Genomic DNA, 144179 nt, shown 5'->3' on the forward strand with positions numbered 1-144179 from the left:
AAAAGCAATTGTGGCAGCAGGTAGGCAGCTTCCACTGGTGCACTCTCTGTATGAGCATCACTCTCATAAGGAACCAGGCAGTGAATCTTTCCTAAATTGATCACTAGGGCATGAGCGTTCATGGACACATACACGCTTTTAGTGCCTCTTGTGTGCAAAAATGGAAAATTTACTTCCATTGAAGAAGTATTCAGTGCCCTTGCTCTCTTGCCTGAGATCCTTATTTACGAGTTTGCTGCATTTATATATCCCATTTCACCTATAGATTCATACTGGACGAATCTGCTTGTAAAAAGTCAGTCATTTTCAAAACAGGATTTCAACATGGATAGTTGAAATCCTGCTCTGGTTTTTACCCTTGAATCTCACAGACACCCAGTGAGGTATGTTGGGCTTGTCACCGTCCCTCAGCCCAAAGTCATCCAGAGATCTTCAGGGCCAAGTGGAGCTTTGTTCAAGTCTGCTAGCTGGAAACTGAAAACCATCTTGATTGGCCAGGACATCATGGGCACAAACCTCAAAATGGCTTATGTATGAAAGCATGCTGGACAGTTTCACAGAACTACACAGCACATGGCTTTAAAGTAACACGTGTGATTACTTTTTATGTGCAACACTAAGCCAACCACATTCCAATGAAAATCCCCTTAATGTGTGTGATGCTGGCAATGACGGATCTTATCCTATCCATGCATCTCCATGTGGCAAAACCGGAGCAGGTTCAAGCATGCAGGCACCCATTTTGTGCATGTCCTCTCAGCTCATGAAAAGTGTCAGAGAAAAGGCCACTAGACTAGACAGTGCCACATGAGTGGCTGCAGCTTTTTGTCCTCAAGAGCAGTTTTGCTCCAGTGATCCAACCTTGTTAAGCCTGCAGTGGCCCCTTTATCCTCAGTGTCCCTCTTTCCATCTAGTTTCTGCTTACAATGGCTGCACTTCTATTGCGACATTTTAAAAAATCATGTATATTCTAAGAAAACATTATTTTAAAACAAAACAAACCAATACCACTAAACAATTCCAGCTGGTGAAAGATGAGATTAAATAACAACAGTGGACCTCAGAAAAATGAACTGTATTCTCTTTATTGTTAGCCAACAAATGTTATCCAAAATAATAGATGTTATTAACTTTAGCTTAATTTTACAACACAAAACATGATGCTAAGGGTGAGGGGAGAAGAACTGGAGAAGCATGTTGGGGGGGAAAATACTTCAAGTATTTTCTTAATGCCTCTGCATCAGTTCGTGTGCCCCCAACAGCTGGTGACTACCATTATCACCCCTTTGTTCACTGTGAAAAAAACTTTTACAGATGTTTATTCCTGGTTGCTTAGAAAAATTCACACAGCTTTATAAATGGATTACATCCATTTAAATCCTAATCTATACATTGTAGATTATGAACAGCAAATCTAAATGTATTTTTCCCCTCACGCTGACAGACTGGCATATCAATGCCTGTGCACACATTTCAGGGATGAACCATGAAACTCCAGCACAGCATTTTACCTGCTATGGCAAAATGGTCTAACACTTTGGAAATTGAGATTTCATGATTCAATGCATGAAAACTTGCAATACAAAAGCCCCATTTTCAGCTCCTGAAAGCAGAAACACCAAGGGCAGTCAGTATTCTGATCACGTACACAGCATTTGCACGCCAGTCTATGTAAGGTTAGCTAGCTATGTATGTACGTACGTGTGTGTATGCACATGTGCGCACGTGTGTGTGTCCCTTTCATGAGATCCTCGCTCTATAGACCTTTAAATTCAGAAAAGCCTTTGCCCTCAATAGGGTTGATAAACCTATTCATGAAAGTGTAACAAAATGGCAATTTTAATAGATAAGTGTAATTTCTTTTTCTGAGTGCATAATACCAAAGAGAAGATAGCTGAACCATCCTCAGAGAAAGTAAGGCTTCTCTCTCCCAATTTCTAGTTTAAAATGTATACAAGTAGAATGTAATTTCAGTTTGATTTCTATGAACCATATGGTCATCAAATTCTAAAGGTGTCCAATTTTGATTAGACAGATAAGAGATGCGGCAATTCAATGTCAGTTGTAAACATACACTCAATAAGCACAGAGCGTATGCTGAATTTCAGTCTGTAGGTTTGTTCATACAGCTCTTTGCCCCTGCTCTGCCACAATTCCCATGACTGGGTTTCCTGAAAATGCAAAGCATACATATGCCATTCCCTTGCATCTCCAGTGAAGATGGAAGGAACAGGAGGAACATGATGTGCAAATGGGCCTCAAAAGCAAGTGCAAGGCATCATCGTTTTATGCACAGGCTTCACTGAGAAAGGAGCCCGACAACAAGGTTAATTTAGTACAAAGGAATCCAGAAGACATGCTCATTCAAACATTACACACCCTCTCATTGGATCGTATACCAGTGACAGGTTACATTTCAAAAACTTAAAATACATGATGTGCATTTTCTCTCAACAAAAAGGCAGGTGAACAACACTGAACACTATAAAGCTATGCTGTAATAAAACAAACTATTAAAAAGACTAATGGCTCCTAGATTTGTGTAGTGTTTAGCTACAGAGGAGACCCATCTTAACAAAATTAGGATTTCAATATGGTGTTTGAAGGACCAATCATCATGTATATTGTAGTGAGGTAGGATACTGTCCCCTCCTTGGGACTGATGTTTTCATATGCTCCCTTGCCAGAAAGGTCCAGGTTTTCCACACTGCAATTCATATAGAAAGACTAACAGGATAGAAGAATCTAGCATTTTGGTTTTTCCTACTTTTATCTAAAGAACAAAGGGCGTTGGTTAGAAGAGACCTATAAGCAGAAGACTTTCTACAGGTAATGTTCCACTTCTTTTTAAAACAAAAAGTAAAAAAGAATGTGTGCTGGAACAGTTATCTGCCATCTAGACCTTTGTGAACAGGTAGGCAAAGAAAACCATCAATGATGATAGGACGTGAAACACCAAAGAATTCCACTTCAGGGGTGGGGGGACCCTCTATAAATCCACAATGAATTCAACAATATCAAACTTCCTGCAACTTTGCTAAATTGATAAGAGCTTTCCAAAGTGCACCCATGCTAAAATTGTAGTCAGTTATATGCTGGAAGCTAGTGTTCCCTTGCACAATCAATGCGCAAGCAGTTTTGTCAGCATGAAATCATGCTAGCCTTTCAGAAGGCAAATAAAATATGCAACATGAGATCATGGAAACTGCTACCACAACCCGCAAAGGGCCACAGATGACAGGCTGCCTTATTGTTGAATGACTTTCATGAAATGCGATTTAACCACAAACTGGTATAAGTGCTTTGGCAAGGTGGGGTGTGTTCCTTTCATACATGGAAAGGCCTGTTTCTCTCTGCTGGTGGTTCAAGCTTAATGAAGAACATATATGCAAAATAACCGCTCTCACATTGCTTCAAATTCATCAATGCGTTGCTTTGTATTGCCTTGTCGGATCTGTCGAAGAGTCTTGTATTTGTCACGACCTGCTTTAACATTTTCAGCATGAAGGACGTCATTTTGGGTTTTCTTCGTTTCGTCTCTGGCTTGGGCCAACTCAGAACTCAGGGCCTGTTGAATACAATATTGTACTTTAAATATCTTCATTTCTTCTCCAGTGCAATACTTCATTTGAAATAATGAATCAACTCAGCCTAAACCATAGTCATCCAGAAGAGACGGATGTGCACAATAGGGGTGTGCACAAATGGCTCGTTGCCAAACCAATTCTACTAAAACTGGGTCGGTTCGAAGGTCCAATCACAGACAAAATGGGGGATGTTTGGTCCATGATCAAACCGAACCAGGCCCAGTTTGGGCGAAGCAGTTTGGCAACCAACAGGCCAGGGCAACGAGATAGAAAGCTCCTTACCTGGCCGGCGCAGCAGCCGGTGCCACCGCTCGCCCTCCCTGCCTTGTTTAGGAAGCTGTCCACACAGCGGCAGAGTGGTTCCAGTGCCCGTGCATGCATGGACAGCAAAAGGCCTCAGTGCATCCGGAGGCTGGAACTGCTCTGCCACTATGTGGGCAGCTTCCTAAACAAGGCAGGGAGGGTGAGCGGCGGAGCCGGCAGCTGCGTAAGGAGCTTTCTCCCTCTCTCGCCACCTCTGCCCAGCCAGCCACCCCTCTCCATTGCCAGGGTCTCCCACCCCTGTACTTGTAAATAATGGATTCCCCTTTACATGCATTAGCCGCCGGTTCAGCAGCACTCGGTTCAGTTCAAATTCAAACCAAACCATGAGTTCTGGTTCGTACACATCCCTACCAGACAAGGAGCCACATAAAATAAACAGAAACCAAAAATGGCTCAATCACCATCACTAATTTTTTTAATTAAGTTCATTAGGAAGCTGCCTTATACTGAGCCAGACCACTGGCCCATCTAGCTCAGTACTATACACTGACTGGCAGCAGCTTCTCCAAAGTTTCAGGCAGGAGTCTTTCCCAGCTACTAATATTTACATACTGCTTTTCAGTTCTCTTACTGTTTGGATTACAGATGTTTCATCTTAAAACTGCATGTAAGGGTTTACACTGGAGGACTACTCCTGAAGTTTGTGCTACTGAACAAGCTGCCCACCAAATCGGGGAGTCTCTTTTAGAGAAAGGACTCCGCTATGTACATGGAATTCATCATGGATGAGCAGTCCTTTAAAAATCAGCACCCACTGTCTCTCAGAGTAGTCCAAATGAAACTTTAAAACATGCATGCTGGACTGTATCTAGAAGGCCCTACAAACATGTTCTACCTAAGTGTACAGGTGCAAAGGAAAAAGACTAATAGGCATGTGTCCTTAAGGACTGTTGAGAAAACTTTGCTGCTAGCATTCTAACACACTTCCAAACCAACAAAAATGGCTCTTGAAAAGTAGCAAGCATTGTACTCAAAGTGTCTGAGGGCCTAGGTTTAATAATACATACACAATATTTTTTCATCAAAGAACAGTTTTCAAACTTTCACATTAGGCTTATATGCAGAGAATTCCTTATTCACATATCCTGGGGAAGAACTGCAAGAAACTTTGGAGAAGATAAAGCATACAACGGACATTGATTCTTCGTCAGCTAGCAGCTGCTCACTGAACCTACCATTCAAGCCGTCATAAAATAGAGGCACTTGTGGGTAGTGCTGCTAAAGTTGCTGCTCCTCCCGAGAGAGATGGATGGTAATCAGGCCCACTAGGCTGCATTAACTAATTTTTACAGCCAACTGAAGGAATCTGATTCTTTTCACTGCACCATATAGATTTATACTTTAGAGAACAGCACTTGTTCATAAAATGATGTTATCAGGAAGCTCAGATGTTGGTTTTGATATTCTTCCAGAAGTAAATGGCACCTTTACATGCATTATTAAAGAAGCCTAAAGACTTTTTAAAAGGAAGCTTAGAATAATCCACTTTAAGAGCTTAACTGAAATGCAATCTTGGCCGTATCCCCTGTAAGAAATTTAGGACCAATGAAAGGAAGTACAACATACAATCAACTTGTGGAATTCTCTGCCACAAGATGTGGTGATAGCCAACAACCTGGATGGTTTTAAGAGGGGTTTGGATAAATTCATGGAGGAGAGATCTACCAATGGCCACTAGTCTGAAGGCTACAGGCCATCTCCCACCTTGGAGGCAGGAGGCCTCTGAATACCAGCTGCAGGGGTATAAGAAGCAGGAGAGAGAGCACACCCTGAGCTCCTGACTGTTCTTATGATCTCTCTTTTAAAAAAGGCTCAAATGATATAATGCTGAATGTTTAGTTCAAGCAGAAATAAAGCATTTGTGCTGTATAACATATGTTAAGTAATCTAAAGGAATTATTGTCCTAAGAATAACTAGGGTTTTGTTAGGAATGTACTACAGCATTGCCACCACACCAGCATGGGACTGCAGTATTCCCAATCTATAGCTTCCAATTTCATTTAATAAAGCATCACAAATGATTTACTAAGTAAAAATATGCTAAAGAAACTGAATTGAGATGTCCTATACAACAAAATGTGTTCCCCTAGACTACTCCATGAAATATTAAGTGAACAAGAACATAAAGAACTGCCTTAGACCAAGCCTTGGTCTGTCTAGCTCAGTACTGTCTACACAAAGTGGCAGTCCAACAGGAATGCCAAGAGAGGGAGGGAAGGGGACAGAGGGACAGACAAGCAACTTCAGGGGAAATTTCAAAAGCAACTTGAAATATGGCATCATGGAAGCTCATGTTCAAAAAGAAACAATCCTGATAGGCATATACACAGGAAGCATTCCTCAAAGATCTCTCTAAACCACATGCCACTGTAAGCCATCATTACCTGTAGCTGTTTCTTGACGCGTTCATTCTTCTGAGACTCCGTTACACGTTCTTCCTCACTTCTGTGATTCACCACCCCTTCAGAAGCCAGTTCTTCACTCGCTTCAGCATTATTCTCATCCTGTTCATCATGTTCATTCTCTGTTGGAGGAATTACTGGTGGGGGAGGGGGAGGGGGTGGGGGTGGAGCTGACATCACAGTCTTTAATTCTTCTTTGGTCTTTTCCAGATCTTCTTGGGCTGCAAATGCCTAAGTAATAATTTAAAAAATTACTTATTTGTTATTAATTTATACAAGCAGCACTTGACATTTTCTAGAGGCTGTGCTTTCATGCAAAAAAGAAAGAAAGAAAAAACATACAAGTCCTGTCTGCAAGTTTCCAGTTTAGTAGTCATGATACAAAAGGAGGAAAGGACATGGAAGGAACAAAAAAACAAAATAAGATATCAAAACTTGCCAGTAACATTTATTTCAAATGTTTATCCCCTACCTTTCAGGAACTTGGTCCTCACAAGGTAGTTACATTTTATATAAGATACAGAGAATGGCCAAATTTGGAATTAATGTGAAAGTGGAGTTAAAGTGGGCAGAAGTTGGAACTCACTTATGTCCAAATTTGTGCAACTATGGTTTCGCAGCAAGAGCAACCTTTGCCTAGTCAAATTCCAATTTGAACCTTCAGTTTGCAATAAGGTTCACCATGGAGACCAGAGGTTTAGCTGCCAAAGCGTTACGTCCGAACACAGACGGCACCATAACTGCAATTCCATGAGGTTTTTGAAACCGCAATCATGGAAATGGCAGACATGCCTGGGATCATGCCCACTCCAGGCCTGAGGCACTTTTCACTGGCCACCTCTCTGAGCACCAGCCCCGCCCCTCCTGTCTCCAATACAGCAATGCAGTTGCCCAGCAACAGGGACACTGTCATGTCCCATCCCGAGCTTGTCAGCCTCTCAAGTGGCCAAGTCACACAGGGGCATTCCCTCCCCCCACTCTGACCCTTGCCACCAACCCTCTAGCAAGCAGGAGGGAAAGGGAATGGGATGAAAGGATGGGCACCAAATGCTTCTCTCCCTGACAACAAAGAGACAATGATGAATGTTCACAAGTACAAACACTCCAGGTGGCAACATAAGCAGGGCACACCAGAGCAGGCACAGAACCCACTACTTATGAATGAGGGAATCACTATCCAGAACAGCCAATTTCTATTTTTCCCAAAAATACACTGGGGAAAGGAAGGGCAGCACCTTCCCCTTTCAGAACCTGTGCACTCCCTAGGCTTACTCATGAGAAGGGCCATGCAGCGCGCACGCCGAGGAGGGCGCATGCGCGCTGCTAGCGCTCGTCTCGTTAAAGCCTTTACAAACAACGACAGGGGCAGGGGCGGCAGGGAAGAACTCTGCCGCCCCAAGAAGATTTTACAAAGGACGAGCGCTGGAGGTGGAAGAGCGGCGGGCGGGGGGGGGGAGTACTACCACCCCCCCCGCTTAAAGAAACAGTCCCCCCCGTGCCGGACCGGGGGCCCACCGGATCAAGCACACCCCTATTCCCTGTCTACTAGCCACCATGTAGCTGTCAAAGGGTGCCCCCTGCCAGGCCATCCACCCATGTGCACCCTTGCTTGTGCCCCAGAATGCCTGCTCTCATAGGAGTGCTGGAAATTGGGGTTCCTTCCCCTCTCCCACAATTCTCTTTGGTGGCAGATCTGCATACAGCACTGCGTTGGCCTATACCTGGGTATTTTGAAAGGGAGTAAAGATCCGTCTCCTCACACGGTGTTCCCCGTCCACACATGGGGCTAGGCTCTGACACATAGAGCATCACAATCTCCTTTGGGTCTGTGCTAGGCTTCCCATGGGAGGAGGGGATTGCAGTGCAGAAGTTCTATCTTTAACCAGAAAGTGTGGGGGCCCCAGGCAAACGGGGCCCTTTGTTGGATTTGCTCAACTTATGAGTGCACAATCTGATGGAAGACCTAGGGTACTCATCCCAATGGTCCTGCCCAGTAGTCAGGCCCTCTCATGAGAGGAGTAGTCCCCTGGCAGCAAGCAGGAGTGTGATTTGGTCTGTATGGACTGCTTTGCCTGGTTCAGCCCTTGCAAGAGCATCCTACATCAGGGCAGGACAGACCCATCACCAAGATCCTTTGCCCTCCCTCATGTACATATCCCTTTCTAGGAAGTAATTGTTTCCTTCCCTTTCCCAAGTAATAACAGTGCCCCCATGTCCCCCCCCCCCACAAATAATGCTTGTGTGGGACAGTTTTGTTGTGGGGCTCTTAGGGGGATGACGGTGCAATCATTGTCATAAGAAGTGCTGGAATGGCATTTAAAGGGATTTAAATGCCCTTTCCACGCCGAGGGCGGGTGGACTATTCCCAAAAGGCATGATCACGCTTGGCATGCCCCCAACAAGACTGTGGCCAATTTCAGCCACTCTGGTGATGTGCTGATGCTTTGCCCACAGTCTGGCTACAGAGCTTGCTGGGATACGGCCTCAGTGGCCAAGAGCAGGGAGGGTCCACCTCCCTGAAATAGGAGGCTGCCAATCCACAGTTGGACTAACGTCTGCAATTGATTTAGTTTCACATTAAAACTGCGGGTTCAACCACCTCTAGTTTCACAATATGTGCAAATTCAGCCAATATCTTGTTAATAAGACATGATGAAATCAAACCAACATAAAACCCACAATTATGAATCATAATTCAAAAGCTAGTAAAGCTTTTGAACTAAAAGCTTCATAAAACAAGCAAGTCTTCCCAGTGTGTGGCAACCTGAGTCTCCTGAGGAAGGGATTTCCAAAATTAGGGTACTGCTACCAAGAACGTTCCATCCACGCTGTTTCTCAAATTTGTGTCAACAGTGATCGTCATGCCCAGAGAGGTTCATATGGATGCAGATGCTCTTTAAAGGTAAGCAATCCCTGGCTGTGTAGACCTTTCAGCACTCTAAATCAAGCCTGTAAATGTACTGATAACTAATGTGGTTGGTACTCAAAACTGGTGTAACACTATCATGCTGCCTCGCTCTCACCAACTTCTGTGCAACCATGATCAGTTGAAGCTTCCAAATTGCAGTCAGACACATGGAGAACACAGTACCATAGTCCAAACTGGATGCGACCAATGCATGAGTGATCAAGGCCAGATTAGCCTTTTCCATGGAGGGCCATGGCTGGAGAATCTGCTGAAGCTGGCAACCAATATCTCTGAGTATCCAGTGATTACATCACATCCAGGAATACACCCAGTCTATCGACCCAATTTTTTCAGGAGAGAGCAACTCTGTCCAAGGCAATTTGCACATCGCCAACAGACTTTCCAGCTTACTGCACCTCTTTCTTGTCTTTTCTGAAATAAAATTGTTGTCCCTCCTTTAGACCAAAGCTGCCTCCAAGACACCAGTTCAACTTTTAACTGCTTCTCTGGGACTAGGTGGTGGAAATCAGAAGTAGAGCTTGGTGTCATCAGCATAGTGGTGACACTTGAGCCCAAAATTCCACCTGGAGTTCACCTAGCAGTTTTATGTAGATATAAAAAAGCATGGGGAACAAGATGCAATCAAAGCATGAAACAGTAGCCCCAGAACCACATTCTGAGTACAACCAGTGTATGGTGGTAGAAGCCCCTGTAACACCATGCCCTTTAGTCCAACCCTTCAAGGTGACTCAATGATTCTACGGTCAATAGCAACAAAAGTCCAGCTGAGTCAACAGAGTTGCATTCTCTATTACTCGCCCAGCAAAAGTCATCTGCTAAGGTGACTAAGGCAGCTTCCCTCCCAAAACCAAGTCAGAAATAGATTGGAAAGGATCCAACTAATCAGCTTCATCCAGAACCACCGACAGCTTCTGCACTCTGAGGATAAAGTCAATGAGACCGAATTAACATATGCTATCATACCTTGGAACTTTTACAGGTCACAACGCTTAAATAAGTTTACAAATATGCTAAATAAGCATATGCTTAAATAAGTTTACAAATAATCTCATGAGTAGACCAGCTTAAGCACCTTTAAAAAAATTTCAAAATATGAAGTCAGTGTGAGACAATAGAATGATTCATATACTAACATTGTACAAGGGGTTATTTTAGTCAACCCCCCTTGACCTCTGTTACTGCCAGTGTCCCCAAAATATGTCACTGGAGACTTCCCAATCCTCAGGGACTTATTTGGGGGGGACGGGGACTGGAGTAACAGAGGAAATGGGAGATTGGTAAAAATCACCTCCCCCTACCACACAGGAAACATTCTGAAGCATGTGTGATGTTAGTCAGTATGAGAATCGGTGCTTTTGAAAGAATCTTAGTAGTTTGGTTGCTGTCCAGTGAAAGCTAAGTTAGTCATGACTAAGTCTCATTAGTGGGACTTAGCTGTGCCTAGCTTGGCTTTTCTCATTGAATTCAATGGTGCCTAGTCATGATAAATTAGTCTGGATGCTGACTACTGTCTGCAGCAGAGTAACAAGGCACTCAACTTGGGCTGGAATTTACAGCAAGGCACAAAGAGTAGGCAAGGGTCTAAAGGTACATGATGCAACAAACTTATTAAAGCTTAATCAGTGGATCTGGTCACTTCCTGGATGGAAGACCACCTATGTATGCCACCCTGAATCCAGGCAGAACATAAGCAGTATATTAATAATCTGTGTACAGATTATCTTCTGACAATGTTCATAAATGTGTCTCCCTTCCTGGCTGCAGAAGTCAATGAAGTAGCACACTCAGGCAGTGTTTGCAGGAACCCTTTTCTGCCTGTTATGGAGAGAGGAGCAAGCCTTTGGCTCATGCAACTGCTCTGCTTCCATTTGCCAGGCAGAAGACACTATGACCAAGAGCAGTACCAGACACACCTGTACCCAGGATCTCCCTGAACCAGGTATCCAAACCCTGACTAAACCCTGACTCTGGGAAATCTGAAATATACACACATCCATAATGCATCAGGATCAACCAGAGGAAAAGAAAGGAAAGGGCAGGGCACTGGGCTAGGCCACATGCAAGCCCAAGGTTCTACTCATATACCAGACAAGGAAAAAATGTTTGCACAAGGAAGATATTGAGTTTTGTTTTGCTAACATTTTCCAGCAGCCCAAACCAGAATCTGACAGATGTTGTGGAAAACGCCTTTTTAAAAATTTTCCGAGGGCCAGAATTGTTCAGAATCGTTTTAGTGCAAATTACTTACTTTGTGTTGCCACTCTGAAGCTTCTTCTTCCTTCTTCTTCTTGGCCTCCTCTAAAAGCGCAATCTTAGCAGTGAATTCAGCTAGTTCTGCTGCCTAATAAGCAAGAAGAAAAATGTTACCTACTTTAGGGCAGCCCCCACAAAACTGAAGAACCTATAGCTCTAAGAGCCAGCGTGGTGTAGTAGTTAGAGTACTGGAATAGGACCGGGGAGACCCGAGTTCAAATCCCCATTCAGCCATGAAACTAGCTGGGTGACTCTGGGCCAGGTCACTTCTCTCTCAGCCCAACCTACTTCACAGGGTTGTTGTGAAAGAGAAACTCAAGTATGTCGTACACCACTCTGGGCTCCTTGGAGGAAGAGCGGGATATAAATGTAATAATAATAAATAATTTTGCCTGGTAATTTCAGATAAATTATGAAGCATTATCTTGACATGGTAACTCTATAAAGGAACTTCTGTAGAAGCAGAACTAGAACAATACTCAGGAATTTTGGAAATGCAACTCAGAGTGTTTATCACCTAAGTTTTACAATTTTTGCTATAAGAAGTTACCACAATGTATCATTAAATTAAGATTAATCATTTAATATTAAATATGTATAACAGTCATTAAAACATAGGTACATGAGAAATCTGACATTAAATGACCCATACTATTAACAGAGTAAGTGAAGTCACCAACAGCAATATTTTACAAAATAAAAAATTCAGAAACCTGACAAAATAAAAAGTGGTATTCATACCACTGAATACGTGACATGACATGGATAAAGGAGCCAGGCAGGCCTTCTTGGCAGAAGCACAGTGCCATCACCAAGATGATGGTGCAATGAAGTATGCTCATATTCTGTTCAACCAACAGATGAATGGCAAGATGGGGAAACCCAGCAGCCATGGAGTGCTGTGCTGTGCCTTCCCCTTCACAGGGCATCCACAAGGAGCAGCAACTCTTTTTTTGCCCATAGGTGACAGAATCTTATGGGCCTACACGGCTTACTGAAAGTGTATTTTACTTTTTCCTTGGATCTTAGTCCTTGAGTGAGTTCTCTAATGAAAGAGTATGTCCCAACATAATAGACTAATCCGTAAAGTCTTACTAGCTGCTCCTGATTCTTCATCTGGTCTGCAGCCTGCTTTGCCAGAGCAGCTTTAGCCTCTTCTGCTGTTCTCCGTTCCTTTTCCAGACGCTCTGCTTCCTCTTTTGCTTTCTTTCGCTCTTGATCCAACTCTAGAGCTCTTCTTGTTTGTTCTTCCAATTCTATGCAAGTTTATAAAAGAAGATCAGATTACTCAAAACAGATGGCTAGATTTTATCTTAGAAGATTCACTACCCAAAGTGGTGTTAATCCTGTAGGCCAAAGGCTGCTAGAGTCCTACATTGCATTCTAAACGTCAGGAGTAGGTGTAGAGGTAGCAGTTTTCAACCAAGGTCACCCAAGACCCTTTTGAAAAGTGGTTCAAACTTGTACAAATCCACCAACTAACATGATGGTGTTAGTTGACAAATGTTGACAGACAAAAGGCAGGCCCAAGGTAATACCAGCTCACCTAACACATGGCTGACATAATAGTAAAGCAGGATATAAACCCATGTACCTTCCCCCCAAGGGCCACAACAACATTTCAGTTCGCTGGCACCTGAATGTAAGTTTTAAGGCACTAACCCTGCAAATTCTGCTATGAAGGTATTTTAAAATTTATAAGCACGTCATCAGCATCCAGCATTTTTCAAGCTGTTCCTATTTATACTGGTTTAAACCCAGCTACACGTTAGGCAGGATATTTCCCCTTCTTCTAGATACCTGCAGTGCAGACCTCAAACTCACCTGCTCCAGTTCCCTTCCTGACATCTTGGTTCAGGAAGACTAGAGTTTGCCATTATATCCAAATTGTGAAATTATCATTTGTGCTTGCCTTCCAATCCAGAACTGGAAACTCGCTGCAAATTGTGGTTTTCAATTCCAATTTGGAGGGCAAACAAATCATTGTTTGCAAATTCTGATGCAATGTTATAGTTTACTTAAACCAGAAAGCTAGGGATCTAAGCTTGTGAGCTCAACTCTTGGACCTAACAGCCATACCATGGTTTAGTTATTACATATGACCAGCTCATGGTGGAGCCTACACAAATGCTGGGAGATTTCTGTAATACAGACTCTGCAGGTCATCTTCAACTCAGAAATGAACTTAAAAGCAGGCAACACACAATTTGTTTCTGGAGGCATACTTCACTCATACAACAAATGTATTCTTTTTAGAATAAGAACTATCCACCCTCAGAAGCCCACCCTTGTGTTTTTGTATAAGTTGGTTTGCCTGGCATGCCTTCATGGAGGATAGATAATTGGCACTTCACCTCTCCATGAGAAGTGACTGAATCATTCAATCACACCCAATCCAGACACACAACAAAGTTACCCAGCCTCAGCAGAGAGTGCTGAAGGAGGGTATGGCTACAGCAAACAAGGCATGCAGAGATGTAGTGTGTGACCTCTTCTGAGGATGGGCAGTTTGGACTCGCAGGTGCCTTTAATTGTCTTGTTTATTTCTTGCAGAACAGTAGCAGGTCTCATGTGGTACTCATATGGGAATTACTACCTTAAGACAAACCATTAAAAGGGACAGACAAGCATTTAAATATTGCTAAGAACTGATTCACTATAAATAACTGGTTTCTGTTTTTAAAAAAATATTAGTTATGCTTTTGACTGATCAATTACTCCGAACATACTGCATAAGAGTTGCTTATGGGGACATACAGACATATGTGTCTATATGTGCACAGAGCGGAAGGGCAATTTTCAGGTATTTATACCCCTTCCCTCTACAGCCATCTATGTTCCCCAAACATATGTCCCTGATGGTTGAGACACCCTCAGGGAGGCATGGGTGTGTGCAGAGAGAAGAGGAAGGTGACTGAAAATCACTCTCCCCTCTGTGTATGAAAACGTTCCCTGTGTACAACTGTTGCTCAGGATGTCAGGCAGCGTTGATATGGGTTTGTAAGTCACGTGATAGAACAGTTGTGCTACAACTCAGAAAGTCAAAAGACAAGAAGAGCTACTTGGATGTTCCAAGAAAATGCTGAATGAGATATTGCCAAAAACCAGAAGCCACAAAAAAAAGTTTAAAAGTACAAAGACTTTATTTCTAAAAAGTTATGAATGCTCCACAAGGAAATCCAATTTGATTGAACTTTTCCTGAAGTCTGGGATATGGAGGAACGTGCTAAGGGTAGGGATCTATATTCATTACATGTTTTATTCCTTTTCTTGCATGCTCTCTCCTCTGCCTATCTTCTTTGCCATTTCTTCCCTCGCGTGTTTCTTTTTCTTTTGGAAGTGATTTCTCCATATAGATTGTTATTACTATTTTAAGTATCTGACCTATACAAATGAGATTGAGACTTTCAATATCATATAAATAAAAGATTAACCACTAAGTTAGGCCTCTTTCACCTTTACTACTCTAGTTAATAGACAAATCTGTTTCTCAAACTAGCCATGAACTAATTCATAAAGTGTAAATATGTATTCTATTGGCAGATCATAGAAGGTATGTACAGCCACTGACTTTAAACACATCTGAGTTTCATTTAAACTGCTAGTTAAAAGTTGAGCACCAAGAAACCTGATTCGACAATGTAATTCTCATTCTTCACAATGTCACATAAATCCTCAATACTTAGTCCAAAGGGCACTAAAGGTTTGCAGTATGCTAATTGTGTTTTATTAAAACTAGTAGTTATCCTTTCAAAAGTAAGCCAACAAAAAACTTTGTCAAAGGAAACAAGTATGATTTGAGCACTCACCTTTTTGGGCCTTCATTGTCTGTTCTTCAATTTGTCTTAGCCGTTCCATCAATTCTTCCTTTTCACGCTCTATTCTTTCCTTCTCTTTTTCTGCTATTTCCCTTTTCTTTTTTTCATTCTCTAGTTGTGCCCTAAATAAAAAAAGGATATGTGCATGTATATAATATATACACACATACAGGAACCAATATTTATCTTCACAATATTCAGTCCATAAATTAATCTGTTTATCCAAACATGCCAATTTAGTTCTGATAACATAATCCAGTAAGTAATATACGGAGGGAAAAGTCCTAGTATAATAGAACAGGTTTGTTCTGGCAGGTAACACTAAAGTTACACCTTAAGTTCCTAACAGAATTTTGCAGAGTGGAAATTGAAAGGACAGGTTGCTCACCAGGAATTAATGTTCTTCAAGTGGTCATCTGCACAGCCATACCTATGGGACCCGTACCAGTGCAGAGCACAGTTCAGAACCTTGTAGAACTTGCCCTTAAGAATTCAGATGCAAGCTACACCCTTATGGAGGGAGAGGCCCATGTCTAACGAAGTAGGACTTCCTCCCTCCATTCAATCACATTAGGACGCTAAGAGGGTAACAATAGGGAAAACAGCTGGAGGAGGGAGAGTCACGTCTCTGCACAGATGACCATTTGAAGAGTACTTGTTACAGTAGGCAGCCTAGATCTTTGAAGTCTCTGTGCATTCACACCTTTGGGAGTATTCCTACCTCTGTGAATTCATACCTATGAGAGACTAGCAAGCTACCTTACCTGGAAGCACTGCCAGTTGAACAATATTCAGCTTCTGTAGTATACTGTAGGTTCTTCTGAAGCTGCTGTCGGAACGTGTTGTAAACATGCCAGTGCAAACACTTGTGTTTTCCCCTGAAGAATCCGTTCCAGCATAATTCAATTAAAGCCTGTTCTCATTCTACTCTGCTGGAGGACAAATTCAGTTGTGCCATAAAGCCTTGTTTACACTGGCTTCCAAAGCCACTACTCAGGCCCCAAAGAAATAATATTTTAATAAGTTTTCCTTCTTCCCCAACTTGTCATTGTCAAAAAATGTACAGTCCATATATAACTTAGGTATAATTGGATACCAAATATCAACAGTTTGCACTGTTGGCAAAGATTTAATATGGACAACCAGTGTTTTTAACTAATTCTTTCCTATTATGGTAAAATGGAGTCTAACACAGCCAAAGTTTTCTTCACTGAGTGTCTCAAGTTCATGCACACCAAGATATTTTTGGATGGTCCTATTTATTTGGCCATGAAATCCATCAAAATATCAAGAGGATCTATGTTTGTACGTTAATCTTACCTCTCCAATTGTTTTTGGTGTTTTTCTTCCCTAGCTTGAGCCTTCATCTGTTGAACTTCAATTGTATCTGGCTTTCTCCTTCTCATGTACAGCTCATGGTTTCCCATGCACAGTGCCAATATCCGCTTATTAATTCTCAGACGTGGTGCATAAAATACAAAATCCTAATGGAAAATAGATTGTTATTGAAATCCATTATAGAAGTGTGCAGATTTATGAGAAACAGATACTCTAGCGCCTCAAAGAGAACATCTTCTTGAATCAAAGCTTAACATATGTTCACTAAAAGTACCCTGAAGCAATCTTCAGGACTACCTACAGGCCAAATTAGCTGCTCCAGGAGTGACTGTGAGGCATTATATACTCAGATTTTAAAGAGACCTTGAATGAAAATCCAGCAAAGGCTCCCAAGAAAGCTGACTAGTGGCACTGGTAACTGTTTAAAAATGGAAAGACCAGAAAAGGTAACATTTTCACCACAAAGGGTGAAAGAACGCAGGGGGGGTTCATAAGAACACAAGAACAGCCCTGCTGGATCAGGCCCAAGGCCCATCTAGTCCAGCATCCCGTTTTGCACAGTGGCCCACCAGATGCTGCTGGAAGCCACAGGCAGGAGTTGAGGGCATGCCCTCTCTCCTGCTGTTACTCCCCCACAACTGGTACCCAGAGGCACCCCGCCCCCAAGGCTGGAGGTGGCCTAGAGCCCTGAGGTTCCACATGGCTCTGCAACGCAACTGGTATCTTAACTTATTTATAAGTAATCTGGCATTAGGAATGATTAGTAACATAACCAAGCTTGCAAAAGACACAATCAGGATGACAAAATTTCAGACAAACTGGAAAAAGCTCTAAAAAAGATCTCTAACCCAGTTGACTATGAGACAAGATGGTAAGAAAGAAGTGGAACACTGGACACAAGAAAACGTCTTCGCTTTACACACATATACTGCTGGGATCGAAATGGAGTGTGACTACCCAGGAAACAAATACTGTATTTAGGTCATAGTGGAAAGCTTACTCAAGATGTCAATTCAGTATACTGCACCAACACAAAGGCAAGTTCAAAATTAGGAATGAAAAGAGAAAGGGATAAATATAAAGTATAGCTACATTCAGAATACCACGTACAATTCTGGTAATTCCACCTCAAAAAGGATAGTGGAGCTGGAAGAGGTACAGAAAAAGCAACTAATTATCAAGCAATTGGAGGAACCTTGCCTATGAGAAAAGCATAAAGAGGTTGAAGCTTCTTAGTTTAGAACAAACTATTTAAAAGTCTATACAACCATTAATGGTGTGGAAAGAATTTTATCTCATAATACTTGCAAATAATAATCAGCAAAGTTGCCTGGCAGTCAGTTCAGTAAAACAGGTTGCTCACCTGTAGCTTATGAACTGGAAATGATCCATTGTATTCATAATTGGTGGGGTGGGGGGTTCTGTGCCTGCGCAGGGACCTCTCAGATTCACTAGCTCCTCGTGACATCCCTCCCCCGCCCTTCACGGGTTAGTGCTTACATTATTTTCAGCAGTTGGGGCGACCTCTTACTCAGTTTCTTGTAGACCACCATCCTTTGAAGATCTTTCAGTGTCCTTGTATGGTAAGGTTTTCCCCCCTACTGTTGTGGGGAGGTTCGGATGGGTCTTATGAAAACAACAATCACTTCCAGATCACAAGTTACAGGTGAGCAACTTGTTTATCTGGATTGTGATCCATTGCATTCATAATGAACAATTAGCCAGCTTCCCATCCGGTGGTGGGCACAGTAGGCACTGAAGCTATGGAAGCACCCACTTTAGCACACTCCTCCCGAAGTCTGCATCTTTTGCCAACTGCAGGTCAAGGACATAATGCTTTATGAATGGTAGTTGGGATGACCATGTTGCAGCTTTGCAGATCTCAACCATTGAGATTCCTGACAGAGGAGCAGCAGAAAATGCATATGCACTTGTGGAATGTGACCAAATGGCACTTAGACGAGTCTTTGTCTCAATATTGGTTGCCCTTTGGCCTTTCCCTTATATGCAATGAATAATCTGTTTGTTATTCTTAATGTCTTTTGTGGCTTCTAAATAAGACAGCAATGGACGCTGTACATCCAAGGAACGCAGAGCCACCTCTAGTGTCGTTTCTAAGTTTTGAAAGAAGGTATGTAGCGTTATATTTTCATTTAAATGGAATTCTGTCAGTACTTTTGGCCAGAATTGTGGATCCATATGCATTATTACTTTATGCAGATAAAACTGAGTATATGGCCTGTCTGCTCTCAGCCCAGTCAGTTCACTCACATACCTTGCTGTAGTAACTGCAATTAAGAAAACTGTTTTCAAAGTTTTCATTTGCAAAGATGCATCCCTTATAGGTTCAAATGGGTGCCCCATTAGTGATGACAATACTAGTGATAAGCTCCATTGGCTTTTTAACTGGTGGCTACAAGTTGTTTAGTCCCTTTAAGAACTTCTCGCAATCTGGGTGGGAGAATACTGTTGCACCATCCTGTCCCATGTGCTCTAAGGAAATAGCTGCCAAATGCTATTAAATCAAATAAATAAAATAAATAAAATGTACTCTGAGACATTTGTCAACCCCTTTATTTTTAAGGTTGTCATGTATAGCAAGACTTGTCTCAATGTGGCTTTCCTGGGCGGGGGACATGCTGCTTAGCATACACTTCACATCTTTTCCATTTATTGTAATAATTATTCCTCGTAGAGTGCCTTCTATTACTGAGTAATATCTTATCTAGTCGCTAACCCTCCACGCTGTTATTTGTAATGTTTTTATTTGTGGATATTGTACAGCACCTCCATCCCGGACCAGTAAGTCCAGTCAGAGTGGGAATCTGTGGTCGACTCCCCTTGATAGTCTGAGAAGCGGAGCAAACCATGGCTGTCTGTGCCACCATGGAATCACTAGTATTCCTGATGTCTTGTGTCTCAACATTTGTGCCAGGATCCGATTTATTAACGGTTGTGGTGGTAACAATTAAAGGCGTCCTCTGTTCCATATGTGCTGAAAAGCATTGCCCAATGACTCCTTGCTGAGTCCTGCATGTGAGAAGTATTCTCCAACACTTTTTGTTTGCAGCAGTTGCAAACAAATCTATCGATGGATGACTGCAACGCATGAAGAACTTTGTTAGGTATGTGTCGTTCAGTTCCCACTCGTGGTGTTGGTTCTGCAGAAACATACAGCTGAGATCATCCGCCAGCACATTTTCTACCCTTTTTATGTGGATCTCTAGAGGGTGAATCTCTTGGACTACACACCATTCCCATATCTGCAGACTCAGCCGACACAGGGTGTGAGACAATGTGTCTCCCTGTCTGTTCAAATACTCTATTGCTGTTGTATTGTCCAGATGGATCTGCACCACTCTCTTTTGAAGCAGTGGTTTGAATGCCTTCTGTGCCATAAGTATGTCACCCATCATGTAGGGATCAAGGGCTCATATGGTACTCTGACCTGTAGATTTAAATGAACTGTCCACCAACGCAGTGAGTTCAACACCTTCTGAGGAAGTGTGAGCAGTCTACATTGTTGGCTGTCTACATTGGGGCAGAAGTTCCCTAGATACCACATCTACAGAGCCCGCATCCACAGATGCATGTAACACACTGCGGCGCTGCACAACGCCATCAAACCTATTAACCGCAGTTTTAAGGTGATCTGTTGAACTAGGTTTTTGCTTTGCAGATACCTGTCCTTCAGTAAGTACGCCCTTTTAAACTGCATATCTACCTCTGCACCTAGGTAGCTTATGCATGTCTGTGGTTCTAGGTTCAACTTCTTCCAGTTGATATTGATGCCCAGGTCCTCTAGAAGGAACAGCACAAACTGGATCTGTGAAAGTAACCTTTCTTTGTTGTTGCTGACCATAAGCCAGTCTTCTAAATATGAGAAGATCACTATCCCTTTCATTCTTAAGAATGCTACCACGACTGCCATCACCTTTGTGAACACCCATGGTGCAGCTGACAATCCAAATGGTAGGACAGTATACTGGTATGCTACATAGCCCACTGTAAACCTTAGATATTTGTGATGGTTTTCCTGTATTCCCACATGAAAATACATGTCTTTCAAGTCTAATGTTGCTGCCCATTCCTCTTTGCATAGGAGATGTAATATTCCTTGCAACGTCATCATTCTGAACTTGTGTACCCACACATATACACTGAGTTCTCTCAAGTCCATTATTACTGTATGCCCCCATCCCTCTTGGGGATTTGAAAGTACTGGGAATAAAAACTGGACTCTCTTTCCATCCACCACACTGGCACAATTGCCTGCTTTTGTAGTAACACCTGAAATTCTTCCAGTAACACAGGAGTTGGCTTTGTGTACCTCACTCCTGAAAATGGAGGTAAAACTTTGAACTCTATTGCGTAGCCAGTCCCTAAAACCTTTAGCACCCACTGGTCTGATGTTATGTGATGCCAATCTTGAGCATGACTTGCCAGCTTGATCGAGTTGCTGGCAATCACAAAGATGATGTTGTGTGCTCAGGGAGATGTTACAAGTGTCTTCAGTATTAATTGTGGTGAATGGATCTGGCCAAAGAGTCTGTTTACTCTGGTTCCTATTTGGTTTAGTATTCTGGCCCCTTTGTTTTTGTCTGAAACCCTTATTCCTTTGATAGGGGTGGTATTGCCTTCTGAAATCTTTTCTTTCCTATTGCATAAATGTGGCACGATGTTGCTAGCCGTATGTTCAATAACAGGATGTAGCTGTATTTGAGGCTGCTGATGCCATAAAGGTCTTTGCTGTATATTTTGATTTTTCCAGGACTCCATTGTTGTGTCAGTGCTTTCTGTGAACAGCCCCTTTCCATCATATGGCAAATGCTCCACCCTTTCTCACATATCTTGTAAGTTGGTGGAGCGTAAGCATGCATGGCAATGTAGTGTTACTGCAGTCATCATGGCTCTTGAGTCAGACTCTGCTAAGTGTTTAAATGTGCTGAGCAGTTGTCTCATAACAGCTGTTTTTTTCATAGGTCTGTGCAAACTTTTCCTGGAATTCCTCTGGTGACATTGAGGTTGAATCCTAGAAAAGTATGTTCCATAAATGATGTTTGTATCTTGCAGAACATGCAGCACAATTTATTACTTTAATAGATAAGCTTGAAGTGGCATATATCTTCCTAAAAGATCAATTTTTCTCCCTTCCTTTTCAGCAGGAGTTATATCACACTGCCCACCTTTTGAAGAGGTAGCACATTCAACCACCAAGGAGTTGGTACTGGATAGTGCACTAGGTATATATTCTCCTCTTCCTGGATTCTATATAATCCTTCTAATATTTTTGAAGTCGATGTAGATGTCTGTATAACCTCCCATGCCAACTGAGCTGCCTTAGTAATTACAAGAAACATGGAAATTCCACTGGGTGTGATCCTCTTGCTTTAGCCATCATACTGTAGACTAGATCTTTCAGATCTACCTCTGGCTGTTTTAATTACAAACCCAATGCCTCAGCCATCTCTCTTATCTGAGCATGATAGGCTTTTAATTCCTCTGAGGGAGACAGTGAAGTTTTCAGAGGTACTTCTGCTGGTGGGTCAATAGGATAATCCCCTCTGCCATAATCTGTCTCTGTAGAGTCAGTTGAATAACTATCTCCCTCATCATCATTCATCGGGGAAACTACTGGGTGTGCTTTTTTTCTCACCACCTTTCTAGGTTGAAAAGGCACCTGTGGCTGTGGGGCTGAACACAACTGGTTGTATTGGTTGTGTCTGAGCCATTGCTTGTCAAGTGACAGATGTTACAGACTGCACTGTTGGTATACTGATTGGTGCCGATGCAGTGCAGACCCGTATTTGTGCCTCCTATTGTACGCTGCGCTGCTTTTCTTGTTGCGTTTTCCATATCTGGTATTCTGCATAATCAACCGGGTATAAAACCGTTGGGCTGTGTTTAAACCCACAAGTATGTGTAATTTGTTTGCATTGTATGCTTCCAGATGGGTCTGAAGGTGTGAAACCCTGTATGGCCATATATTGTAGTGGTGATTTCCATGTTAACGGTGCATAACTTGCAACTGGTCTGGTGTAAATAGGAATGGGTCTTGATATCCGTGTCTGGTCCTCAGATGAGACATTAGTCGTATTGGGTTCGATGCTCTAGTTAACACCCTTATTGGTGATATCGATGGTATTTTCGGTACTGAGGGGGAGGCCCCTTTTCGGTATCGTGTTCAACATCGATCCCACCACTCAAAAAGCCATGAAAAGTGGATCCCATATGAAGCTGCTCAAAGTCAAAGAGCTCAATTCTTCAGCATCTGCTTGGAAAATGAGCAACAAATTTTACAAGTTAACAGCTTATGTTGTTCTCCTAAGCAAAGTAAACACATGTCGTAATTGTCTGTCAAGGACAACTTTGCTCAGCACTCCACACAGCGTTTGAATGTCATTTTCGTCGTTTTTGATGCCATTCCAAGATAGAGTCACACCGCTTTGGCAAGCCAGTGGCATGTCCTAGAATTCTTTTCTTTCATCCCCCCCCCCCCCCATTTAAGCTTGAGAATCGTTTAACAGTCCTTTGGTAGGTCACCAGTGTGTCACCCTACAAGTATTTTTTTCTTTCTCTTTGTTCAATCCGAAAAATGTTAGAATTATCTTTTAAGTAGTCCTTTAGTCGATAACCAATAATATCCAGCAATATTTTTCACCTTGTTGTCTAAAGAATATATTGACATCGAGGAACTAGGGGGACAAGGTGTTGACACATTGGCAGTCAAATAGAAATTGAGTAAGATGCCCCAACTGCCGTAAATAACAAAAGCACTAAGCACAAGCAGGGCAGGCAGGGGTGTCACAAAGAGCTAGTTAATCTATCTATGAAGTCCCTGCGAAGGTGCAGAACCCCGCCCCGCCCCATTCATTATGAATGTTAACGGATCATGATCCAGATTGTGAAGTCATCTAAGCTAGTGGTTATCACAACCACCAAATGGACCCCCCCCCTCCACCTACTGAAAGGCAATATATTTATGATAATCGGATGTTTGGAACAAACAGGGGGGTGGTCATCCATGACCTGTGTATGCACTTTCAGGGGCATTTTGCTGGTCATTGCTGGAAAGAGATGACTGGAATAGATGGGCCTTGATCTAATCCAGCCAGACCATGTGTCTTTAGTTACAGTTTATTAGTTTTAGTCCACTATTAGGCAAAACTTGATTAGCTGACATCCAGACCAATGTGTGTTCCAAAAAGAGGTTAACATGTGCAATCAAGGAAGGGCTGTTCTCTGCAGCCTACTGTGTCTCCCAAAAATATTCCCCAAGGGTGACTCCTCTGTCATGTGTTGTTGTTGTTGCTGCTTACACAGAGAAATAATAAATAAGATGGAGCCCTGTCCCCAAAGGGCTCACAATCTAAAATGAAACATCAGATAGACACCAGCAACAGTCACTGGAAGTACTGTGCTGGGGCTGGATAGGGTCAGTAACTCTCCCCCTGCTAAATAAAGAGAATCACCACGTTAAAATGTGCCTCTTTGCCAAGTTAGCAGAAGTTATTAGTATGGATGTCAGTCATTTTTTGACAAATCAATTTGTAAATATTTTTAAATTCAAAAGAAAGTAGCAGACAACAGCAGTAATTAGTGTGAAAAAGGAGACATGGAATTAACTGGTATCTATACAATATAACCTCATTATTTGCAGGGGTTCTGTCCTGGGCTGCAGCCACAGACATGGAAACTGCAAAAACCAGGTAATTGATCCTATGGGATTGTGGGGGCTAGGGTCCCCACCCCCCAATTTTATTTCATTTTTTTACAGAGACAGGAGCCAGTTTGAAAATGGCGGCCAGAAATGACCTCCACAGTCATTTCTGGCCACCCCTGACTCGCAGATACGCAAGGTCGGCATGCTTTCCCCCACATGTATGCCAAGATCGGGTGTCTTTTTCCCTGACTGTAGATATGCAAATCTGCGGATAACAAGGTCCACCTGTAGTCACTTCCAATCCTAATGTTAAGATTGCTACAGGGGGCATCAATAAATAAAACCAGCACCAAATCAGACATTTCAACATAAATGCAGCAAGAAAAAAGTGACATACTGATGATACTTTAAATGAATACTTAAGATAGGAAACCGTTAGGAAAGTTAAGCACCAGAGAGAAAGGGATAATAGATATGCTCTATGTTGATAGTTCACACTTTAACAAGAATCTGAAATTACTTACAGGGGCCTTTTTGTCAATGGGCTTTATCACAAACTTCTTGTCATTAAATGAAATATTTCGGATTTCACTCCAAGGAAAGCCAATCTTGGGAGTCAACCTTTAGTAATACAGTAAAATGACAGAATTTACATTTTGCAAAAAACAAAACAAAACAGAGTTAAAAAGTACAAACCTAAGGTCAAGAATGGAGGGACAATAGGTCATTTTGTCTACCTCTGCCCAAAAGCAGAACCATCCACTCAGTAGTCTCCTCTCTACCATCTAGATTCCCCTCAGAGCCCATATTAGCTCTTAACAAGTAGAGAACACCTTATTCGGGCAATCCTTAAACAGTATTTCAGGGACACTACAGCGATTCTAGAACTACTTACTTGTCGTCATGTTCATAAATATTCAAACCCAAAGCATCAACACCGAGCCATAACTCAGTTCCCTTTTTGTTCTTTATTTCAAAATAGTTGACTCCATACATTTCCAAATCTTGTGCAATTTTGAGGTATTCCATCATGGAATCTTCCCTGATCAATGGAGAGAACATAATTAAACCCATAAAAATGTAAGTCTCTCTTTACTATAGAGCAGTAACATCAAGAGTCCAATCCAGCAAGCTAGCCTCAGCTAAGTCCTATTGAAATAAATGGATGCAAATGCTTGCGTGTGTTGCATCCATTGATTTCAGTGGGAAATTCAGTCCAATCCTGTCCATATCTACTTGCGAGCAAATGTTACTTATTGCAATGGGGCTCACTCCCAAGTAGGTGTTAATAAGATTGTTGCAGTCCAAGCCGAGGCTAACTTTTGCTCAGCTAGATCCCAGGTCTTTATATTTTTAATAACATTTAAAATGGCAGCAGTAAATCTGATAAGTTAGAATGACTATAGCTATATTGGGGACATTACCTTAACATCCCTCTATGTTCTTCATGCCAGTTCTGTATTCTCTCTTCCCACTGTTCTTTTGTCAATTTATGCTGTTCCAAAACACTGTCAAATAAAGCATCAACATTAAATGGGTGTGCTATTTTTATGCAAAACCCACACCATCTGGAAAGCACCAGCATTTGCTATATAGGACCAGCAAATAAAATAAAAGCAAATAAGAGGAACCTAATAGCACCCTTGGATATGTAAAAGGGGTGATTGGTTAATCACTCCTTTGTAGCCTGTGCGGCACGGGGAGAATGATTGCCATGAACCCTGCTTCAGGACTTCTCCAACCTTTGGGCTGTGTGGTCCGGGGTGGACGAATGCCTAGAAGTATCCAGATCCTCTCTTACAGAAGGGGGGGTCGGCTTTAAAGGAATTGGGTGGAGTGTACCTGCCCATTCCCGAGCCAGGGTGTGTCGCCCAGTAGGGCGCTGGGTAGGATTTCAGAGTTCTGACCTGCTTCTATTGGCCCACACTGTTCTCTAAGGGTGATTAATCACCTGGTGTTCTAGTCTGCCATGCTTTGTGTAATAGTTAACAAAGTTGTGGCCCTTTTCTTCTATACTAAGTCTATGTGTTTTCTTGAGCTGGGGTCTGGGGACAATGTTTAATTTTTGTTTTAAAATGTTTTTAAATTGTTAGTTGTTTTATTGTTTTTAATTTGTTTTAGCTTTTCATTGTTTTATGAGTCGTTTTAATTGTAAACCGCCCTGAGCCATTTTGGAAGGGCGGTATATAAATAAAATAAAATAAATAAATAAATAAATAAATAAATAAGTAAATAAATAAATATTTAAGCTCAACAAAATTTGATTGCACATGGTGTCAAACTATGCCCAACAGGTTGGGGAAAGTGGCAATATTACAAAAACAAACAATATAAGGAACATGCACATCAAGTGGGAAATTATTATTTTTTAAGCAGCATTTCAACAAGCAACTATAAGCTGTCCAAAAAGATATCAACCCATTTGAAAGCTTTGTGAAAGACAGTTGAGAACCAGAAGTCTGCTTGCTCTAGCCTCTGTCTTCAGCCCTCCTTCCCATTCTAGGAATCCCAGCCTCTCTTTACTTCTACAAGTCACATATTTCTATATAAACAATTCACTGGCTGTACTTACACGTACACACACACAGACAGATTAAGAGCAAGAAACATAACAACACCAGATGACATTAAATGCACAGATAAGGCCACAGCTCTTAAATACTGGTGAAGTTGACCCTCCTGATAAACTGTCAGTGCTTTAAACTATCCGTAATCTATGGTACCACTAAAGCTTGCCAGTTTTCCAGTTGGAAAGTTCGTTATAAAAAGAAATAGTTGCCAAAAGCTAATGTATTTTAAAGCTGTCATCACTGCATAGGCTAATACACTAGAACATAGGAACATAGGAAACTGCCATATACTGAGTCAGACCATTGGTCTATCTAGCTCAGTATTGTCTTCACAGACTGGCAGTGGCTTCTCCAAGGTTGCAGGCAGGAATCTCTCTCAGCCCTATCTTGGAGAAGCCAGGGAGGGAACTTGAAACCTTCTGCTCTTCCCAGAGCGGCTTCATCCCCTGAGGGGAATATCTTGCAGTGCTCACACATCAAGTCTCCCATTCATATGCAACCAGGGCAGACCTTGCTTAGCTATGGGGACAAGTCATGCTTGCTACCACAAGACCAGCTCTCTTGCTTGCTACCACAAGACCAGCCATCTAGCTCTGCATTGTCTCAATTGAATGGCAGGAGTTCTCCAGGGTTTTAAAGACGGGTCTTTTCCAGCCCATACCTGGAGGTGCTAAGGGCTGAAACTGGGACCTTCTGCATGCAACCCATATGCCGTTCCACTGAATCATGCTCCCATCCCCAACAGCAGCGGCTAACATCTGAAGAGGTTTAACACTGAAGAGATCATGATTTTGCCTTACCTTGGTTTAATCATCAGTTCTGAAGAGGATCCCTTACGTTGCATAGGTCAGTAGGCATGCTTTAATATTAAACTGATCTGCTATACCCAATACAGTTTGCCATAACTATGATGTGGCATACAAACTTTCTTACCGCTGAGGAAGAAGTCGGTCATTGGCCAAATACCCCAGTTTATGAATCTCTTTGTTGTAATCTCCATACTTGGCTTGAACAGCATAAGAAGCTAGCAGAACTGCAGTTTCAGGTGGGCAATATATTTCATCATTTAAGATGGCTTCTTTGACTTGCAGAAAAAACAGTCTCTGAGTTATATCTTGGATCAACTCTTCAGAAACATCCTCAGGAAAAAACTTTGCCCTGAATTTGAATTGAAGAGGATTTTCTTTCCTTACATCTTGCTGTGTTACCTGAAATTGAGTTTTTAAAAGGGCAGAGAGAATAAGATTATGAAAATCAATGTAGACACTGGCTGTTACATACCGTAATTCAGCTCTAGACTCAACACTGAAGGAACTGTGATTCACACAGAAATCTAAATAATTTATTGGAATAAGGAAAACACAACAGCTTTCAGAGGCTACAAAAAACCATTTAAAGTCCTTATTGTATTCTTGCGTTACTCCAGTTTTCAATTTTGAAGACCTATCTATATAAAATGATTTAGGAAAAATCAGAATTCTACTCAAAGACAGAATATTCTACTCAAAGATAGAGTAGTGATAATAGAGTACCTTTTACATGTACTTGCCACATATTAACAAGCACTGTATAGACCAGATTTCCCAAGTGAAATGCAATAAATAAAATCTGGCTAGCTCATTATTATATAGCACTGAAAGGTTTAAAGTACTGTACAAAAATAATGAAAGACAAAATACAAAAGACCTCATGTCTGTGTGTGTAAAAGTATATTTTGAATTGTAATACATATAACATACTCATAATATAATAAAGTGTACAAAATATTGTTAATTCAAGAATAAACCCAGTATCAGCTCAATGTAAAAAATGGAAATATGTATACTCCACAGTTCCCCCAATAATTAGTCCATGGAAAGGAAAGGTTGTGCCTTCAAGTCAGTGTCAACTCCTGGCTACCACGAGCCATGTAGAATACAGGAGGAGTTAACCATTGCCATCTCCCATGCAGTACGAGATTATGCCTTTCAGCGCCTTCCTATATCACTGCTGCCCGATATGAGTTTCCCATATTCTGGGAAACACACCAGCGGTGATTTGAACCAACAGCCTCCTGCTCTGTAGGCAGGTTACTTCTCCGCTGCACCATTAGGTGGCTACGTAGGACTAGGGATGTGCAAACCAGTTCAAATTTGAACCGAACCAGTCATTAGGTTTGAGCTGCAGGTTTGAATTTGAACCAAACTGGGGGGGGGTTCAATTTGAACCTGTTTTGAACCTGTTTGAACCTCCAAAAGTGGGTAGGGTGGTAGTTGGCACCCATGGGTGGTTCGAGTCCTGTTATACCCTATGAGAAAAATAATTAAAAATATTTCAAAAATTCATTAAGAAGTCATAGGAGTGTCCGATTGCTTCGGGGTTTGGGTGGTAGTTGGCACCCACAGGTGCTCCACAATAGGGAGTAATGGGCTGGTTCAAGTCCCATTATACCCTATGAGAAAAAATAAAAAATATATCTCAAAAATTCATTAAAAATTGTACGAGTGTCCGATTGCTTTGGGGGTTGGGTGGTAGGCATCCATGGGTACCAGCTACCACCCCACTCACTTTTGGAAGTTCAAACCAGTTCGAATTCAAACCAAACTGGGGGGTTTGAGCAAAACCAAAACCAAACCTCCCCCTCCCAGTTTAAACCCAGTTCAGATTTGAACTGAACCTGGCCAACTGGTTTTGTGCACATCCCTATGTAGGACATAATCAGATAAACAGGTTGCTTACCTGTAACTGATTATCTGGTAGTGATCCGTTGACATCCAGGGTTCTGGACCTGCCTCTCGGTGTCGAGTTCCACAGCTCCTTTACGGCACCTGCACCCCGCCCCACATGACTACATGGCTATTTAAGGCGGGAAGATGTGCAGGCAACCTGGTATCAGTCAATTCCATCAGTGCATTCCTGTTATAAGTTCTGGAGTTGAATAATTGGACTTCAGTTATGTTATTTTATGTTTAATGTCTCCTTTAAGAGTTTTGAGTACTTGCAGAAATGTTCCCTATAAACTGGAGGTATGAGGTGTGATTACTGTAGATGGATTACAACTGGAGTATTGTTATCTAAGCTTTAGTGTTGGGATAGGACTGTATCTAGAGAGCTACTCTAAAGAGCATAAGCATTTTACTACTGATAGAAGGATCACTAGTGGCTCACTGTGAGTAGTATGATTTTGTCTTCCTAAACAGTTTCACTTGAAATGAAATGATAGTGCTGTGGTTTCAATATAGATGTATATATTTATATTGATAAACAGGTTGCTTATCTGTAACTGATGATCTGGTAGAGATCTGTCGATGTCCATAAGAATGGGTTCTGCACCTGCACAGGAGCCATGCGGTAGCTATGCCTGAGCTTGTTGAAGTGCCTAGGCCACGCCCCCACGCTGAAGCATGCTATTTAAGGCGTGCCCTTGGCGCGAAGTCCCTCAGTTCTTGGACAACCACCGTGAAGGACGACCATCCAGGTAAAAGGTGAGTTCATCCATGGTAAGTAGGAGAAAGTCAGTACAAGGGCCCGCACACCTGAATGCACATAGAAGCAGCACTGCTGCAGAGGGGAGGTTGGGAGGATCTTATGGACATCGACGGACCTCTACCAGATCATCAGTTACAGGTAAGCAACCTGTTTATCTGGAGCGAGATCCGTCGATGCCCATAAGAATAGATGTTTAGCAAGCTCCAACAGGAGGAGAGGAGCAGTAGTAGTTATTGTAACACCCTTTTTAATATGCTTCTCCCGAAAGTAGCCTCCGCTGCAGAGCGTACATCTATGGCATAGTGTTTTATAAAGGGGGACTCTGAGGACCATGTGGCTGCTTTGCAGATGTCCATAAGAGTCACCCCTGCAAGGTGTGCAGCTGAGGAAGTGTGGGCCCTGGTAGAATGGGCCCTTATAGCTTCAGGTGGTGTCTTGTTCTGTAGTTTGTATGTGAACAATATCAGGTCAATCAGCCATCTTGACAACTGCTGTCTGGAGATTGGCGGTCCCTTAGAGGGACCCTTGTAAGATACAAAGAGCTGCATGGAAGCTCTAAAAACTTTTGTGCAGGACATATAGAATAACAGAGCTTGCCGTACATCCATGGCGTGTAATGAACGTTCTAGGGTAGTGGAAGGCTCCCTGAAGAACGTAGGAAGTATGATATCTTGGTTGAGATGAAAATTGGACACCACTTTAGGCAGGAAGGAAGGGTCCAGGCGCATTCGGACTTTGTTCGGGTAAAAGATAGTGTAAGGCGAGTCAACCCTGAGGGTGTGAGTTCACTCACACGCCCAGCTGTAGTAATGGCTATCAGGAAGGCAGTTTTCCAGGAGACTAGTTTTAGAGATGCTGTAGCCATAGGCTCAAAGGGAGCCTGGGTAAGGGAAGAAAGAACCAAAGATAGGCTCCAAGGTTCCACTGGAGGTTTAATTGGTGGATAAACACGTGAAAGTCCCTTTAAGAAGGCCTTGTTCAACGGATGTGAGAACAAAGTTTTTCCATCACTCCCCGGGTGTTGTGCGGATAGGGCGGCTAGATAAACCTTTAACGAGACATTGGCAAGGCCTTGTGATTTTAGCGTCGTGAGGTACCGTAAGACTTCTTGGATTGAAGCTTGTTTAGGCAGGAAACCCTTAGAACGTGCATAGGCTTTAAAACGGTGCCACTTGCTTTGATAGTTCTTCCATGTGGATGCTTTTCACTGGTTAAGCAAAATATGGTTCAGCAGAGTATCCGCCAGGCGGTCAGGTGAAGATTATGTACGTCTGGGTGGAGAATGTGGCCTTCATTCTGGGTCAAGAGATCTAGGCGGCGAGGCAGGTGCTGGTAGCAATTCCTGGATAGTCTGTGTAGCTGTGGAGACCAGGCTTGCCTTGGCCACCATGATGTTACTAGGATTCCATTGGTTGGTTGTGAAAGCAGGCGTGCTACCACTATGGGTATCAAGGGGAGTGGAGGAAACATGTATGGCACCTCCGTGGACCAGTCTAGTTGAAAAGCATCCCCTAGAGAGTGAGCATTGTGGCCTGCTCTCAAGCAATATCACTTTGCATTCACGGAACTTGCAAACAGATCTATGGAGGGGGACATCCAGAGGTTGAAGAGTGGGGTCAAGACTTCTGTCTGAAGTTCCCACTCGTGTTGTTGATCCTTCAGGAAGATCCAACTGAGGTCGTCTGCCAAAGTGTTCTCCAGGCCTTTGATGTGCACTGCCACTGGGCAAATTTGGTTTGGATGCACCAGTGCCATAGCTGAATACTGAGGGCATATAGGCTGTGTGACACCATTCCGCCCTGCCGATTGATGTAGGCTTGAGCGGTAGTATTGTCAAGCTGGATCTGGACAACTTGGCTCTATAAGATTGGTAGGAATGCCTGTAGGGCCTGGAAGACAGCCAACAGCTCGAGGAAGTTTATGTGTAACTGGGCTTCACGTGGAGACCATTTTCCTTGGATATTGTGGTTGTTGCAATGAGGGCCCCAACCCTGAAGAGATGCATCTGTCGTTAGCCAGACAGTAGGTGACGGAGCTTGAAAAGGGACTCTACTGAGCAGGTTTTCCCACCATGGCCACCAGGAGAGAGAACAAAGGACTTGCGGTGGGATCAGCAGGCGTCTCTGTTGATCGTGTCTGTCGGGATGGAAGACAGATAGGAACCACCTATGGAGTTTTCTCATTTTCAGGCGCGCAAAGTGTATTACTGCATTGCAGGATGCCATCAACCCCAGCAGGCGCTGTATGGACCGAGCTGGCTGAATGGGTTGTTGTTGGAATTGCAGTATTACGTCCCGAATGCAAATGTATCTGTCTTCTGGCAAGAATGCCCTTTGTTCCCTGGTGTTCAGGATCGCCCCTATGTAGGAAATTATAGGCACTGGTTCCAGATGAGACTTTTTCCAATTGATTTGAATCCCTAGGTTGTGTAGGAGATCCACTACATAACAGATGTGCAAAAGTAACTCGTCTCTGGTCTTTGCAGTCAGGAGCCAGTCGTCCAGATACGGGTAAATAGAGACCCCTTTGGTGTGTAGGTGTGCATCACCACGGCCATACATTTTGTAAAAACCCTCGGAGCGGTGGATAGTCCAAAGGGCAATACATTGTATTGGTACACTTGCTGGCCGGCGGTGAAGCATAGATATTTCCGATGGCATGGACATATACCGATATGAAAATAAGCGTCCTTGAGGTCCAGCGTTGCAAGCCATTGTTCTCCTTGGAGGAGAGGCAGGATGTGCTGCAACGCCATCATACGGAATTTCTTGGCACTTGTTTAGGTGACAGAGATCCATGATGGGCCGGATGCCCCCATCCCATTTGGGGATTTGAAAATAACGGGAGTAGAATCCGTCCTGCCTGTCTGCCCACGACACCGGGGCTACTTCCCCCTTCTCTAGAAATTCCATCACCTCTTCCCGCAGAAGACCTGAAAGGGGGGGTGAATCTCATTCTTGTGAATCGAGGTGTGGTCTTGAATTCGAGTGTGTAGCCCGTTGCTACAGTATTCAGAACCCATTTGTCTGATGTTATGTGGTGCCATGCAGGGGCATGGCTGGCCAGCTTGATGGAAGACTGGGACGGAATGATGGGATGATCCGTCGAGGTAACATCTACCCCCGCTTTCCCCCGCTGGCGGGAGAAGAGAGGTGTCAATGGGTGAACCTGAATCTCAAAGACACTTCGGGTATCCTGCGCCTTTGAACGCTGGGAGTGAGATGTCTTTGACTTCTGATGGAATGCCCACTTTTGGTAAGTAGAATAGGGTTTCCTGAAGTCCCAGCGATCATGACCTCGGAAAGAAGGACGATATTTTCCATAGTTCGGCCAGTATTGGGATGCCTGTGAAGAAGTTGAAGATGTGGCAGTGAAGGTCTTGGCTGTAAATGTTGACTTCTTTAATTGCTCCATGGTAGCATCCATTGTCTCACTAAAGAGGCCTGAACCATCAAAAGGGAGACCTTCAATTTTGTCTTTCATGTCCATCTAGAGGCCCGTAGACCTCAACCAGGTGTGTCTGCGCAGAGTAATGGCAGCTGTCATAGCCCAGGACTCACTTTCTGCCAAGTGTTTGGCGATGCTGAGTTGGTGACGAGTCAGGTCCCCAGAGCTTTCCAAGGTCTGGCGGAACTTGGCTCAGAAATCATGCATGGACATTACATCCAGGTCTTTTTCAAGAAGTTCCCAGAGGCCATGGGTGTACTTAGCCATGCAGGCCGCGTAGTTAGCTACCTTTATGGAGAGGCAAGAAGTAGAGTAGACTTTCCTTCCAAGTAGGTCTAACTTCCTACCCTTCTTGTCAGGGGGTACTGTGTGACGTTTGCTGGTCTTTGAGGATGAGGCACAATCAATAACCAAAAAGTTAGGTGCCGGGTGCTTTAAGAGGTATTCATTGTCCTTGTCTTGTACCCGGTAAAGGCTTTCAAGTTTTTTTTTTAAGTGGGCGTAGAAGTGTGGAGCACCTCCCTGGCACATTTAGCGGCTCTGGTAATTACTGGTAACATGGGCAATACCACAGGAGCAGTAGATTGGGACTGGAGCATAAAGCTATATACTGGATCATCTATTGTTGCTAGATGGGAGTGAATATCCAGTCCCAGGGCATCTGCCATGACACGAGTGTGCTTATGATAAGTTTTAAGCTCATCATTTGGGGAAACATACGTGGGAGGAGCTACATCAACAGGTGGGTCCACAATGTTGCTGTCCTCGTCTGAGTCTGACTCAAAGTCAGAAGACCCATAATGTTCAGAAGGGGAGCATGGTGGAGGTCTGTCTCCGTCTGTAGTTACATTAGTTTGAGTACCTGCTGTATTCATAGCAGGTACAGAGGGTAGTGGAAGGGTGTCCGTCTGAGTGGCAGTTGAGCGGGTAGATACCCCAGATGTTTGAGAGGCACACTGCACCATTCTTATAGTGTAGGTCTGAGTAGCTGCAGTGCTGTACAAGGGCCTTGCAGGGTGCAAGTCTTTTGGTGGAGGTAAAGGCCACGGTCTATTGTCCTCATAAGCATATGGTTCTCCCAGAGACGTGGCACCCATGGTAGCGTGAATGTAGCCACAGGTATGCCAAGACAGTGGAGACTGGAGTTGGGCAGCCAACACGGGTAAGGTCGACTGTGATGTAGAGGCAGGCATCACCTGTTGGGTCATCTCGGGATCTGAAGGCAAGAAACCTTTGAAGGTGGACGTGGAACGTTTGCTTGATGATGAATCCAGTAAGGAAAGGAGTGAGTGAGTGGCTGCTGGCAATGCATCTTCGGCATCTACATCGATGACCTCAAAGGCAGGGGCTGTATATCGAGGAGTCACCTGAGTGGTGAGGAGTGGAGTATGCAGTACAGAAGTTAGAAGTCCAATAGCTGGTGTCGAAGGGGAAGCCAAAGCAAGCGGTGCCGGTGCCGGAGAGAGAGAGCGAGCTATCAGCATCGAGATTGGCATTGGTGCCGATGGTCTGGGTTCGGTGATGATCAGTGTCGATGCCGAGAGTACAAGTACAGCCAAAGCAGTAGATACCGGAGTTGTCCAAAATCAAAGGAACCATCTGCGAGGATGGGGGGGGGGGAGAATCGGCATAGAAGGTTGTTCTTTCGACGGTGACGGAGTACGCGCCGATGTTAAGCCAGGAGACTTACGACATTTGCGAGGTGGAGACGTAGTAAGGTCCACATCATGACTCTTGGAAGGAGACCGAATCTTCTCTCTAGAACTCGAGTGATGGGTCGACTTCGAGGAGGAAGAAGATGAAGGACCTCCCAATGTCGATGTTGAGCTCAATGGCTTCGGCGTCAAAGCCAATGGCTTTGATTTGGGTTTCAACACGGGAGATCTTTTCGATGTCAAAGGTTTTTTCGATGTCGATGAGTCAGTTCTAGGAGACCTCGAAGCCTCACCTCTCGAGGTCGAAGAAGAAGAAGATCTCCGGTGGTGGCGGCTCGACGTCGAAAGAGGAGGTGCCGATGTCAATCTCGGCAGTATTTTTGAAGATGAAGTTGATGTTGAGGGGTGAGGTGTGCCCGGAGTCGAAGGGCTTAGGACCTCGTCATAAATAGCAGCCCGAGGCGGAGCGCCTGGTTTTTTCTCGTTTGTTTTGAGAAACATAGGCCAATCTTGCAAGAGGAGACGTACTCTCCACCGAAGCATAATAAACAGAGGTCATGAAGGTCTTTTGAGGGGAGTTTAGCCCTACAGCCTTCACACCATTTGAACGATTTTTTCTCCTCAGCCATATCCAGCTCAAAAGTTAAGTCCATTCCAGGTCAAAGTCCAGAGTATCGTCGATAGCCAGTCCGCATCAAGAGCCAGAAAGTACCATTTGCCGTTCCGAGTCAAAAACCGAGTTAAGTCGTTAGCCAGTCCGTAGTCTAATTCCAGGATAGTCAGTCAAATGGATGAACTTTTAAGAAGAAGAGAGGAACTTTCTGACAGCAGAGGCGGCAGACCAAGTGGTCCAAACACAAAGGTGGTCAGAAAAGACCTGAGGGACTTCGCACCAAGGGCACACCTTAAATAGCATGCTCCAGCGTGGGGGCGTGGCCTAGGCGCTTCGACAAGCTCAGGCATAGCTACCGCATGGCTCCTGTGCAGGCGCAGAACACATTCTTATGGGCATCGACGGATCTCGCTCCAGATCTGGTGGATACAATGATGCTATTAGCAACCTGGACTGCATTTGGAAGCAATGCCACTGAAGGTGGCCTTATTTTGGCTGAAACACATCTGGCGATCCTCAGGACAGTAGTTATTACACATTTGGGCTTCTTCATCTCCAGAATATACAAGAGGATGCACCACTGGATTCTTTATGAAATTGACTGATATTGGGATATCTGATTATGTCCTAGGCATGGAATAACTATTGGTAGAAGTGTGGAGTATACATATTTCCACTTTTTACTTTGTGGTGATACTGATTTTATTCTTGAATTAACAATCTTTTGTATACTTTATAATGAGTATGTTATAGGTATTGTAATTCTAAATTTTATATATATTATCTATATCTATATACGGGTTCTATTATGTTTCGTCTTGGTGTATGTGAACCTAGTCACAGGTCTTTTTGGTAAAAATAATGAAAGCCAATATCCGCACCAAAATGCTTGTTAATGGCAAAAGTGAGAAATTGTTAAAACTCTAGTAACATACATTTTGGCTAAGACCTTACCAGAAAGAATGCATAAAGTAGGAAACAGGCATGCCATGCTCTTCTATTTCTCCTGCTTTTCCAAATCCCACCCTCGCCAAAAAAAAGTGAGGGGCTAAACTAGTCAGATGTTGGGTAAGTATGCCATCTTATTTTTCTATGTAAGCCACTGAACTTCTGTTGAAAAGTAGTATATAAATCACTGTTCTTCACTATGCAGCCTACATAGACCCCAGTGGCTGCCCGTGACATGCCTCTTCTCCCCTCCCTTTCCTACTCCTGCTGGACACAGCAGTAGATTGCGGGGGTGGCGGGGAGACAGAGCATGTCTGTTGGCAATGAAGCCTGCCGCAGGAGTGAGGAAGGCAGGATAATAAAAACTACTTCACCAGCTGCCAGCAAGGCAATTGGCGGCAGCCAAACCAGCCTCGCATGGGGAGGCTTCCCTGCCCCTCACTGCTATGCTGATCTCCGCGCATATGTGGATGTCATTTGAGGTGTCAGCACAGCAACTTCTGCCAGCAGGGCGGTGGGGGTGGACCAAGGGAAGCCACCCCATGGGAGGCTGGGTCAGGTGATTCAAGTTCCCATGCTGGCAACAGGCTGGTTTTTATTATCCTGCCGTGGTCACTGCCCTGTGGCAGGCTTCATCGTCAGCTGCCAATATAATGCTCTCTGCCCTCGTTCTCCCCTCACTCACTGAATGGCAAGCGGCTGCAGCCCCCGCTCTAAAAACTGTGAAGACCACTAATATAAACATTCATAGTCAATTACTTTTGTCAAAAGGAATGTTGAGATCAGCAGAAAGCCTGAGCGCCCCTTTCTCCCACTGCTCTGCCACAGCTCCTCTCACTGTAGGAAAAGGTGTTATGACACCAGGAGACCCAACAGTAATTAGATGGGGTCTCCTTTGTCCCTGAGAGATTAATCTCATGGATAAAAGAACAACTTGATGTCCTCTCAAATCTCTCTTTGGGTCAATCATGGGGAGTAATAGTCTGAGTAAAGGCCCAAAAGAGGGAAGCAAGTTCCTTCCAGCTGCTTCTTTGCTGCACAATATCACAGTACTAAATATTAGCAGAAGAGTAATACCCGCATGATAAATTCAGAAGCCCCACATTATTTCAATCACAATCCAGATAAGGCTTCTTTATGCTAGACCAACATAAGAACTAAGAAGATGGGTACCTAATCTGGTATTTAACAACAACAACAACATTTATATACTGCTTTTTAACAAAAGTTTCCAAAGCGGTTTAACAGAGAAACTAGCCGACCCCGCACAGAGCATCTGTGCGCTCTTTGGAGCCGGCGGATACCTCTCCCCCCGCTTCTGCCCCAGTCTCTGCTTCCGGGCCCAGCCACCTCTCCTCCCCACTGCCACTTCTCCCCCCGCCACTTTCTTTCCCCCCTCCTGGGCCTTTCCTCCGCGGCCGGGCCCACCACCTCTGGCCTCCACAGCGGCAACCAATCCTCCTGGGTGCGCCTCAGCCAATCAGGTGCGTCCGCCACCCAGCCAATCAGCTGGGCTCTGGGACACACATTCCAAGGCACACCCAGGAGAATTAATATAATAGATAATAAAATGGCTCCTTGTCCCCAAAGGGCTCACAATCTAAAAAGAAAGTAAGAGACACCAGCCACAGTCACTGGAGGTACTGTGCTGGGAGTGAATAGGGCCAGTTACTCTCCCCCTGCTAAATATAAAGAATCACCACATTAAAGAGGTGTCTCTTTGTCCAGTTAGTAGGGCTTAATTTGGTCCTAGAATTGGCATGGAACAGGACTTCATTAATTTAAGCAGTGATAACACTAAAACTTTTATTTCCACTAAAAAAAAGACATGGGAAAAAGTAATTCTGATTAGTCAAACTGCTAGACAATGCTAGTGTCCCTAACACCACCACATGAAAGTGCATCACTGTTTCCAAGAGAAAGAGTTAGTCAAGTCTACACTTTATTTATATTACTACTATTTTCACAAATGAATGTCTCAGGTTGTCTATCCTATATAGCTTGAGGTCCAAAGCTTCAGCTGAAGCCAAATACACTAAACAGCACATGCATGCACACCCAGCACCACACAGAGGCAACCCTCCCCAGTGCTCACCTTTGCACAGTGCTGTGTTTTCCCTAGCCCCAGTCAGGTCCCTTGAAGAGAAACAGAGCCCCATGGAAGGCACACATGGACAGCTGGGAAACTGAGACCTTTCCAGTGCTTTCCCCATGGGTAATGGTGGTGTTAGGTACACTCAGTGTCTGCCTTCCCAGATGTTGTCAGGGCTGGACAGGGCTCTGCTTCTCTTTAAAGCAGGGATCCTCAATGTTGGGCCCCCAGATGTTCTTCGACTTCAACTCCCATAATCCCCAGCCAAAGGCCACTGGGCCTGGGGATTATGGGAGTTGAAGTCCAAGAACATCTGGGGGCCCAAAGTTGAGGATCCCTGCTTTAAAGGAACCCACCAACACCGGGCACAGCAAAGCATGGCATAGAAGTGAGCAATGGGAACAGTCACTTCCCCCATGTGGTGCCAAGGAGGCAGTTCAGAATACTGGGCTTCAGCCAAAGTTTCACACAGCCGTAATACAAGTATACACACAAACTTCCATTTCAAACTGAATGATTTTGAACTAAAATAAATCATAAGAATATTTTACCTTTTTATTCAACTTCAACCACGTTGAGTATCCTTTGCTATCCACATACTGCAGCCCAAAAAACCAGACTTCACGTAGGCCAACTGTTTTTACAACCTTAAAAAGAATTACATCAATATTGATAAGACAAAACCTGCATGATTAAGTCTCATTTGCATTCCCCAGGAGATCCAGATATCCTTTGACAAGCCAGGTAGACTTACTATCGCTTTCATGAAGGAGAACCACCCAGCCCTATATCAACAGGCAAAAGCTAGAACTTTGGTAAGAGAATCTCAAGTGCAGCAGAAGCAAAAGGTATGAAGGCCCACCACCACTGAATAATTTATCTCTCTATTACATCTTTTCTCCATCTTTCCTCCAAGGAGGTAAACATGGATACGCTTTTTATCCTCATAAAAGCAATCAGACAGTGGCTGGCAGACAGTATAGTAATACAGTACTTGAAAGCTAAGAATCAATACGGTGGCAAGCCATTTTGCTTAAAGTAGCACTATCTGAGTGAGGCAGGGAGAAAATTGCTTAAAGCAGCCAAGCATGGTGAGTTAAGGTGCGGGAGGGGACAGGCTTTGCTCCCTGACCCTGTGCACCTTGTTTTTCAAAATAGCCCCCCTCTCATCCCAACTTTATAAGCTAACTGGACAAGCATATGTTTAACAATCACACCACTGCCCAAATATCTAGCTTGGCCAGAAGATCCTCTTTAAATGCAGAACTAAAATCATTCACCTGTAATGCTGAATAGTCCATCTCTAAAGCTAATGCAGAATTGTTTACCCACATTTATCGTGGAGGAAATAATTTACTAGTCCTCCTACATCCCACAAGTTTTGTTTCCCCAGTAGAAATCCATGGAATAAATTCAGCTCATTTGAGAATGGTATGAGCTAAGAATAGAAAGATAAACATAATGGGGAACAGAAGAACAGAACTGGAGAGAATAAATTGTTTTTTACCAATTAACATAATTATGGAAAACACAAAATGCAGCCAACATGAAGTCTGCCTAGCAAGAAGTCTGCTTTTCCCATTAACTAGATTAAAATATTTGGTTTTTTTCTAAAGTAACATTGAACTTGGACAAATGTGCATTTTGCGTGGGGGCAGAAAAGATCAAGGCATTCATGAGTTACGCACTAATCAAGCAATTTTCAGATACTAAAGTGAGAGGTTTGTTGGTGAACTCCACTAAGGCTAGCAGTTCCTTCCAAATAATGGGCTTTTTTCTAGGATCTGTTTAAAACTAAGGGGGCGGGGGGATACCCCAAAGCTTCTGCAGAAAGATTCACTGGTCATTTCTAGTTCTCAAAGTCAGACTTCCTCAGGGCATGCAAATAGGCTTAGAAGCACAATCAGGGCCGGACTGGGGGCACTGAGAGGGTGCTGGAATGTATGTGGGGAGGGGTCTGGGTTTTGAGCAGAATGAGTAATTAAGGGTGGGGCACACCAGGTGGGGTGGGGCGCACCGGGAATATGCCCTGTTGCCCTAAGGGCAGTCTGAGCCTACTTCGCACAACCAATCGGAAGGAGAGGAGGTGGGGCTCTCCAGACAGGGAGAGGGGGAAAGGGGAGCCGGGCAGCTGGCACGGGGAGAGCCCAGCGAGCGCAGCGGGGCACACCAGGCGAGGGTGCAACGGGAAAATGCCCTGCTGCTCAGTGGGCCAGTCCGAGCCTGAGCACAATAAAAGAATTTTAAAAATAAAAAAATGGGGAGGAAAGGGCAGAAGGAGACCTATTTAACAAAATAAACTATTTTTGGACAGAACACCCTAATTATTGGGGCCACTGAACACTCCACAGAGTAAACACATAGTACTGATTAAGTCTCCTCCTCACAGCATTAACTCATGGTTCAGCATTACTTCTGAGCCTGGCCTGTGTTTTTTAGAGCCAGGATGACTATATACTTTAAAAGATTACCTGATCAAAAAGCTGCTTCCCTGTTGTATTGGGTTGGATGGCAAACTCCAGCTCTGCATCCATGGTGGTAACTCTTACGTTAATCTGCAAAAAAAGAACATACATTCATAGCCTAAATGTGAGGCTTTCATACTTTGATCAGCACTGCAATCAAAATATAAACAGTGCCACTATATGCATATAACTAAGCAAAAAATGTAAAATGATCAAATTAAATTGGCTGGATAGAAATTTGTACATTCTTTAGTTGTAGCTTATGTTTCTGTCCCATAACCTCTTGGACTTTGATGTTTATGTGGGTTTTCCTCAACCCCACCCTTTTAGTTATGGGGAAAGAAGAGACAATTGAACAATGCACAATCTGTATAGAACAAAACTGATGAGTTTTTCAACCTTGTGGCTGAATCAACAGCTGAACATGGAATCATTATGCCAACCACCACTATGGTCCATTGTAAGTTTTATATACAATAATATTTACATACACTAGAATACATAGAGCCACCTAATGGTGCAGCGGGGAAATGACTTGACTATCAAGCCAGAGGTTGCCAATTCGAATCCCCGCTGGTATGTTTCCCAGACTATGGGAAACACTTATATCGTGCAACAGTGATATAGGAAGATGCTGAAAGGCACCATCTCATACTATGCGGGAGATGGCAATGGTAAACTCCTCCTGTATTCTACCAAAGACAACCACAGGGTTCTGTGGTCACCAGGAGTTGACACCGACTCAACGGCACACTTTAGCATACATAACGCCTCCACCCACATACGAATATTTATATACTGCTTTTCAACCAAAGATCCCAAAGCTGTTTACATACAGAATTAAAATTAATTAAATTGCTGCCCATCCCCAAATGGCTCACAGTCTAAAAAAGAAACATAAGACAGACACCAGCATCAGCCACTAGAGGGATTGCTGGGGTTGGATAGGGCCAGTTGCTCTTCCCCTGCTAAATAAAGATAATCACCCCTTTTAAAAGGTGCCTCTTTACTCAGTTAGCAGAGGTTGAATCATGTCAGACATGAATCTGCCCACTTTCTGAGAACATTTAGAGACCCTCTTACCCTCCTCCTTCAGAGATACATCTGACATCAACTTGCAAAAGATATTTCTTGTCAGCTGCCCCCAACTTGTAGAACAACCTCCCTTGAAAGATCTGGCTGGCTCTATCTTACTTGTATTGCACCAGCAAGACTTTGTTTCAGCTGGCATTTCCCCTTTCCCTTTAGTTTTTGGGTTGCTACTGTTAAGTTTAGGTCTGTCATATATTTAGGTCTTATATTTTGTTGGCTGGTTGTTTTTGATTATTTGACATTTGTAATCCATCTTGAGTTTTGTAAAAAAAATGTAGGCTATAGTTTAAGTAAATATATTCAAACTAAGAGTTATGCATGGGGAATGCTTCTGTGCATGCACAAAGGGATGGGTGGAACATAAGCTGCCTTATACTGAGTCAGATAACTGGTCCATCTAGCTCAGTATTGTCTACTCAAACTGGCAGTGGCTTCTCCAAGGTTTACAGAGGAGTCTCTCCCAGCACTATCTGGTGATGCCAGGGAGGGAACCTGGAGCCTTCTGCATGCAAGCATGCAGATGTTCTTCCTAGAGCAGCTCCATCCCCTACGGCAGGGTTTCTCAATGTGTGGGTCCCCAGATGTAATTGGACTTCAACTCCCATAATTCCCAACCAAAGGCCACTGGGGCTGGGGATTATGGGAGTTGAAGTCCAATAACATCTGGGGACCCACACGTTCAGAAACCCTGCCCTAAGGGGTACATATTACCATGCTCACATGTAGTCTTCCATTCAAATGCAAACCAGGGCAGACCCTGCTTAGCAAAGGGGACAATTTCTGCTAACTACCATAAGACTAGCTCTTCTCCCATAGACCAGCTCTCCCAATTTTTAGCAATCCTCTCCTTCCTCTGAAGCCAAATGTGCCTCCTGAAAATGTGTACCTGAGGGTTGCAGGACCATCAAGGACATATTTTCAGGATGCACATGTAACTGCAGAAGAAAAGGGGTAAATCACCAAGAGTCACTCTTCTTTCCATGTGCAACTCTTATGTTGGATGTAAAGTACTGTGTATAGAGTGATGCCTTTTGTTTCAAACTACTGGCACATAATGCATCATTTGGGTACTCAACAGATCTCCTTGAACATAAATAAGATTAGAACTATAACTGAGCATTCAAAAAACCCAAATTTGATTAGGTAAATAAAATCATGAGCAACAAGACAGTACTGCAAATATTTGAGATGGAAGAATGAACAATCTGGGTAACAAAAACTAAGCCTGGAGGTTCAGCAGAGTTATGTGTTAGATTGTCAGGGTCTTACAAGGATAATGCTCAAAATTTCCTATCAGGAATAGGCAAGTACTGAGATGGACGGACTACATGAAAGCTATCCTAAACAAGATGTTCTGAACCATAATTTTTGTAATAAAATAGATTTGACCCACATTAACTTTTGGTGAACTGATCAACACTTTAATGGATATTTTAAAAAAATAATCCTTTCTCTTTAGTTTTGATTCAGCGATCACCTTATCTGTAACCATTTCACCTGAAACCCAGTATTTTCATGAATAAGATATTTTCAAGATATAACATAGTTATATATATTGGACAGGAGAGCAGGTCTTGCGGTAGCAAGCATTACTTGACCCATTAGCTAAGCAGGGTTCAACCTGGTTGCATTTGAATGGAAGACCACATGTGAGCACTGTAAGATATTCCCCTCAGGGGATAGAGCCGCTCTGGGAAGAGAAGAAGGTTTCAAGCTCCCTCCATGGCTTCTCCAAGATAGAGCTGAGAGAGACTCCTGCCTGCAGCTGCTGCCAGTCTGTGAAGAAAGACAATACTGAGCTAGATAGACCAACCAGTGGTCTGACTCAGTATATGGCAGCTTTCTATGTTCCAATCTAGTTCTCTGTTCCTCAAATATAAAGAACTTACCACTTCATGAAAGGGGTTACTTATATATCTAAGCTAGAAAAACAAAAAAATGAACAAGGTCATACGTGCCAGCTAATTTTCTATTAGGAGAGACTGGAATGCTCCAAGTTATTTTTTATATGGTCATGACATTTTTGAAAGTAAAAAGGTGTAAATTCAGATGGATGTTAGGATGTATTAGATTAGAACAGGCCTGCTCAACATAGGCCCCCCAGCTGTTTTTGGACTACGACTCCCATAATCCTCAGCCACAGTGGCCAATAGCCAGGGATTATGGGAGTCATAGGCCAACATCTGCAGGAGGGCCGAAGTTGAGCAGCCCTGGTTTAGAACCTCAACCTGGCTCTGGGCAGCTTGTAAGTATAGCTGTGGTAAGTTCATTTAGAATAAGCTCCTTGAAACTCCCCTTATGAGATGGAGCTGCTCTAGGAAGAGCAAAAGATTTCAAGTTCCCTTCCTGGCTTCTCCACAACAGGGCTGAGAGAGATCCCTGCCTACAACCTTGGAGAAGTCGCTGCCAGTCTGTGAAGACAATACTGAGATGGTCTGATTCAGTATATGGCAGCTTCCTATGTTCCTAAATAATTGTTCATATGAAGCCCTTTGCATCCAGTTCCATTTTGATGTTGTATGCTTTCTTTATATTTTATTTTTTATAATGCTTCACTAGAAGATACACATGTAAACTAATTTTAACAGAAGCTGTGTGTCTGGAATTTTTTTAACTGCCAATACAATACCCAACGTGAACTCGGACCTACATGGTGATATATTCACCAAGTTTGAGGTTTTCATACTCCATGGCAAGTTGAATAGCTTAAAGCTGATCTAAATGCCAAGGGTGCAACAAGCACATACCACACTGAAAACCAACAGTAATACACTGTTATAAATTGCCTAGTCCGTGTTTTAAAATGGGATGATTGTGTCATCCTGTGTCAAGGGCACGTTTAGATTGCTTGAAGTGTTCTAAGGACAAAGCAGAACGTTTACAGGACAAGCACTCTCAGCATCACAAATAATTCCTAGCTTACTCTTCTGAGAACATTTTACAGAAAGGATTTAAACTCTTCCTTTGTAAAATATCAAATATATTGCTTCTTTCAGACATTTCCAAGAGAAAACAAACCGCCTTTTAAAGATAAGAAATGCAAGCCTTTTATCTAAGGCCCTTAAGACCAAGGAGAGGTTTCTCCTCACCTATACAAAATTCCACTATTTGAAAACCTACCTTTATGAATTGCTACCACTTCAATTAAAATGTAAGCAAACTCTAGCAATTGTCATTTTGCCATCAGAGTACCTAAAAAATTACTATAGCTGAAGTAGATTTCACGTCTTATTGCAGTATTTGTTCATGAATTTCATTAGCCCTAGCATTTTATAAACACTTTTTTTTTTTTAACATTTATATCCCACTCTTCCTCCAAGGAGCCCAGAGCGGTGTACTACATACTTGAGTTTCTCTTTCACAACAACCCTGTGAAGTAGGTTAGGCTGAGAGAGAAGTGACTGGCCCAGAGTCACCCAGCTAGTGTCATGGCTGAATGGGGATTTGAACTCGGGTCTTCCCGGTCCTAGTCCGGCACTCTAGCAAGATTTTGTACACTGACTGCAAACAATACCTATGCCTTCTTTTCTGACCAACTGATCTGCAGCCAGTTTTGATCTCTTTAGTGGAAATGGCACTCAAGGAAATCTGAAAAACAATGCCTATGTTGTACAGAAGCACTGAAAACATCCCATACCCAAATGACACTGGTGGTGCTGGTGGAAATGCACATTCACACATCATCATATTTAATCAGAATGACCAAAAAAAAAGTCAGACTGGTAAACGAGAATGTGGTAACAAATCTAGGAGAAAAGACTTGGGAAAGTGATTAACTTGTCTTAGAAAAATACATCCAGAGGCAAGTGGCACAGCATAAACCCAAAGTTAGTATGTCAGCAACATCTGCTTGCTCTGTACAGGCAGCAATTTGCCTCAAATAGATCATTTGTATTGTAGGAGCCTAAAGGTTCTGCCCCTGTTGTAAATAAGATGCTCTCTTCTCCAGTGACTCAGCAGGGTGCATGTATGCATGCACTGTAAGTACATGGACTGCTGCTGAATGCACTGGCAGCATGAACTTTTTCTTTGTTTTAACCCATCTGGGGAATTAATAAGGTCTGGGGAGTTGCCAATGAAGGCAGTCTTGCTGAAATACCCACTACAGAAATGATAATCTATTTGAACAATTTTTAATAGTTGTACACGTCAACTACCTTTCTCTACAGGTTTTGGGTGTTTTTTTGTTTGTTTTTTAAACAGTTACAAGGATACAACTGCTTTCATTTTTACATAGTCAATGTGTTCTAGCAGGCATGTAGGAATGACAGAAATAGCATTCTGGCCATACAGTGCTCATCAGTATTGCTGCCAAGATCTAGAGAGACCTTTAGGAGTAGATGCTTCAGAGCTCCCTGGTTTCCCTCAAACTGTAGCTTTCTGTGCCAAGCTCGAGGCTGCTCCCAAAACTCCTAGATCTTAGATGCTACTCGGCAGCATACTTTTAGAAGAAGTGGGGGCTGCTGTGCACACAGAGTTCAACACAAATTCCTCAGAACTGCAGTCAGACTGCTTTTAAGCCACTCTCCCAAAAGGCCCTTTATATTATGGCAACAGTTCTCATTACTGGGGGCAAACATTAATCCCGCCAAGCTGCACAAGCTGGCAAGACATGTTATTAATACAATCGGATAATGTTTCTCTTACCGAACAGCAATATTGTAGCATTTGCCAATTATGACATTTTGGTGATTCAGCTATGAGGAGTAGATTTATTCTCAAAGGAATCTGCATTAGCCTACTCTTCTTCACTGCAAGTGATAAAGGACACTGCCCTGCATACAGAGTGTAGAACCATTAAGGATCTCTGCTGCATATCCCCCAATACAGTTGGTGGGTATCTGGCATTTTCATGAAATGTTTTCAGTACAGAGCAGATAAAATAATTCTGACATGAAGTGAGAAAATGTGTGCACCAAAATTTATCACAGCATAGAATGTTGCACACTGGGCAAATATTTTTAATAGAATTCAACTAAACAGCAAAGAATGATCACTTTTATTTCACTTTCTGGAGTGGTAAAAGAAAAGTCTAGTGTAACAGAGAACTGGTTGGGGGAGGCGAGTGGTCCAGTGTGGGCTCAGCTTCTCCCACCAGGTTACTCGGTCGTGGAACAGGCCAGGGGAAGTGGGCGGGGGGGTGGAGTGGCTGTGGTCCATAAGAATACCATTTCCCTTACCAGGGCCCCTGTGAGACAGCTGACTTATATTGAGTGCATATTTTTGAGGCTGGGAACTAGGGATAGATTGGAGATTCTGTTGGTGTACCGTCCACCCCGCTGCCCAACTGACTCCCTAAATGAGCTGACGGAGCTGGTCGCAGAGTTGGTGTTGGAGTCTCCTAGACTTTTAGTGCTGGGGGACTTCAATATCCATTTTGGGGCTGGCTTATCTGGTGCAGCTCAGGAGTTCATGACAACTATGGGCCTATCTCAACTAGTTTCTGAACCAACTCACATTGCCGGCCATGCACTCAATTTGGTCTTTTGTTCGGATCAGGGGGGTGTTCCGTGGGTGGGGAATCCAGTGGTTTCTCCATTGTCATGGACGGATCACTATCTGGTTAAGGTTGGTCTCACAGCTGCAATCAACCCCTGCAGGGGTGATGGACCTATTAGGATGGTCCGTCCAAAAAGGCTGCTGGACCCAATGGTATTTCAAAAGGCCTTGGAGGATTTTGACGTTGGTGCGGCTGGTGATTCTGTCGATGCCCTGGTGGGAACCTGGAACAGGGAACTCAACAGGGCAGTAGACACAACTGCTCCTAAGCATCCCTTCTGACCTGCTGCAAAAAGGGCCCCTTGGTATACTGAGGAGCTGCGGGGGCTGAAGCAGTTGGGTAGACGACTAGAGCGCAAGTGGAGGAGAGCTCGGTTCGAATCTGACAGGATTCAGCATGTGACCCACTTGAAGACTTATGTGGTGGCAGTGCGCGCAGCGAAAAAGAGAGTCTGGTCTGCGCGCATTGCAGCTGCAGGTTCACGCTTGGCGGAGCTATCCTGGGTTGTGAGGAGTTTGGTTTCTGCTCCTTCTACTTCCAATCAGTCCCCGGGGTTGCTCTGCTGTGATGCCTTTAGTGGGTTCTTTGCGAATAAGATCTCCTGTATTCGGACTGACTTGGACTCCACTATTTCTGCAAGGTCTATGGAGGAGGTGTCCAGCAATCCGTCTTGCAGTATTAGATTGGATCAGTTTCAATCTGTGACTCCTGAGGATGTGGACAAGCTGCTTGGGGCGGTGCGGCCTACCACCTGTTCTCTGGATCCTTGCCCGACTTGGCTGCTTCTATCTAGCAGGGAGATTGTTGGAGGTGGCCTAATTAATATTGTGAATGCATCGCTGAGGGAGGGTAGGGTGCCCCCCTGCCTGAAGGAGGCAATGGTTAGACCAATATTAAAGAAGCCTTCCCTGGACCCCTTAGCGATGTACAGCCACAGGCCAATCTCCAATCTCCCTTGGTTGGGCAAGGTGATTGAGAGGGTGGTGGCTGACCAGCTCCAGGCAGTCTTGGAGGAAACTGATTATCCAGACCCATTTCAAACTGGCTTTAGAGCGGGCTATGGGGTTGAGACAGCCTTGGTCGGCCTGATGGATGACCTTTACAGGGGAATCGACAGAGGGAGTGTGACTCTGCTGGTTCTTCTGGATCTCTCGGCGGCGTTCGATACCATCGACCATGGTATCCTTCTGGATCGCCTGGGGGAGTTGGGGATAGGGGGCACTGCTTTGCAGTGGTTCCGTTCCTATCTCTCGGGTAGATTCCAGATGGTGGAGCTTGGTGACAGTTGCTCCTCAAAACGGGAGCTGTTATATGGAGTCCCTCAGGGCTCCATTCTGTCACCAATGCTTTTCAATATCTACATGAAACCGCTGGGTGAGGTCATCAGGAGGTTTGGTGCTGGGTGTTATCAGTATGCTGATGACACCCAAATCTACTTCTCCTTTTCATCCTCAGGAAATGGCACTCATTCTCTAAATGCCTGCTTACAGGCAGTAATGGGCTGGATGAGGGAGAACAAATTGAAGCTGAATCCAAGCAAGACGGAGGTGCTCATTGTGGGGGCTCAGAATCTGAGGGGTGAGTTAGATCTTCCTGTGCTGGATGGGGTTACACTCCCCCAGAAGGAGCAGGTGCGCAGCTTGGGAGTACTCCTGGACCCAGGCCTCACCCTGGTATCTCAGGTGGAGGCCATGGCCAGGAGTGCTTTCTATCAGCTTTGGCTGATTCGACAGCTGCACCCATTCCTCAAAAAGGATGACCTCAAAACAGTGGTGCATCAGCTGGTGAGAGCGCCTTCTTTTACATGATCCCCACCGCATGTTAAGGTCATCTGGGGAGGTCCGTCTCCAGTTGTCACTGGTTCGTTTGGTGGCGACTCAGAGGCGGGCCTTCTCTGCAGCTGCTCCTGGACTGTGGAATGCACTCCCAGCAGAAATTCATAATCTTGATTCCTTATTAACCTTCAAGAGAGCCCTTAAAACCCATCTGTTTGGCCTGGCCTTTCAGGGTTTTTAATCAGTTTTAATTCTTTTAATGTTAACCTGGTTTTCAGGGTTTTAATTGTTTTGTTAGTTTAATTGTTTTTTAAGATGTTTTAAACTGGTATTTATATTTGTATCTCTGTTTTAATTGTTTTTAATGATTTTTGTTTTAATTGTAAACCGCCCTGAGCCATTTCGGAAGGGCCGTATAAAAATCAAATCAATCAATCAATAAATAATAACAGCGGCATTTAATTTCTGGCTTACACATTAATTGCAATGCTTTTTGATGTAAAAGCTGTTCCAATATGCACAAGCAAAGTAATACTTGCAAATAAAGTCTTTGCTTGAATCAACAAGGGCTTTTAATTTTAATAAGTGGGTTGTTGATGTATCCAGGAGCAATACTCAATTAGTATTTCAGGAATACATGAGTCTTCGTTCCAAAACACAGTAAGTGCTTTGCATTCAATGCTTTTCATGCATGGTGAAAACGCAACCAAAAACTAACAATATCCCAGATAAAATACACAAATTGAGGCAAATGGTAGGACCATTTAGATTCCAAACAAACATTGTGTTTTACAGTGGCACAAGACTGTTTAAAATATAGAAATACTCCACACAGATTATATTGATCCAGGCAATAGTGACACATTCTTATTTTATTTGTATACCGCCCAATCAAAATGGTTCATGGTAGTTCACAACCAAAATTAAAACAGAAATTTAAGTTTATTCTTAAAGCCTGATAATTATTTAGCTTTCAGGGAAGTATCCTCTAACAATACTTACAGATGTGCAACTAACAAAGCAGGACTCAGCATAATTTGTAAGATTCAAAATCCCTCTGGGAACTGGGCTTCACATTTTAAGAAGTGATAAACTAGAATGGGTTAAGGAGATGTCAACCAGGATGGTGAGGGGGTCTGGAAACCAAGTCCTATGAGGAATGGTTGATGGTATGTTTAGCCTGCAGATTAAGGAGAAATATGATAGCAGTCTTCAATTTTCTGAAGGGCTGTCATACAGAAGAGGCAACAGACTTGTTCCCTGTTGCTCCTGAGAACAGGATCATAACCAATGGGTTAAAATTACAAGGAAGCCAATTCAGGCGAGACATTAAGAAGAATTTCCCAACTATAAGAGCTGTTCAACAGTGGGATTGTCTGGCTTATGCAGTGGAAGGCTCTCCTTCACTGGAGGTTTTTAAACAGAGGCTGGACAGCCATCTGCCAGTGATACTATACTAGTTTATTGTACTGAACAGGGGCTGGATTAGAAGATCTCCAAGATCTCTAATCAAGGTAAGTGACAAAGAAAAGGCTTCCACATCCCTAGGTTTCCTATATGTACAAGGCTAAAATCATATTCCAATCCAATGCACCATGTTAGGACTCTAGAGCTCCTAGAAATCAGTAATGTCAAACCACATACGAAACAAGATGACAGATCTTGAACATAACTGGATTTAATATGGCATGGCATGCATGTAGAGAAGAAATAATTCAACACTAGTTGACCTGGCACAGAGCATCTGTAACCCTAGTTCTCCCTGTCTCCCTCCCACTCCATCACTTCAGCCATTCTCCCCCACCTTCAGCTCCTGTCACCACTTCCTCTTGGCAGCTGACCCGCCGCTTCCTCTCGCTGGGCGGTGGCCAGTGAGGAGAAACTTAAATATGTAGTACACCGCTCTGGGCTCCTTGGAGGAAGAGTGGGATATAAATGTAACAAAAACAACATTGATTCTCTATGGAGTCATAAAAGAAAAAGACTAAGCAACCTTCTCCTGACCAAGACTAGCTCATGCCACAAGCAACTCCTAGAAGCAATTGCTTTCTCCAAAAGATAGACAAGTGTCTTATTCAGAAGGTCAGCTCTACCAAACGTGTCATCTAACACTGACTGAAGATGTAAGGCACATCATTTAGCAACTTCATTTACTAATGCCTATAGAAGTCAACTTAGAACCAAGGTGGCCATTTTCCAAATTGTACAGGTCCAGTGATTACAATTCCTGTGGTACTGAGATTACTCAAAGTTCTAAGAATCAGCTTGAAAGTCTCCAAATAGTGACACGAATGATCTAAATACTCTGGTTGTTTATTAATAGAGTAATAGACAGTGACAAATGTAGGAATTTGCTCATTCTGGCTCTTCATCTGTGCTGACAGTGTGGTTTGTGATGGTATAGGTATGCAATACTTTCTGGCTCCAAAAAGATGCAATTGAGGACCAAGGATGGTGACCCAACAGTTCTCCTGCAAAGCAAGTCTATCATCTAAATGTCATGGACAACAATGCAGGGCACTTCAGAATTGGCATTCAAGTATGGTATAGGTTTATGGTCTATGGTTGAAATAAAGATAGACAGAAGTAAGTTGATGCTGAAGATGAGAGGAAAAGCTCTAAATGATGTGATCATATGTGCAGCAGTCCCACTGACCCTGCTCACTCAAGATGCAGATATCATTGTCCTGACAGAGTTGTTCATGTTACAGAAAACCCTGTAGTTAAGAGCAACCAAGAAACGTTACCATAGACCTTTAAGTTACTACTGCAGTTAATCAAAATATATGCCTTTCTACAGGAAGGGTATGGAAGTCTACAACACATACTAGCTCATTATTATTGAACATGCACTTAAATAAGGGAAACAAAACAAGATTGTCTTCTGACAGAGCTTCCTACAGATGAGAACAAAGTGTCTTTATATATCCAGACAATAATATTGTTCAGCTGTCAAATATATAGAAAATGAAGCAACAGTCAGCCGGTCAGATTGGGTGATTTAAGATCACAGGCATGCTGAATTCTTCTTCAAGTAGACTAAAACAAACACAAGGAACAAAAAACCTAAATCAGAGACAACATTGTGGGGAAAGCCACTCTGAGAAAATCTAATAGTGGCTAGTTTTTGATGAAGTGTTACGGAACTTCCAAGGAAAATCATGTCTGAATGAAGAATACCTTCAGACTCTTCTCAGGAGAATCCTGATACAGGGCCAATCTTTTGGAAAGCTGGTTACACAAACATTCACATTTGCCACATAGCTATCTTAGTTTTTACACTTACTAGAGAGTTCTGTGGAAGAGACAACACTAAGCTGAAAAACTAGTAATTTCACTGTCAATTCATTCTCAAATGAGTTAATTAAAACAAGCACTTCTTTCTCCTGCAGATATTAGCGAAGTGAATTCATCATTCTAACACAGTTAACTTCTTAGCAACATTCACCCACTTTTTTAAAAAAAGAATGGCTGTTTTATTTAGAATTGCTTAAGATATTTCTGAGAATCAGTGAGAATGCATACATATTTTTTTTACTCCATGCTCCTATTCGAGTTCAAATCCCCAGTCAGCCATGATACTAGCTGGGTGACTCTGGGCCAGTCACTTCTCTCTCAGCCTAACCTACTTCACAGGGTTGTAGTGAGGAGAAACTCAAGTATGTAGTACACCGCTCTGGGCTCCTTGGAGGAAGAGCGGGATATAAATAAATAAATAAATAAATAAATAAATAAATAAATAAAATAAAATAAAATAAAATCTCCTGTTCTCAGGGGGAAATATACATAACCCTGATGCAAAGACATCTCCACAATTTGGACAAGACCCAGATGAGTGATGGGGGAAGCACATCAGTCATTCTCCTCTAACCACTTATTTCAAATGGCTGAAGCAGCTCCTAGATATTTCTAAAACTTGTTTTCCTCTAAATCAGTGCCTTGAACCATATCAGTTCTTGAACTGCATTCATTTCATTGGCACAAACTAGTCCTTCTGCTCTTCCTTCAGGAGACAATAAACTAGCAATTGAGGGGAAGTTGATGAGCAAGAGGTGGAAAAGAAGGGGATAAACTGGGCTGGCCTAACTCCTCTCTCCTCTTTTGCCCTCAGCAATGGCACCTGATGATACAATTCATCACCTCTGTCCCAGTCTTTCCCATGCAGGTTAAACATAGTAGAAGCAGTAGCTCTCCACAGCACTGACTTGGGTTACTGGCTTGGCTTATCCTTTTCCTAAACTTGCCTCCTGCTGTTTGGATTCCTACATGCTTTGGTTCCCCTGGCAGAGACTCTGGCTTGCAGTGTCTCTTTGAACAGTCTCCTATACAAAAAGGTCCAGTCCCAATTATTAGTTTTCAAAATGCCTGCTAGCAGACCACACATACAGAACTGAAAACCTGTGAAGTTCTACTTACTGGTTTCGGCATTTTTCCTCTTCTTCTGTGCTGCTTGTTCAGTTAAACCATCAGATGTATTGCAATCTTATTCCTTCCTGTTAAAAAAAAACATTGTTTATAATTACATTATCTCATATTCCACTAATAGGATAACTAATCCATACATACTATAACTGTCCAATACAGACATACATAGGTATGTGTGCAATGCTTACATAGGTCCATTGTTTTTATGGGGAAGAATCAGCACTAGTAAGTACAGAAAAGATTCTGAAGTGTGTGCTTCTCTGAATTAGAAGAGCATCATAAGAATAGGCTAGTCTTGGCAGTTGCTAGTTTGGCCCCGCATTTTTGCTTCTTAAAGTACTGACAAGAAATCAACATTAAAGATTTGTTTGAAGTTGTAAAGGTCTGCATAAAGATTAATGCAAAGGCTACCAGAAATCTAGGGTACAATTCAGCTTACAATACTGGAACAATTTCAAGATGAATTTTAAACATCAAGAAATCACCATTTTCTATGTTCAAAGGTGATATTTATAAACATTTATACCCTGTTTTGCAGTTTCAAAACTCTCAGAAGGCAGCTTCCAATTTAGCACAATATAAATATCATGAAAACAATCACATCCAACAACAAGCATCCTGCCAACCTCTAGGCTAGACAGGTTAAAGAAGCATATCTCTTTCCTCTGCCCCCTTTCTACCCTGGTCTTAGCTAGACTACAGATCACATGAACAAACCTCCAAACAGAATTAAGTCTGGTTAATGCATCATACTTAACTAGCTGAACCTGTACAGATGATCAGTGCACTAGGACTTTGTTGTCTCTGCCCCAGCCCTGCTTTATTGCTCAGTGTCAGCCAACCACTCATGCCCGCCCCCTCCCCATCCGCCCACTCTCTCGTCCCTCCCTGCTGCTCGTTCACTCATCCCCTACCCACTCCCCTATGTGCATATGGGATCCACACTGCCCAGCCACCAAGGTGTCTCTGCTCTGTTACCTCCTATTGGTAAAGCACTGTGTGGGTGGGACTTGCCATGTATCAGGCTTGGTCAGCTTCAGCCCTTCTGCAGATGTTGGCCCACAACTCCCATTTTTATTTATTTGATTGGTTGGTTGGTTGGTTGATATATCACCTTTCCAAAAATGGCTCAGGGTGATTTACATCAAAACAAGAACAATTAAAATCATACTAACACTGAAATCATTAACATTATAATCATTTAAAGCCAACATTAAGAATTTAAAACCATAAATCTAATTAAAAACCTGGGTGAATAAATGTGCCTTCAGTGTGCTTCTTAAAGGCTGCCAGAGATGGAGAGACTATTTCAACAGGGAGTGCATTCCAAAGACCAGGGGCTGCAACAGAGAAGGTTCGTTCCCAAGTAGCCACCAAACAAGCTGGTGGCAACTGCAGACGAACTTCTCCAGATGATCTTAACAGGCAATGGGGCTCAAGGCAAAGACAATGTTCTCTTAAATACCCATGGCCTAAGCTATTTAGGGCTTTATAGGTAATCACCAGCACCTTGTATTTTGCCCAGAAACGTACTGGGGCCCAGTGTTGTTCTTTCAACACAGGAGTAACATAGTCTCTCCTATATGACCCAGAGACCAACCTGGCTGCCGCACTCTAAACCAACTGTAGTTTCTGGACTACGTACAAAGGCAGCCCCACATAGAGTACATAGCAGTAATCCAGCCTAGAGGTTACCAGCATTTGTACCACCGTTTTGAAGTTGTTCATATCAAGAAACAGACACAGCTGGCGTATCAGCTGAAGCTGATAAAAGCACCTCTGGCCACTGCCGTGTCCTGGGACAGCAGGGAGAGGTTCGGATCCAGAAGCACCCCCAGACTGCATAACTGTTCTTTCCGGGGAAGCATGAACCCATCCAGAACTGGCAGATCAAAATCATATCCCAAGTTCTGACCCCGCACAATAAGTACTTCTGTCTTATCTGGATTCAGCCTCAGTTTGTTATCCCTCATCCAGTCCATTACTGCCTCCAGGAAGGCATTTAGGGAGGTCATGCCTTCTCTTGATGATGCTGACATGGAAAAATAGATTTGGGTGTCATCAGCATATTGATAACACCCTGCACCAAATCTCCGGATGGTCTCTCCCAGTGGTTTCATGTAGATGTTAAACATCGGAGACAATATGAAGCCCTAAGGGACACCATAGGCAAGTTCAGATTTGGGAGAACAACAGTCTCCAAGGGACGAATCCGCCCATGAGGTAGGAGTGGAACCACTGCAAAGCAGTGCCTCCCACCCCCAATCCCCTCAGATGTTCCAGAAGGGTACTATCGTCAATAGTATTGAAAGCCAATACTATAATCCCTGACTACTGTGGGTGGGTATTATGTGAGTTGTAGTCCATAAACAGATGGAGGGGCTAGGCTGAGCAGGCCTGCCCTATATTATACCCTATTTACCTGAATCCAAGACTCTGGCCAATTATTTTGTGTTAGAAATTGGGAAGTCTTTTAAAATTCAGAGTCATCTTATTATTTGGGTAAATACAGTACTTATCCAATCCATCACACATCTGAGAATTCAACAGCATATACCCAAGGTACTAAGCCCATCCCCCCACCCTTGCACACTTCACTGCCACATACAAGTTAAAAACCATTTCCTGATATATGGGTCCAAGGCAACATTTGTGAAAAGCCAATGTTTAAAAATAGGGAATCCTTTACACTTTTAAAAAAAGTCTTCTAGTTTCTGCTAAAGTGTCAGTTTGCTTTTACAAACATTAAGAACTGCACCAATTCTACAAGAATCGCCTTCTCCTATATAACTTTATTTTTATAAATATATAAGCCTGCCCAAGTTTCAAAATCAGCACTAGAGGTCCTGCTTTCCATCACACAAGATCAGATGGTCAGGTACAGGGCCTTTCCAGTGATGGTGGTGCCAACTTTGGAAATACCCTCCCTGCAGCAATATACCGGGTTCCTTCCCTTTCTGTTTTTAGGCATAGGCATCTATAAAAGGCCTTTATTTCAACAAGCATTTATTGTCTAATCCACTGTTTTTACAGACTGCTGCTCTTAGGTTATATTTTAGTGCTGGAATTTCAGTAATGTTTAAGTTTTGTGATTTTAATTGCAATGTTTTAACCCTTTGTAAGATGCTTTGGGTGTTTTCACCTAGAAAACAAATAAAACTGGATACAAATAAAAGAGTACGAATACACAAATATAATAAAATTGTAGAGTTGAAGTGACCACATCAGTTTTCCCTGATAGAAGGAAGAAATTTACCTAAAAATGCAATAATAAAAACCTGCTAATATACAGGTAAGGCAAGTTTTCCAAAAGATCTCTGAACTCAGAGGAAGTTCCAGCCTTCCAACCTCAAATTGGTATGTGAAGGGATGCCAAAGGACAGATAGTAACCGATTCAGAGAAGATCAAACAGAGATGGAAGGAGTATACTGAAAATCTGTACAGCAGGGATATCAACATCCAAGATACTCTAGAAAATATTCCCTACTTGCAAGAACCTCTAGTACGGAAAGATGAAGTTAGATCAGCACTCTAGTCATTACCAAGTCAGAAGGCTACAGGAATGGATGGAATAGCTACAAAAATATGGCAGGCAACAGAAGAAGAATCAGGCTCTAACCAAACTATGCCAGCAAATTTGGAGAACCCCCACAGTAGCCAACAGATTGGAAGTGGTCAGTCTACATACCCATACCAAAGAAAAAAGACTTAACAGATTGCACAAACTATCGCACACTATCCTTAATTTCATATGCTAGCAAAATCACACTCAGAATCATCCAACGCAGATTAGAACCTTACGTGGAAAGGGAAATGCTGGATGTTCAAGATGGTTTCAGAAAAGGCTGAGGAACAAGAGCCATCATTGCTGATGCACGCTGGACAATTGAGAAAGCCAAAGAATACCAGAAAGAGTGCTTTTTTGACTACAAAAAAGTCTTCAGTTCCATCAACCATGTCAAGTTGTGGAATATCCTTAGGAAAATGGGTGTCCCAGAACATCTCATTGTTCTCATGAGAAACCTATATACAGGACAAGACACAGTCCAGACGGAACATGGTGAAACAAACTGGTTCCAGATCAGCAAAGGAGTAAGACAAGGCTGTATACTTTCTTCTTCTTTATTCAACTTATAAGCTGAACATATACTGAGAGAAGCTGGATTGGAAGAAGATGAGCGTGGTTTTAAAGCTGGAGGAAGAAACATCAATAAGGTAAGGTAACAGGAGAGCAGGGCTATTCCAGCTGCCTTGCTGGGTTCTACCATCTAGCCCCTTTGCCTCCTGTGGACATTCCAGCTCAGACAGAGTGCAGACTGCCAAGTTCCAGCTGGCTGGTTGCCAGCCTCCCAGACTGCTGAAGTTCCATCACCTGCTGCCTGTCCTGGGAGCTGCTTGTGTGAGGAGTGGCTTCTGGGGCTTGCAGGCTTAAAAGCAAGGAGGCTCGCCATAGGCGTAGCCGTTGGGGTGGCCGTCAGGCCGCCAAAGCCGGCCTGCCTTTGGGGCCGGGCCTTCGGGGGTGGGACTGAGGGCTGGGGGGTTGGGTTGGGCCAGGCCTCTTGCAGACATGTGTTTGGGCTCTCTTGAGGGGGATGGTGCTGGGGGTGTGCCTAGCAGTTCAGGGGCAGCTATCACTGTAGTGGTGGGGAACAGAAGAATTGGCGCTGGCAGAGCAGCTGGCCGTTACAGGGGAAGGGAAGTCAGTAATTTAGTAACTGTTTCCACTTCCAACTGTTCTGTCAACTCTTCGGCCTTGGGGAGCAGCTCCAACGACCCACAGAATCTGGCCTTGCTCCTTTGCAATGCCAGGTCAGTTCAGAATAAGACTGAAATTGTCCACGATCTGATCATGGATGAGGGAGCTGACCTGGCATGTATAACGGAGACCTGGTTGGGGGAGGCGAGTGGTCCAGTGTGGGCTCAGCTTCTCCCACCAGGTTACTCGGTCGTGGAACTCTACGTGGGGCTGCCTTTGTACATAGTCCGGAAACTTCAGTTAGTTCAGAATGCGGCAGCCAGATTGGTCTCTGGGGCAACCCGGAGAGACCATATGATGCCTGTTTTGAAACAGTTACACTGGCTGCCAATATGTTTCCGGGCAAAATACAAAGTGCTGGTTATTACCTTTAAAGCCCTGAACGGCTTAGGTCCAAGATATCTTAGAGAGCGCCTTCTTTTACATGATCCCCACTGCACGTTAAGGTCACCTGGGGAGGTCCGTCTCCAGTTGTCACCGGTTCGTTTGGTGGCGACTCAGAGGCGGGCCTTCTCTGTAGCTGCTCCTGGACTGTGGAATGCACTCCCAGCAGAAATTCGTAATCTTGATTCTTTATTGACCTTCAAGAGAGCCCTTAAAACCCATCTGTTTGGCCTGGCCTTTCAGGGTTTTTAATCAGTTTTTAATTATTTTAATGTTAACCTGGTTTTCAGGGTTTTAATTGTTTTGATAGTTTAATTGTTTTTTAAGTTGTTTTAAATTGGTATTTATATTTGTATCTCTGTTTTAACTGTTTTTAATGTTTTCTGTTTTAATTGTAAGCCATTTCGGAAGGGCGGTATAAAAATCAAATAAATAAATAATAAATAATAAATAAGCTGCACTGTGCTGATGACACCACTCTGGTAGCTGAGAATGTGGATGATCTGCAAGCTCCAGTAATGAAAGTCAAGGAGCACAGTGAAAAAATGGGACTACAACTAAATGTAAAGACGACTAAACTAATGACAGCGGGTATAGCAACCAGCCTCAGAATTGACAATGAAGACATTGAAGTGGTAGATAGCTTCTGCCTTTTAGGATCGACCGCCAACAGTAAAGGATCCAGCAGTCAAGAAATACGCTGCAGACTAGCACTTGGTAGTGTTGCAATGAAGGCCTTGGAAAGGATATTTAGATGCCATGACGTGTCTATACCTACAAAGATTAGAATCGTTTGGACAATGGTTTTTCCTGTGACACTCTATGGATGCGAAACCTGGACATTGAAGAGGCAAAATAGAAAAAGTATTGATGCTTTTCAACTTGGGTGCTGGATAAGACTTTTGAGGATACCATGGACAGCCAGGAAAACAAACAAATGGATCATAGAACAAATCAATCCAGAATTTTCACTCGGCACAAATGACCAGGCTCAAACTATTATTCTTCAGACACATTATGCAAAGACCCAGCTCCCTTGAGAAGTCCATAATGCTGGGGAAAGTTGAAGGCAAGAGAAGAAGAGGATGACCAGCAGCAAGGTGGATGGACTCGATTACAACAGCAATGAATGCACCACTGAGAGACCTTAAAGAGCAAGTTGAAGACAGATCATCCTGGAGAGAATCTATGTGGTCGCTAGGAGTCAACACCGACTTGACAGCACTTAATCCAATCAATCAACCAATATACAGATGCAAGTGATCTTAAGTGGCCATTCGTTGAATTTACCTACCTCACTACTCTTGGGACAGACTGCCGCTAAGGTATGTCAGTAGGAACATAGGAACATGTTCCTACATTCCTATTTCTATACAATTTAAAAAGAAACATATGGTAGACACCAGCAAGAGCCACTGGAGGGATGCTGTGCTGGGGTTGGATAGGGCCAGTTGCTCTCTCCTTGCTAAATATAAGAGAATCACCACCTTAAAAGGTATCTCTTTACTCAGTTAGCAGGGGTTATAAACTATTCTCAAACAGCACAAGTGACAAAGAGATTCAGTCATACTGTTAAGCACTCTACCAGGGGCGTAACTACCATTAGGCAGGGGGAGGCAGTCGTCTCGGGGCCCCACTGCCTTGAGGGGCCCCCCAGAGACACCTCACATGACTCCCCATTGCCCCCTGCCCAGCCCCAAGACCCTTCAGCCACTTGCGCTGTTTGCCCCCTCTCCTGCTTGTCGTCCTGGTCGGAAATCAAAGCAGCAGGCAAGCTGCTTTTCTCCCCGCCTCTCAGCTGATTGGTGGGTGGGCGGGGCTTCCAGGGAGGCCTCCGTGTAGGCCTCAGTAAAGCCTGAATTCGAGTAGGCTGGAAAGCCCCAGGAAGAAGGCTGGCAGTCAGAGTGGCCACTACAGCTCTCTGCAGCAGACCCTCCTCCCAGGCCAGACAGCTCAGCCTTTGCCAGGTAGAATATGAATTCCTTTTTGTGGTTACACTCCCCCCACCCCCTATATAGGGATCTGCTTGCCATAGGGCTTTGATGTGGGGGGGGGGAGACTGAGAAGTCTCTGAATATTTAATTTAAAACTGATTGGAAAATTTGCTGGCTTAAAAAAAACCCTCTAATAAGTACTATAAGTGGCTTGTTTCATGGCAGGAAATTACAAAAACTTCTGGAACAAATTTATTTATGTATTAATTAATTAATTCATTCATTCATTCATTCATAAATACACTTATGTTCAAGTTGTTTTGCAACCCAGGTCTGAGTGAGAACTGAGACATGAGTGAGAACTGTGATGCATGTGTTGTGCTTTTATATTTTTCCCCCTTAGGGTAAATCTGGCCCACCTGTGAATGCAGCACCTCCATTCCAGAGGAGATGTGTGTTAAAGGGCTTTAAAAGCCTCTTGTGAAAAACCTCCTGGAATCAAACTTTACTGAATTGGTTCAGAATTCTGAGAAAACAAACATAGGCTCACCCTGCATGGTTGAAAGTCTCCTTTGCTAATCTGCAGCAAGGGGCCCATTTTAATAATTAGTGTTTCTAGTGTCTTCTCATTTGCTCAATTTTGTACATCTGTTTTTTGTATGTTTTGCATGAGGACAGAAATGTGAGAATAAAAGTCCCCTGCTAACTGGGCAAAGAGGCACCTTTTTCTCTTTGTAAACCGCCCTGAGCCATTTTTGGAAGGGCGGTATAGAAATCAAATTATTATTATTATTATTAAAAAATTTCTCGGCGGGGGGCCCATTTAAGAATCTTGTCTCAGGGCCCACTCCAACCTAGTTACGCCCCTGCACTCTACTACAGGATCTTACCACACTTAACTGAAACAATCTTGACAGACATTTTTGGCCACTATTTGAGTCTTGCCCACAGAAGTAGTAACTTAAGAGTTGTCTCTTGGTTCAGATCAGATGCCTATCTAGTTGAACATCCTGATTCACAGTGGCCAGCCAGATGCCTCCTGGAAGCCCACAAACAGGACATTAAGGCAACAACCCTCAGCCATCATTCCTCTCCAGCAACTAGCATTCAGAGGTCTATTACCTCTAAATCTGGAGGATCTAATGTAGCCATCATGACTAGCAGCCATTGTTAAACATGTCCTCCAGTTTAATTCATTCTCTGTCCTCCTGGAGGCAGCCTTTTATGTATTTGAAGGCAGTTACCAAGCCTTTTTCATCCCCTTCTTCATAAACACAGTTACTTCATGTTGTGCTTATTTATCATTCTGCAGATACTGAATAATTTTATTCTTGCTGTTCTACAGATACCTTTCAGCTTCTGCATGCCTTTATGCATGCCAAAGATGAACATACTATTTTAGCAAGTGCTACAACAATGCTAACTAGACAAGAAGTGCCTTCTATTTTATTCACTAAGGCAAAAGATATCTGCTCTGCTCAGCTATCAACACGACTCATTACAGTATGCCCATTTAAGTTAGCTATTAACCCACCCACCCCACCTTTTCTCTCCACCACTATCCTTTTCTGAAGCACTGCCATGAAACAGATATCCCACAAGAGGTATTTTGTAGAGATATGCAAGTCATTTCAAGCTTGAATATATTTGAGTTTGAAACAGGACATTTCAAGTGTTTTGTGCTCGAAACAAGACAACCTTAAAATAAAGGCCCTGTTTCAAGCTCTAAATTAACAACCCCATTTCGACTCAAAATGTTTCAAGCGCTTTCAGCGCCATTTTGAGGCCTGTGTTTCTGGGAAAGCTAGTCTACCAACTGGGGTTGGTGGGTATACCACTCCTCTGAGGTGGGCCAAGTCCAAGGCAGAGACCTGGTCTACCTGCCTCATGTAGTGAGTGGACCAGCCCTCCACCCTGGACTTAGTGGACAGACCAGTCATCCAAGGTGGGCCGACGGAATAAGTCCAGAGTGGAGGACTGGTCTACCCTCCGACCCCAATCGGTAGACCACCTCTCCCCAGAAAAATAGGCCTCAAAATTGCACTCAAAGCACTTGAAATGTTGAGTGTCTCAAAGTTGATTCATCAGAACAGCTGGCTTTGACCACTGTTTTGATGAATTGATTTGAGGAATTTGCTATTCATTTCGAGCTTGCAGGTTTCTCTGGTAGGTTTCCTGCTTCTGGTGTATTTTTTAAAAAAATTGTTATTCCCCTTGATGCTTTTAACTAAATGCTCATCAAACTCTTTATGCCTCCCTTACTGTATCCTTGCATTTCTTCTGCCAGAGTTGTGTTCTTTTCTTATTCTCTATCATTTTTAACATTTATCTTTTTTTAAAAATTAAGGTTCATCTTTACCCAAGTTTTAAAAAGAAACTACACCAATCAATTAAGATATGATATTTCAGAGTTTTCATTTACATTTAAATGTGTGAACACACACAGGTCTCCTTAAAAAAGAAAAGCACTATTATTTAAGTATAGCATGACAAATATAAGGATATTAAAGAGTAGTTATATCACACAACAGAGTAAGACAATGAGACATTATGTTTGTGCATAAACAGTCATTCAGTTTTGGAATAATAAATGCCAGGATAATGTACAGCCATATGTTACTGGAAATGATTTAAGAATAAGTTGCAGGATGATGGGGCAAAAGGAAGAGAGATCAAGGTTATTATTAAGTTAGGTGAGTCATAAACAAGAACTGAAAATATCAATTTAGTATATCAAGTCAATCATGAGGTTTTTGGATGCTGGTATGATCAGATGGATGTTTGTTAATTTAAGTGCACCCTCCCCCACTCTTAAAGATAGATCTCACCACCCTCAAGCCTCCCCAACACAGTTCCGTGCACATCCCTACCATTTGGGTTTGGTTATTGGTTACACTCGTTGATGTTGAATCAGGATCTCTCAGGCTTAAATAGGTTGGAAGGGGGTCCATATGGTAGAAGCTGCTCCCAAGCTATGCCTGTACTGGTCAAAGACCACAATAAAGTTTATCTATCTATCTATCTATCTATCCCAAGCTATGCCAGGCTGAGAGCACTTATTGCAGAGAGGCAGCCATTTGTCTTGTGCCCATCTCTATGCAGTACTGTGCACTTCCAGCACATGGGAGTGCTCCTTTACAGGAAGCAGAGCTCTGTACTGCCCCAGTGACAGCTGGGCCAGCACGTGGAGCACAGTGGGATGTGTGCATGGGGAACATTGTGAGAGTTAGTAAAGGAAATCCTCTCATACTGGAAGCACATAACGCCGCAGAAATAGATGCAGTGTGAGCGGCCACCTCAGTGTAGTACCAGAAAAATGGTGCTGAGTATTCAGCTTCAGTTGAGCCAAATCACAGGTCTATTGGGCAATATCCAGACTAACTAGCCGTAAGTAAGGACCAATGGAGTCAGACAACTTAGTGTGGCTGCTACCCAATATCAGGCTTTGTAAAAGTACTTCTACTATTTTCTACCATTCTACCATTTCTACCATTTGAATCCAAACCAGCTTAAATACAGGTGGAACACAAAATGGCTTTACATACTGACATGAACAAATACATTAAGTTTCTAACGTATGTAAGGCTTTACATATTTCAAGTTTCTGCAAGTTAGCAACCAAGCAAACATTTTTAAAAGAGAAACCAGAAACTAGATCTAAGCCCGAAAGCAATTTAAACAGTATATACATATAATAAGAAAGAATCCAATGATGCATTCCTTTTCTAAGTTCTGGAGTTGAAGAAGTCCAAATGTAAAATAACTGCTCTCCTGATGAATCGCCAGTTATGTTTCAGCCAAAATAAGGCCTTCTTCAGTGGCATTGCTTCCAAATTCAGGTTATGTTGGTACTAATTTCATTGTATCCACCATAAAATATATACATTCATATCGAAACCACAGGACTATAATTTCATTTCAAGTGAAAATGTTTAGGAATCATACTACTCATAGTGAGCCACTAATGATCCTTCGATCAGAAGTAAAATTCTTATGCTCTTATAGTAGCTCTCTAGATACAATCCTATTCCAACACTAAAGCTTAAACAACATTATTCCAGTTACTATGCCACTATAAGGCAGTTGCTACACCTTATTTTGACTGAAATGCATCTGGCGATTCATCAGGACAGCAATTATTTTACATCAGGAATTCTTCAACTCCAGAACGTACAACAGGAATGCACTACTGGATTCTTTAAGGAACTGACTGATACTAGGAGATCTGATTATGTCCTGGGCATGGACTAACTGCTGGGGAAATTGTGGAGTATACATATTTCCACTTCTTACTTTCTGGTGATACTGGTTTTATTCTTGAACAAACAATCTTTTGTACACTTTATTATATTATGTTATAGGCACTGTAATTCTAAATTTTCTATATATTTGGGTTCTTTTGTGTTTTGTCTAACTAAAAGCAAAGCCACTATAGGCAGGCAAAATTGTGAAACAATGTTCCTTCCATTTTTAAAAAATTTTTGTCAGTTGCAAGTTTAGACATAAACTGACTAGCAACAGCTTCCCTCAATTATCTACCCTGCAAAAGCTGAGATTTCCAATAAAGTTATAGACTGGTCCAGCTTCACAATAACATGTGTAGCATGAAGACATCTGTCCATATCACCTTAAGAGTTTAACAAAGTTGATCTATGAACATACTCAAACTCATCATTTATAAAATTCCACAAGTTGTAGTCATTTCAACTATTTGTCTACAAAAATTCTAAGAACTTTGAAACTTTGTTTTATCTGTGTTTTTACATCCATACCAGCCAGAAGTCTCCACTTGTGACACCTAGTTTACATTGCTAGAAATGAGAAATAGCTCAGCTATCAGCCACCCCCAACATCTTAATGCCTTCAACAATTCAATGGCTATTCCTCCATCAAAACTTATCCAATATATAAGTGTATAGCAGCAGTAACAAAACATTACAAGGCAGCAAAAAGACTAAATTGACATTTATAGAACTGTTCTTGTTTCTGTTGTACACTTGTGCACACTTAAAGTACCAAACTAGAAACTTTGGTAGTTTAAAGTGCTGCACAAATGAATCTTCAAAATAATCTGTGACCCAGTATAAGTAGAAAATAATTCACTTATGAATAAAGACAGACAAGTATATAAAGGCTATGTCACTTGACTGCCCATCAAGTTAATGACAATGCCTACTCCCCGCCCCCCTTGCCAGCTCTGAACCCTGGACTAGTCCAAACCAAGTTCTCTTAAATCAGTATTAGAACATATTTTAGATTCTTCTGTGTTAATCCTAAACAGAGTTGATAAAAATCCATTATTTTTAAAAGATAACAGATGGATTTTTAAAATTTAAATCAGATGTTTAAATTTTCTTAAAACAATGTGTAAGAAATTAATCTAGGCCCAAAATATTATGATGAACAGTAACCATATTCTATAAACATACTTTTTAACAGCAGTACATTTAGATGAGAAATAACAGACCTGATCAGTCCTATAGTGCAGGTGTTGCACACGCACACAAAATCAAGCCCTTACCCCTTTCTCTAAAAGTGCAAAGACAAAGGTGGTCATTGCAGGGAGGGTGGAGTAGATCTGAAGGAGGAGGAGTCGTCTGGATATCAATAAAAGGGACAGGGGAGAGGAAAAGAAAGTGAATCAAAACATTCATGCAATGCAGTCCTGAGAAAACGTATTCTGAATATAAATTTCAGTGCTAAGGGCAGCAGTTCAAGAAATAAATGTTTCCTGATGAAATTTTAAAGCAAATCACACCAGTGAGCTGGTGGAAGTCAAACATTTGCATTTGGAGACCACTGAAGTGGTAATCCAGATTGACAGCAGTAGCCTCTTCTGCAGGTGTAGAGAAAAATTTCTCTTCCCCTAGACTAATTCATTCTGAATTGAGAAATAACTTGGGAACTGAAAAAGCAGGAAAGCTTGTCTCTCTTTTCCAGACTATGGACAAAGGTGAAGAAGTACCACCCAGTATTTTAAGTTCCTCATGTTGACTTGGCTGAAATTACTTTTTTTTTTTTAACTTAACGTTCATAATGAAGAGAGTTACAATTCAAAAATACACATGCTTGCGTTGTTTAAAAAACACTTGCTTGTTGAAGAGACAAACCAGAATGAACAAGCTTATTAGTACAATTTAAAAACCTGTTTGGTGATGATGGTGGTTCTCCTAGCACACAATTACAAAAATATCCTCCAAATCCATGCTGAATTGAGTTGTAGCTGGTTCATCTCCCAATTTCTAAAAATGAAACCTACACCTATCTGAGTAGTGATTAATATGTATTAAGGTAATAGCAGACAATAAGAATGCACTTTTACTAGAAAATAATGATTAAACAGAATCTTCCTGACTAGTGATTTAAATCGTGATTTAAATCATTAAATCGAGTCTTCCAGAGAAGTGATCCTGGCCGAAAAACAGTTTTCAAGTTCTAGAACACCAACATCAATTTTTTAGATGTTCCAATTATTAGACATCTTGATTTTTATGACCTCCTCTTAAAATAAAATAAGAAGTCACTCTACAGAACCAAATCATCATTTGCATACATACCACATGCAATGTGGCAATAGACAGTCACATTTACTACACTGACAAGATGAATCAGCAGAGCTTTTGAGGAGAGAAGTCCTGCATCATAAAACTTTTGAGAGTGCTAACATGCAGATGGGGGTAACACATTCTTAAACTGAACTCCAAAACAGTTTTTGATGGTCCCTCACCAAAGTGTCCTGGGTCAACTGTGTAACTATGGGATAAGATTACACAACCGCTTGTATTATGGATTATCTGGTTAAAGCACAGGAAGTAGAGGATGGGAATAGGCAAGAGACTGGAAAAAATCCAACAAAACAGCCAGTATCATATGCCTTCATATAAATTATGGTTTGGCTACTCTGGAATACTGTGTAAAGCTGAAATAGTCTATCTGTTTTTAAAAAGCACTGAAAAGGATACAAAAACAGCTAATATGCTCAGGAGTTGCATACTTCTGAAGAAAAAGAGCTAAAGCATTTGAGGTTTTATAGTTTAGAACAAAAGATCCCACAGACACATTATAGAAGATTATACTCTAGCTCCGAGGTCTTTATTGTAAGGCCAGTGGTGGCCCCCCATCAAAAGTGCAGCTCCCTGACTATTGAGCCTGAGAGAAGCTTTGGCTAAAGCTTTTGGCCATGCAGAGGTGACCATTCCCTCTATGCAGTGATGCACTTTGCTCAACACTGTCACAAGATGGAGTAATGGCTTCAGAAGAGTACTAGACAAATTGTTCTAACCACAATTATTTGGCTATAAGAACTAAATGGAAACTCCTTTTCAGACACGATCTCTCTGAACATCAGTTGCTGGATAACAAACAACAGGGAAGGGGATGTTGCCTCCATATGCTACTTGTAGGCTTCCCAAAGCATTTGGCTGGCCACTGTTGGAAACAGGATGCTGGATTTGATGGATTCTTGGCCCTATTCAGCAGGACTCTTAACAGTAAGGGTATTAATATTGCAGTCCTGCACACTTAGAGGCTGCTTAAATCCCACTGAAGTCAACAAGACTTAAGCAGTTTGCATGCAGGATTGCAGCCAAAGACTGCATGCCAAGTTTGTTTAGTTTACTTAGAAACTTGCCGCTATTAAGAAGATTTGCATAACACACTAATTCAATCGTTTATAATAGGACTATTCAGGGCTATTGTGCACATTATGTAAATCAACAACTTAAAAAACTAAACAGTACTAAAATGTAGATTTGTTTTCAACAATAGACAGCATCACATTCTTTGGATCTGTTGCATATGAGGTAATTCTTTATTATTTGTCCATTCTGACTGCTTTCATCATACACACATGATTAGCAAATGGTACCCACGCATATTAATAGCTAAAATGCTGTTTGTGTTGAATTCTTCAGAACTGCACAGGATTTCACACACTATGCCTTGACTTATCAAGTACACATACACATCCCAAATAAGACATAAAACAATTCTAACTGTAATACTCCCAATTATCCTGGGTTCTGTTCTTCTGAGATCGATTTCAAGCTGACGGACTCTCTGCCTTCTTCCAGGGCCCTCATTTTAATCCAGCAAAATAAAAGATAATAAAGCAATAAAGTCATTTCTTGCCAGAATACCCTAGCAGTCACAACCTCCTCTGCCACTCATCGGCAGCTTTTCCAGACTTTCCCCCTCCTAAGACTGTGAAGCATAGGAGACCGGGCAGAAGTCTGGCAGCTGCTCACATGAGGAACGTGTTAACAATGTACTTGTCCCCATTTCCAACAAGTAGCTAAACTGCATCACAGAGATATGTTGGGTTCAGTTTCCCTCTCCTTCCCTGTTAGCAGCACTAGTACACAATGCAGAGGAAGGGGAAATAACCAACATCACAAGCCATTTACTAAATCCACTTAATCCTCATAATTTTAAGTTTCCTCCCAAGTCAAATTTGCTTAGGACTGGGCTGCTTGAGGAGTAATAGGTTAACTGTTAATAAAAATTCCTTACTCAAAAGAGTCATTGCTCAATCCATATGCACGTTTACTCAGAAGCAAACCTCACTGGGTCTGATGAGATCTGCTCCCCAAAAAGCATGCTTAGAATTACAAGCCTGGGAGAATTACATGCCTCAAACAGAACTTTCTTCCAAGTAAACATGCAAGCTGTTAGCAGCTAATCACATTAACTAGTCAATAATTCCCTTTGTACGGGGGTGGTATTTACTTCTGAGTAAACTTGCTTAGGGTTGCAGCCTTCTTCGAGACCACACCGTTTCACCTTCTAGCAACTAAGGAACTCGCGAATCTCAAAGCTTTCGTTTGGGCTCTTGTCCACAAAGCCTATGCTCCAAAAAGCTTCAATATCCAAGGTGCCACAAGACAACAAGAGTGGTTTGTTAGATTTGCATACCACTTCTCGGCCACTTTAAAGCACAAGTTACATCCTGCATCTCCCCACCACCACTCCTTAACCCTCCTTATGTCCGATTGAGTTCGTAAATCTCTTACGACGATAATTTACTTGGAAACGGAGGCAGGCAGGCGGGCGGGGCGGGGCGGGGGGGGGAGAGGGAATGTAAACAGAGAGTAGCCTGCATCTTCTTAAGAGCCTATAATTCTCATATCACACACACACACACACACACACGCTTCGTGCCATCGGCTGCCTGAAGCAACGGTATACTCGTGGCAGCCCTGCCTGCCTCGGGGACCAGGCAGGGAGAGAAAGAGCCGGGAAAGCAGCAGCAGCAGCAACTTGCTGCGAAGAGGAGACAGGATGGGACGGAGGGTCCCCGCGGAAGGAAAACACCGGCGGGGGGGGAGGAAGAGGAGCAGCGAGAAGGACCGTCAAGAGAGGGAGGGGGGGAGGGGGGAGGAGCAGCCCTGGGGAGGAGGGGGGTCGAAGGGAAGGAGGCGAGAGGTTTCCCTCCACCACAAGGACAGGTAGAATATTAAAAAATAAAAGCGCGAGCGCCGCCGCCGCCTCCATCCTTCCTCGCCCAGCTTGCGCAGGAGCCTGGACTTTCTTTCCCGGGCGCCTCGAGACTCAGAGCAAGCGCCGAGGGAAGGGCAAGGCGAGCCGGGGCCTGGCGGCGGCACACTCAACACCCCGCGCAAGGCTTCCGCCTCACCTGGCTGGGCTGAGGCGCCCGGCGGCGAGCTGCGGTCGACTGCCGCCGTCCCCTCCCAGCAGCCAACTCTGGTCCGGCAGAGGTGCGGGGGGGGGGGGGCTGGTTTGGCTCAACCGCCGCCGACCGCGCGCGCAGCCCACTCCGTAGGAGGCGCTGCGGGGCTTCTCCCAGGCGCCGCGCGCTCTCGCTCGTCGGCTCTTCAGGGCTTGTTGACGGCGGCGGTGGTGCTGCTGCGCCGCTGGTCCTGCAGCAGGAGTAGTCGCGCAAAGCGGCAGCGCCGCGTCCGCTGACAGGTCCGCAATATGGCGGCCGCCGTGGAGATTTCCCTCCCTATCAGAGTGGTGGGCGCCTCCGTTTCCTCAGCGGGCATGCGCGGTGGTCGCGGGAGCATGCGCGTTTAGGGCGTTTGAAGCGGCTGCCCTTAACAGGCCGCGGTGAGCGCGGCGGGGGGGGCATCCAGCAAGAAGCGGGGGAGGTGGGCCGCCTTGTTAACCGCGGCGGGGTTGGTAGGAAGGTCGTCGGGGGGTGGAAACGAAGCCTGGGAGTCACGTGAGTGAAAGGGCGGTGGGTCTTTGCTAGGAAAGGTGTGGGAGAAAAGAAGCAAGCGGAAAGGGCAGAAGAGAAGACTACTCTTCGCGTAAGGGTGCAAGGCGCGCTTACTTGGTAGTGGCAAAGCAAACCCCATTGAAAACTGACTTATTTTTGAGTAAAGATGGATTAGTTCAAACTTTAAGGCTGAAATCCTAGGAGGGTTCATTTTGAAGTCCCTCTGTATTCAGGAGATGCATTCACTGACTGGTCAGTGTTTGCCTCGCACACAGAGCGGACTTATTTCTGAATACACACATGCTTGGGATTGCGCTGTAAGGGTGGAGGAGCCCCAATTGGGGAGAAGCTGCATAGAATTCAATAGTCGGACTTACTTTGATTAAGGATAGGAGCGGGTTGTACGATGATGCGCACAATCCCACTTTGCATCATCGTGTCCTAGAAGAATCGGTGGATTAAAGGCTAGGAGGAATTTCAAATAGCACACAATCTTTTCCCGGAAAAACCAACGTGCCGTCACCACCAGCACTGCACAAACGTAGCAACGAGTCGAACTCACATGTGTCAAAAAAGAAATAATGAGTGCAGTCCCAGCAGCGCGATTCTAAAGCTAGCGTTCCGTTTCCAGTCCTTCCTTTCTTCCCTGCAGTTCCTGCGCAGATGAAATCTTGAAGTCAAATGCCAAAACTTCTTAACTTCAGGTCCTCCTCATGATCCCTCTCACAGCCATAATGATTTCTTTGCAGAGTCTTACACTAACCTTACAACGATAATTTACTTGGAAACGGAGGAGAGCTGGTCTTGTGATAGCAAGTCCTCTTAGCCAAGCAGGGGCCGCCCTGGATGCATATGAATGGGAGACTACACTGTGAGCACTGTAAGATATTCCCCTCAGAGGATGGAGTCGCTCTGGGAAGAGCATCTAGGTTCCAAGTTCCCTCTCTGGCATCTCCAAGTCAAGATAGGGCTGAGAGAGATTCCCACCTGCAACATTGTCTCCTAAGGAACAACTTTTGCTGTGCAAATTTTAAATCTGTCAGTTGTTTACTACACATTTTTGCTATGCTTCAATGTGCATGAGGCTTCCTCTTGTTCTATTATGCTTTACTGCCATTTTGATAGGCTTTTATTTCATTTCATTTTTGCTTTACTGTTTTAAATCCAGTGATTAAAATGATTGATTAAAATGATTGCCTTGATTGCTCTGCAGAGTGGTGACATATATAATCATTCAGACAGGTTCAAATCTTTCAAACATGTGCACATGAGCAGAAAAATATTCATGAGCAATCCTATTGCAATCATCATATTACACAAGGATATAAATATTTGCTGGGGAAGGCTTGATTTGCAAATCATTTGACCCAGCCTGACAGTAAAGCTATGAGATTCACTTGAATGGCTAGGAAAGATCTGTGTGTAATGCAGGCAAGACACCATTATCAAAATAATTAATCGCTTCCTACATGCATGAGAGAATGCTATCCTAGCTTTAATGCACAACAAAGCAAGGTTATCTTAGGCAAAGCCACAAGGAGATATGGTTTTACACATAGAAACAGTGTAGATTGGAAGTATATGAGTTGACTAATAGAAAGATGGCTGTTGGAGCATAATTCCCAAAAAGTACTCCTGGTGGTACCTGAGGGCTTTCTATCCTGGGGGTACCCTGTAGTTCCCTGTAGACCATCCTCTTTCTGTTCCATCTAAAATGTGAGCTAGAAATTATTATAGCAAGCCTCTTTTTTTAAATGTAAGTTGAGGGTATTTGCAGTTGTCTTGGTTCTCAAGAGGGATATTTATTTATTTATTTATTTATTTATTTATTTATTTATTTATTGTTGGATTTATATACCGCCTTTCATTAAAAACAATCTCAAGGTAACCTATCAAAAGTTGGGAACCATTCTGTTAGACCATATGTTGGACCAAAGGTAAAAGTAGGAGAGCAAAAGCACCCTCACCTCGGAAACATATTGAGGAAAGAATGCGTTTAAGCTAAAACAGGATGGACCTGAACAGTAATCTTCTAACTGAAATGGTTGCCACAAACGGTGTAATGTCTGAGGGATGCTGGTGAACAATATCTGAAGAAGAGCCATGAATTAATATGTTTTATTAACCTACTCTTGGCCAGAAATATTTTCTATATTTATTTATTAAGCATATTTGTGTACTGCCCCAAACTCCTGTCTCTGGGTAGTTTACAATAAAAGAGATTAAAGCAAAGTTAAAACATTAAGACAGTTTAAAGCAATGATAGATTCTATATGTTAATTAAAAGGTGAATAAATGTGTCTTAACAGCCCTTTTTAAAGCTGTCAGAGATAGGGAGGCTCTTATTTTGACAGGGAGCACATTCCAAAGCCTTTGAGGTGGCAATGGAGGAGCAGGCCTGTCCCTGGGTAGTCACCAGAGGAGCTGGTGGCAGATTATTTCAATAGATGGCAGGGCTCCTAGTGGATAAGGTGTTCTCTTAAATACCCTGGGCCTAAGCTGTTTAGGGCTTTGTAGGTTATAACCAGCACTTTGTATTTTGCCCGGAAACATATTGGTAGCCAGTGTAGTTCTTTAACAATCAAAAGAGTCCAGAACGCCGAGTTACAACACATTCTAACACCCAACATAATATTTCATGTAGGACTAGATGGCATTAAATACAGTGCTGCATGATACTCTGAAGACTCTATCCTGTGAGGTCTAGGCAATAAAAGAGCCTCAAACGCCTTGTCCCTAGGCACTCCAAGCCACCAGATAGGAACATAGGAAGTAGCATTCTACTGAGTCATGCGGCATGCCACATCTGCTCTGATTAGCAGTGCACCAGTTCTCCAGGGCTTCAGGCAAGAAATTTTCCCATCTGCTTTGCATGATGGTTCCAGGTTCAATTCCTGGTATCTCTGCTGCCTGGAACCTTGGAGAAGCTGCTGCCAATCGGTGTAGAAGATAATACTGAGCTAGATGAACCAATGATCTGACTCAGCATAAGGCAGCTTCCTATGTTCTTCTATACCTGGAAATGCCAGGGCTTGAGCCTAGGACTTTCTGCATGCAAAGCAGATGCTCTACCCCTGAGCTACAGCGCCATCTCTATGATATACACCATACCACTAGATAGGTGTAATGTAAAACGATGCTACACTTCTGAATAAGTTTTGGACTGGCTCTTAGATCCAAAGAAAATGTCAGGGCTTGATAGGCCTTCTGTTTCCCCTCCCTTGTAATACTATAGTAAAGTGTGCCGCTGAGTCAGTGTTGACTCCTGGCAACCACAGAGCCCTGTGGTTGTCGCTGGCAGAATACAGGAGGGGTTTGCCATTGCAATTTCCCACACAGTATGAGATGATGCCTTTCATACTATATCATCTGATATCGGTGTTTCCCATAGTCTGGGAAAACATACCAGTAAGGATTCGAACCGGCAACCTCTGTGTTCCAAGATAGATGCTGTACACCATGCAGCAAGTCTGAGATTCTTTTTTTAAAAAAATTCCCTCTTTTGTTGCTACTCTGTACATACACTAGAAATAAAGCATAATTCCCTAGGGCTCTGTCCTTCCTGTTCCCTGCTACCTAAACTTCCTGTGAACCAGAGAAGTTCAGGCTTCTTACACAACTAGCGCTGAATGTTGTCCTTTGTGTATTGTTTTTTCCTTTTTCTTTCCCAAGGGTAGCAACCGCAGGGATGCAGCACACCGAGGGAAGCCAAGTTTTTTTCTTTTGTTTTCTTTGGGTTCTTGGACAAAGTACAGTAAAAGCCACAATACAGCAGAAGAGACCCAGTTCAGCACAAAAGGAGCAGCGTGTCATTTGCGTTACCAATTCTGAGTCACGCAGGAGCTATTAATATAACTTGCCCCTGGCTGTCTTCTAAAGGCCGAGGGAAGAACACAGAGGAATTTCCAATTAAAAGAAATCGCAGGACAGAGAAAGATTTGAAGGGGGAGGAATCTCATTGTGAGGAAGTAAACTGTAATCATGGCCCTGGAGAGATTGTGGAGGCTGTATAATTAAAGTCATTTAAAGTTAGTTAGGGCAAATCACTGATAAAAAATAATTGCATGAGGAAGACAGCAAGCTGAAAAAGGGTGGAGAGCAAGAATACATTTGCCATCTTAGTGGGTCATTTCTATATTAAAAGTGAAGTTAAAAAGTCCAGTAGTAAAGGACTTTCTAGTTTCCTTTTAATGTATCATTCCCATATATTAAGTACATGCTTGCTCATAAGAACAGCCCTGCTGGATCAGGCCCAAGACCCATCTAGTCCAGCATCCTGTTTCACACAGTGGCCGACCAGATGCCACTAAAAGCCTACAGGCAGGAGATGATGATGATGACGTTTTATATCCCGCTCTTCTTCCAAGGAGCCCAGAGTACTACATATTTAAGTTTCTCCTCACAACAACCCTGTGAAGCAGGTTAGGCTGAGAGAGAAGTGACTGGCCCAGAGTCACCCAGCAAGTATTATGGCTGAATAGGGATTTGAACTTGGGTCTCCCCAGTCCTAGTCCAGCACTCTAAGCACTACACCACACTGGCTCATAGGCATCCTGCCTTTGAGGCTGGAGGTGGCCTTTAGCCCTCCAATTAGTAGCTGATGATAGACCTCTCCTCCATGAAGTTATCCAACCCCCTCTTAAAACCATCTAGGTCGCTTGCTCGCTCTGTGTGTGCATGCACGTATACGTGTGCACATGTGTGTGTGTGCACTTTCTAATTTAAATGTGTTTATTTTTTCATCTTATCCCATAGCTCCTCTTGCCTGGTGTTCACAAACTGATCTGGAGGAAGAGGATGCAATTAAATGTCAAGTGAATGTTAGCAGGGCCAGCCTACCATTCTCTAGGCTGAGGCAGCCTTCCTGAGAGTTTGGGTTCTTAATCTGGATTTCCACATGTTGGACTGCAACTCCCATCATCCCCAGCCACATTAGCTAAGGCCATTGTTGCTGGGGATGATGGGAGTGATAGTTCAATCAATGACACTTGGTGACCCAAGCTTGAGAATGCCTGCATTAAAGTGTAGCAAATGTCATTTTGTCAGTGTGTTGTAGTAGAGTGTGCTGTTGGACTACAACAGTACTGAGATTCTAATCTGTATTCTGGCATTCAGCTCACGAGGCCAGTTATTCTCTCTCAGGCTAGACTACCTCACAGGGTTGTTGTGAGGATACAATTAGAGAGGGGGGAAGAGCCATGTACGCTTCCCTAAGATCCTTGGAGGAAAGGTGGCTTAACATGTAATAAAGAAATTTATTCACACACACACACACACACACACACACACACACACTTACACACTTACACACTTGAGTTTGCTAGCTGAAGCATCAGAACGCCCCCAGCGGTTTCTGTATTTAAGCTTCCTCTTCCCAAATCAATTTCAAAAGTACTTTTTCACACAACGCATAATCAACTTGTGGAATTCTCTGCCACGAGATGTGGTGACAGCCAACAACCTGGATGGCTTTAAGAGGGGTTTGGATAACTTCATGGAGGAGATGTCTGTTGACGGCTACTAGTCGGTGGAGGGCTATAGGCCACCTCCAGCCTCAAAGGCAGGATGCCTCTGAGTACCAGTTGTGGGGGAGTAACAGCAGGAGAGAGGGCATGCCCTCAACACCTGCCTGTGGCTTCCATCGGCATCTGGTGGGCTACTGTGCGAAACAGGATGCTAGACTAGATGGGCCTTTGGCCTGATCCAGCAGGGCTTTTCTTAAAAAGTATTTCCCCCTAATAATGTACTGTAGCTGCCCCCAAGATAAACAGAACCCTCCTAAAGATACACCATATGCCCCCTGAGCTGCTTCACACAGTCACAGTATGGTGCAGAGAACAACATGGGTTCTTTCAGGCAGAGGTGTATGGCTTGCTCCCAGTCCTATCCACAGACAGCCTCTGTGGAAGCTAGCGGGGAAATAATCAGGGAGACCCAGCACATAGGCCAAGGCTTCTCAAACTTGAATTCCCAAATGGTATTGGACTACAACTTTGGCCATTGTGACTGGGGGTGATGGGAGTTGTAGTCCAGCAACATCTGGGGACCCAAGTTTGAGAACCTTGATGTACAGGTAAAGTGTGTCGTCGAGTCGGTGTTGACTCCTGGTGACCACAGAGCCCTGTAATTGTCTTTGGTAGAATAGAGGAGGGGTTGCCATCTCCCGCATAGTATAAGATGATGCCTTTCAGAGTCTTCCTATATTGCTGCTGCCCAATATTGGTGTTTCCTATAGTCTGGGAAACATAGCAGTGGGGATTCGAACTGGCAACCTCTGGCTTGCTAGTCAAGACATTTCCCCACTGCGCCATCAGCTGACATTGTTACCTTGATGTAACATCATTACCTTGATGTAAGCCGTCATAAAACAACTGCAGCAACCCCAGCAGGATACAGAGCAGTTAGTTGGGTGGCATTGTTGTCTTATCCACATAACCCCCAGATGGCAATGTGATACAGCAGGCACAGGCCACTGTAAAAGAAGGCTGCTGCTACCCCAACAAAAACCTGAACTGGGGCCATATCAGGTGGTGGGTATTGAGTGATAATGAGAGATGTTGCTCTGAGCTCCTTAAAGGAACGTGGGATATAAATGTAATTAATAAGTTGGTGGACTGTTTATACATCTTCCAGAAAATGCATGCAGCTACAGATGTGTGTGTACATGCAGAGGCGTTCTTACCTCTGGACTTCTCGGCTGCAGTCCAGGGCCTCCACATACCCTGGGGGCCCCCCAAATCCTTTTTGGTCTGTCTCAGGTGGTGTGGTTGCTGTGCCGCCAGCCCACACAGTGTCGGGTGGCCAAGTGTGGCCTCTACTTTAGAGACAGAGGGGGGAGTGGGGAAAGAAAGATGTGGGATGGGGATATGTGAGGCTGCATGTTGAAATGTTTCCGCTCGTGCATATTTGCATAAATACACCTGTTTTATATTCTTATATTCTTGTGAGTTCAGTTGCTGTTTGTGCCCTCAAGAACCCATGTGTTAAAAATACTGTGTGTGTGTCACGATGTGTGTGCGTGTGCGTGTGTGTGTAGGGGGGATGATGCTTAACTTGCAGTGCGGGGAGGGGAGGGCTCCAAAGGTCTTTAGGTCCAGGCTCCAAAATTAACTAGGTGCACCCCTATATACATGTACATGATTTTAATTGATCCCTGCCTTAGAAGCGCACTCACTGCATTTTGGACAGACGTACAACCCCCCTGGACTGAGCTCAAGGGAAATCCTGCGGCTGAAGGGGCAGTTCAGAGTGCTACTGTAGTTGGCTAGCTATCCTGACAATCGCAAAGCCATCTCAGAGCAGCCTTACTTCAAGTTTTAACACGCTGATTTCAAAAAAGAACACTGAACAAAATTTGATCAGATAAACATGCAAAATGTTTGCAAAACACTTTTTAATATACAAAGCGGGGGAGCAGACAATGTGCCTAACCTTATTTGATCTCTCTTGAGCATGATGGGAGTATGGGTGAAGAAGAGGAACAGGCAATTTACATTTGATCTAGAGACCCTATTTGAAGGAGAAAGGCTATAGCTCAGTGGCAGATCACCTGCTTTGCATGCAGAAGGTCCTGGGTTCAATCCCTGACAACTCCAGCTAGGGCTGAGAAAGGCCCTCGTCCGAAACTCTGGAGAGCTGTGGCCAGCAAGTGCATAAAATACTCTGGACCAACCTGACTCAGTATAAAGCAGTTTAATATCTTCATCTTGCAGCAGAGAGACCCTTACCCACTCCTGTATATAAAGGTAAAGTAAAGTGTGCCGTCAAGTCGATTTCGACTCCTGGCACCCACAGAGCCCTGTGATTTTCTTTTGGTAGGATACAGCAGGGGTTTACCATTGCCTCCTCCCTCACAGTATGAGATGATGCCTTTCAGCATCTTCCTGTATCGTTGCTGCCCAATATAGTATTGATGCCTAAATGCTACAGGTGTGTCTATGGCAGGGGCCTAGGGCACCTTCCTTATGACGCAAGGCTACAACACCTGGGGCGGTTTAGTTTAGAAAAAAGACTACTGCGGGGAGACATGATAGAGGTCTATAAAATCATGCATGGAGTAGAGAAAGTGGATAGAGAGAAATTCTTCTCCCTCTCACATAACACTAGAACCAGGAGTCCAAAGAACCATGAAATTGATTGTTGGGAAATTTTGGACTAACAAATGGAAGTATTTTTTTCACACAACACATAATCAACTTGTGGAATTCTCTGCCACAAGATGTAGTGACAGCTAACAACCTGGGTGGCTTTAAGAGGGGCTTGGATAACTTCATGGAGGAGAGGTCTATCAATGGCTACTAATTGGAGGGCTATAGGCCACCTCCAGCCTTAAAGGCAGGATGCCTCTGAGTACCAGTTGCAGGGGAGTAACAGCAGGAGAGAGGGCATGCACTCAACTCCTGCCTGTAGGCTTCCAGCAGCATCTGGTGGGCCACTGTGTGAAACAGGATGCTGGACTAGATGGGCCTTGGGCCTGATCCAGCAGGGCTGCTCTTATGTTCTTATGGTGTAGGAGTGTCTTGCCTCTATATCCTGCCTGTGTCTTTAAATGCTTGAGGCAATGGAAAGGAATGAAAGCGCTGTGCCTCCCACCGCATTCCTCCTCTGGCCTCTTGTCCATTCTTCTTTCCTGCATGCTAGGGACATAAGAAGACGGGCACAATCTCCTGGCAACCCTATAGGAAATAATCACAAGAACATGATGGTTGTTGATTAAATCATCATGGTTGATGATTAAAGCATCATCAACCAGTGTGCGTGTGTGTGTGTGTGTGTGTGTGTGTGTGTGTGTGTGTGTGTGTGTGTGTACACACTCACACACACTCACACACACTACACAGTTTCACAAAGGTCAAAATGAATTTTTTGGGATCATTAGCAAGGGCATTGTAGCTAACAGGATATCAAGAAGATGTATTGGAGGAAACAGGACTTTTAAGCATAGGTCCCCTCCCCAAAGAAAGCTTTCCCTGCTATTGGTTTTTGGTTTCTGCAGGTGCTCAAAGCTGACAGAGGCGGGATGTACATCATGCAGATCCTCCATGGTTATGTGGATTGTTCATCCCCAACTCCCAATTTGATTTCAGGGGATATTTGTAAGCTGCATAGGTGCCAGCTGCCAGTGACAGTCTGTGCAGACAGATCCAGAAGGACCAACTCAGTATAAAGCAGCTTCCTATGTTCCTGAGTGGAGTGAGGGTTCTTGATACAATTCTCTTCCAGCTCACTTTTCCCCAAAGAGGTGATTGACAGCAGACAAATGTTTTTGCATACCCTCCCACCAGGAATGTTCCCTGTAACAGGGAATTCCAGATATCATTGACTACAACTCCCAGCATCCTCAGCAGGACATAGGGACCATTGAGCAAGGGAGGATGACTGTCCCCCGGCCACCAGGGTCTGCGGGGGCCACCAAGGGACCCCCTCCTGTGCCCAGCTGGCGAATGTTGTGCTCACCGGCTGGAAGCGCAAGGTGTCACCCTCTTCTCCCTAGCCAGTGTTTCACTGAAACACTAGCTAGGCTGGGGAAGAAATCCTAGCTAGCCAGCGTTTCAATGAAATGCTTCCTGGGAAAGATGGCAGCGGGTCTCTCCTGGGCAGGGGCCACACCCCTGCATCTGACGTCAGACGGCCAGTACGTAGAATTGCTGTCTGGGAGCTCCAACACCTGTCATCGTCTGTCCTTCTCCTCCCTCCCAAGGAAGCAGGAAAAGGAACTCCTACTCAGTGATTCAATGTACCTCTGCAGGGGCCGACTGGCCACGCCCCTTTGTCTGATGTCAGATACAAGGGGCGTGGCTTGGCGTGTGCGACACACCCCGTATCCCTAGGTAAAGGCCATTGCAGCTGGGGATGCTGGGAGTTGTAGCCAACAATATCTGGGATCCCCTAGTACAAGGAACTGTTTCCCACATTTCAGCCCTTGACGATATGCTTGTAACATCTATATTAGTATATCAAGGATCAGTTCATGAGCCACACTCCCTCCATTATTACATACTGGACAAGTTCCTGACTAGTAGTTCAGTGAGTGGAAGTTGTTCTACTCATGTAGGAGGAGAGGGGTGATTTACACACACACACACACACACACACACACCCCTTCTACTGTCCTTCAGGCCCCCCACCCCACCCCCAAATCTGTTCTTGAGGTACCCAACTCTCTGGGACATATTTTCAGAAATACAATGAGCTGCAGGTGGAAGGAGGGGATGACTGAAAATTGCCCTTTGTGTGAGTGAAACATCTTCCATTCATAGGAATACTATTCAGGATGCTGTCGGTTGTGGAAGGCTCTTCACTGCCTGATGGATGAGGCATTCATTTACTCTGTAGCAGCCTGCCCTCAGCTGACTTTAATGTCAAGAGGGCGATTGTTCTTTTGATAAAGATACAGTATACCAGAAAAACACAATTATCCTACCATAAGTTACCAGCGAATTCAGTTTATATACTACAAAACATCTGCAGTGTGTGAAATGGCCAGCTTGGTGCCTCAACGTTCAAGCGGACATGCACATACCTTTACTTTCATAAATGACATAAAAACAATACTGGAACGAGGCATTCTCCAAAATGCAAAACAGGGATAGTGGCTGACATGCGGAAGGATGTTGCACAAGTGTAAAGTTGTTATGCTAGCTAATTGCACTGTGTCTGAGGCTGATCCTCAGGTGGCCAGATCTGGCTTTTAAAAAGCCAAATTCTGGCTTACGGCCCATTTGACCCACGAGTATACCCCTTAGGTTCTGGCAACTCCCTCGTATTCCAGACCAACATTACCCTACTGCAAGCATGCTGGTCATAAAGGGAACTTTTGCGCAAGAGCACTATAGCACAATCCCACAAATCCACCATTTTTCTCAACTAACTGGACAACTCCCCCAACTTTTTGTCCCAACTAATACCACAAATCTCTGCGTTTTGCACAACTAATGTGTGTGCAGTTTTTGTGCAACTTTTTTTTTGCACAACGAATTCCATTACCCGCCCCGCCCCCCCACTTTTTTTCACAATCTTCTTGCACTAGTGCAACTTTGTTCATTACGCTAGTGTTTGGTTAAGATGCCAGCCAGTGATTTTATCAGGGACAGGGCAAAAAAAAAGCGACTGTCCCTGATAAATAGGAACAGTTGGAGGATATGTTTCCATCTGCTCCAGGTACATTCCTTTGAATCAGGACAGAACTGTTAACAAGACACAGGAATGCGGAGATACTTTCAGGTTTCTCCTCACCAATATCTTTCTTACACGCAGATATAGCTTTAAACCCAGGTGTGATTTTCAGATGTACTGTTGTGATTTACGTTTGCATTGTGGATGGTGAGCCATTCATTTATTGCAGGTCAGCATTTTTTGTTCAGATTTAAGAAGTGATGGGTGATATTGAACATGGGCATTCATTTTTAATATCATTTTGGCTGGTTTGCCACTCTTCAGAAATCTGCACTCTCAGCCTAATCTAATCTCCCAAATCAATTAAAAAATGTGCAGAGGTGTTTTAAAAGTAGATAATGTAAATACAGGCATTGCTTTATCTGCCACCCACCCACTGCCTCCCTTCCACAAGACTGTAAAATTACAGCTGTATAAACATAATAAAACAATCTAGAGTCAATCAGTACTTAGGAGTGGTGCCAGGTAAGGCAGTCAGTAGCTGCGCTTCTGTGGATATGCCACGTTATTCATCTCAAGAACTGCCTTGGGCTCTCTTCAACAGGTTTAGTTGCCTGATCCTGAAAAAAATACATTTTAAAAGGAAAGTGTATGACTGTAGAAGCTGTTCTACAAGTTTTGGGGAAACTTTGGCCTCTACACTGTAGTTTCTCAAACTGTTCATTTGGGCCACCCTTGATAATAATGCAACCCTAGAATGTTATTTTGAAGATTACTTACTCTTGTTAACTGGGCACACAGGCACCTTTTAAGTCAGAGGTTCCCAGTCTTGGGTCTCAGATATTGTTGGACTACAACTCCCATCATCCCCAGCTGAAGACCATTGTGGCTGGGGGTGATGGAAATTGTAGTCTAACAATGTCTGGGAACCAAAATTGTGAATCCTTGTTTTAAGTGGTAGTTCTCTTATATTTAGCAAAGGGAGAAAAATTGTTCCCCTTCATCCCAGTAGCTATTTGCTGGTGTCCTTTATGACTGTTTGTTTGTTTGATTGATTGATTGATCTTGAGCCTCTTTGGGCAGCAAACCATCGTTTCATTTATGTTGCAAGCTGAAAGTCTTTTGCAAGGAGGGGAGAGATGCAAAAATTGCTCCTCCCTCCCCCTCCCCACCTGTTTGGCTGTGCACGAAGCCTTCAGTGCAGGGATGCTGAAAGGCTCTTTGCAAATGCACAGCCCTTCTCCTGCTGACTTACTGCTGCATATCATGTCAGCCACTGATTCAAGTAAATTGGAGTGACAAGTCATCTGCAGGTGCTCATCTAAACTATTCACTTTGTGCTTGTAGTTAGAAATTCCAGATGCACACTAACCTTCCTTCACTTTAAAAGGTGTGTTGCTCCCAACATCAATGGCTGTTGAGCTGTGCCTTCTTCTGTTCCATTCTGCAGTCCCCTTTGGTCTACCTACCCTGTTCCCTGCCTTCTGTGAAGCCCTTAGCTTTAAAACAAAACAAAACAAAAAACACAACCACACACACACACACAGAAGAAAACAGGGTAGGGGAAGGGACCAGAAGAAGCTGCCATTTTGAACCAGCAAGTACAAAACAGGCTGTTCACACCACCAAAAATGGAGTAGGGCAAGTGTCGTACCCAGGTTTGGGAGCTGTGTGTGATCCCGATTTTTGATTGTGTGGGAGCAAACAAGTAGGCAGGAGGAGGGAGAAGTGACTGTGTGGGAGACAGGAGCTGGGTAGGACAGCACCATCCTACCCAGCTTTCTTATCCAGCATTTGACCAAGGTAGGAGGAAAAGCTGTCCTACCCAGCAAGAGTGTAGTTATAATCAGGGGCGGAGCTATAATTGGGTGAATGGCTTCAAAGAACTCGAGCCGTGCCCAATCAGGAGCCGCCATTCGCGGCCCTGACATGGCCCCCACGTCTGACGTCAGATGCGGGGGCGGTAGTTTAGCTCCCGAGCGGGGGCCGCGCGGCCCCTTCAGGAGCTAAGACTGGTGCTGTGTTCGCAACGCAGCCCAAACTCAGCTCTTCCCTGCAGGGAAAAGCCGCTCCTGGGCTGCGCTGCGAACGCAGCACCAGCCTTTGTCTAACTGCCGAAGGCCCGCGCGGCCCCTTCAGCAGTTAAGCTGCTTCTCCCGAACGGAGCCTCAAGGCTCTGTTTGGGAGCCAGACCACGCCCCCCGTGTCTGACATCAGATGTGGAGGTGTGGCTAGCTACGCCCCTGGTTATAATTGAGCAGATGGGTTTAAAGAACCTGGGACCTCCAGCTCCTGAGACCCCTCCTCCACCCCTCCCTATTTTCTTTATTATCTCCCTCACTCTGAGCGGCTTCCGAGGAGAGGGGTGAACATGGGCCCCCTCTCTGCTAGCTATGCCCCTGCTACCCAGCTCCTGTCTCCCACACAATCACTTCTCCTGCCTCCTCTCTAGCTATTTGTTCCCACAAAACTGAAAACTTGGAGCATACACAGCTCCCAAACCTGGGTACGACACTTGTCCTATCCTGCTTTCAGTTGTGTGAACAGCCTCAAAAGTTTTCACTGTCGGCCTTGCTGGTAACATTGCTGCTTTTAAAGTGCCATGAAGCCCACCAGGATCTGGATCTGGAAACCCTATTTATAGCACTTTGTATCAGCTCTCTGTTATACACTAGGGCCCCCCAGCTCAAAGTGTCCTACTGTGAATGCATTCCTGGTGTCCACTCACTTCTGAGAAAAGTGTTTTGGCTGAAGTTGGGAAGGTCCTAATGAAGCCAAAGGGGTGACTTGAGAAGAAATTACAAGGTCTTGGCTTTGTTGCCTAAGAAAGCATTTCCAGGCTGGCAGGAGCCCAGGTTTTAAAAACCATTCTGCCTTTTGTTCCAGGCTAGCTATAAAGAGCCTGCCTTTAAGTACTTTGAAATCTGAGTCACTGCAAGAACATAAGAACAGGCCTGCTGGATCAGGCCCAAGGCCTATCCTGCATCCTGTTTCACACAGTGGCCCACCAGATGCCTCTGGGAAGCCCACAAGCAAGAGGTGAGGGCATGCCCTCTCTCCTGATGTTGCTCCCCTGCAAATGTCCTTTCCTGTAGTTGTGATTCAGAAGAAACGGCAAAGCAGTTTAAAGCTTTAAAGACACCCTGGAAAGGGGCCACCTGAAACTCTTGGATTACAATTATAAGTCCTCAGGAATCAGGGGGTCATTTTTTAATCGTGGTTGATCAAAATATTTGGCAAATGCCTGCATTCAGATCAATGTATAAATGAATGGGACAAGAGATGACAGAACAGCATTCTGTATGAAGATTTTTAATGTATTTATTACATCTCTATCCTGTTCTTAAGCCACCTAATGGCACAGCGGGGAAGTAACTTGCCTAGCAAGCAAGAAGTTGCCAGTTCGAATCTCCACTGGTATGTTTCCCAGGCTATGGGAAACACCTATTTCGGGCAGCAGCGATAGAGGAAGATGCTGAAAGGCATCATCTCATACTGTGCGGGAGATGGCAATGGTAAACCCCTCCTGTATTCTACCAAAGAAAAACCACATGGCTCTGTGGCCACCAGGAGTCGAAAATGACTTGATGGCACAACTTTACCTTTTACTATATCCTGCTCTTATGTTGATCCTCACAACCACCCTGTGAGGTGGGCTAGGCGGACTTGCCCAGAGTTACCCAGTCAGTTCCATGGCTGAACAAGGATTTGAACTTGTTTCCCCAAACCCCGATTCTAGTCCAACACTCTAACCATTGCACCACACTGATATAGATGGTGTAAGTGTAAAAGGTATTGGTTCAGAGCCAACCTTGTGGCTGGGGATAGTGAGAGCTGTAGTCCTACTACATCTGGGAACCCGACACAATACTATATCTATCTATCTATCTATCTATCTATCTATCTATCTATCTATCTATCTATCTATCTATCTAATTAAAACTTTTATACCACCCTTCCAAAAGGCTCAGGGCAGTTTACATTAAAACACCATTAAAATCAGTTAATAATTAAAACAAAAATAATAATAAAGCATAAAAACAATTAACAATTAAAAACATCGTAAAACAACAATTAAATAATCAGAAGAATTTAAAAACAAGTTTTAAAAAGCTGAGAAAGCCTGGTTGAAGAGATGGGTTTTCAGGTGTTTTTTGAAAATTGCCAGAGATGGGGAGGATCGTATCTCAGCGGGGAGCGCATTCCACAATCTCGGGGCAGCAGCCGAGAAGGCCCGTCTCTGTGTAGCCACCAAATGAGTTGGCGGCAACTGGAGATGGACCTCTTCAAGTGACCTTAATGGGGAGTGGGGCTCATAGCGAAGAAGACGCTCTCTTAAATACCCAGGGCCTAAGCCATTTAGGGCTTTATAAGTTATACCTAGCACTTTGTATTTTGCCTGGAAAACTATTGGCAGCCAGTGTAACTCCATCAACAAAGGAGTAATGTGGTCTCTCCGAGAAGACCCAGAGACCAGATGATGGTCCGTCCATGACAATGGGGAGATCGTAGGAGTCCCCACCCACGGAACACCACCCTGATCAGAATAAAGACCAAATAAAGCGTGTGACCTGCAATATGCGTTGATCCAGAGACCGCTTGGGATAGGCCCATAGTCGTTATGGCCGCTATGAACTCCTGAGCTGCCCCAGACAAATTGGTCCCGAAATGAACATTGAAGTCCCCCAGCACCAAAAGTCTGGGAGACTCCAACGCAAGTTCCGCGACCAAGTCCGTGAGCTCAGTAAGGGATTCTGTTGGGCAGCAGGGCGATTGGTACACCAACAGAAGTCCCAATCTATCCCTGGTCCCCAAACTCAAGTACACACATTCAATATGGTCCGATACCCTGACAGGGACCCTGGTAAGGGAGATGTTATCCTTATAGACCACAGCCACTCCACCTCCCCGCCCACGTCCCCTCACCTGCTCCTCTATAGAATATCCTGGAGGGAGAAGCTGGGACCAAACTGGGCAACTAGCCTCCCCCAACAAAGTCTCAGTAATACACATCAGGTCGGCCCCTTCATCCATGATCAAATCATGGATGAGTTCAGATTTATTTGGGACCGACCTGGCATTGCAGAGGAGCAAGGTAAGGTTATGTGGGATGTTGGCAGTGCTCCCCGAGGTCAAAGAGCTGGCAGGACAGCCGGAAAGGGGGACAGCTATTAGATTTCTGACCACCCTTCCCCTGGAACAGCCTGCTGACCTGCCAACGTGTCTTCTATTCCCCACCACTACCGGAATAGCTGCCCCACATTCAACGAAGGCACTCCCTGCCTCCCCATCTCCAGACAAACCCACACACACTGCAACTTCAACCCAACCTCAGCACAACTTAAAACTGATTAAACAGAAGCCCCACTATTGAATGCCTCCCTCTATACAAATGGTTGGACAAAGTGTCCAGCCCTTGCCCTCGTTTCTCCCCTGAAGCGGCTCCCCCAAAGGAATCACGGACAAAAAACCAAGCTAGAAACAAAATCCATGAACCAGACCTTTGGGTCTTTGAATCACTGAATATTGTGATCCAAGTACAAGGAAGCTGGTTTCCTTTAAAAATGTTTGCCAATTGCAAAACCAAATGTACTGTATATGCTATCATTTGTCCATGTGATCTATGGTATATTGGGATCAGTACTAGAACCATTAAGACCCGTATACTTGAACATAGGTCTAGAATTAAAAACAGAGTACCGGATGCCCCATCAGTTCAGCATTTTTTAGATAAATCTCATTCACCGGATGACCTGAGGTTTTTTGTTTTATTTAAATGTTCTCCATGTTCTTTTGAAAAGCAGGATATTCAAAGGATTCTTCTCCAGAAAGAAGCTTGGTTCATTTATAAAGTCAGAACGTGCTCTCCTACAGGGTTAAATGTTAAAACTGTGATTTTTTGAGTTTTCTGTAGACACATGTGATGCATTACTGTTTTAGAGTATAGTCTATACTGAGAGTATCCTTTCCACCTGTTGTTAATTGGATGATTTAGCTGGGGTGTATTTTAACCTTGAGTGCATTTGGAGTTTTGTAAGGAGTCCAGCATGCTTGAGCAGATACTTGTTACAGATGGTTTGACAGAGCAAGGTTGTTCCGGATAGAAGGTATGTTTTTATTGTAACAAAGGAACAAGTTTGTTCATTTGGTATTATATTATATTAATGTTTGTTGTTTATAAATAGATAGGACATACTTCTGAAGAAGATTGTTTTTGAAACTGGCAAAGATATCCTAGGATGCCTGTTAAGGGATTCACAGATTTCATAACTGTGAAGAATGAAGATTTGTTTTTGCCATCTCTGGCTTTGAAGTATTTTTAATGTTATATACTTCAGCTGAGAAGATTGGACTTTGAACACTTACATTTGCCCATTGTTCCTTCTTTACCATCATTGTATATGCTGGTTCCATGTATGGTTTGGGATTTGTTATATAAACTGCATATTTACATATATGTCTGTGTCATATATATATATTCAGCTTTCAAGATTGGTTCATGGATTTTGTTTCTAACATCTGGGAACCCAGCTTTGAGAACTCTTAGTGCATGCTGTACCAAGTCTCATGTGGGATTCATCAAAATGAACAGGAGCTAAGCAAGAGCTCCAAGGTTTGTCAACAATAAAATAAATTTCAGCCAATAAATCTAAAAGGGAGCATGATGGAGTTCACCTCCTTTTGAGCTGCTGAGACTTCACCCTTGTCAATGTTGATGACAGGCATGCTTATTTCTGCAATTACGGACATGAATGTTGGCTTCACTGAGATTCACCCCAGGTATTTTCACACACCCAATTGCAACATGGGTCATATCAGCCTGATGAACAGTTTGATCAGAGCCAAGGCGTGTGAGTTTATGGGAGATGGATTGCAAGTCCCAGAAGGATACATGATGGATAGAGCACTAAGGCATATACAGAATCAGAAAGTTCTTTCAGGTGATCATCTGGGGGTGATCTGGAGGAGGGAAGAGTTTCTCCACCATTCCTGGCAGAGAAGCAGAGCCTCCATTTGCTTTTGCTAATTACCCCACGGACTATAGCAGCAAGAGAACATTCTACAAGGAGATAATGGAGCTGGGTCCTCCAGGGCAGAGATTATCAATGTTGGGTCCTCCAATGTTATTGGATTTCAACTCCCATAATTCCCAACCAAAGGCCACTGGGGCTGGGGATTATGGGAGTTGAAGTCCAGTAACATCTGGGAACCCAACATTGAGATTCTCTGCTCCAGGGTATTGAATGATGCATCACGTGTCAAGCCCTCAGTGCACCAGCAGCTTTGCTCTGACTGGCCCCTCTAGCCACAGATCTCTCTGACAAAGATGGCCACTAGCTGCCAGGGACTGCTTAAAACAGCATCTTCAGCACATGAGCAAAGACAGAGGCAAGACAACAGCTATTTTCAACCTACCACAGTAAACATCAAGGCATCGAAGTCAGGATTCCCAGGTTTGAATAAGCTGAGTAGGTGTGCTTCCTGTGGATTCTCACGATCAGCAATAGCTGGTTTTTCTGATTACTTATCTCATTCCAGACTTTGGGTTGCAGCAGACTCTGAGCCTTCGGATCCCTGGTCATGAGAATGGGCTCAGAGGCTGCTGCAAACCGAAGTCTGGAACCAGGTACTGTAAGTAATTCAGTCAGGGCAACAAGCCCTAGGGAGAACAAGAGAGGAGTTAGGGAGTAGTTGAGATTGCACCCAAGAAGCTACATCCTGAACATAGCAACCAGTATCAGAGGAAAAATCAGCAAGTCCTGATTCACATGTATTTTGGTTCACACCCTTACCGAAATAAGCCGTTTAGGTACACAGAAATATTCTCCACCTCTTTTGAAGCAATGAGGTTGTTATCAGCTTGACATTTCAGAGCAGGCTTGCTATGAGGCATAACAGATAACAAGAGTGAGGCAGTGGTGGTTAGTCAAGTCTGTCAAAAGGAAAGCAAGGGAAATAGCCTGCCCAATTAATATTTTTAAATTTAATCCAAACATAGAATTTCATGTTGTAAAAATCTCCCTAGGCATAAGGTGATTCCAATAGTGCAAAAAAGAAAAACAATTTTGAGTGCATATACTGAGCATGGCCTACACTCCCAAAGATATGCATTTGCCATAACCTTATTCATAAGCATTGTATTCCAAAGGTGCCTTGGTATACAGCCCAGAGATGTAAATTTTGGGCGGTATAAAAATATGTTAAATAAACAGATAGATACATACATACTATACTTGTATTGTTTCATGCTTTGGTTAATAAAATTATGCTGGTTATTTTAAAAAGTGGGGGGGGGGAGCATGGAACAAGACTTGGTGGTTGGCAGAGGCAGATTAGGCTTTTTGCTGCCCAAAGGCAAAAAGGCTTTTGCCACCCTTTAACCTTAAACAAGAAAGGTTTACCTTTTTAAATAAGAAGTTAAAGGGGGGTGTTCACCCTTGCTGAAGCTGCCACCTTCCACAGAGAGGGGCAGCAAAATTTGAGGAGGGGCAAAATTTGCATCTCCTCAAATTTTGTCGCCATAGGCAAATGCCTACTCTGCCTCTCCGTTAATCCACCACTGGTGGTTGGAAGAAACACTCCAGGGCTCAGTCTTCCTAATAAATTACCTCAGCTGATCCAGGTTTAACAACAAAATTTTACCACAACTATAGCTCTGTTCAGACATTATACTGTATGTGCATTCAGGTGTCCGTACACATCTACATGGTTTGGTTTGAATGACTGTATCTGTGTTAATTTTAAAACGTGGTAAAGGTTCCTCAAGTGCTGCTGTTATGTGCATTCAACCCAACATGTGAACAAATGTACCTGCATCCAGATCAGTACGTATGTACACAGCACCTAGAACATACATGTGTTGAACATAACGTGTGAATCACATGCACCGGTAAATATGTCTTAAACAGCTAATACACAAAACAAGGCTAAGGTTGCAATCCTAAGCAAACTTACTAGAGAGAAGGTCCCATTGTACTCACTGAAACTTATTTCTGCAGTTTTATACTGTGAGCACCTTTGGGCCAAGCAACTTCTTCTCAGTTGTGTAAACTGCTGGAAAAGAATATATAGGGATTCTAATAATACTGACTGACATACTGCACATGGGTACAATATCCTAGTAAAGGGGTGGGCACACCTGGCTCTCCAGCTGTTGTTGAACTACAACTCCCATCATCCCCAGCCACAAACTGTGACTGGGGATGATGGGAGTCGTAGTTCAACAACAGGGCCGTTTGACCACCCCTGCCCTAGTAACATTGCATGCATACAAACTGCACAAGTTAAGCAAACGATTGTTTCCAATGGGCTCAGTCTCATGTAACATCATTTGTGAGAGAGCTGGTCTTGTGGTAGCAAGCATGACTTGTCCCCTTAGCTAAGCAGGGTCCACCCTGGTTGCATATGAATGGGAGACTTGATGTGTGAGCACTGTAAGATATTCCCCTCAGGGGATGGAGCCACTCTGGGAAGAGCAGAAGGTTCCAAGTTCCCTCCCTGGCAGCATCTCCAAGATAGGGCTGAGAGAGATTCCTGCCTGCAACCTTGGAGAAGCCTCTGCCAGTCTGTGTAATACTGAGCTAGATGGACCTATAGTCTGACTCAGTATATGGCAGATTCCTAGGTTTCTGTGTGCAACTTCTGTAAAGTGTATGCAATGCATGCAAAGTTACTAGGCTGATGTATTGTTGTACCGTGTGTTAGCTAATAATAATAATAATTAATAATGCTGATGATGATGATGATAGTGACATGATAGATCTTGGGAATGTGGTTTTAACATCCTTCATCCCCTTCTATTTATAATGACATACCACTTGTCAGAGGCTTTGTCAAATGCAAATGAATGTCCCTTGCCAGAACATTCCCCCTTCCCTTGTATTAATAAGCTATTCATACATTTGAAGTGGTAAGCTCTGCAAGACTCAAATCTTATAAAGAAACTCAATTAGATAATCCCTTTGTATCCACTATTCAAATGTTAAGTGGCATTCCAGCTTCAAAGGAAGTACTGTCATGGAACACCTGACTTATGGGAGTCTTGCATCATTGGCTGATCCTAAATGAGCATCAAATTAGTTCATCCCCCCTACAAGCTGTTTGGGGTCAGTGCCCTGGAAGCTGAACTCTTCCTTCCCTGATATCCCTTTGAAAAAAGAAGGTAGCTGACATTCAGACTAATTTATTGAATATTACTACACAGTACTACTTCATTTCAACAGGACCACTCAGGAGTAATTTTGTCTGGCGATCAGTCGGTTTGCCTTGAGGAAAAAAAAACTGAATCTACCCTTTCATGGGGTGTTGGTATCCACCAATAGACATGTATGCAATTGTCTCCTAGACAGGGTTCACACAATCATAAGTATCCTGGTTAAAAATTAAACAAGATTAGTGAGCCCAGCGGAGCTGATTCTGTGAACCCAGAATTCCGGCAACCCTTCGAACCGCTTGGTGTTCGAACCTGTTTGGAGACCTGTAGAAAGGCCTTCAGACAGGTTCGTGCACATCTCTAGCCCATCCTGGATGAGGTCATACTTCCCCAGAAGGAACAGGTGCTCAGTCTGGGCGTGTTCTGGATCCACAACTTTCCCTGGTATCCCAGTTTGAGACAGTGGGCAGAGGTGCATTCTAACAGCTTCGGCTGATACACCAGCTGCGTCTGTTTCTTAGATGAACAACCTCAGAACGGTGGTACATATGCTGGTAACCTCCAGACCTGATTACTGCAATGCGCTCTATGTGGGGCTGCCTTTGTACATAGTCCAGAAACTGCAGCTGGTCCAGAATGCGGCAGCCCGGTTGGTCTCTGGATCATCTTGAAGAAATCATATTACTCCTGTATTGAAAGAGCTACACTGGGTCCCAATAAGTTTCTGGGCAAAATACAAGGTACTGGAGATATATATATTCTCCTGGGTGTGCCAGGGAAAATGCGTCCCGGCAGCCCAGCTGATTGGCTGGGCTGCGGAGGTGCCTGATTGGCTGGCACACCCAGGAGGAGGAGAATTGTCTGGCTGCGAGCCAGGGCCACTGGCGGACCCGGCCTGGCGACGGGTGGTGGCTGCGGGCCCGGCCTGGCCCAGCTGCAGTGAAGCGGTGGCAGGCTCAGCCAAGGGCCGAGGCGGCTGGGCGGCGGGCCCCGATACTGGGGCAGAAGATGGGGAGAGAGGTGGCTGGCCTGCGGCCGGCCACAAAGACTGGCAAGTGGCAGCAGCAGGTATGGCAGACTGCGGAGGTGGCACTTGGTGTGGCGGGCCCGCTGGCAGGACAGGCCACAGAGGCGGCTCTCAGCCAGGCGCCGCCGGGACCGGCCGCCGGGGCAAGGAAGAGCCCGTGGGAGACTGGGGTGGGAGGGAACCAGGCAGCGGGACTTTCCTGTTTGCCACCTGGGAGGAGGAGCGGCGGCGGCCCAGTAAGTAGAACTTTTAAAAATGCAGGGGGGAGGGCAAGAGGGAGTGGGGCAGGGGGGAGGGCAAGAGGGAGGGGAGGGCAAGAGGGAGTGGGGTGGGGGGAGGGCAAGAGGGAGGGGGAGGGGAGGGCAAGAGGGAGTGGGGCAGGGGGAGGGGAGGGCAAGAGGGAGTGGGGCAGGAGGAGGGGAGGGCAAGAGGGAGTGGGGCAGGAGGGTGAGAGGGAGAGGAGGGGGAGAGAGGGGGGAGGGGGAGGGGGAGGGCAAGAGAGTGGGGTGGGAGGGAGGGAGGGAAAGAGAGGCAAGAGTGTGGGGCAGAAGGGAGGGAGGGAGAGTGGGGCTGGAGGGAGAAGGGAACAGCCAGTCCCAAAAAGCGCACAGATGTTCTGTGCGGGTTGGCTAGTAACCTATAAAGCCCGGAACAGCTTAAGCCCTAGGTATTTAAGAAAAGGTTTTCTTCACCATGAGCACCATTGCTCACTGAGATCATCCGGAGATGTCCATCGGCAGCTGCCACCAGTTCATCTGGTGGTTACTCAGTGGAAGGCTTTCTCTGTTGCTGCCCCCAGACTTTGGAATGCACTCCCTGTCGAGATGAGAGCCTCCCCATCTCTGACTACTTAAAAAAATTCTTTGAAGACCTACCTTTTCACCCATGCTTTTTAACTTCATTGTGGTTTTAAACTGTTGTAAGGTTTTTATTTTTGTGTTTTAACTTTTTATCTTGTTGTGAGCCGCCCAGAGATGGAAGTTTGGGGTGGCATACAAATTTGTTAAATAAAATAAAATAAAATAAATATCTGATTAATTAACAGGACCTTTTTGTTGAGCAAAATATTGATCACCATAATCACTCTGGCACCGAACATCAATACTGAACTGAATATTAAACTTTTGCATGTCGCTGAAAGTTCTTATCAGCCTGCTGGAGATTTATGAGTCAGAACCTGGACAGAATCCTAAAATGAGGAATCTGTCACCTTTGCCTACATCTTTTCCTTTCAACACACAACACTTAGAATAATTTCCTATTCTCCCACCCCACCCCTCCCCACCCCACCCCACCTCAACTCCTGCTGCTTTCCCTGCCAGCTGAGTTCTAGAAAGCTTACAGAAATCAAATTGGAAAAGCAAAAGGTTATTAATCCACTTATTATTAATGTTGGCTTGGTGGAGAAAAGCCAGAGCAGGTTTTCAATAAGATTATTTGGCTGCTGACAGAACTTTGAAGCGTTATTAGCAACATTAAAGCTGAGTAATGGAATTACGTCTAGGAAAGGAGAGACAGAGCCCCTATGGCTAGCTCGCCATGGAAGCATCTTGGACACAGCCCAACAGACATGTATGTAGTTGTCTCCTAGACTGGGTTCACACAATCATAGGTATCCTGGTTAAAAAGTTAATCAAGATTAGTGAGTCATTCCCTACCTCACAATATAGATCCGCTACCCTTATGTCTGTCTCTACCATTATGTGACTCTGTGCCTGCACACTTATGCTGCCCACCATTGTAATCACTTCCAGTTACAGATTGTCAGAGACTCCAGGGCTTGAGAGAGGAATTTCAGGGTCTGAGACCAAGGTAGCTGCCCTGGATGATGTGTCCTAAGGCATCAGATCCTTCTTCAGGCACAGAAGCAAACAGGGGTGTGCAGCACCAGACCCTGCCATTTGCAAATACTTTGAAGCCTATGGATTACCCAGGCCTGGTGTATGAATACTAAGAGCCCCTTACTTTCTGCCCTTGCTCAGCCAACAGAGGCTGTGTTCACACAATCCAGGTGATCTTGGTTAAAGAGTTAATCAGGATCACTGAGCCCTGTAGAGCTGATTGTGAGAACTCAGAATTTCCCAGCAATCCTGGTCAAAGCATTGTGGTTAAACAGCATTTAACAAGGATAGATAGCCCGGATCAGATCCTGGTTAAATACAGTTTAACCACAGTGGTTTGGCGAGTGGAATTCTGGATTCTTACAGTTAGCTGTGCCGGGCTCAGCGATCCTGGTTAACTCTTTAACCAGGATTGCCGTGATTGTATGAATGCACCCAGGAAGGTTTGTTGTGTTTCAGGTGCCAATTCAAGCTGCTGATTGGTTTTTATGACTGTTGCCCAGGTAGAGTGGATTGGCTTCACCCCTTCCCTAGAGAAGGTTATTTTGCTTAGGGGCCTTGCCCGATTTTCTAAGCACTGGCTCTGACACTTTTACTGCTGTTGGCAGGTCTTCAGGGGATTCTTCCAAGTCCAACGATGAAGGCAGGGCTGTGTCTTTGGGTTGTGGTGGGCATAATGGCTCTGGCTCTTGATTACTCTGCCATGAGGGGTCCTGTAGGGACTTCCTACTCTATCTCAAACATTTGGTGTTTTTTTACATTGGTTTCATGTATGATCACTTTGTTTTCTATAATTTTTCAACATTTCTAATTTTTGTATTCATTTTGTTTGAGATTTTTTTTATTATTGCTTTCATTCATTCTCATTCCTCCCTTTCTTTAACAGAAAAAAGGAAACTATCACTTGTATTGTAGGAGCTTCCAAGCTGCATCTACATCCAGAAACATATGGGTTAAGAGAGGGGGGAAAGGTTGCTACCAGGAGGCAATGGTGCTTTTGAAACTCCCTTTAAAAATACATGAATGGCAACAAATGGAGATTCCAAAGCCAGACCCCAATTTGCTCTATTTCTTCCATAGCCCATTCAGTTTGAAACAAATGGATTTTAATGAGCATTCCAAAACGGAATACACATGCCTACTGGCTACCTGTCAAAAACTCTGCCCTCTCTGGGATAGCTAGGTATATTTAAAGGGCAATCCTTGAGCCTAGAGTTTTGTACTCTGTTGCAGCTCAGTTAGGTTTAGCTGGGTGCATTATTTTCTCTCTCTCTGTGTGTGTGTGTGAAGACTGAGGGGGTGAATGTCCCATCAAGGGGGTTCCATCCCAGAGGGTTCTGACCCAGGTCCTGGATTCATGTAAAAACTTAATCCCCATTAACTGGGCAAAGAGGCACCTTTTCAATTGGTAGTTCTCATATTTTTAGCAGAGGGAAACTAATTCTATGCTGGATTGTCCCTGTCCAATAGGGCTGTGCATCAAATCAGCCCATTAATCAGTTCCGATGCGTTGCAAGCTGCATCGAGGCATTTTTCACAGGAAACAATTCCAATGGAAAGTGCCCCCAATCCTGAAAATAGATTCAGTGCAATGCCACATGCCAGAGGCAGGTGCCAAATATTTCCCTCCCTGCTTGCTCATGTAACAACTGCCACCGCTTCCACGGCCACCTACTTTTTCACAGCAGCCATCATCACTGCTGCATAACTTGGTGTGTGCTGCACACTGTTGGGCTGGTTATGAAAAGGGGAGCAGAGTGGAAGAGGGCATGCCAAAAAGACAGTAGAGTCTCTAGTGCTCCAGGGTGTCTCCAGAGGACTCTACTGCCATATTTACATCTGTTTTGCTGCTCAGCCAATGCTGAATCGAGATGTGGCACAAAGAAGGGCTATTTCAGGGCAGCTCTTTGCCAAGAGGTAGCTGTGCCACTGCTCAGCAAACAGCTGCTCGGATGGCAGCAGGCAGCAAAGAGGGCATCTTGCCACCCTACCAGCGCCCCAATAATCTGATGCTTCGAGGCTCTCATGCAGAAGGCTCTGGATGCCAGCGGGAGGCTCTGCAGCCACTAGAGCGGCTCTGTACATATGGCAGAGTACACTCCAAAAGCCTGAGCTGATAAGAAATATAAGCTACCTGGAGAATGGACTTTCCTTGTTCAATCAAACAAAGTCCACAAGTGGTTAGGTAAACATAATACGGTTTATTATAGATTAAATATAGCCTTTTATCCTTTGCATTTGTGTCAATGGGTTTATGGTAAACACTCAAAGTCAACAGGGAAAACCACAAAGAAAAGCCGAAGGACATATCTAGACTAAATTGCTTCTGGGTAGTCCTACTGAAATTAAGTAGCCCTTTAGAGTAACTTCTGAGTACTACAACTGTATAATTTATTCTGGATGTTAGCCACTGACTCCACTCCAAGGGCAGACCTATAGACCAGTTCACTGTTTTTTAGCCTACTTTCCAGTAGGCTTATGAGATCACCCAGCATTCTGTGTGTCCGTGTCTGTGTGTGTGTGTGTCCCCATCAACCTCACAATGCCTGGACCAATATGAACCAAATCAGGTGCATTTGTAGGGACACACAGGGACACCTCAATGGTGTAGTTTGTGATGATGTCATCCACCCTGGGTGGATGCGTAAATGTTTGAGGCACAAGTGGGCTACCTTTTGAACCACCTAACTGACCAAAATGGTTACATCTGTAGAGACTCATAGTGATGCCCCAACGGCATAGTTTGTGATTACGTCATCCATCCCAATTCAAGTTGGCAGATGTATAAATGTTTGAGGCATAAGTGGGTTAATTAGTGGACTATCTAACCGATTTGAACCAAATTAGGTACAGCTGTCATGAGTGACACACAGGGACACCTCAATGGTGTAATTTGTGATGATGTCATCCACCCCAATTCAAGATGGCGGATGCGCAAACTTTTGAGGTGCAAGTGGTCTAACTTGTGAACTGCCTAACCAATTTGAACCAAATTTGCTACAGCTGTAGGGACACATAAGGATACCCCAATGGCATATTTTGTGATGATGTCATCCACCCTGATCCAAAATGGTAGATGAGTAATGTTTGAGGTGCAAGTGGGCTAAATTGTGGACTGTCTAAACAGTGATCCCTCTAATTTTTTTCATCTGTGTGCAGAATGAATTTTGTTCTGGGCATCAGTATCAAGGCAGTGTATGCGCACCTGCATTCAGAAAAGGGTCTTTCTAATTCAACCTGAGTGGGATCTAAAATGAACTGAGCGGACATCCCAAAACTTGTAAGCGCGCGCACATGCGCACGCCTTAGAGGGAACACTGTGTCTAAACAATTTGAACCAAATTAGGTACAGTTGTAGGTGAATGACACACAGGAACACCACAATGGCATAGTTTGTGATGATGTCATCACCCTGATTCAAGATGGCAGACACAAACATTTGAAGCGCAAGTGGACTAACTTGTGAACCGCCTGATTTGAACCATATTTGTTTCAGCTGTAGGGACACAGACACCTCAGTGGTGTAGTCTGTGATGATGTTATCCACCCCATTCAAGATGGCAGACATGTAAATATTCAAGGCACAATTGAGCTAACTTGTGGACCGTCTAACCAATTTGAACCAAATTTGACACAGTTGTAGGGACAAGGAAAGGAAAGTAGTCAGTTTGTACTAGAACAACTTGTCAAGTGTGGGTCACTTTGGCCAAAAATCTCCACATGAGAGCCATTTCCTACTGTATTTCTTCCTCTGTGCTTTTCTCGATCTGGAAGGGGCCTTTAAGAGAGAGTGTAGAAAGTGCTGGGAAGGGCTACACTTCCTAGCACTCTGTGCATGTCTTCCAACTTGGTGCTGGGGCTCAAGAGCTCTCCGTTTCCCTTAAAGGAGCACACATACCCCAGCAATGGGCAAAGTGCAGCACTGCAAGGTGAGAACAGGTGCTCTGAATGGTCCCAGGGGACTGTGCAGAGTATTCAGCTTTAGCCAAAGCTTCACACAGGCCCAAGGAATAATTAGACAGGGAGTCACACTTATAGTTAATGGGGATGGCCACTGCCCCCTGGGCCTTACCCTGAAGAACACTGCTGCAGACAGTTATAGCAAATTCACTGAAGGTTCAACCACACCTTCCAAATACCTCTGCTTAGAAGAAGCAGTTCTTTTCTCCCCCCCCCCCAATGCATTTGATTTGGCAGTAACTGCATTTGTACTGAATAGCAGGAGGCCACAGTGAAGTAAGGATGTGTAGCTTCCAAGCAGCAGCTGTATTCAGGGAGATACAGGTAGAAATGATGACTCCATGCAGTATTATCTCCCCTCTGCCACATATGCAGATTGTGATGTTGCTCAAAGAGTCCATTTGGAGAGTCACAGCTGATAGCAGGAGTGGGATGGGGGAAGGAGCACCTTTGCCCAGGAATGCAGCCCTGCCAGCTTTCCCAGTTGTGTCGGTTGTTGGCTGCATGTATTTTCAACTAAAAAACTTTCAAAGCAACTTATAAAAATAGTGCAGAATAATATACTGAGGCTGCTGAAGTATAACAATGTTAACTCATGTTAACTAACATTACAGCTGCATTCAGCCATAATGCGAAACCGGAGTTAAATGGGGCAGAGGTTGGAACCCTGTTATGTCAGAATGCATGCAACCACAGTTTTGAGGTGAAAGCAACCTGCAGTTTGCCTTGCCAAACTCCAGTTTCAACCTTTGATTTGTAGTAAGTTTCGCCACCCCAATCTGAGGTTTGGCGGTTGCAGCATTACATCCAAACATGGATGCCTACTCTTTAGTAGGAGGAATGGCTGGCCATTAACTATAGAGAACAGAACAAGATAAGAATGAAACACAACCTGAACTTCTGGTTTCAGTAGATATTTCTCCCCACCCCTCCTCCAGGGCAGAAGTGAAAGCTTCCCATAAAGATAAATGGAGAAAACAAGGATTTTAATGTTGCTTTGACTGAGCAGCAGCATGTATCCTTGAATACAGAAGGTAGCAGCAAAGATAGGAGTTCATGTGCTCTCCAACCCGAGTCTTATATTGGGTGGTTCATTTTATTTTCCCCTCATTTAAAAAAAATGTAAAAGCGAAAGTTCCTGCATGGGAGTCAACCGTGCAAAAGGCTGTTGCCAATAACAGAGTACTGGATTTGGGCTGGGAAGGGTCTGAGGGAGCCATCTCTCTATATAATTCTCTAAGACGTACCGATCGCTAATCCCATGCATGGCAACTCTCGTGAGAGTTTGCGAGCGATGGGAGGGGGAGACGAAAGCAGCGGGGAACATAAGGCCAACGGACAGGCCAGCAAACGAGCGGGTGGGCGGGCGGGGAAGGAAAGCTGCGGTGGCTGGGCAGGGAGAGAAAGCAAAAGCAGCAGCAGTGGGAGGGGGAGAAAGCAGTGGGCAGCCAGCCAGAGAGAAAAAACACCGGGGGGAGAGAGGGAAGAGGAGGGGGAAGGGCTAAGAACAAGGGGCCGAGAACGAGGGAGGGGGCCCAAGAATGAAGGAGAACTGGAGGCGCAGATGCTCTGTGCCCAGGCCAGCTAGTTGAGATTTCTCTCTGCTGCAACTTGAGGGATTAATTGTATGAGCGATTTTTTGGCTGGAAATTCAGCCTCAACCACACCTCTAACCTGACATATTAAGAGTAAACTATATTAGAGAGCTCACATAAGCCACTCTCTGCTAGCCTTAGACCCAGACACCTTTGTCTGCAATATAGGGATAATGGACTGTATTGACATTGGAATTGGCAGGGCAATTTTTAAAATGGTTAAATCTGCACACACCACCAAAAATACCCCAAACTGAGCATAAAATAAGTGTTGGGTTAGAAGGACCACAACCTCCTGTTTTTGCTGCCATCTTTTGTTTCCAGGTGCATACCCCTAGTTCCTGGACACAGCTGTGTTACTGGACCAGGTCTCATGATCCGTGAGACCCGGTTTGGGGCTGTGAGCGGGAAGGGAGCACACAATTGCCAGCTCCGAGATGGAGCCAGTGGGGGCTGGGGAGCTCAAGGGTCGCGAGCGTGCAGAGCATACTGGGGAGACCCCCAAGCCGGGAGGCAGCTTTTCACCTCCCAGTTGGGGGTCTACTCGTGAGTAGCCATTGCGCGGAGCTGTGCCGCGGCTACTCATGAGCAGATAGCCCGGGTTTGCGGAGCACTCGCTCCAGAACCATCCGGCCGCTCCAGATGGTTAGCCGCTCCAGAACCATTGGGCTCAGCTACAAGCCCGGTGATTCTGACGATCAGCAAAAATTGGGCTAGCGGATGCTAGCCTGATTTTTGCTGATTGTCAGAATAGCCCCACTATCTTAGATTTCCTTGAGTAGCTCTCACTTCTACCCTAGGGGAAGATTTAAGAATAGCTCCTAAAATGTATATCCAGAAATCCCCTATCCAGACAGAGTAAGTGTACGTGTTTTCCCTCATCTCCGTGCCTTCAACAACCTGCCCACCCTGTAACTTGGGAAGATGGTAGAATGCAGGGAGCCAGTCTCTTCAGCTGTCTGTACCCAGGTCAGGGGATGCAGAAGCAGCCACAAGCCCACAAAAGGAGCTGGTGAACCAGCAAAAGGCTGTTGCCAATTGAAGGAGCTGCATAGCCAGCAAGAGCCCTGCCCCTTCCTGAATCTTCACCTTAGACCTGCTCCAGAAGAGACTCCTGAACTGGCCTCTCCCTCCTCCTCAGAGCTGGAGCTATAATCGGGCAGGTGGGTTTGAAGAACCCGAGCCACCCAGCTCCTGAGAGCCGCTTGACTCATACCTCCCGCCAAGCTCCACCCAATTGACCCTCATTTCCCAGCTGTATTGGTTGCTGGCCGCATGTGTTTTGTTCATTCTCTTCCTTGATCAAAACACACACCCAGCAATGCGCACAGCTGAGAAATGAGCTCTGGAGGGCTCATGTGGCCCTTCCTGGACTCTGCCACACCCCCTTGCCTATGACGTTATGCACAAGGGGGAGTGGCCAGAGACCCAGAGGGCCTGCACAAGCTTGCCAGTGCTCATTCCCAGCTTGCGCTTTGTTGCTAGCTGGGTGTTTTTTCCTTTCTCTCCCTCCTACTTACATGGCCCTTCCAGGTTCTGGCCACGCCCCTTTGCATGTGATGAAACATGCAAGGTGTGTTGCTGGTGCATGTGTGTGCATACACACACAAAATGCACAGCAGAGCTGCCAGGGAGGAGGGCAAACACAGGCCCAAGCTCCCCTGGCTACGCTACTGCTCCATCAGGAGGGAAGATCTGAGCAGTCATATCTCTGCCTTCAAAGCTGGATCTCAGTCCTGGCACAGCATCACCTCCACTTTGGGGGACTCGGGATCAATGGAGGGAGTTCTACAGATGGGACAAGATCCTTGCTGGGAGAAGCATGTTCCTAGTGCTCCAGGACGCCTCTGAGGGGGCAACTGACTCTGGCTGCTCTGGGTCTGAGGGATCTAGAGGGCTGAGTTTGGGGAAAGGGAACCAGATTGGGACAGGCTACCTCTTCTCCTCTAATAGGGCCTCCTCCATGTCAGTGTAAATGTGAAAACCTGACATCGACACCCGGAATGGGAAATAGTCCACTCCCAGCCCATTTCCGGGCCTTATTCAAAGTGCTGGTTTTAACCTTTAAAGCCCTAAATGGCTTGGTTACCTGAGAAAGCACCTTGCTCCACATGTCCCTACCTGCACTTAAGATTTTATTCAGAGGCCCTCCTACGGGCATCCCTGCCAAACGAGGTGAAGTGGGTGGCTACCAGGGAGAGGGCCTTTTTAGTAGTTGCACCCTATTTATGGAATAACCTCCCCAGTGAGGTTCGCCTGGCTTCATCACTTTGTTCTTTTAGACACCAGGTAAAGATCTTTTTGTTCACTCAAGCCTTTTAAATTTGGGTTTTCAGATTTGTTCTGATATTTAACTAATTTTAAAATCAGTTTTTAAGCTGCTTTGTATTGTATTTTGTATTTTCTTTTTACCTTTTTTTGTCTGTTATGTTTCAATGTGTTGTATGTTTTTATTGTATGTTTGAATCCTCTGTTGTGAGCTGCCCAGGGAACAATTTGTTATGGGGTGGCTAACAAATAAAGTTGTTGTTATTATTAATTGTTATTATTGTTATTAGTTAGATGACATCATCTAGGAGTTTGCCACTGGTTTGCCTACTTTTGCTGAACCACCACTACTATAAGAGGATTCTTAAATCTTCTTATAGCACGGGCTGACATACAGAGCAAGGAGGCACCAATGCAGTGAGAGAGCAGCCTAACTGTCAGGCCTTTGTTCGAGGACTCAGAAGAGGAGTGGGAGGCAGTGAATTTGCCTGAGGATCCCGAGGGCCAGCTTTGTGATCAGAGTGAGGAGGCACTTGAAGAGGGCTTGGTGCAGGAGGCAGAGCAGAGTGACAAATCCCAGGAGGAACTCTCGCTGCTGGTGTTATCTCCCAGGTAAGGCAGGCTCGAAAAGCGGCGTGACAAAATCAGGGAGTTGAGACACAGCGGTTACTTGCAGCATGCACGAGACTAACTGAAGACAGCTGACTGAGCAGAGCACCAATTGAGTTCAGTTGGCAGCCTGCTATAAATTCTGCAGCTTCACTCTGACGCGCTGCTAGAGACAACTCGTCAGACAGCCTTGATACCTCCCTCCTTGGACTTGGGATCTTTGGAATCCGGTGAGCGACCTTGGTTGTGGGGGAATGAAGGTTGAACTTGGTACGCGGTAGTGATTTGTACTCTTGTGCTTTTTACAGATGCTGGATGAAAACCTCGTGCCTGCCTGGAAGAAGTATTGTAACCAAAGACATCTCTTTGCCTGCTGCTGCATTGCAAATTACGGATGGCTCATCAAGTGTGGCGGGTTACAACACTAACAGAACTTCCCAACTAACTGCTTTGGTGCAGCAGGAAAACAGCAATTTTTGACACTACTCCAGGAAGTCCACTGTGACACCTGAAAATATGTCCCTGAGGGTTGCTAAGCTCTCTGAGACATATTTGTCAGTGGAACAGAGGGTTTCCTGGGAAAGGGAAGGACCTCAAAAACTGTCACATTCCCACTGTACCAATGCAGTTATCTGGGAAGTTCTGTTAGACTGCTCTCCCACTGCATCCTTGCTCTGTATGTCTTGAATTGCTTGCATCTTTCAGCTTCCAGACATGTCAGCATCCAAAGCCCTGCTCTGAGGAAGCGACCTTTTCTAAAGTGGCACCAAACATATTTATTTATTTATTTATTTTCCCCCAGAGAGATTCACCAGGCCAAATAGCTGAATCACTTCTGCTAACACTTTTTATTTGTGTTTCTGAGAGTTCATTTCCACTGTTTTGTTGATAATACTCATCTGTCAATCTTTGTTGCCAACTTCTGTGTTATTGTCAGTATGGGTCCCCCCTGCCACCCTTGTTTTAGTTTTTTGACTGCTAAAGGTAACTTGGGTGCTTGCTTTAGGTAGAAAAGTAATCAATAAACCACCAATAACCTTCAAGAGAGCCCTTAAAACCCATCCGTTTGGCCTGGTGTTTCAGGGTTTTAATTGTTTTAATGCTAACCTGGTTTTCAGGGTTTTAATTGTTCTGATAGTTTAATTGTTTTAAGATGTTTTAATTGTTATATTTATAGTTCTGTTTTAATTGTTATTGGTTTTAATGGTTTCTGTTTTAATTGTAAACCACCCTGAGCCATTTTGGAAGGGGGGGTATAATAAATAAATAATAAACAAACAAACAAACAAACAATGACTGAGATCCAGACTAACCATGCACAGGCAAAAGTATTTCCCATTGCATAAGTGAGGAGGAGGAATTGTTGCTGATACCCATTCCTTCAGCAGCCTCCCCAAAATATGTCCCTGAGGGTCTATGAACCCTGAGGTACAATATTTTTGTCAGGCATAGGCTGCAGAATAAAGGAGGACTCCTGAAAATTCCTCTTCTTCTCCTGCATGACAAAAAAAACCCCTCTTATCACTGGGACATCAATAGTCTGGAGGTTAGCAAATGCTGTTAAGTGATCCTGATTGCTGAAGCAGTGAGAAGTCCAGAGGCAACACAAAAGGGGCTTATTTACTTTGGATGAGAGACATTGCTGGAGATTGACTGTAATACTTGCTTGTATTACTTACAAATATACAAACAGAGCTTATTGGAAGCAAGCAGACTCCTAAAAGCAGGCAGCCCAACCGCCTGTCCTGTATCAGCTCAGATTTCAAATCATATAAAGGAACGGCGCAGACCTTTGCAAACACACAGGTTCCAGCTCAAATGTTGTACTATTTTCCCGCGTGTCCAAAATCAAACTGGAAGGGCTTCTAACTGTGCTTGTGTGCTTCCTACCAATTCTGAGAGTGTTGCATGCTCAAGGCTAGAAAGAGACTCTAGACCATGAAGGACCAAGTTCTTTTCTTGTGTCCACTGAGTATGTGAGGCCAAAGCAGAGCAACAGACTTGCATGTGCTAATTAAGTCAGCCAAATTCTTGCTCTAATTTGAGTCTGAACACTGTCTGGAACAACAAGGAAGACTACTAGTATATAATGAGTTTCAGAATTCTGAAAGCATATTTGTTTGATTTGCTGAATGTTGTGTTTTCCATCTTTAAAAACATTGATTGATTGATTGATTGATTGACTGATTGATTAAGTGCCGTCAAGTCGGTGTCGACTCTTAGCAACCACATAGATAGATTCTCTCCAGGATGATTTGTGTTCAGCTTGGCCTTTAAGGCAGGGATCCTCAATGTTGGGCCCCCAGATGTTCTTGGACTTCAACTCCCATAATTCCCAGGCACAGTGGCCTTTGGCTGGGGATTATGGGAGTTGAAGTCCAAGAACATCTGGGGGCCCAACGTTGAGGATCCCTGCTTTAAGGTCTCTCAGTGGTGCATTCATTGCTGTCATGATTGAGTCCATCCACCTTGCTGCTGGTCGTCCTCTTCTTCTCTTGCCTTCAATTTTTCCCAGCATTATGGACTTCTCAAGGGAGCTGGGTCTTGGCATAATGTGTCCAAAATATGATAGTTTGAGCCTGGTCATTTGTGCCGAGTGAAAATTCTGGATTGATTTGTTCTGTGATCCATTTGTTTGTTTTCCTGGCTGTCCATTGTATCCTCAAAAGTCTTCTCCAGCACCAAAGTTCAAAAGTGTCAATACTTTTTCTGTCTTGCTTCTTCAAAGTCCAGTTTTTGCATCCATAGAGTGTCATGGGGAAAACTATTGTCCGAACAATTCTAATCTTTGTAGGTGTAGACACATCACAGCATCTATATATCCTTTCCAAGGCCTTCATTGGAATATCCATTCCAAGGCCTTCATATGAGCCCCTGGTGGCGCAGTGGTAAAACTGCCGCCCTGTAACCAGAAGGTTACAAGTTCGATCCTGACCAGGGGCTCAAGGTTGACTCAGCCTTCCATCCTTCCGAGGTCGGTAAAATGAGTACCCAGAATGTTGGGGGCAATATGCTAAATCATTGTAAACCGCTTAGAGAGCTCCGGCTATAGAGCGGTATATAAATGTAAGTGCTATTGCTATTGCTATTGCTATTGCAACCCCGATCTGGAACCAGTCTGTTTTACCATGTTCTGTCTGAACTGCGGCTTCCTGTCCTGTGTATAGGTTTCTCATGAGAACAATGAGATGTTCTGGGATGCCCATTTTCCTAAGGAAATTCCACAACATAACATGGTCAACACAACTGAAGGCTTTTCTATAGTCAATCAAGCATATATTGATATATATTTGTTGTATTCTTTGGCTTTCTCAAATACCCAGTGTGCATCAGCAATGATGTCTCTGTGTTGGATGATCCTGAGCATTATTTTGTTAGCATGTAAAATTAAGCATATTGTGTGATGGTTTGCTCAATCTAAGTCTCCTTTCTTTGGTATGTGTACGTAGACTGACCTCTTCCAATCTGTTGGTCATTATGTTGTTCTCCAAATTTGCTGGCATAGGTTGGTTAGAGCCTTGACTGATTCTTCCTCTGTTGCCTGCCATATTTCTGTACCTATTCCATCAATTACTGTAGCATTCCAACTTGGTAATGACTGGAGTGCTGATCTAACTTCATCTTCCCGTACTAGAGGTTCTTGCAAGTAGGGAATGTCTTCTAGAGTATCTTGGATGTCAACATCACTGCTGTACAGATTTTCAGTATACTTCTTCCATCTCCGTTTGATCTTCTCTGAATCAGTTACTATCTGTCCTTTGGCATCCCTTAACATACCACTTCGAGGTTGGAACCCCCTTCTGAGTTCAGAGAATTTTTGGAAAACGTTTCTTGGCATGGAAAACATGCCATCTAAAAATGTGTTTTCTACTCGGTAGGCTATTATACATTTTGATATGATTTCCAGAATTCTATAGTGAGGTCTGCCTGCTATAGGATTCTTTTTGCTCATGCCACTTGCTTGCTCACCTTCTAGAAAAAAATCATTCCCAGTGTAGGACATATTTCCCAGTGTTTTACAAGTGTGCCTGTTTCCATATTGTTGTTGTTGTTGCTATTTATTCGATTTCTATACCGCCCTTCCAAAAATGGCTCAGGGTGGTTTACACGAAAAATAATACATAAATAAGATGGATCCCTGTCCCCAAAGGGATCACAATCTAAAAAGAAACATAAGATAGCTGACCATTAGAGCTGAGACCTATCCTAGTAAACTATCTAATAAATGGACAATAAGCTCCCTAAATACTGTAAAGAGCCAACTAAAACGGTATGAAGATAGAAGGTCAGCAGGGGAAGGGGCACTTCCCAGTGTATTGCACAGAGTGCCACATGTACGACTATTTGCCCCATGGGCAGAAGTCATGGGTGTGTGCTCGGTGCAAGGAGCTCCTGGCTCTCAGGGAACAAATCCGTTCCCTCGAGACCAAGGTGGCGGATCTGGAGAAGCTCAGAGAGACAGAGAGGCATGTGGACGAGACTTTCAGGGATGTGATAGAGGCATCCCACTCCAGGGCTGGTAGCTCCTCTGCTGTCAGGGAGAATAAAGGTCTTGGGCAAGGAGGACATCGGTCTGAGGAAGAGGGAAATGCTCCTTTAGAAGGGACCCCTTCCGTGGATGATGAGCCCATATCCTCTCGCACAGGGGATACTCCTCTGGGGGGTGGGGGCCTCCTTGTAGTTGGTGATTCGATCATTAGAGGGATAGAGAGATGGGTTTGTGACCCGCGTGTTGACCGCATGGTGACTTGCCTGCCTGGTGCGAAGGTTGCGGACATTACGCAGCATCTAGACAGGCTCCTAGGCAGTGCTGGGGAGGAGACAGCTGTCGTGGTGCACGTCAGCACCAACGATGTGGGGAAATGCAGTCGGGAGGTCCTGGAAGCCAAATTTAGGCTGATAGGTAGCATTTTGAAGTCCATGACCCCCAAGGTAGCATTCTCAGAAATGCTACCTGTTCCACGCGCAAGTACAGTGAGACAGGCAGAGCTGAGGGGGTTTCAATGCGTGGATGAGACGTTGGTGCCGGAAGGAGGGGTTTAGATTTGTTAGGCACTGGGATACATTTTGGGGCAAGCAAGGCCTGTACAAAAGGGACGGGCTGCACTTGAACCAAGATGGAACCAGACTGCTGGTGCTTAAAATCAAAAAGGTTGCAGAACAGCTTTTAAAATGACACCTGGGGAACAGCCGATGGGAGCTGGGCAGTATCCCGTTTGGCAAAAGCCATCCTTTAAAGTGTGAGGCTGCAAAGAATTCAAATAAAACAGAAGGGGACGGAGCAGAACCTCATAAAGAACAGACGGGAGCCTGTGCCAACAGGTCAAAGAGTCAAAAGAATAGCATACATCAGGGGAGAGATTCAGTGTATAGGTGCTTGTATGCCAATGCCAGAAGCCTCCGAGCCAAGATGGGTGAGCTGGAGTGCTTGATTGCTAATGCAGAAATACACATAGTGGGCATAACAGAAACATGGTGGAACAGTGAGAACCGTTGGGACACTGTTATCCCTGGGTATAAACTCTATAGAAAGGACAGGGAGGGGCGCCTTGGAAGAGGGGTAGCACTGTATGTTAAAGAAGGGATAGAATCTAACAAGCTAGAAAAACTAAGTGGACTGGAGTCCTCCACAGAAACCCTGTGGGTGACTATACAAGGCCGGAAAGGAATCGTGCCACTGGGGACGTGCTATCGCCCTCCAGATCAAAATGCCGACAGTGACTGGGAGATGCAGGAGGAAATCAGGGAGGCGTCAAGGAGAGGCAGGGCTGTAATTATGGGTGATTTCAACTACCCACACATAGACTGGGTAAATTCACATTCAAGTCAGGACAAAGAGGTCAGATTTCTAGATACGCTAAATGACTGTGCCCTCGAACAGTTGGTCATGGAACCGACCAGAGAGAAGGCGACCTTGGATCTAATTCTGAGTGACACCCAGGACCTGGTGCGTGATGTCAGTGTCATTGACCCTTTAGGGAACAGTGACCACAGTGCCATCAAATTCAGCATACATGCGGGGAGAGAATCACCAAGGATGTCAAACACAGACATTTTGAATTTCAGAAGAGGAAACTTCTCCAAAATGAGGAGTATGGTGAAAAGAAAGCTGAGGGGGAAAATCAGGAGAGTCACTTCACTCCAGAATGCATGGAGTTTACTCAAAACCACAATACTAGAAGCCCAGTCAGCTTGTATACCCAAAAGGAGGAAAGGTACCACTAAGTCCAGGAGGATGCCAGCGTGGCTAACGGGTACCGTCAAAGAAGCCATAAAAGGGAAGAAGACTTCCTTCCGAAATTGGAAGGCCTGTCCAAATGAAGAGAACAGAAAGGAACACAAACTCTGGCAAAAGAAATGCAAGGTGACAATAAGGGAGGCAAAAAGAGAGTTTGAGGAACATTTAGCCAAAAGTATCAAGGGGAATAACAAAAACTTCTTTAAGTACATCAGAAGCAGGAAACCTGCCAGGGAGGTGGTTGGGCCATTAGACAATGAGGGAGTGAAAGGGATTATTAAGGAGGATATGGAGGTTGCAGAGAAACTGAATGAGTTCTTTGCCTCTGCCTTCACAGCAGAGGATACTGAGCATATACCTGTTCCTGAACCAGGCTTTTTAGGAATGGAGGCTAGAGAGCTGAGTCAGATAGAAGTGACAAGGGATGATTTTCTAAACTGTCTGGAAAAACTGAAAGCTAACAAATCACCGGGGCCGGATGGCATCCATCCAAGAGTCCTCAAAGAACTCAAATGTGAAATTGCCAACCTCCTTGCTAAAATATTTAACTTATCCCTGAAATTGGGCTCTGTACCAGAGGACTGGAGAGTAGCAAATGTAACAACGATTTTCAAAAAGGGATCCAGGGGCGATCCGGGAGATTACAGGCCGGTTAGCCTAACGTCCGTTCCGAGCAAATTGATGGAAAGCATCCTCAAGGATAAAATTGTAAAGCACCTAGAAGAACAGGCCCTGCTGGGAGTGAGCCAGCATGGCTTCCGCAAAGGTAAATCTTGCCTCACCAACCTTTTGGACTTCTTTGAGAGTGTCAACGAGTGTGTGGATCAAGGTGATCCAGTTGACATAGTCTACCTGGACTTCCAAAAAGCTTTTGACAAAGTTCCTCATCAAAGACTCCTGAGGAAACTTAGCGGTCATGGGATAAGGGGACAAGTACATGTGTGGATTGCTAACTGGTTGAAAGACAGGAAACAGAGGGTAGGTATAAATGGAGAGTTTTCACAATGGAGGGAAGTAAGAAGTGGGGTCCCCCAGGGATCTGTACTGGGACCGGGGCTTTTTAATTTATTCATCAATGATCTAGATGCAGGGGTAAGCAGCGATGTGGCCAAATTTGCAGATGATACCAAACTCTTCCAGGTAGTGAAATCCGAAACGGATTGTGAGCAGCTCCAAAAGCATCTCTCCAAACTGGGGGAGTGGGCAACAAAATGGCAAATGCAGTTCAATGTTAGCATGTGTAAAGTGATGCACATTGGGATAAAAAACCCCAACTTCAAGTATACGCTGATGGGATCCGAGCTGTCAGTGACGGACCAGGAGAGGGATCTTGGGGTCGTGGTGGACAGCTCGTTGAAAGTGTCAACTCAATGTGTGGCAGCTGTGAAAAAGGCAAATTCCTTGCTAGGAATCATTAGAAAGGGGATTGAAAATAAAACAGCTAACATTATAATGCCCTTATACAAAACTATGGTGCGACCACACTTGGAGTACTGCGTACAATTCTGGTCACCACATCTTAAAAAGGACATTGTTGAACTGGAGAAGGTACAGAAGAGGGCAACCAAGATGATCAGGGGCCTAGAGCACCTTTCTTATGAAGCAAGGCTACAACACCTGGGGCTATTTAGTTTAGAAAAAAGACGACTGCGGGGAGACATGATAGAGGTCTACAAAATCATGCATGGTGTGGAGAAAGTGGAGAGAGAGAGATTCTTTTCCCTCTCACACAACACTAGAACTAGAGATGAGTCCGAACCGGTTCGGAGGCCATTGTAAAGGCCTCCGAACTGTCCGGACCGGTCCGGACCTGGCTGGTTCGGTTCGGGTGGGTGGTCCCCCTTTAAGGGCGGGGAGGGTTTACTTACCCTTCCCGCTGCTTTGCCCCCTCCAGCGCCCGTATTCTTTGTAGAAATTGGGGCGGCAGGATACCTCCCCGCCGCCCCTTCTGCCTCCAATGCTGCCTGGCCCGCTCCGGCGCCCAGCAGCCACTGAGAACGGCTCCGCCAGGGAGGATGCACCGTCACTGACGCGCCGCCCAGGCAACCCTCACTTCCGGCTTCCATGCCACTTCAGAGTGGCAGAATAGCTCTGCCACTCTGAAGTCGCATGGAAGCTGGAAGTGAGGGTTGCCTGGGCGGCGCAGCGCGTCGGCGACGGCACGTCCTCCCTGGCGGAGCGCTTCGCAGTGGCTGCTGGGTGCCGGTGCCGGAGCGGAGGCCAGCTCGGTGTTGTGCCGGCTTCTGTTCGGGTTTTTTCAATACCATAGGCAAACCGTGAGTCCCTCAGCAGCACAAGCAACAGGATCTTTGTAAAGCAAAGCCGCGCGCGCACCCACCCCGTCCTGGAGGCAGGCCAGGCAGCATTGGAGGCAGAAGGGGCGGTGGGGAGGTATCCTGCCGCCCCAATTTCTACAAAGAATATGGGTGCTGGAGGGGGGAAAGCGGCAGGAGGGGTAAGTAAACCCTCCCCGCCCTTAAAGGGGGACCCCCCTTTGGTGCCGGTCTGGACTGCTCCAGACCATGCACATCCCTAACTAGAACCAGGGGTCACTCCATGAAATTGATTGCCAGGAGGTCTAGGACCAACAAACGGAAGTACTTTTTCACACAACATGTGATCCACTTGTGGAACTCTCTGCCACAGGATGTGGTGACAGCCAACAACCTGGATGGCTTTAAGAGGGGTTTGGATGACTTCATGGAGGAGAGGTCTATCAATGGCTACTAGTCAGAGGGCTGTGGGCCACCTCCAGCCTCAAGGGCAGGGTGCCTCTGAGTACCAGTTGCAGGGGAGTAACGGCAGGAGAGAGGGCACGCCCTCAACTTCTGTCTGTGGCTTCCAGCGGCATCTGGTGGGCCACTGTGCGAAACAGGATTCTGGACTAGATGGGCCTTGGGCCTGATCCAGCAGGGCTGTTCTTATGTTCTTAAGATAGACACCAGCAACAGTCACTGGAGGTACTGCACTGGGGGTGAATAGGGCCAGTTACTCTCTCCCTGCTAAATAAATAGAATCACCACATTAAAAGGTGCCTCTTTACCAAGTTAGAAGGGGGGGGGGGGGGAATGCTGAAAGATACTATTGTGTATCTATCCTTCAACTCAAAATATATAGCCGCCCTTTCTTGGTTTGCTCTGCCCCCTAGTGGCACAGGATCTTCTTACAGCTCGTGCTAAATTAGCTGTGGTATTACAGTAAAAGATCTTGTAGTTGCAGGTACAAATATTCAGTGAATATATTTGCTGAACTGACTGGAACAGCACATAAGCCACGGGGAAGCTGTAGATGTGTAGAATAGGAATACAAATCAATTTGGATACTATTTGAGACATTTTTCCAGAACAGTCTTTTGTAGCTAAAACATCAAATAGCTATGTGGCACACACAAGATTAATACATTTATTATTGCATGAATGTTTGTAAGCAAAAGGCTGAAGTGTACAGTGGAGGTCTTGCGCGTGCACACATACACATTCCAAGTGGGGGAACGTCTGTGTTACCAACTGAGATTAAAAGATAAAAGGAATGCATCCTGAAGACTAAGTTGACATGCATGAATTGCTCAATTAAAGTAAACAGTATTCATGCAGTTGCTAGTTAATCAACAACATACCTGCCAACATGTCCCTGTCTTCCCATTCAGGTGAGTGAGGATATAAGGACATGTTGGCAGGTATGCAACAAGCCCATACCAGCAGAAAGATCCAGGCACACCCAATCTTAACATTGTTGGCTTCAGTCTGCAATCTTAATTGCATCACAGCCACATGTATATATATTAGCATAGGGAATGGGGATAAAATGTAATCAGCAGGGTGAAAGGGCTGTGGAATGCAAGGGATGTAACCAGATAGCCCCCTCTGTTTTAGAAAAACTCTGGCTTCCTGTAAAAGCAAAGGAAGCAGAGTATCTATCCACTAGCAGGAGGGAAAACCTGGTCTCTATTTGAATCAAACAGCTGTGTCATGCCAACCAGGGCAAGAAGCTGCCTACCAAAAAGTGACACCACACCCACGCACACATACACACCCCTTCTTCTGAATTGCATTCTTAATGAAGCCAGCATTCCTGACACAATGGAAAGGTCTTTAAGCTGAAAGAGTCTCTTGATCTAAGAAACAGGGAAAACATACCACAAAATGCTGTTAAGGAGCCCGCACTAGAGCCAACCAGGGCAAGAAGCTGCCTACCAAAAAGTGACACCACACCCACGCACACATACACACCCCTTCTTCTGAATTGCATTCTTAATGAAGCCAGCATTCCTGACACAATGGAAAGGTCTTTAAGCTGAAAGAGTCTCTTGATCTAAGAAACAGGGAAAACATATCACAAAATGCTGTTAAGGAGCCCGCACTAGAGCCCTCGGGATGGATAATTATAGGCCAGTCTCCAACCTCCCTTGGGTGAGCAAGGTAATTGAGAGGGTGGTGGCTGGTTTGGAAGATACTGATTATCTATTCCAGGCAGGTTTGGAAGATACTGATTATCTAGATCCATTTCAAACTGGCTTTAGAACAGGCTATGGGGTGGAGACAGCTTTGGTCAGCCTGATGGATGACCTCTTCCAAGAAATGGACAGAGAGAGTGTGAAACTGTTGGTTCTTTTGGACCTCTCTGTGGCTTTTGATATGATTGAACATGGTATCCTTCTGGATCATTTGAGGGATCTAGGAATAGGTGGTACTGCTTTGCAGTAGTTCCGTTCCTATCTCTCTGAGAGTTACCTGGGAGAGCACCTTCTTCTGCATGATCCCCGCTGCACATTAAGGTCATCAAGAGAGGCCCGTCTCCAAATGCCGCCAGCTTGTCTGGCAGCAACTCGGGAGCAGGCCTTCTCTGCAGTCGCTCCTGGGCTGTGGAATGCACTCCCTAGAGACATTCGCGGTTTAACATCTTCACCAGCCTTTAAAATAGCCCCCCCCCCTTTTAGCCTGGCTTTTAACAATGGTTGAATGTTTTAAATTGTTGTTTTAATAGCTATTTTGTTTTTATTTTATTTATTTGTGTGAACCGCCTAGAGCCTTTGGAGTCAGGCGGCATATAAATTACATACATACATGCAGCCCATTGCAGTATTCTAGCCTGGAGATTACCAGCTGATCATGCACCACTGTTGTGAGAGCTTGGTGGCACACACTAAGGTCATTCACTTGACCTGTGATCATGTGTAGGGGGAAGGCAGGATCAATCTTACCTTCCTCCCCAGATGATCTTTATGTTGCACTGGACTGCGCAGTGTGGTCATCTGGAGGCAGGGCGGGGGAGGCAGCTCAGCCTCCAGAAATCCCTCAATGCGCCAATCCCCAGTGCTACACATGAGCAGCCCTACCAAGGCAGGGCCGCACATGTGAACAACCTCACTGTCTCCTACTGCCTCATTAGACTACCACACCCACCATCCCCAGCCTATTCCCACTGTGGCTGGGGATTAATGTTCCCTCTAAGGCCTGCAAGTGTGTGTGCCCACACAAGTCTTGTGATGTCCGCTCAGTTAATTTTAGATCCTGCTCAGGTTGAATCAGGAAGGCCCCACTCTGAATGCATGTGTGCACACAGTGCCTTGATACTGCCGCCCAGAACAAATCTAGTTCTGCACACAGATGAGGAAAGTTAGAGAAAACACTGCTGGGGATGATGGAAGTTGTATTCCAGCCACTGGAGGCCTAAGGCTGGGAATCCCTGATTGATTAAGTGCCATCAAGTTGGTGTCAACTCTTAGCAACCACATAGATAGATTCTCTCCAGGATGGTCTGTCTTCAGCTTGGCCTTTAAGGTCTCTCAGTGGTGCATTCATTGCTATCATAATCAAGTCCATCCACCTTGATGCTGGTCCTCTTCTTCTATTTCCTTCAACTTTTCCCAGCATTATGGACTTCTCAAGGGAGCTGGGTTTTCACATAATGTGTCCAAAGAATAATAGTTTGAGCCTGGTCATTTGTGCCTGGAGTGAAAATTCTGGATTGATTTGTTCTAGGATTCATGTGTTTGTTTTCCTGGCTGTCCATGGTATCCGCAAAAGTCTTCTCCAGCACCTAAGTTCAAAAGCGTCAATGCTTTTTCTATCTTGCTTCTTCAAAGTCCAGCTTTTGCATCCATAGAGTGTCACGGGAATCCCTGACCTATCCTAATAGTCGGAAACATTACACCCTCCAGTAAAAGTTTAAATCCCATTGATCCAAGAGAGAAGATCATCTTGGTACATTTATGAAAGCTCTCTCCCGGATTGCTCAAGGAAGGCGAGAGAAAGACAAGCCTCGCTGCAGCCGTGTGTTGATCCATTGTAAAAACGCGGTGGGCGGTGGGAGGCAGGCGTCAGAGCCGGGCAAGACTTCTATCCCGAGACCCACAAACACGCCAAAGCGAAACAGCCGAAAAAGAAAGAAACGCGAAAGCAGCGGCCGCATGCTTTGTACTGGGTGTCCTCTCTCGGGCGCCCCCTTTGCGCCATTCGCGTAACTCGACCGCCCCATGCGGAAAGCCGCGACCTTCCTGCGCATTTCGCGTGCCTAATTCCGAGCGGGCCGCGTGCGGCTGCGTTCCGGTGGGCGGCGTAGGCGGCTACGAGAATCGCCGCAGTGGGTGCCGGTTGTATAAGCCGCTGGCGGCCTTTGGACTGTGCTCGGCGTGGCGAGTTCCTCCTCGCGGCCTCCTGTCCTGGGCAGCCCCTCCGCTGGCCTGCATGGCTGCCTCAGGCTGCCTCCTCGTCCAGGTTGCGGCCTCCTCCTGCCGTCGCCTGCTCTCGGCGCGTAGCCGGACCAGCAGAGCTTGGGGCGCCGTGGCTGCCCGCTTAGGCCCCAGCCGGCTCCTCCATGCGTCCGCCCTGGCGGGGCTCAGGTAAGCGAGGGCCGGGCGGGGAGGGGGGTTCCTTTCCCCGGCCGGAGGAGCCTCCTCCACTGCCCCCTCGCCTGCGTGTGTCCCCCCGCCCCCGTTTGTGGGTTTTCTCCTTAACCGAGTTTGCTGCTCTGGAGGGAAGGTTTGGACCTGGGGCTTGCGCGGCTCTGGCTTCACCCTCCTTCATAGGGTTGCCAGCATTTCATTGCCAGAATGAGGGGCACAAGTTGGGGGGGGGGGCTGGGTGTTAGGGAGGGAGGTGTATGCAGTGGTAATCAAGAGCCTGAGTACCACTGGCCTGTATGCAACTGAATTATATGCTATGGAATAATGCCAGCATTGTCATTATGTAGAACATATTCAAGTTATGCCACTTCTCAACTAAAAACTTTGCAAAATAAGAAGCTGCTTGCCCCAGTTCCAAAATGAGGGGGAAATGCTGTCCTTCTAGGGACCAACATGTCATCCCTGAAATGAGGGATGTGTTGTGTAATGAGGGACAGTTGGGAACCCTGCTCCTTTGCCCCAGAGCAGAGGCCGCCGCCAAGAGCTTGGTCACCATGGTGGTTTTGCTCCCTGTAAAGCAGGCCTGCTCACCTTCGGGCCTCCTACAGATGTTGGACTACAACACCCATGTTCCTTGGCTGTTGGCCACTGTGGCTTGGGATTATGGGAGTTGTAGTCCAAAAACAGCGGTGGGCGGGGGAGGGCAGCAAAGTTGAGCAGGCCGGCTGCAAAGCCATCAAACCAAAGCATGAAGTGTGGGGGTTTCGGGTTGATGAATATGTGTGTGTCTGTTCCAGGCCTTGATGATTTTTCTTTGGATCTAGGAGGCAGCTCAAACATTTAGGAGCCAGGCAATGGACACTCGACAAAAACTAGGAATATATTTCCAACCAGTGATGTAGTTGCAAATTCAGAAGTGCAGGCACTCTGCATGACAGCCCCCATGGTCATGCCTACCCCCAACAGCCAGAGAAACGAGAAGTACTGGTGCTCTGGCCGTGTGTGTCTCCCTTCCACTACACCCATTTACAACATCATCCCCAGGGCTTTCAGCTGTCTCCACTGCTGCCAGGGAGAGCCAGAAGCCATAGACTATAAAGCTACCTGTGGGGAAAGTAATTTGCCTCGGGGATGGAAAGATCTGGTTCTACCTGGCCCTGATTGCTAGTCAGCACATCTTGTAGGAGTGGGGAAGAGTTATTTAGTGTCCCAAGGCATTGATTGTACAGCAGTCTGGTGTAGAGAAATCAAATTGTGTACATCCATGTGTGAACAAGCTTCAGGTGAGCAGTAGTCCAGTGGAGGTTACTGAATACAACTGAAGTATGTTTCATATTCAAACCTTGGACAGAGTTGCTCTCCTTCCCTATATTTCTCCACCACCGAAGGCATGTTCACACAGTACTAACTACATCTCTTGAGAGTTCTGATCACACACACCCCTTCGTTCACAGCAAATGTAATGTGTGAACTAAATGATTCATGGGTATAGTCAGCAGCAGTCCCGTTGGCTGTGTCAACCTAGATCAGGGGTGGTCAGAGTTGGCCCTGCAGCAGTTTTTGGAGTACAACTCTCAGCACCTAGGAGCCACAATTTATTGTAGCTGGGGAAGATGGGAGTTGTAGTTCAACAAACAGCTGCAGGGCTAATTTTGCCTGTCCTGACCTAGAAGTTATCACCCCAATTGCTGCTCTCCCCACCCCCATAAGGTGTGCTGATTAGCAATCGGGGCCAGGTAGAACCAAATGTTGACATCCCCAAGGAAGATTACCTTTTCCCACAGGTAGCTGGATAATCTATGGCTTCTGGCTCTTCTTGGCAGCAGTGGTGACATCTGAAAGCTCTGGGGATGGTGGTGTAAATGTATTATTGGTACTACTACAGTAGTACTGTAAAATATTTGTTGGCTCTGGGAGCTAGGCCAAAAACCTAGGAGCCAGACTACCTTCCCCTTCTTGGAGAGGCAAACTTGCCACTTGCTCCCAGCAACGCCCTATGCTCCAAAGAGGGGGGAAACTCCTTGCCTTGCTCACTCCTCCTCCTGGTCACATCTGTCTGCCTCAGGCAGGTGGTGGATGAACGCAACCAGGACGGAGCAACCTGCCCCTGCCTTGCTTGCTCACTCTTCCTCCTGGCTGTGCCCATCCATCCATCCATCCCAGCCCTGGCACAGGTGCCACACTTAAATTTTCAGTCACCATGGGAAACAGGTACCTGGAAATTGTCAAGCCCTTCCATATGTATGCATATGTGTGTACATTGAATAGTATTAGAAAGTAGCATGGAAGCCCTGAGGTCACATTGAGGTAGAAGGAATTGGATTTTCTGTGACATTTGGAAATTGGGTTGTTGGCTGATAGCCCAGCTCTGCCCCAGAATCAGGCTTGCCTCTGCTGTGCTATGCTGCTTCCCAGCTCAACAGTTTAGAGGCAAAACTAAACAAAGACACAGTAGTGATGGGAGGGACTGCATACGTACTGGGTGAGCTACTTTGAGGCTTTGCCTGCTTTGGATTTCACTTGTGCCACTATCCTACTTGTATACCTCTCTGCTTTCCTGTGTTGTTTGCATTAAACTTTAAATGTGCCTGTATATTCTGGCAGGAGTCTAGAACGCAACATGTGCTATAGTGTTAAACCCTCCCGTAACTTTAGTATATTGAGTTTTATAAACAATGTCAGGTTTGCATTTCCTTTCTGACCCAAGTGCAGTAATATTTGGACTCATGGAGCTGTTCACGTTCTATTTAACTTCTGGCATTGGGAAGAGGCCTTGGATTTACACATTTCTTTCTTCTAACCGCTGACTGATGTGGATGCAATTGAACAATACAGATAGTGGGTGGAGTCATACAATCTGCTGGCAAGTAAGTTGTAAGGAACCTCCTCTTCCCAGGAAGCACACGCTCCCAGCAGGCATTTGATGCAAACTCACCAAACACTGTTTTCTGAGCCTTCTACCCAACTTTTGCCCAACATTCTTTGCCCAGTTTCATATCTTGGTTACAGAAATTGAGCAAAGGTCAGGCACAGAACTCAAGAAGTGGCAACTAGAGAGTTCGGACAATGCACCAATTGGGAGCATGTGCTCCCCAGGAACTGGAGATTACTGCCCACTTTACTTGCTAGTAGATAATGTGAACCTGCCCAGGATTTGTTTAAACACTGCAGAAGAGATTCTACTTTATCTCTCAAGGTCAGAAAGACCAAATGTCCCTGTAAACCGAAGATCTCTCCTGACCAGATCTCCTCTTCTTTCATGAGGGAGAGAGAGAGAGAATGGAAGAGCCTGAGGCCATCTTGGATCTCATTGTAGGTAGAACCTGTAGGGACCAAATAACAAGTGAAAGCTACAAAGAATGTGTGTGTACTTTATGGCATTTTAGTATTTTTAAATGCTGTTGTTTTAACCTCTGTAGAAACTCAGGAGGTAACTAACCATAAAAATAGTTCATACTTGGCTGAATTTTACAGATAAACAAGGCCAGTCTTTCATCACATATTATGTCTCAAGAAATAAATGCTTTTTCCTGAGAGTAGCATGTAGCTGTCCTCTGGTGGGGAAATGGATTGAGGGGATCTTTGACAAGAATTGGATGTGGCATTATAATAAAACATGCCACACACTGTTGTTAAAGATTTCTCCTTTTGAAACAGAAAATTATGGTTAATTAGAAAACCATTCTTCTACTGTTTTATTCTGGTTTGAATCAATTGAGGCACCTTTTAACGTGGTGATTCTCTTTATTTAGCAGGGGGAGAGTAACTGGCCCTATCCACCCGCAGCACAGTACCTCCAGTGACTGTTGCTGGTGTCTGTCTTATGTTTCTTTTAGATTATGAGCCCTTTGGGGACAGGGATCCATCTTACTTATGTATTATTTCTCTGTGTAAACCACCCTGAGCCATTTTTGGAAGGGTGGTATAGAAATTGAATAAATAATAATATTTGTTGGAGAAACATGTCAGAAATCTTACATAAAATTGTAGCAATACCAACTACCTGCACTCTAGAAATATGACTGTCCATATCAAATATTCCTGTTTAAAATAATTTAGAGGCTAGTTGATGTTGTTTAACTGTGGGGTGTCTTTTTTTTTTTGCTTGGAACTAAGCTATGTGATCAGCAGCATCACCTGGTCAGTTCTTGCTGGACTGCACCATCAAAAGCAGCTGAGGAATTGCTACAATGCTCTGTTCTTCTTGGCCAGGTTTAGACAGAACCATGGGTCCAGTGTTCCCGTGGTTATGTGACCTCCCTCTGTTCTCCTGTCTGCGATTAGATGTTGGGGAGAGGGGCCCCTTCACAATTAGCGGGACTGCAGAGAGACAGGGGAGCAGGCTGTGTGGTCTCCCTTCTTGACAGAAGGGCAGCTCGCACAGCTAACTGAGCTGGAGTGAGGGAGTAGCTTCCTCCCTCAACTCTGGTCCCATTGGGCCCAAACCGCTGTGCCAGTGTTTGAATGTAGCTCTGACACCACTAAACTGGAGTTAAGGGCGGCAGAACTCCACTCTGACTGAAGGTTCAGAGTGGAGTTTGGTGAGGGAAACAGCAGGTCCCTTTTTACCCTACTTCGGTTTGCCAAGTTTGGATGTGCAGCTTCAGAAACCGGAGTTGAAGGATCTCCAGTTTCCCAGTACGTCCAAACTTGCCCTTGCCCTCTCTTTTATGCTGCACTTAGAACACTACTATACCATAAAGAAGCAGTCTAGTCTAGTCTTCTCCTTGACACTTTATCTTTCTATCTATCGTATTTTTACACCACCCATAACTTACGTCTCTGGGCGGTTTACAACAAGATTAAAAGTAAAACATTAATTAAAAATAAAAACAAAAAATTTAAAAGCAAGAAATTTAAAACAATTTAAAATTTCAAAACAGTATTCTAAAAACAACACTAAAACAATCAAAACAATATCAGTTAAAAGTCTGGGTGAAGAAATGCGTCTTTAGAGACTTGTTAGTTCATCTCTGCAAGGAGTTTGTTTATATAGGAGAGCATTCACACATTTGATCTATCATCCACATGCTGATGTAATTAATGCACTTCAGAAAAACAGTACCACATGATGTTGCTGATCGTGTGGCTCTGTTCTCAGTATTATCATTCTGAGGTTTTTGAGTCTTGAGAATAATTGCACACACTGGCATACATCCCAGGCTAGTGTGGCACTAGTACAAGGTTGTAGGGCAATAACGTTGCACAAAGAAAGGAAGTCTGTTCCAGACGTGTTCGTGCACTAACAGAAGTTGATAGGTTGTACAATTCCTTGCACAGTGTGTTGTGCATCCTTGTATAGGTCCCAAACAAAGTCTTCCACTAGTGGTTGCAAAACATCCTGTACACCACCACAACTTTATGTAGCTGTGCAACTGAAGTGTGTGCAACCTCTCTTGTTGCACTTGTGAAACATTAGTCTAAAACAGGGGTAGGCAATGTGTGACTCTCCAGCTGTTGCTGAACTACAACTCCCATCATCCCCAACTGTAATAAATGGTGTGGTTCAGCTGCACATTGCCTACCCCAGGGATAAAACAAATTGGTTATTTTTGTGTTGGTAGTGTGACTCTACAAGAGCCAGCTGTTCTTGAAGCCAAATGCACAGAATCAGGGCTGCTGATAGCACCATCAAGAAAACTTTGAAGCAGTGTTCCCTCTAAGAGGGATTCCCAGATGCTGTACAACTCCCAGAATCCCCAGCTGCAATGCCTTTTGCTTGGGGATTATCGGAGTTGTAGTCAACAACATCTGGGAATCCCTGTTAGAGGAGCACTTGCTTTGAAGTGTTACATTGGAAGCCTAAAGTTCAGCAAACACAAAATATCTTCTTGATGTTTTTGACAAAATGACTGCAGATCACTGTTCCCTCTAAGGCGTGTGCACACACTCACAAGTTTTCTGATGTCCGCTCAGTTAACCTTCGATCCCACTCAGGTTCAATTAGGAAGGCCCCACTCTGAATGCATGTGGGCACACAGTGACTTGATACTGCCACCCAGAACAAAACTCATTCCGCACAGAGATGAAAAAAATTAGAGGGACCACTGCTGCAGATGTTACCACTACACTAAAGCTGAAGATTCATATTTATTAGAAGTGTGTTAATCTCAGCCCATACTTCCCAAAGAAGTGTTCTGTGGTGAGGTCCACAGCTGTTCAAAGTTTGTGTTCTGTTGCTTACCTACTCTCCAGAACGTCATGGAATCCTGTTCAGTCTCTCACACTGTTATAGGTAAAGCCTACCTACCTACCTATTCCAGGATCAACTGAAATGGACTATTTAAATTTAATTTTAAAGGATTGTAAAGAGGAGAATTTATTCAATGTTGCTAAATTTTATTATATTTGTGGTGTTATTCAGAATGAAGTTGTTAATTCTAAATGATTTTATTTTTGTAATTCTGGCCATTGGCTGTACTAATAAAGACTGAGACTTGAAGACTATGACAGCGTTGTTGTTTTTCCAGCTCAGAAGATAAAGTTACTGTGCACTTCATAAACCGTGATGGTGACAAACTAACAGCCCAAGGAAAGGTTGGGGACTCGCTTCTAGATGTTGTGGTTGATAACAACCTAGACATAGATGGATTTGGTAAGTGAAAGTGTTTCTTGTTGCAAAACTAGAATATGATTTCAGAAGAAAATGAAATTGTATGGAGCATGATCCAGCTGAAGCGAAACACTTCTCTATCTATCCCACTGATTTGAATAGGGATGTTAAGCAGCCAGGAAATGATAATAGTAAGCAAAAATAGAGCCAACCTTGTGCATTCTGGAGCAGGTATGTTCTTGAATGAGCATTAGTTCCCACAAGCAAATTGTAATTCTTCCTGCAGAAGTGTTCTTTCCCTTTCCAACAGCCTGACTCTAACTTTCCTCTATTCTGCAGTCTGTAAGGCTTCCTACTATAATGGTTTGCCATGTGTATAAGGAGATTTTCAAAACTGACGTACTTCATTCAGTGGGATAGATTCCTAGTGTCTGGCAGACCATTTTAACTTCTCTTCAAACCTGAGTGCTTCTTGTCCTATTGTAGCAAAGGATACAAGGGTAGATCAGTGGCAGTTTCAGGAATGTAAAAAACCTTTTGTGTAGTGGGGTGTGTGTGTGCCCTACTACCGTATCTGACCCAGAACGTAAGAGGTTGGGCCTTGTGGACAGATGAAATAAATGGCTAACCTTACCTAGCTTTTCATCTCCATCCATTGAAAAAATCTTTTGGAATGTAGCTGTTTCACACACCTCTTCTCCCCCTACTTCTTCTGATCCTTTGGCGGCTTTGGGAAAGCCTTGGTCCTCTGTACTCTGGCCTCCCAAGAGTATATTTATGCACCTACCCACTCAACCATCCTACTTATGATTGGTCACTTTGTTTCTGAATCCTGTGCAGCAAGCCAGCAACTTCCTCCCTTTTGTGCCTACTTTCTTTCTTCCATCATTGGGGACAGGCCACAGCTCAGTACTGCAGCACCTGCTCTGTATGCAGAAAGTTCCAGGCTCAACCCCTGGCATAGGCAGAGCTGGGAAGGATCCCTCTTTGAAACCCTAGAGAGACCCATCAGTCAATGTGTAGACAGTGTTAAACTAGATGGACCAATGATCTGGTTCAGCATAAGGCTGCTTCATGTTCATTTAGTTCTTGCTTCCATTGGATCCAGACTACTAACAGTTTTCCCTGCTTCCTCTTCCTTACCTTCGTGTTCAAACTCTGATTCATGGTGTAACTGTACTGTTGTCCACCTCTCTGGCACCCGAATCCTTCCAGTGCACCATCTGATTTCTTGATATTATCTCTGTGACTTGGTTTCTGATATATACTATTTAATATTTCAATTTGCATACTTTTTAAAAAAACCAAGTGAGGTAAGCAAAATTACTGCTGTCTGGAAAGTGTTCGTGTCCTCACTAACTGCTGTACTGTAAATTGTTGCCAGTCATGTTACTGAAATGCAGAAGAAGCTCCTAAAGACTTTTTTGTATTTAATTTTGTCACTAGAGGGCATTGCAGATACAGAGAACTTTAAAAGACATCTGCTGTTCCTTAAAGATTCAGACACACCTGCTTCCTTTCACCTACTGTAATTTTTAATGTTTTTGCTCTTATAGAATGACTTTCAAGTTCAAGCATTTATTTTTTCTTTTTAAAAATATAATTTAAAATTTTTTATCTTTAATTTTTCTTGTATTAGAGTTGCTTCACGGCAGCATTAATGCATTTTTCACTCAAGCTTGATCTTAAATTCTTTTATAAAAACTCAATATGAACTGCATATTCTCCACAATTAGCAACAGTAAAGTCTGTGTGTGTGTGGTCACACACACACACACACACACACACACACACACACACACACACACCTACCTTCTATTTTGAACATCACAAGTTGTTGAGCGGGGAGTAATGAGTAGAGATGATATGCAGGGATTTGTTGTACACACATAGCAAATCATAGTTAGTTATTTTCTGGTTCTACAGGTAAGCATACAAAACAATCATTCAAAGATTAATACAGAAATGTTAATGAATATGTGTTTGGGTTGGTTTGGTATTTCTCTGTGTAAACCGCCCTGAGCCAATTTTGGAAGGGCGGTATAGAAATTGAATTAATTATAAATGGGCACCTAATACTTCTGCTCATCTTTAGGTGCGTGTGAAGGAACGCTTGCCTGTTCTACTTGTCACTTAATCTTCGAAGACGACGTATTTAAAAAACTAGATGCAATCACTGATGAGGAAATGGATATGCTGGACCTTGCCTATGGACTGACGGAAAGGTAAGGTGGAGCTGGTTTGTAACCCACCAAAGGGCCTTAGAAACATTGTTGAAACTGCATGCTGTTTAGGTTAAACTAAATATATTGAAGCGTTTATGTACAACATTCTCATAATGTTGTACATTATGAGCTCACCACATTCTGAGCCTTGCTTAATAAAAATAGTCATGTTATCTCTAGAAAAGATCTGATTTCCCCTGCTCTGATAGAGCAGCCCTTCTACCTGTAGAACCATGTTTGGTCCCAGAACTGGAATGTTGAATTCCTTCACCCAAGTGTTTGATCTGTCTATTCCTACTTCTTTTTTTAATTCATCTTTCCAAAGCTTGTCTGGCACCTTCTGTAAATTTGAATTAATTGGCCAAAGCAGCAAAAGAGGTCTTCATAGGCCAAAGCAGAATCCTACTTTTGATTTTCTCTCCTGTTTTGAAAGCAACTTTTCACTGCCAAAAACATTTTCCTTGTCATGTTCTCTCAGAACATCTTGACAAGAAAATGCTTTTGGCAGCTGGCGCCTTCCTGTGGACTTGCATACATATTAAGAAGGCAAATGGGGAAAACAAGAGCTAAGCTTGGTATTTGGTGCAGACTTGGATTCACAACTTAGGCACAGGAAACTAGGGAGTGTCTGTGGAAGTACAATTGAAATGAATGGAATTGTGGTTGTAGTTACCCTGTGTCTCAGTGGTGGATTTGTTACTGTAGTAACTAAGAGACTGAGCAACAATTCAGAAAGTTCCTGGCTCAGATCTTGCCTCCACTCTGAATTCACAAGGTGGGGTGGGTAAATTGCTCTCACTCAGCTTTAGCTGCAACAGGGGAATAACCTACCTTACAGGATTAAGGTACTGAAATAATTTAACCAAGCTAATCTGCATGAAATACATTGACTATTCAAAGTGCTATATTTATTTATTTAACATATTTTTATACTGCCCAAAACCTTATGTCTCTGAGCGGTTTACAGCAAGATAAAAATATTAAAACATTAGTTAAAAACAAAAAAAGAAATTTAAAACACAACAATTTTTAAAGTTTTTTAAAACAACATTAAAAACAATCAAAACAGTATCAGTTAAAAAGCCTGGGTGAACAGATACATCTTTAAAGACCTTTTAAAAATTGTCAGAGATGGGGAGGCTCTTATTTCACTAGGGAGCACATTCCAAAGCCTCAGGGCAGCAACGGAGAAGGCCCATCCCTGAGTAGCCACCAGACGATCCAGTGGCAAATGCAGATGGACCTCACTTGATGATCTCAATGGGCGGTGGGGTTCATAATGAAGATGTTCTCTTAAATACCCAGGGCCCAAGCTGTTTAGGGCTTTATAGGTTATAACTAACACCTTGTATTCTGCTCAGAAACATATCGGCAGCCAGTGTAACTCCTTCAATACAGGAGTAATATGGTCTCTCCTAGATGACCCAGAGATGAACCTGGCTGCCGCATTCTGAACCAACTGTGGATTCCGGACTATGTACAAGGACAGCCCCACATAGAGCGCATTACAGTAATCCGGTCTGGAGGTTACCAGCAGATGTACCACTGTTTTGAGGTCATCTATCTCAAGAAACAGACACAGCAGGCGTATCAGCCGAAGCTGATGGAAGGCAGCTCTGGCCACCACCTCAACCTGGCACACCAGGGAGAGACTTGGATCCAGAAGAACCCCCAGACTGCATACCTGTTCCTTCTGGAGAAGTGTGACCCCATCCAGAACAGGCAGATCAAAATTGTCTCCCGAGTTTCAACCCCGCACAATGAGTACCTCCGTCTTATCTGGATTCAGTCTCAGTTTGTTATCCCTCATCCAGCCCATTACTGACTCTATACAGACATTTAGGAAGGTCATGCCCTCTCCCGATGATGCTGACATGGAGAAATAGATTTGGGTGTCATCGGCATATTGATAACACCCTGCACCAAATCTCCTAATGATCTCCCCCAATGGTTAATGTAGATGTTAAACAACATCGGAGACAATATGGAGGCCTGAGGGACACCATACAAAAGTTCAGATTTTGAAGAACAGCCGTCTCCAAGGGACACCATCTGGAACCTGCCTGAGAAATAGGAGCAGAACCACTGCAGAACAGTGCCTCTCACTCCCAGCCCCCTCATACGCTCCAGAGGGATATTACAGTCGATAGTATCGAAAGCCGCCGAGAGGTCCAAAAGGACCAACAGAGTCACATTTCCTCTGTCAATTCCCAATTGGAGATCATCCATCAGGCTGACGAAGGCAGTCTCCACCCCATAGCCAGCCCGGAAGCCAGTTTGAAATGGGTCTAGATAATCAGTTTCCTCCAAGACTGTTTGGAGCTGGGAGGCCACCACCCTCTCAATTACTTTGCCCAGCCACAGAAGGTTGGAGACAGGCCTGTAGTTACTCAGCTCTGAGGGAATCCAAGGTAGGCTTATTTAGAAGTGGTCTAATAATTGCCTCCTTAAGACTAGGAGGCATTTATAAATCTCTACCAGGCCTTCTACAACAACCGCCCTGTTAGATAGTATAAGCCATGTCGGGCAAGGGTCAAGAGGACAGGTGGTAGGCCGCACAGTTCCAGTCAGCTTGTCCACATCCTCAGGAGTCACAAACTGGAACTGATCCAACCTAACCACACAAGAGGAGTCGCTGGACACCTCCACATCAGACACTGAAGTAATTGTGGAGACGGAGTCTAAGTTGGCCTGAATATGAGATATTTTTTTCCACAAAGAATTCATTAAACACATCACAGTGGGTAATCAATGATTCCAGATTCTGATTCAAGGGAGGAGGGGCACATACTAGCCCTCTCACAACCTTGGACAACTCCGCCGGACGTGAACTTGCAGATGCAATATGGGCAGAAAAGAATTGCTTCTTTGTTGCACTTATGGCCGGAGCATAGGTCTTCAAATGAGCTCTGTGTTGCAATCTGTCAGATTCAAGCCGAGTCTTTCTCCACTTGTGCTCAAATCATCTACCTCGCTGCTTCAGCCCCCGTAGTTCTTCCGTATACCAAGGGGCCAGTTTCGAAGTGGGTTAGAGCGGGTCACAAACATATTTGTGAAATATGTTTGTGTGTTTCCCTCACGTGTGTGTGTGTCTTTAATTTTAGTATTTAATGAACTTCTCTTCTGCCTCCCTTCCCTATTACCCTAAAAAGATCACTGCCACATCTGGGTGCTTGTCTAAACAGTAAAAAGTTCAGCTTCAATTTGTGATGCTTTTTCTCCCCTGTAGATCACGACTGGGTTGCCAGATCTGCTTGAAGAAATCTATTAATAATATGACAGTTCGAGTGCCTGAAGCCGTTGCCGATGCCAGACAATCCATAGACATGAGCAAGAACTCTTAAATATGGCTTATAGGCTGTCGTGTCTTTTTGTGTGTACCATTAAAAACTATTTTTGTAACTTATTTCTAAATGGTTAATGAAATATAGAAATATACATGTATACACACTGATTTTGTGATCATCATTGTTGGATTATTGTGTTTAACTTTCTTCATCAAAGTCAGACCTAAAATCAGGGAAATGAATTGTGTAATGTTAGACACGCCATGCAATAAGAAAACAAACCATTTTCCTCAAAGATATGCTTCCTTTTTGACTGCATTTAAATAACAAATATTTTTTTACTGCTAAAGTAGTGAATTTTTTTTTTTTAAAACGGTCTTCATATTCCTAGGCACTATGAATTTGGTACACTAAGTGCTGGATTTAAGATGGATGAATGCAAGCAGTTTCTTGTAAAATTAAATTTAAACTACTTCCTGAAGCACTGAAAGTAGGTGTAACCAGAGAACGAGTCTCTTCTCAGTTGAGAAGAATGCTGATGGTTACATGAGTATTATATGCAATTTTATAAAACTCTGTTGGAGTCTCGTGAGATATGAGAGTTTAGGAGTCATATCTATATACGTTTAGAGTGGCTTCTGTGTATTATTATATTCTTCTGTGACAGTGGCCTTTATCTAGAATATATATTGTTGCAGATACATACGTATATCGCCTCACTGAGGGTTTATGCCCAAGTGTTAGCAGAATTCTGGTTGTTTGGCAGCTGCAAGTATCTCATGATAAAAAGAAATATTGTTTGCTGCCAGACAAATACTGTAAACATTGGTGCTTTGCAAGCATCTGTCCTGTTTGTGGGACAGATTAAGTCCTCCTTTGAGATGCATGACATTTGCATATGCATAGTTATATTGTAGGCAAAATGGCTGGTATGTTTTTAGCCTACTTTTCTTAAGGAAAGTAAACTTATGAGATCACCCGGCTGTGTCCTATCAACTTTGCAATGCCTGGACCAATATGAACCAAATTGGCTACAGTTGTAGGGATACATAGGGACACCTCAATGGCGTAGTTTGTAGTGATGTCCTCTACCCTATTCAAGATGGCAGACACCAGAACATTTGAGGCGTAAATGGGCTAACTTATGAACTACCAAACCAATTTGAATCAAATTTGCTACAGCTGTAGGGACACATGGGGATGGCTCAAGGGTGTAGTCTGATGATATCATCCACCCTGATTCAAGATGGCAGACGTGAACATTTGAGGCACCAGCAGGCTAACTTGTGGGCTGCCTATCCGATTTGGACCAAATTTGTTGTAGTGAGTGACACAAGCTGACACATCAGTGGTGTAGTTTGTGATGATGTCATCTACCCAAGTTCAAGATGGCGGACATGAGAACGTCTGAGGCACAAAAGGGCTAACTTGTGAACCGCTAACCAATTGGAACCAAACTTGCTACAGCAGAAGGAACACCTCAATGGCGTAGTTTGTGATGTCATCCACTTTGATTCAAGATGGTGGATACATGAATGTTTAGAGGTGGAAGTGGGCTAACTTGTGAACTGTGAAACTGATCTAGATAGTCCAGTTGTACGAATAGTGAAAGGCAAGTAGGCAGATTAGTTCTTACCTAAACTACTTGTTTAAAAAGGCTCCGTGTTTCCTGCTGTCACCAAGTGGTGGTGCACCCATGTCGTTTTCTAACATTCTTTTCAGTGTTTTTAATGCTGATTTTAAAAAATAGTGTTTCATCACATGTAATGCCTTATTTCTGTTCCAAATATTTCATTGAGGGCGGACCACTCGCTGCATTTGGTTTTGTGCTTATACTGTATTTCAGATGAACCTCCACTGTCAGCACTCTGGGAGTGTGTGTGTATTTTTTTTTAATCATATATAATTGTACACTTCTTGGGTATTCAATAATGGTTGCTGTTAAACCATAGGACAGCATCCAGACTAATCACCACTGAGATAAATTAATTTTAAATGGAACTTCATCTGGATGCTGCCCATAATCTTCACTATTGCAGGCATCCAGTTGAATTCTTGAGCCAATTTTGTATTGTGCAATCTATTGTTCATCTACGCAGGTCTTCTGACCTTTTATCCTGTGTAGGACATCTTATTTTTATTGAATAGCATCTTATATAAAAGAATATAGTTACCTAGGATATTTCTAAATGCACTACAACTTAAAAGAATGTAAGGGGAAATAAAATAACTATTTCTTTAGCACCTTTTGCTTTCTGACTCCTTTCAATCCTAAGGAAAAAAGTCTGTAAATGTTTGTCTTCCTCCACTAGTGGTTTATCCTGCTCTACCCTTTAAGGCATCAGATGCACTCATTGCATGGTATAAATAATTAATGTTTATGATAATAGTACTTTAAATGTCTTCATTTTTTGTTGAAGAACAGATCTTCACGGGCATCTTGATTCTTCCAACATGCATTAAAAAGTGAAGATTGTAGTACTGTACATTTGTTTCATAGCACGAGGTTTCTTTGATCCTGAAGCATACTGCCATAGTATCAAACAGATGTGTTTGTGAAATGACAAACACAGCAAGCTTTAGATTGGTGAAGGGCATTTCTGTGTTAGCACTTCAATGCAAAGTTTAACTTCTTTTTAAAAAGAAAAATGTTTCTTGAATTTAGTTACAGCAACAAATATGTAGACAAGTGGAAAGAAAAATCTGTCCAGTAGTTATCTTGTAAATGTTGGAGATTAAACATATTTCTTAATATTTTTAAAAATCTGAAAATAAATCCTTCTATTATTATTTTCTAAGATTCTTCTTTGAAACCAGGAAGCATCTTCCATGTTAGGCTTTATCTGATTACCATATCAACAGTCACTAGGATGAGCACTGTCTCCAGGAAAATGTGTATGTCTACTTAAAGCAATCCTGGAAGTGAGCCTTCTGTATTGCTCAAGTGAGCCTTCTACATTGATGGTGGGGATAGAATGCAGTCTGCCCTTTTGCGTTTATTATCTCATTGTAAGCAGCTTGGGGGGCATTATACAACTTAGAGCTATATGACTGCAATGTGTGGGAGTAAATGAGAACATATTCATCATTGTATTTTGTTTTGGATGGATATTCCCGTTTCAAAATTCACTTAATTTCCAGCCTTGATGTATATTAATGCCCACTTATTTAATGTGGCACTTTGCCCCTAAAGGGTTCCATCCTAATGTGGAAGTACTGTAGCTCAGAGGATAAGCATTTATTTTGCATGCAAAGAAGTTCCCAGATTCAAACTTGAGCATCTCCAGGTAGGGCTGGGAAATACCCTCCTGAAACCCAGAAAGCCACTACCATTCAGTGTAAACAGTATTGAGGTGGATGGACCAAAAGGCAGCGTCCTGTGTGAAAGGGTCCTGCTGGGGAATCTGCTTGCAGTGCTGTCTTGATGCTGCCTGGGCACAGAGGTTGATTTTCTCACTCATAGTGATGTAATTGTAGGAGATTATCTAGTCCCTCTCTGTGCATGACTCCCTGTGGGGGGGGGGGGGGAGGGTTTGCCAATACAGGAATCCCCACATGTGAATCCTAAGAGGCTCTGGATCATCTCCCACATGTTTGGTCTTTGGAGAAGTTTATTTGTGCTGACTTAGCATTATGTCAGAACCAGGTCAATAGGAATTAGATATGCACAAAAACCAGAACTGAAAAAGCACTTTAGATTTATGAGTACAAGTACAGTCCCACCTGCATATTTGCTGAGCTGCTCTCATTTTTAGGGGGGCTTATTTTCTAAAGGAAAGGCAGCCTATGAGATCATGTCCATGTGTTTCCTAATAACTACAGATTGATAAAAACTCATCTTAAAAGGCATGGGAGGAAGTCCTAGGACAGTGATCTCACTATTTGGGGGGGGGGGGCACTTGGAAAAAAACACAAACTTCAGTATGAGAGCCAGTTCCCACTGTGCTGACCACTGCACGTTTCTCCATGCTGGGAGGGCCCTTTTAAGCAAGGACAGAGCCTTCTCTCAGAAGTTCTGTGGGGAAAGCGCAGGGAAGGGCTACACTTCCCAACACTCTATACATCGCTGAAGATTGTGCAGGGGCTCCGTTTTCTTTAATGGAGTCCACCTGAGTAGTACTGCATGATGAGAATGGTCATTGCCCCTGCCTGCATCTTTCCCTTAGGCTTCTTGAAGCAGCTGTCCATGTGATCTTTCTGCCTGGCATGAAACTCTTCCACAGCAGCATCAGCCACTAAAAAAAAGAACAGGTAATGCTGGCCTGGGCCCTCGTCTCCATACCAGGCAGGAGGTTCCTGTGGCATAGGAAAGCAAAAACGTAGAGACTCAAGAGCTGCTGGTGCCAGTCAGTAGACAACACGGGACCCAAGGTCTGACTTGATATAAGGTGGCTGCATGTTCACATTGATGGGCGTGTTCAGTTCATTGAAGCCCTGTTAACACATTATGTTCAAATATGCACTATCTGTGCACAGTGTATGCAGATGGAGAGGAGGGCTGGTCCTGTGAGAGCAACCATGACTTGTCCCCTTAGCTAAGCAGGGTCCGCCCTGGTTGCATATGAATGGGAGATGATGTGTGAGCACTATAGGATATTCCCCTCGGGATGGAGCTGCTCTGGGAAGAGCAGAAGGTTTCAAGTTCCCTCCTTGGCTTCTCCAAGATTGGGCTGAGAGAGATTCCTGCCTGCAGCCTTGGAGAAGCCGCTGCCAGTCTGAAGACAATACTGAGCTAGATAGACCAGTGGTCTGATTTGGTATATGGCAGCTTCCTATGTCATCTCCGCATGGTCTCAGGGGAACTGTGCAGAATACTCAGTGTTATTTACATTTTATATCTCGCTCTTCCTCCAAGGAGCCCAGAGCCGCGTACTACATAAGTTTTTCCTCACAACAACTTTGTGAGTAGGTTAGGCTGAGAGAGAAATGACTGGCCCAGAGTCACCCATCAAGTATCATGGCTGAATGGGGATTTGAACTTGGGTCTCCCCAGTCCTCTAACCACTACACCATGCTGTCTTCAAAGCTTAGCCAAAGTTTCACACAGGCCCAATAAAAATTTTAGCCAGGAGACTGTACTAAGGGTTGATGGGGTGGGGTGGGGCTGCCACTGATCCTCAGGTTTTGGAATGGAGAACACTGTCCTAGGGGATCTTGATGTGGTTATGTTTATATACTTCATACAGAGATGTCATCTTGAAAACAGAAACAAAAGAGATAATATGGCTTGGAAGTTGAATGGGAAATAGGCTCCATTTGTTCTACTTTGAACTAATTGTTTTTAAATCTAAGCCTGCACTCACTACTTCCAGGAATCTTCTAACTACATATGTGTAGCCTGAGTTTCTTTTCTGGGGGCAGGGACCGTGGGAAAGATGGGATTCCCCTCCCCCTCAGGTTTTTTCTACATACCTTAACTGTGGGTATGTCTATGGTTCTGCCTTCTCCCTGCTTATTTTGTGGTTCTATAGTAGCAGCTAGGAACTAGAGGTGCACCTAGGTAATTTTGGAGCCTGGACCTAAAGGCCTTGAGAGGCCCCCCTCCCCTACAAATTAAGCATCATCATGCTTGGCCAGGTGACCACACCACCTGGGACAGACTAAAGATGATTTGGGGGAGCTGTGGAAGTCCAGGGGTAAGAGTGCCTCTGCTAGGAACTCTGGATTTTTTCCAGCCCTGAAATATCACACACAGTATGCACATAAATGAAAAAAAGCCAATTTATTTTAAGTATGGGAAGCTTTATGAGAACAAGCCAGGATATGATAGAGCTCACACACACTTCCCTCTCCGTTGCACATGAGGGGAGGAGATTGAAAACTTGTTTGCACTTTTGAATAACCTGCAGATTCAAATTACATTACATCTGAACTCAGGAACTGTGGTTTATTCCAACTATGGTTGATTTCAAACCAGTATCAAACCATAGTTTCATACCCAGATTTTTAACTAATTACACATGAGGCAGGTTTATGATACTCTAGTAAGTAAGGTGGAGGGAACCTCTTGTTCTTAGTACCTAAAAGTCACACTGTAATAGGCATTCAATGTTATTTAAACCACCCAGAGACAAAGGTTTGGGGTGGTATACAAATTTGAAATTTATTTGCATTTTTGTATGTTGTGTTTCTAAAATGATCACTAAGGGAAATAAAAGAGTTTTGAACTTGGAAATTGATTTATGGTGCTAGGGTTTTTCTCACCCCCAAATAAGACCTTATCTGTCATGTTTGTTTGCTACAGTTGCTGGGCTTAAACGTCAGCTTGGATGGAAAGGAGAGAGAGGCGAGAATTTCACATTGATCTTCAAAGTTGTTTGCAAAGTAGCCAGCTGTTCTTCCTATCAGGTCACCTAAAGGACAATTTCAGGAACACCAGGGCAAAGCTAAAAGCTTTCTGGTCGAACTAGATGCACCACAGTTTGACAGTAGCAGCACATGTGACAATGATGCTAAGCCTCTGAGCCCTTGCGCGCCTCCTCCTTCTCTGAATGAATTCCCCTGCAGCAGTATATTTACTCTCTTGCTTTGTCTATTGCCTCAGCCCCTGCTTATTTACTCACTACTGCAGACCAAAAATATAAAATACAACCTTCTTTTGTGTTAAATGTCTTTTAAAAGAATCTATATTTAAATGCAGTAGTACATAAAGTGTTTCCCAAACTTGTGAGCCAGCTTCAGAGTAAAGGAGACCTAAGCATGCAAGTGAGAAGAGGGCTATTTTCAGATGGGAATAAATTCCAGGCATTTAAAAGCTTGAGTGTTCTAAGTGTGAGCTTACTCACCCTCCACACACTCCGGCAGGCTGCCGTACTTACCACCATGATTTCACACTCTGTTCAGAAGCCAAGCAGGGACCTTGCATGATTTTTGCAACACCACCAGCTGGTCAGCTCTTGTTTCTGATAATAACCTGCTCTCTTCCCCATTTGCCAGAAAAGTAGTAATGAAAAGGAGCAGGTTATGGGGGGGGGGAGCTGGTCAGCAGGTGGCACTGCAGTGTCCCTCTTCAGCATCGGAATAGAATGTGCAATTGCATGGGGAAGGAGCACAGACTCCTGCAAGAGTGTGTGGATGGTGAGTAAACTCACACTTGGAATATGCGCACAAGCTTTTCACATCCTGCAGTTTATTGCCATCTGGAAATGGCTGAGGACTTCCCACAGCAGAGCATGATTAGGGTTTAACCTCACAAATAAGAACCAAACCAGATGATGCTGATAATGACATAGCATCATCATTCTGCATGGTGTTTTACAAAATAAAAGAGTACAGGTCTCTACCCTGAGAGATTTATAATCTAAAATTCAACACAAGTGAGAACAGAGGAAGAGGAGGGAAGTGGAGGCAAAGTTAAGTAGGGAAGAATATGCACTTATTTAGTTATATGTACTTAGACCTGATTACCATATGGTGGAGTAGACAACCTTGGCTCTCCAGCCAATCAATCTCTTTATTACAGCCAACGGCCTCTCAGTACAAAAAAACCACACACAAAACTACACGTCACTTCAGAAACATCAAAAGAAACTGCAATAGAAACAGTACAGTAAGAGTATCATACATGAAGAATTTTGTCTAGATAAAATCTGTTCACCCTCCTACTATGCTATGCCCGCATCTAACCTCTCAACATGTCTTCTGCGTTGGCTCTCCAACTGTTGTTGAACTACAATTCCGGTCGTCCCCAGCCCCAATTGTTTGTGGTTGGGGATGATGGGAGTTGTAGTTCAGCTACAGCTGGAGAGCTACGGTTGTGTGCCCCTGCAACAGGGATTGTGCCAAAGGCTTCATAGAAGAGGTGAACAAAGCAAAAAGATGCACCAAAAAGAAACTCTCATACATATTATACCTCATATAAATACAGACACAAATAATGGTTCAAAATAAACCATGAAGTAAAAATGAAAAAATTCATTCCAATTACCATCCATACAAATAAATATCTCCGTTATAACAAATACACAATATCTAAATTCTCATAGAGAAATTCTCATAGACTAAGACATCCTTAGTCATGTGAACAGGCTCGTCTTCTAAACCAAAAGGTTTTAATTGGCTCAATGGTTCCTACAAAAAATACATTAGATATATTACTGCGATTTGAAACCAAAAACCCAATGAATATGACTTCTAAACAGAACTTAACAAAGTATCCTCAAAGATCTTTAATTCTTTACCTGCTGAAGTCTCAAAGAAAATGAGCTAATCTTTACAGGAAAACCAAATTGATATCAGGTGAGTGAGAAGGAGGAGCGGTGACATCATGGAACCATTGTGGGAGGAAGTTCCAAGCATAAGGGGCAGCAAGGAAGAAAGAGTAGAGTTATTTGAGGGCTCACGAAACCTTTGGATAGTTGAGGGTGAAGGAGTGAAGGTCACAGACAGGAGTGCAACAGGGTATGAGAGCTGGAAGACAGGGAGAAACAAGAGCATGGAAGATTTTGAAAGCAAGGAGGAGTTCGGGCTGAATCCAGAAAAAAGTGAGGAGACCAGTGTAGGGATTAAAGAAGAGGCATTACATGGTCAGAGTAGAGATGTGAAGGTCTAGGAAAAAATTCACATTTTCCCCCCCGAAAAAAAAGGGGGGGCTGATTTTTTCCTCCTGTTTCCCCCTCTCCCCCTAGTTTATTTCCCCTCATTTTTCTCCAGGTCTTCACATCTCTAGGTCAGAGCAATGAAAGAAGTGGATGCTTTTGACAGCAGAGTGGTCCAGCAGAGCAGAGGTCATGTGGTAGACTGCGAGGTGATCTCCAATTTTTCCCACTTTAAAGCAGCTGAGGATGGGGGACATTTCTGGCTTTCTTAACTGTTTAACTTAACTTGACTTGTTTCACAGGAGATGCAGCCATTTCCTGACCAGTCTTGTAACTGAATCCTTTTGGTGGGAAAGTGTTAGAAATAAACAGCTGTAACATTAAATACCTTTGCCCCACAATAAAAACCAGCCAACATCCAGACTGACCTGCCACCAACGCCCTAGAGTTTTCCGTTGCGCAAAGGGAGTATGTGATCTTTTTGAGAGCTCTCCTTTGCTCCATTGCCATTTATACTCCTTGGAATGTATGTCTTTGGGGGACCCTCAGGCAGATAGCTGCAGGAAGCACGGATGGCAGAGGGAAGGGGAGACTGATGAAAATTGCTTTTTTGTGTGTCGCAAAATGAAAAATCCTGATGGAGAGTAAGTCTGAGTGTTGGCCAGTTTCTGGTAACAATGCATTGCATACTATGCTCCTTCTATGTTTTGTTCTCAGTTACATTTGACCTAACTATCTATATCACTTTCTATAAATGTGTAACACATTTATGTTCTTCATTGTAAGACCTGGTGGTCAGTGATGGCCCTCATCAACCTTAAGTATGGCCTCTTGACTAACTGTTTATTGGGCCTATGTGAAGCTTCAGTCAAAGCGGAATACACTGTACAGTTCCCTGGCACCTTGAGGAGATGACCATTCTTACCATGCGGTGCTGTGTTTTGACCAGCGCAGGGCAAGGGAGCTCCTTTAAGGGAGACGGAGCCCTCTTGAGTCACTTGGAAGGCATGCATATAGTCCTGTGAAGTATAGCCCTTCCCAGCACTTTCCTCCTAGGACCCTTAAGAGAGGGCTCTGTCTCTCTTAAAGGGCCCTCCCAGGACTGAGAGAGTGTAGGATTGTGTGGAGGTCAGCCAGTGGGCATCAGGTCTCCCATTGAAGGATCCCCCCCGCAAGTGGCCCCTGCTTAAAAATTAATGAAAATCACTAGTGTAACAACTGTAACATAGCCATGTACATCACTCTGGGCTCCTTGGAGGAAGAGATAGGCCTATCCAACCCCAGCACAGCATCCTTCCTATGGCTGCTATTGGTATCTACCTTATGTTTCTTTTTAGACTGTGAGCCCTTTGGGGACAGGGAACCAACTTAATTATTTATTTTTCTATGTAAACCGCTTTGGAAACTTTTGCTGAAAAGCAGTATTTAAATAGTAGTAGTAGTAAGATATGAATGTAATAAATAGGTTAGTGTGACAAAGAAATGTGGTACCCCCACAAGCAAGCAAAAACACTACCTTGGTAAAACTGACGTAGAAACGGCATCGCAGAGCACTATTAATAGATCACTTGTTGAGTGTTCTTTTTGGTTATAGTTTCTGCCTGTAAAAAAAAAATGTAGCCAACTCTTTGCAAAGAAGATTTGAGGGTATGGTTGTGTGATGCGTAGCAGCTCAACACATCTGGCTTTAATAGAGCTGTTCATGATGCATTCCTGGACTCTTGGCTGTGCCTTTGTGTTTCTTTTATCAACTAAAGGTTTCAAGTGGAGGAAAAATTCACTAATAGATTCAAGCGTCCAGATCACAGCTTAGAACGTTTTCCATCTGATAGTTTTACCAGTATTAGGCGGGAGGCAGAAATGAAAAATAACTTCTGCCTGGTTGCTGTGCTTATTGTGATTATGGTATGGAACCTGTAGAACTGCATCATCCATCAAATTTTCTACACTCTGCCTGCTGCCAAAGGTCAGGATGTATAATTCCAGGAGGAGTGGGAGGCTTATTCAGGACTGGTTGGCCCGAGAAGCAACTTCCTTACAATAAATGTCTGCTTGAAAATCTGGTCTTCAAGAATTAATAGCAAAGGGTATTGTTCTTCCTGATACCAAGGGCCAAAGTCCAAATAATGATACCGTTCTGCTACCAAGGGCCAAGTCCAAATAATCAATTTTTCTGTTATCAGAATCAACATGGGTTGCTTCTTCAGTGGGTTCTAGGGATGTGCCTGAATGGTTTCGGTGCCTAATTAGCGAGGCACCAAAATGATTCGGGTGGCCACATCCAAAACATTTCACTGGGTGGAATGTATGAGGCATGCAAATCCTTCCAAGCTCCTCTGCTGCCCCACCATTGTTCCGGCAACGGCACTGTTCTTCCCAAAAGGTCACGTATGACTGTGTCGCAGCTGTAGCATGCACATGGGTGACATGGCTGCACACGGCTTTTGGGGAAGGACAGCGCTGTGACCAGAACAGCGATGGGGCGGCAGAGGAGCAGGCAAGGACCTGCGCTCCTCATTCTTAAAGCTACCACTCTCCCGCCCCGCCCCCGGCAGCTGCCCCAAACAATTCGTTCACATCCCTAGTGGATTCCCACATATTGAATCACTTTTGTGCATTTACAACTCTCTTGAAGTGTACCTGTGTTCAATATAACATGTGAATGACGGTACATGTGTACATTGTACACACGTATATAGAACCAAACATTAGCTCCCAAATATAAACATAACCACATACACCATTATTAAAACCTAGTCACCAGTTAGTACTAATGTGACTGAAAAGGAGGAGATTTTTAAATGTATCCCTTCCAAACTGTTGGGAATTCTCTCTGGTAAGAGATACCCTTCTATTACAGCAGAGTGCACAGAGGCAAAACAGAGCAGAGTCTGCCTAGGCATGCGTGTATGTTGAGAGTAAAAGAAACTTGGAGCCAGTTCATAGTTTCAAATCAATATAAGGAGTCTTTATTAGTGAAAGCCTTTCTAGATAGGAAAGTGGAGAGATAGTATCTCTAATCTGTCTAGCTAGCTGGATGCAGAGGGGTGGTTTCTGCATCTCTGCACACATGGTGTAGGGAGAGAGGAGTGTGTGTGTTGCAAGAGAGAAGAAAGAGGAAGAGAGGAAGAGGAAGGCAGGCAGGCAGGAAGTCCTTAAGAGTAGCAAACTATATATCAAAGGGATAGTGTTAGAGCAGTAAAGAAGGGATGACCAATGTCTTGGCCCCCTCTAGCCCTCTGACTCACTAGTCTGTCCCCATGAGACAGTGCGGAGTCCTTCACTTCCAACACAAACCAGGTATGTTTAAAAATAATGGCCTGTTTTTTTGTCTCAGGAATTTATGATCATGCAGATGTATGCCATGAAGGAGAATTTGTTCTCATGGCATACCAAGCAATTTTCTCTTTTTTCCTCTCAGCTTATCCCTTGCAAAGTAAGGGGAAATTTTGTTTGTGGTTTCTTTCTGAAAAGACAAAGAGGGTATTCACATGAGTGTACAAAACCACGGTGAACTCTCTTAGCCCAGTTTTGCACACTCATGTGAACTACTTGATTGCACACATCAAACTATGTGGCAGCAAACCCGCCAAAGTAGCCTCCCTGCTAAATGAGGCTAAGGGAGTGAGCACTCCCTTAACTTCATTTTTCTAATCGTGTATCAGCTGGCACACTTGGGGTAGGGGGAGAGGGGGGAATCCCAGAAATGCACTACAAGTTGTGTGATGCATTATTTGGACTCGGGGGGGGGGGTTGACGTGCAGTGGTGCATTCCAGCACCCCGACCCCAGGAGCTGCCAGGCAAGCCTCCAGTCCAGGCATCCGCCTGCCCAGGGAAGCCACGGTGATCATCTGCAGGGATGGTACGTTAAAACCTCCTTCCCCGCATATTGCCTCAGAGCTCTTCTCATGGATCGTGAAAAGAGCTCTAGAGTCTTTTCATAGGAACATAGGAAGCTGCCATATACTGAGTCAGACCATTGATCCATCTAGTTCAGTATTGTAATCACAGACTGGCAGCGGCTTCTCTAAGGTTGCAGGCAGGAATCTCTCTCAGCCCTATCTTGGAGATGCCAGGGCGGGAACTTGGAACCTTTTGCTCTTCCCAGAGTGGCTCCATCCCCTGAGGGGAATCTCTTACAGTGCTCACACATCAAATCTCCCATTCATATGCAACCAAGGCAGACCCTGCTTAGCTAAGGGGACAAGTCATGCTAGCTACCACAAGAACAGCTCTCCTCCCTTTTCAAAGATTGAGCATGCATCCGAGACTTTCCATACTGAAGAGTTGATGAGCCTGTTTGCCCTCCTCCTCGACATCTAATTGGTTGTAACGGGAATTGGAGATATTTGTAAAAGTTCTTCACAATTTTTAGGGCAGCTGCTGGAAAGTAAGTAGTTAGGAACTGGCAGTGACCCTGCAGTGTGTGATCCTGGTGCTTGCCAGTACTTCTGCTGCTTTCTGGGTCATGTGAACCCACAAATGTTGGGTGGACACCGTTGTTGCCCCTCTGGCCATCCACCATTCACCTGATATTTATTTAATTAATTCAGCATATTTCTATACCACCTGATATAGACATCTCTAGGCGCTGTACCAAGTTAAAACATATCAAATGTAAAAACAATATAAAACAGATTAAAACAACCTCAGTAAATAAAAACATTAAAATTTAAATTTCACTTAAAAGCCTGGGGAAACAGGAATGTCTTGAGGGTCTTCCAAAAAGCAAGCAGAGAAGGAGATGCTCTTATTTCAACAGGGAGTATATTCCAGAGTCCTGGGGCAGCTACAGAGAAGGCCCGGCCCCGAGTCTCCACCAAATGAGCTAGTGGCAACTGCAACTCGGACCTCCCAAGATTATCTTAATAGGCGACAGGGTTCATGACAGAGAAGGCGCTCTCTTAAGTACCCTGGACCCAATCTGTTGAGGGCTTGTAACCCTCATTATTTAATTATTATTTGTAACCAATATTTGAAGTTGGGTGGGGAATGTCAGATGGCAGAAGAGAACTGACATTGTCCATCTGATATTGCTGGAATCATGCAATATGGAAACCAGAGGAAGTAGCTTACCTCTGTTATCTTATCTCTGTAAGTATTTAATAATAAGTAATTACTAGAGATGTACATATCAGATGGCATAAGAATATAAATTTAATGTAATAAGCACAATCCTTACTCCCCAACTATGTTCTTTGCCACCTCTTTGATCCCCCATACTAGTTATTCTAAAGTTGCCCCTGTTCCCAATCCTGGGTCCGCAGATATTGCTGGACTACAACTCCCACCATCCTTTGGCCATTGTGTTTGGGGTTGGTGGGAGTTGTAGTCTGCACCGTGAAAAAATTGGACTATGACTAAATGTCAAGACGACTAAACTAATGACAGCGGGTACAGCAACCAGCCTCAGAACTGATAATGAAGACAATGAAGTGATGGATAGCTTCTGCCTTTTAGGGTCAACCATCACCTGTAAAGGGTCCAGCAGTCAAGAAAGACGCTGCAGACTAGCACTTGGAAGAGTCGCAACGAAGGCCTTGGAAAGGATAGTTAGATGCCGTGACGTATCTATACCTACAATGATTAGAATCGTTCGGACCATGGTTTTCCCCGTGACACTCTATGAATGTGAAAGCTGGACTTTGAAGAAGCAAGACAGAAAAAGTATTGACGCTTTTGAACTTTGGTGCTGGAGAAGGCTTTTGAGGATACCAAGGACAGACAGGAAAACAAATGGATCATAGAACAAATCAATCCAGAATTTTCACTCGAGGCACAAATGACCAGGCTCAAACTGTCATGCTCTGGACACATTATGTGAAGACCCAGCTCCTTTGAAAAGCCCATCATTCTGGGGAAAGTTGAAGGAAAGTGAAGAAGACAACCAGAGCAAGGTGGATGGACTCAATTACGAAAGCAATGAATGCACCACTGAGCATGCACGCAAGTTTCACAAATATGTTTCATGTGAGTAAGTCCATTGGAAATAATTGGCTTACTCTCATGTGACACTTGTACAAATGCATTTGCAGAACTTGCGTGCATGCAATTTTACTAGGCTGATGTAGCCTTCTGCAGTGTCGGCCACAATTAATTATTATTGCTTGTTTATTTGCTATATTTCTATTCTTCTCTTCCTCAAAGGAGCGCAGATTGGTGTACAGGTTAATACTTATTCTTATAATAATCCTGCGAGAGAGAAGTGACTGACTGACCCAGAGTCACCCAGAGGGTTTCATGTCTGAACAAGGATTTTAATTCGAGTCTCTCCAGTCCTAGTCCAAAACTCTAACCCAGGCCTGC

At 44.1% G+C, this 144179-nt stretch overlaps 2 protein-coding genes and 1 long non-coding RNA gene across 5 annotated transcripts; 2 read left to right on the forward strand and 1 right to left on the reverse strand.

The window, feature by feature from the left end:
* Positions 1-1069: 1069 nt before the first annotated feature.
* On the reverse strand, positions 1070-71407 carry RDX (radixin). Of its 3 annotated transcripts, XM_053307329.1 has the most exons (15): positions 71075-71406; positions 66962-67037; positions 54357-54433; positions 41580-41663; positions 39660-39755; positions 27819-28093; positions 25740-25823; positions 25211-25357; positions 24840-24936; positions 16635-16798; positions 15306-15436; positions 12592-12752; positions 11492-11584; positions 6297-6545; positions 1070-3568 (listed from the first exon to the last, which is right to left on the reverse strand). In XM_053307329.1, exons 3-15 carry the CDS (start codon positions 54366-54368, stop codon positions 3404-3406), a joined length of 1758 nt encoding a protein of 585 aa, XP_053163304.1. In that variant the 5' UTR covers positions 54369-54433; positions 66962-67037; positions 71075-71406; the 3' UTR covers positions 1070-3403. The 3 variants fall into 3 exon arrangements, with proteins under 3 accessions (XP_053163304.1, XP_053163303.1, XP_053163305.1); XM_053307328.1 differs by lacking the exon at positions 66962-67037; XM_053307330.1 differs by lacking the exons at positions 25211-25357; positions 66962-67037 and having other exon boundaries at positions 71075-71407.
* A 17368-nt stretch (positions 71408-88775) lies between these two features.
* On the forward strand, positions 88776-89192 carry LOC128352434 (uncharacterized). Its single transcript, XR_008320413.1, has 2 exons — positions 88776-88842; positions 88921-89192. It is a non-coding gene; the product is annotated as an uncharacterized LOC128352434 (long non-coding RNA).
* Positions 89193-116798: 27606 nt separating this feature from the next.
* Positions 116799-132125, forward strand: FDX1 (ferredoxin 1). Its single transcript, XM_053311378.1, has 4 exons — positions 116799-117267; positions 123741-123865; positions 125919-126048; positions 129278-132125. The coding sequence occupies exons 1-4, from the start codon at positions 117113-117115 to the stop codon at positions 129390-129392; spliced, it is 525 nt and encodes a 174-aa protein (XP_053167353.1). The 5' UTR covers positions 116799-117112; the 3' UTR covers positions 129393-132125.
* Positions 132126-144179: the final 12054 nt, after the last annotated feature.

Source organism: Hemicordylus capensis, chromosome 3 (genome assembly GCF_027244095.1).
Source record: "Hemicordylus capensis ecotype Gifberg chromosome 3, rHemCap1.1.pri, whole genome shotgun sequence".
Taxonomy (NCBI): Eukaryota; Metazoa; Chordata; class Lepidosauria; order Squamata; family Cordylidae; genus Hemicordylus; species Hemicordylus capensis.

Bases quoted from the DNA above. Each gene is read 5' to 3' on its own strand.
- RDX (XM_053307328.1), bottom strand. The intron at 39,756-41,579 runs GTAATCTTTTAA...ATTCTTTTTAAG, and splicing joins GGAAGCAGCTTTTTGATCAG to GTTGTAAAAACAGTTGGCCT. The intron at 16,799-24,839 runs GTAAGTAATTTC...ATTTTCCATTAG, and splicing joins CCATTGACAAAAAGGCCCCT to GATTTTGTATTTTATGCACC.
- FDX1 (XM_053311378.1), top strand. From the start codon at position 117,113: ATGGCTGCCTCAGGCTGCCTCCTCGTCCAGGTTGCGGCCTCCTCCTGC. The intron at 117,268-123,740 runs GTAAGCGAGGGC...TTGTTTTTCCAG, and splicing joins TCCGCCCTGGCGGGGCTCAG to CTCAGAAGATAAAGTTACTG. The intron at 126,049-129,277 runs GTAAGGTGGAGC...TCTCCCCTGTAG, and splicing joins GCCTATGGACTGACGGAAAG to ATCACGACTGGGTTGCCAGA.